This window comes from Schistocerca nitens, chromosome 1 (genome assembly GCF_023898315.1).
Source record: "Schistocerca nitens isolate TAMUIC-IGC-003100 chromosome 1, iqSchNite1.1, whole genome shotgun sequence".
NCBI classification, from domain to species: domain Eukaryota; kingdom Metazoa; phylum Arthropoda; class Insecta; order Orthoptera; family Acrididae; genus Schistocerca; species Schistocerca nitens.
Window position 1 is genome coordinate 521053217 of NC_064614.1, and position 144179 is coordinate 521197395.

General features: G+C 41.0%; 1 protein-coding gene across 2 annotated transcripts; it reads right to left on the reverse strand.

Moving 5' to 3' along the window:
* Positions 1–45286: 45286 nt before the first annotated feature.
* LOC126236241 (uncharacterized) lies at positions 45287–100769 on the reverse strand. Of its 2 annotated transcripts, none has more exons than XM_049945395.1 (4): positions 100515–100769; positions 63944–64144; positions 53232–53461; positions 45287–45805 (listed from the first exon to the last, which is right to left on the reverse strand). In XM_049945395.1, the coding sequence occupies exons 2-4, from the start codon at positions 64140–64142 to the stop codon at positions 45635–45637; spliced, it is 600 nt and encodes a 199-aa protein (XP_049801352.1). In that variant the 5' UTR covers positions 64143–64144; positions 100515–100769; the 3' UTR covers positions 45287–45634. The 2 variants fall into 2 exon arrangements, with proteins under 2 accessions (XP_049801352.1, XP_049801344.1); XM_049945387.1 differs by having other exon boundaries at positions 45290–45805; positions 100584–100769.
* Positions 100770–144179: the final 43410 nt, after the last annotated feature.

Genomic DNA, 144179 nt, shown 5'->3' on the forward strand with positions numbered 1-144179 from the left:
AACAAAAACTGAAACCTTATAAAGTAGTACATCGACCGATCGATTCGGAAATGTTGCCCGACGTTAGTATTGCAAACGGCTATTGCAGTCTGTGCATAATGCAGAGTTTCATCCTGAAACACTACAATTTCTGATGAAGCATGCTCTAATTATCGGAGTACGTAAAATTAACGTTGAAGTTCCGAGAATGCTCGTCGTTTTCATTAAGATGCTCAGGATAATGTGCAAACAGGAGTGTGTTGTGCAGTTAATGCTTCACTATTTATTGGACCGATAGTTTTCCACCAGTTCACATCTACTTGCAAATATGTCGACAATATCCTGCAACTTCTGTTCAGAGCACAAACAACTAACTAAAAGACCTGCGGGTATTTGCAGATATTCGGCTCCAAAGTTCAACTGCAGTATCAATTGCATACTGAGCATAGTAAACGACGTTCAGCAGACTATTAACTTATATTCAAAGTTATTTATTTGTTTTTCAAATAAATAACACAAATTACCAGCATGAAAAAAGTTATGGTCTTTACAAGTAAGTACAACGAGAACAGAATTACAAGACAGTCGTAGCATACGTAGATGTTAGCCATACAGCAGTCGTGTTTCACTCGGTGAATGTATATGTTGTATACTATTAAGAGACTATGTTTTATACATTTTAAACGAAATTTTGAGGATTCTCAATCATCTACTGATATTTCTTCGTTACTGGAGTCTCCAACAGTCTCCGTAACAGTTGGATAAATTCTTGAAAAAAATGTGGCGAATAGGAGGGATGAAGCACAGCACGACACTGACTCTAGGGTTTCCTCCTTTACACTCTAGAGTGGGTGGTTTTTTCCCTGGGATACTTGAGATTCAGTGTAGTGTAATTAAGCTCAGTTGGCCAACCTCTTACTATTTAGTGAAACTCACGTCACATTATTTCTTATTATCACTGATGGGTACATAAACTGCCTTACATTCGGCTTGTATTAGCTGATTGTGATACATCTCGTGTTCAACCAAGCTACATTTTGCCCATTAACTTTTTTCCTGTATTTTAAAACTAACTCTAAATTGTTAGAGCTTAAGGTTTAACACTTTTCATTTTCATAGAAATTTTGTTTTTAACTTTGCGTGTTTTGAGTGGTTTCTGAATTATGTGTGGATTGTTAATGCGTTGGTTGCATTTCAGCTTACTCACAATGTGATCGAAATGTGTGTAATTGAACAAACAGCAGTAGCCTGGAATTAGAAATCTTTCAGTGATCTGAAGTGCTGGTTATGGTCTTGAACTATTCGTATTAAAACCATTACAAATTTATACTTTTATTTCGCGATCACAAGAGACTGACCAAAGCACCACAGTTTCTTTTGCAGGATTAGGATTTTAATGCTTCAGAAGCCACAATATTGTCTCATCAGGTCCTCAACCTGTAATTCCCTTATTTCAGAGTTACATAGCTCATTAGGATGATACAGATACAATAATAATATAGATTTTACTCCCGCACTCGGAAAACTTCTGCCAGATATCTTCTGATGTGGTCAGGCGTTAGTTTACCAAATTTAGATTCTGTCACAAGAACATTTAGAGCTTCAAAACTATATTCTCGAATGTCTCGCTCCACATTCTCCACTAGTTTCTTTTAAAACTACCAAAAGGGGTTGAGCAATTCTCCAGCAGCAGAGATTGTACACTGAATCGTTCAATTGCGATCGATTTGTTTTGCAGCCTTTTGGAACAAGTAAGTCGAATGCAACCTCAGGTTAAATCCGCTTTGATCGAATTGTACACATTTTCAGCCACCAAAACTCTGATGTTCTCCTTACCTTGCACTATAAATCGTAAAATGTCCGTGTTGTGATAATTTTTATTGTTTACATAGCTTCTAGTTCCAAACTTTGTTATTTTTCGAGATACAACTCCGGCCACCTTTTTAAAATTCACTACCCATTTGGGGCTGGCCTTGAAATTATTTAATTTTATTCCCTGCTTATTTTCATGTCACGCTTTTAAAGATCAGTATCTTGGATAACCAGTTGACGATCCACAGCCACTAATATTTATTCTAAAGTTCAGCAGAGTATTATTATCTTACCACGTTCTGAGCCATCATGAAGAAGATACATTTCCCAGCGATGCAGCTGTGCCACTGAAATAGATTCGCAATATTTGGGCTTCATAGATGAAAGCGACCTTATTCCCTCCTTTCCTCTTTTCCAGAATTTAATTGCAGATTTCTAATAATCGAAATTAAATGCAGTTTCTGCAGAAAGCACTTCGCTTGATATAAAGAACTCCTCAACAGTTTCTGGCAAAAAATCATCTTCAGTCATTGCTACATCACTGACCTCCGATCGATCAAACCATAGCCCATTATCTTGACTCATAATTGTCGACTGTCCATCCATGCTGTTACAAATCAGTGCTACAGTGGTGTCCTTCGGTTCCCCTTCCGGCGAATAAATAAAGTTCTCAGGATATTACATACTGCTGAAATGATCATTTAGCACTCGGCAAATATTAATTATATTATTTGTTCGTATCTTACCTATTTGTAAATGCATGTACTTTACACACAATACAATGTCTCAGGTCGGCAACAAGTTTACTGAAGAACACAAATACGGCGAATGCTGGCAAATACAGGCAGTTCGAAGAATAATCCAAAGAGCAGACCAGTGGTTGATGACAAGTATAAAAATTCGTGCGATTCTTAGTAATCTAGAGAGTGTTCCTTGGGAGAGAGATGTCCGCAGCTCGTAGTCTAATGGCTAGCGTTGCTGCCTGTGGATCACTGGGCCCCGGTTTCGATACCCGACCGAGTTGGGAATTTTCTCTGCTCTGGGACTGGGTGTTTGTGTTGTCCTCATCATTTCATCCTCATCACTTGTGACAGTGGCTCTCTTCGACTGTGGAAAAATTGGGACTTTGTATGGACGCTGATGATCGCGCAGTTGAGCTCCCCACAAACCAAACATCATCATCATCATGGGCGAGAGATCCTGAAGAGTGTAACGACGTCAAGAAGTCGTGCGGCAGTGTACAGTTCCCCAGTAAAAGCAAGCGGAGTGGAAGCTTCTTCAATTCGTGTTGTAACAAAGGCTTTCACTTTGCAAAATTAATTAATGGTGATCGGGTATTCTGCCAAATTTCAAATTATTACAAAAATATATAATACAATTTTGGAGAATCTTAATTTCATTTCACTTTTCTAAGAAACACATTATTTATATTTCCCTCTAAACCTAATGCACCCAGTTATCTTTCGAGACGTGTTTTACACCTTAAAAGTGAAGCAGGGGAACAACTAAAAAGCACGTGCTGCACTGTTTTGACCCACTACGTACTCGCTAAGTTTAATCAAAATCGTTTATTTACACTTGGGAATATCCCCTTGTTAGATACTTGATTTTTATTTGAAATATGTCACAGTTTTTTCGTGTATCTTCGTAACAGATGTACATTCAAATCATGATCCTTCGTGATTCTGATATACTAAAGAGAACCAACTATGTTCTTGACATCCGTGATGTTCTAGACGTCCAACGCCTGTAATAATGACTTGGCAATTTATCTCTATGATTGGGTGTGTGTATTCCACAACATAGTTCTAAGTTGCTTGCCTAGATGGTACCATAGTACACTTATGTTGTTGGTTCCCTTTCACGAAATACATTATTTTCATATACGCAACTAGAGAACATTTACGCCTGTTTTAACCAGGTCAATGTAGTTTTGAGTATAATATATACCTTCGCGGAAATGATTGGCCAGGGGATGGCACATATTCATCACTAGATCCAAACACGATATAATAGTCACTATAATTCAACTCACATAATCTTTCGCCTACAGATTGGTCAGCTATCTTCTCATTCGAACTAGCTCGCTATCATACCAGAAGTATCTGATGATTTGACATACGACAGAAGTGCAAAACATGAAAAATAGCTCTCACTGGCCATAATCTTCGTACAGTTTGCCACATAAATATTTACAATATTCAGCCTCAGTTGCAATAGTAAACTCAAAATGGTTAAGCACGTCATAAACCTCCCCCCCCCCCCCAATATCATGGAGGATAATGCAAGAGAACACACCTCCAATACGTCTCTGACAGTGTTACAAGGTGTTTATGAAGACAGAATCGTAAGGTATGATAATATGTTCACGTTGGTTCGCATTTTTTAATTGCGACATCCTCTGAAGCATGAAATTTCTCGCAGTTGTCCACTGGGAAATAGTCAAAAATCGAAACTGCAATCGTGAACTGTAAAAACAAAAAATTTTAACAGTCAAAGGTGACAAGAATATCTTTTAGAGAGTCTTATATCGCTGCGAACCGCACACAAGAAAAGATTTCTCGGATTTGTCTCTCCTATGCCCTTTAGTCTGCTCTTGGCTGAAACCAATACCACCGACCACAATCCGTGCAACGAGCCGGAGCGTCATCGGCGATTGCAAACTGCGTGCTGTGGTACGGCCTGCCACGCAACGCCGGGCACAGTCCTCGTGTCGCGCCTCATACACGCAGTCAGCACTTTCCTGCTATCAATGACAGTGACGATGTACCAGTTACGTTTCTCGGCACTCTATTGTTAAAGTGGTCTTTAGTCCCAAGAATGGTTTGATGCAGATCTCCAGGCTGGTCTATCCTGTGCAGGCCTCTTCGTCTCCGCTTAACTACTACAGCCTATATCCATTTCAACATACTTACTGTATTAAAACCTTCATCCCCTTCTACAATTTTTACTCTCCACAATTCCTCCAATTACCAAATCGTTGAGTCCTTGATGACTCTGGCTGTGTTCTATAATCAGCGGCAGTAGTTTTCTGCATTTCGATTCAGTGTCTCTCCATTTCTTCTTCGATCTATTCGTGTAGTTTTCAACGCTCTTCTGTAGCACCAAATCTCAAGCTTCTGTTCTTTTCTCTATTCTGACCTGCTTATTATACATGTTTGACCTCCGTTTAATACTACACCCCACACAAATATTTTCAAAGAAGACTTCCTAACACATTTTTATTCGCTGATAACTAATTCCTCTGTTTCATAAACACTTTTTCTGCTGTTGCCAGTCTGCATTTTGTGTATTTTCTAATTTGCTATCAATTATTTCCCTGTGCAAATAGCGTAACTCGTCGTCCACTTTTAGTGTCTCATTTCCTAATCCAATTGTATCAGCATCATCCGATTTAATTCGACTACATTCTTTTACTTTTATCCATGCCACGTTGGATACACCGGTTCTCATCCGATCACCGAACGAAGAAACGCCGGCTCCTATCAATAGCTGCGTTGGTGACTGCCACGGTACATCAAATGACATTGCCGAAGTGGCGTCCAATTGAAAAGGCTTGCGCTTGGCCGTTGCGCCATAAGACATTATAACTATTACGTTTGTTTGTTTTCATCTTGTAACTTCTTTTCAAGATACTACCCATTGTGCCCAACTGTGCTTTCAAGTCCTTTACCGCAGAACAACAATGTCATCGGCAAGCCTCCCAGTTTTTATTTCTTTTCCCCTTTTATTCGCTTTCCAATTCTCCTTCTTCAGTGCCCAGACTGATTAACACTTGGGGGATACCAAAATCCTGTCTCATTCCTTTCTCAACTACTGCGTACCTTTCAAGCCCTCCGACTCATGTAATTACGGTCTGGTTCTTGCACAAGTTACAGATACGAAAAACTTCCTGCTCCCTGGATTTTTCCTCTGCTACCTTCAGAATTTCAACACTGTCAAAAGCTTTCTCTAAATCTAGGCTTGCTATAAACATAGTTTCGCCTTTCTTCAGTCTATCTTCTGAGGTAATTCCAAGGGTGAGTATGGCCGCACGTGTTCCTGCATTTCTCCAGAACCAAAACTTATAATCCCTCAGGTCGCCTTCTTCCAGTTTTTTTTCATTCTTCTGTAAGTAATTTGTGTCAGTATCTTGCAGCCTTCACTAATTAAACTGATGGTTCTATTATATTCACGCCTGTCAGCACCTGTCATCTTTGATATAAGAATTATTACATTCTTCTTGAAGTCTGAGGTAAATTCACTTCTCAGATACATGTTGCATACAAAGTAGAATAGTTTCGTCGTTGCTGGCTCTCCCAAGGTTCTCAATAATTCTACACTTGATCTATAAACAAAATAATTTTCAGCACTTATTACGCCTAGATTCTCATCGTAAATAGTGGACTTAACATCGCTGATGACGTATTTTGGTGACGTACGACAGACTGACAATAATATTTGGTAATTACATTTAACTTAAATCACTGTAATGAATATTTTAGAAACTATGTATCTGAAAATGTAATTTGGCCTTATTAGTAGAAAAGTAGGAATTTAGTTTGATTCACTGTATATCATGTATTATGTTTGATTGAAACTGATGTAAAGTATATTTTATTTGTATGAAAAGTATTTATTATGACTCTCTACGGAATATTGTAAATTTAAAATTTGGAATAAGTCTGCAAGGGAATGCGGAAAGCGATGTCAATCTCTGCGAAAGAGACAAATTTACAGAAGGGTCTAGAGAAGTGTTACAGTGGTCATGTGATACCGACAGCCACAATTAAAATAAATTTGCATAGAAATGAACGACACGCAGCTAATGTTGAAACATGAGTGTAGATCAAGAACAATTAATGGGTGGCGAGAACAATGAATGCAATAGCCAATTGGTATTTTGCAGAGTTAACTCATATGTAACAATTTTTCTGTGCGTGTCACTGTTTTTACAACCACCAGGTACCCCTCTGCCTCTTTTTTCGAGAGGCAGTTTGCATCTGTGAAGCAGCGCGATCTTGTTAGGACTTCGTCTGTCCGATGTAGTGTCTGAAAGCCTAACCACAAACCCTATAACAACAAAGTTTGCACTCTGAATACTGTATTTGGTTACAATGTACCCTGCAACTGATCTTCATCTACTTGAAATTTAATGTGGCAATAGAACTTCTTCTTGAGAGTTTAGTAGGAAAACCATAGAACAGTTTTATTTAGGAACAAGGTTTTCGACGCACTTCACTCCTCACGCTCATTTTCGCTTTCCGCTGAACATGGCGACCGCATCCACCTCTAGAACAGGAACTGTGACTGAACTCACCTTGAGTAATTCCTCCCGAAACTCAAAGCGTTTACTGCGTTCGGTCGCCACGTTCTGAAAGAACGCATCTTGAATGTTAAATCTGTTCATTCAAATTGGTACAGTTATTCAATTTACTTTTTATAAAGTTCAAACTTGCTTTTGAGATGCAGAATGAAACTGACAAGATATTCGTTGACTTCCTTTCATTACTTTATCACTTTCCAAAAATCAGTTAAAGTCAATAATGAAAATATGCCCTTGGGAATTTAAGAAAATGACTTTATGCAAACGAACTGTTCTCAAGTGATGTACCAGAGTCAGCTACAAACAATGTAATACACTACTGGCCATTAAAATTGCTACACCAAGAAGAAATGCACATCATAAACGGGTATTCATTGGACAAATATATTATACTAGAACTGGCATGTGATTACATTTTCACGCAATTTGGGTGCATAGATCCTGAGAAATCAGTCCCCAGAACAACCACCTTTGGCCGTAACAACGGCCTTGATACACCTGGGCATTGGGTCAAACAGAGCTTGGATGGCGTGTACAGGTACAGCTGCCCATGCAGCTTCAACACGATACCACAGTTCATCAAGAGTAGTGACTGGCGTATTGTGACGAGCCAGTTGCTCGGCCACCATTGACCAGACGTTTTCAATTGGTGAGAGATCTGGAGAATGTGCTGGCCAGGGCAGCAGTCGAACATTTTCTGTATCCAGAAAGGCCCGTACAGGACCTGCAACATGCGGTCGTGCATTATCCTGCTGAAATGTAGGGTTTCGTAGGGATCGATGAAGGGTAGAGCCACGGTTCGTAACACATCTGAAATGTAGCGTCCACTGTTCAAAGTGCCGTCAATGCGAACAAGAGGTGACCGAGACGTGTAACCAATGGCACCCCACACCATCACGCCGGGTGATACGCCAGCATGGCGATGACGAATACACGCTTCCAATGTGCGTTCACCGCGATGTCACCAAACACGGATGCGACCATCATGATGCTGTAAACGGAACCTGGATTCATCCGAAAAAATGACGTTTTGACATTCGTGCACCCAGGCCGTCGTTCGGTACACCATCGCAGGCGCTCCTGTCTGTGATACAGCGTCAAGGCTAACCGCAGCCATGGTCTCCGAGCTGATAGTCCATGCTGCTGCAAACGTCGTAGAACTATTCGTGCAGATGGTTGTCTTGCAAACGTCCCCATATGTTTGACTCAGGGATCGAGACGTGGCTGCACGATCCGTTACAGCCATGCGGATAAGATGCCTGTCATCTCGACTGCTAGTGATACGAGGCCGTTGGGATCCAGCACGGCGTTCCGTATTACCCTCCATAACCCACCGATTCCGTATTTTGTTAACAGTCATTGGATTTCGACCAACGCGAGCAGCAATGTCGCGATACGATAAACCGCAATCGCGATAGGCTACAATCCGACCTTTATCAAAGTCGGAAAAGTGTTGGTACGCATTTCTCCTCCTTACACGAGGCACCACAACAACGTTTCACCAGGCAACGCCGGTCAACTGCTGTTTGTGTATGAGAAATCGATTGGAAACTTCCCTCATGTCAGCATGTTGTAGGTGTCGCCACCGGCGCCAACCTTGTGTGAATGCTCTGACAAGCGAATCATTTGCATATCACAGCATCTTATACCTGTAGGTTAAATTTCGCGTCTGTAGCACGTCATCTTCGTGGCATAGCAGTTTTAATGGCCAGTAGTGTATTACAAATGGCTCTGAGCACTATGGGACTCAACTGCTGAGGTCATTAGTCCCCTAGAACTTAGAACTAGTTAAACCTAACGAACCTAAGGACATCACAAACATCCATGCCCGAGGCAGGATTCGAACCTGCGACCGTAGCGGTCATGCGGTTCCAGACTGCAGCGCCTTTAACCGCACGGCCACTTCGGCCGGCAGTGTATTACAATTTTAATTCTGAGATAACGGTGCAATTATTGCGGATGCTGTTGTAATCCTCATCGTTACATTTGAACGTAAATTTGTAGGAAAATTAAATGGAGTTTGAAATAAAATTGTAACACTCTCTAATAAAAATGACAATATATTAACCGAAAAGCATTTAGTCACAGAACAAGCTGAATTAAGTCTGACTCTCCTTTACATTAATGATACTTAAAAAGTTCAGAGCTTAGTATATTAATTGCAGTATAGTGGATTATGTGGTGCCAAAAACTACTTCTGCAAATTTCTTAGCGTCACTGGTTAAAACGATATGACAATGGTCTCGCCAACGCTGCACAGACTGAACGTAGCTGAAGCAAAGGTATGCAACCGCCCGAAACCCATAATTGAGCTGGTAATACTTCAACCACAGCTAATAATTACCAGATAGGAATTTTTAATACACATGTATTAATAAACGTCTTTCTCTAATAATTTATGCGGATATCAGTATAAAGTGTAAAGTTTTGCAGAGCGCACCAGAGAACAAGATTATTCGTCAGAGCTGTCTGGCTACTTCTGCCGTGCTTAGTCTGCATGGAGTAAAGCTTCTCCATTTAAAAGGTGATTCCAAAATAGAAAGCGAGAAGTCCACCTGTTACCGCTATCTCAGTACTGTCCGCGAGGTCTGCCTACGTCCTATTTTCTCTGGTAGAAAAGGCGTTCTTCAGCCCGAAACGTAAACGGCAACAACTAGCCCTTGTGCAGACCCGATGGCATCCTTCTTTCTTACGCGAGCTTCGCTACTTTCTGTATTAATAAATAATATTAAGTTGAGGTCAGATCGGACATAAATAATCTATTTTATCTTCATAACTCTAGAATAACACACGGAAGAGCCAATGAAATGGTACACCTGAATAATATCGTGCAGGGCATCCGCGAGCACGCAGAAGTGCCGCAACACGACATGACATGGACTCGAGTAACGTCTGAAGTAGTGCTGGAGGGAATTGACACCATTAATCCTGCAGTGCTGTCCATAAACCCGTAAGAGTACGAGAGGGTGGAGGTCTCTTATGAACAGCACGTTGAAAGGCATCCTTCATATCCTCAGTAATGTTCATGTCTGGGGAGTCTGGTGGCCAGCGGAAGATTTAAACTCGGAAGATGGTTCCTGGGGCTCCTCTGTAGTAATTCTGGACGTGTGGGATGCCACACTGTCCTGCTGGAACTGCCCAAGTCCGCCTGAGTGCACAATGGACATGAATGGATGCAGGTGATCAGACAGGATGCTTACGTACGTTTCACCTATCAGAGTCGTATTTAGACGTGTCGTGGGTCCCATATCACTCAAACTACACGCGCCCCACACCATTACACATCCTCCACCAGCTTGAACAATACCCTGCTGCCATGCAGGGTCTATGGATTCATGAGGTCGTCTCCATACCGGTACAGGTCCATCCAATCGACACAATTTGAAACGAGACTCGTCCGACCAGGCAACATGTTTCCAGTCATCAACAGTCAAATGTCGGTGTTAATGGGCCCATGCGAGGCGTAAAGCTTTGTGTCATGTAGTCATCAAGGGTACACTAGTGGGCCGTCGGCTCTGAAAGCCCATATCGATGATGTTTCGTTGAATGGCTTGCACGCTGACACTTGTTGATGGCCCAATAAATACTTCAGGTCTCAACAACACACTACGTACATGTTAGATAACACTGTTCTGTAATAACTTGAACATCTGGGACTGAAAATTATACCTTGATAGAAGATCATTAGTACCAGCATTAAATTCTAGTAATTTACAGAACGCAGTCTTCTTTTAAAAACTCAAAATTTTTTTCTTTGTTTCAATAAATTAATCGTGTCGATCCAAAGAGTGAATTGCCGAGAATTCTACTCATGTACTTTTAATGCAATTTAATCTAGACACTATTTTTAATGATATCTAAATTCTGCTTACCTTGAAAATTTTTAGGAACAGATGTTCTGCCAAAAATCTTTGCAAATATTTTACAATTTTTCGTACATTTTTCATAACAATTGTAAAATGAAATTACATAAAATGCGGACTCCTATTTGGAAATGGAATATAATGCCAACTGCTCTGTGATCACAGAGGCGCTTCCCATCTCGCCATTTCCAGCAAAGAAATAGTAAGTAGAAATACTTGGACGTCACAAAACTTTAAACTGTGGTATTCAGGCTGAATTAAATAAGTCACCGATTGCAGACAAACTAAATTAAACTGAAGGTTAATTAACCTAGCTTCGTATGTAAAGTTTAAATGACGCTCCAGCCCGACTCATATACAGTTAGTTGACTGAATATGGAGCACTCTGTGAGTACGTTTTGGATGTTTTCTAAAAGTCTCAAAGTTTAGTCAGCTGCGAAATATTGCAATAAGTAAACTACCAGAAATTCATGCTTTTTTACGCGTAGCTAAAATCGGTGACAATTTTTTTACATGTAAGTTGTGTTAGATATCATTGCAGTTGTGTCGATTTCGTACGTGAAGTACGCAATCGACAGTAGCAGATTCATAGTTATGATAAATTCATCATGGTTATAAATAAACGTTGTTCAGTTTCATGGTATCAGTTTCTAGTTTTTGTTTATAGGCACAGTTGAGGAACATTCCTGGCAGTGGTTCATTTGTGGCCAAACGCTCCTGTTAAACAAGATCTGTTCTCTCCAAGTGAATCAAATTTTTTAAATTAATAAGCATTTTAATTGGACTTAATTCACTACAGCCTACTTTCTGAATCCAGTTTGTTTATAGCTGTGTGTGGTATAAGTTATCATAGCGTAGAGTCAGACTGCATTCGTAGAAGTTAGCACTGAAAGTAGGACAACTAAAGAACTACCACCACTTGAAATTGTTTTATAAGGTAACCAATATCCGTAATTGTAAACATGGAAGACCAATTGATTATTTAGTTATAGAACAGAAGGATTTTTATTGGATTTACAGTACTGTTTATTAGTCAGAGTATTAGTGAGCTTAATGTGCGAAAGTTAACGTAAGTTAACGTGAGAAACGAACTGAAGTTAAACTGTTGAAAACCAGCACAGCTAATGGGAATGACTGTAAGTTTCACCTGTTCGTTGTGGTAAAGAAAGTCTTAATGATTATACAGGGTCCCGATTAATGTGACCTCCACGTATGTCCGACGTCAATCTGCAATAACCACTCACAGACAGTGGGTGGCAGCACCAGCAGTGGAAGGTATATAAAGCGTGTTGGGGGATGCGGAAAACAGTGCGATCGTTTTCCTGATGCAAAAACGGAGAGGTAAATTTGACGTGTAAACGACGTGATCATTGGCTTTCGGGCCAAAGGTGGAAGCATATCCGAAACAAGTCAGTCTCTAAACTGTTTGCGGACCGCCATGGTGAAAGTATACTAAGTATGGCAAAATGGCGCTATCTAAACTCAGCGTCGAGGAAACTGTGGTGCACTACGGGCCATAAAAGGCATGGGTGAACGACAGCTGCGGAGACGTGTATACGGGCGATTAGACGTGCAACTGTTGAGCAACTGGCCGCCCAGGTGAACCAAGAGCCACAAACAGTGTCCCCTCAACGATCGTTCAGAGAACATCCATGCGTAAAGGCCTTTCGCAGCAGGCACCTGATTCGTACAAACATGTTGATTGCTGCCCATCGGTGACAAAGGCTGGAATTTGAACGTCAGTACCGCAACTGCACATGCAATGAGTGACGGCAGACGGCCTTTTCAGACGAATAAGTTTTATGCTGTGTCGGTGTGTATGGCCCTGCAAAAATCGTCGGTAGGGTCCAGGCCGGAGGAGTGAGCGTTATGGTCTGGAGAATGTTTTAGTGGCATTCCGTGGGTGATCTCGTCATTCTGGGGGCACAGTGGATCAACCCAAAGAGACATCTATCCTTGGGGACCATGTCCACCACTACACGCAGTTTGTTTCTCCTCGGCAAGATGGCATCTACCAGCAGAACAATGCAACTTGTCACACAGCTCACAGTCCACGTGTGTGGTTTGAAGAGCACCAGGTGAGTTTACTGCACTCCTTGGCCACCAAACGCCTGGGATTTAAACCCAATCGAGAATGTGAGGGACCATCTCTCTCGGGCTGTTCGCACCTTGGATCCTCAACCGAGAGACCTAGCGCAACCGTAGTGATTATCTTCCTGCACATCTCGAAGCGGTCTGTGCTGCAAAAGTTGGATATTAAAGCTTTTGACAAATGGTCACATTAATGTGACTGTACAGTGCTAAAACTATTTAAAGTATATGACCAAGCGCATATTATGTCCCAACATGCGGATTTGGCAACTTAGCCTCGTAGATAAATGATTGTATATTGGGAAGAAAAACGAACCTCAAAAATCATTATTTTCATACAGTCTATTATTATTACATGCAAATAATACTACAAGAGAAAAAATTATTTGGTAACAAATACGTACGGCTTACAAAAATTACTTTGGTTGCTTGTTATATTGATAATGTAATGCCACAACTGTTTTTTCGGCAAATCTATGGGAGTATATTGGTAAACCATTTCAGCAGCCATAGGCAGCTACAAGTGCGTCGTACTTGCAAAACAATTACAGTACAAAGGTTGTTTGTCCATTGTGAGATGAGCCAAGCTCGGCTCTCAGAAACTGTCAGCACAGCGGTAAGACAAGGTTCTTGCAGTACGGGCAAGGAATTTCTGGACAGATGGGCTGCAGTGGTGACATAAAAAGTGTGCTGCCATGCTGTCTAAACAGCTGTCATTTAGCAGGAGGATCATTTGCGGCCCAGCGATACTAATAGGAAGTGGAGGATACGTCAAACTCTATGGGACGACACAGAGCCATTAGCAGCAGTGGTGAGCTTGGCCTCTGTCACCTTACCTGCCTGCACATAGTCCACCTAGCAGACTTGGTGCCGTGGCATGACAGAGCCGCCCCAGGTCCACATCAGCAGCAAACCTGACTCCTGTCCAGAGGGACAGCAGATCAAGACCCCAGACACAGCAGACACCCCCTGCCACTTCTGTGTGCCGCCCAGCCATCATCTGACAGAACGCAGGCATCCAATAGGGAACTGGCTACCACTGCAAGACTTGTGGCCTTTCCCATACAGGGTGCCATGCAATACTGGACACTGGCATCAACTCACATCAAGCTGGCTGGTGGCTGGGTACTAGCTCCCACCCCGCCAGATGTGCCGTTCCCGCACTTGCTGAGAGGGGCGTGGTTATTACCCTGCATCAGCAGAGTGCAAATGTCCAAAATGAGAGCTTATTTTGGTAGCCACATTTCGCTGTGTCTGCAGTGTGGTCACAACCTTCCATTGCATGTCGTGCTGCACCAATGCCATCACACGATCCTGGGATCACCTTCAGTTGGTGTCGGAAGTTGTGGCGTCGTCTTCAATGGGCAGCGGATGGTTCGTAAGTAAGTAGTAAGGCAGTGCCCCATATCCAACATCACGCAAGCTATCAATACTTGGGACAGTGCCGGTATTTCTCTGCCATGAATTTAAGAAGTGGCTACCCTTCAGTTAAAGGTGGTTCTCGAGGACCGACCAAAGACAACGTTCTCGGTATCCAGCGGCCATTATCAGTATCAAAAGATACCGTTCTCGTTGAAGAACGCTCCTGCAATGTTTCAGTCATTGTTAGACAGAGTACAGAGGGTTTTGAAGCCTCCCAAGACTCTAATCTACCTGGACGATATAACAATGTCCTTGAAAGGTAAGAAGGAGCATTGCACAACTGAGGGATGTATTTAGAAGATTTTGGGCTGCACATATGACTTTGAGTAGGAAAAAGTGTGATTTTATATAGAGGAATTAGGTTAGTTAGCGCATATAATGATCAAAGATAGGGTAAAAATAGATCCAATTTTAGAGCGAGTAGTATGTGATTTCCCAGTTCATAATTTGGGTAAGGAGCTACAGTTATTTCCGGACTTTCAAGTTATTGCAGGATACGTACCCTTCGACTAGGAGTAGCATGTCTGAATAGTAATCAAAAATTCCTCGCTTCCGGGTTCTAAACCAACCACTGTTTAATTTCGATTAATAATCAGCATTAATGACCGAAGACTTCCGGCATAAAAAGTCACCTCATTCGGCAACGGCCTCGTCAAAGAGAGTGGTGGAGCGGACAGAGGTTCAGGGCACTCTCTTGTCCCTGGGGTGAAAAACTGACCCTACAGGAGGAAGAATCAGCAAAGATCAAAAGGCGTGTGGACGCAGAAGGCAATGGAAACCACTGTATTAAAGACATATAACACTATCCACAGGACATGTGGCCTGTAATTCATAAAGTGCCATGATGATCTCTCCATTGGTAAAAGATTCCGGAATAGTCCCCCATTCGGATCTCCAGGAGGGGACCACCAAGGGGGAGGTGACCATGATAAAAAGATTGAATAACCAATGAAAGGATAACATTCTACGAGTAGGGGCGTGGAATGTCAGAAGCTTGAATGTGTAGGGAAGCAAGAAAGTCTCCAAAGGGAAATCCAAAGACTCAATCTAGATATAGCAGGGAAGATTTCAGTTAGATTATATCATGGAGAGACAGAGATTCCAAAATAATATACTGGATTCTGAGGCATACCCAGGAACAGATAGAGACTCAGATCACAATGTAGTAGTGATGAAGAGTAGACTCGATTTGAGTTTAAGAGATGAATGAGGAAGAGTCAATGCGCAAAGAAGTGGGATACGGAAGTACTAAGTAATAACGAGATACGCTTAAGTTCTTTAAGGCTGTAGATACAGCAATAAGGAATAGCAAAGTAGGCAGTACAGTGAAAGAGTAATGAACATCTCTAAAAAGGACAATAACAGAAGTTGGAAAGAAAATATGGGTACAAAGAAGGTAACTACGAAGAAACCATGGGTAACAGAAGAAATATTTCAATTCTACATCTACATCAATACTCCGCAAGCCACCTGACAGTGTGTGGCGGAGGGTACTTTGAGTAACTCTATCGGTTCTCCCTTCTATTCCAGTCTCGTACTGTTCGTGGAAAGAAAGATTGTCGGTATGCCTCTGTGTGGGCTCTAATCTCTCTGATTTTATCCTCATGGTCTCTTCCCGAGATACACGTAGGAGGGAGCAATATACTACTTGACTCCTAGGTGAAGGTATGTTCTCGAAACTTCAACAAAAGCCCGTACCGAGCTACTGAGCGTCTCTCCTGCAAAGTCTTCCACTGGAGTTTATCTATCATCTCCGTAACGCTTTCGCAATTACTAAATGATCCTGTAACGAAGCGCGCTGCTCTCCGTTGGATCTTCTCTATCTCTTCTATCAACCCTATCTGGTACGGATCCCACAGTGGTGAGCAATATTCAAGCAGTGGGCGAACAAGTGTACAGTAACCTACTTCCTTTGTTTTCGGATTGCATTTCCTTAGGATTATTCCAATGAATCTCAGTATGGCATCTGCTTTACCGACGATCAACTTTATATGATCATTCCATTTTAAATGACTCCTAATGCCTACTCCCAGATAATTTATGGAATTAACTACTTCCAGTTGCTGACCTGCTATATTGTAGCTAAATGATAACGGATCTTTCTATGTATTCGCAGCACATTACACTTGTCTACATTGAGATTCAATTGCCATTCCCTGCACCATGCGTCAATTCGTTGCAGATCCTCCTGCATTTCAGTACAGTTTCCCATTGTTACAACCTGTCGATATACTACAGCATCATCCGCAAAAAGCCTCAGTGAACTTCCGGTGTTATCCACAAGGTCATTTATGTATATTGTGAATAGCAACGATCGTACGACACTCCCCTGCGGCACACCTGAAATCATTCTTACTTCGGAAGACTTCTCTCCATTGAGAATGACATGCTGCGTTCTGTTATCTAGGAACTCTTCAATCCAATCACACAATTGGTCTGATAGTCCATATGCTCTTACTTTGCTCATTAAACGATTGTGGGGAACTATATCGAACGCCTTGCAGAAGTCAAGAAACACGGCATCTACCTGGGAACCCATGTCTATGGCCCTCTGAGTCTCGTGGACGAATAGCGCGAGCTGGGTTTCACACGATCGTCTTTTTCGAAACCCTTGCTGATTCCTACAGAGTAGATTTCTCGTCTCCAGAAAAGTCATTATATTCGAACATAATACATGTTCCAAAATTCTACAACTGATCGACGTTAGAGATATAGGTCTATAGTTCTGCACATCTGTTCGACATCCTTTCTTGAAAACGGGGATGACCTGTGCCCTTTTCCAATCTTTTGGAACACTACGCTCTTCTAGAGACCTACGGTAACTGCTGCAAGAAGGGGAGTAAGTTACTCCGCGTACTCTGTGTAAAATCGGACTGGTATCCCATCAGATCCAGTGGCCTTTCCTCTTTCGAGCGATTTTAATTGTTTTTCTATCCCTCTGTCATCTATTTCGATATCTACCGTTTTGTCATCTGTGTGACAATCTAGAGAAGGAACTACAGTGCAGTCTTCCTCTGTGAAACAACTTTGGAAAAAGACATTTAGTATTTCGGCCTTTAGTCTGTCATCCTGTTTCAGTACCATTTTAGTCAGAGTGTCTGGACATTTTGTTTTGATCCACCTACCGCTTTGTCATAAGACCAAAATTTCTTAGGATTTTCTGCCAAGTCAGTACATAGAACTTTACTTTCGAATTCATTTAACGCCTCTCGCATAACCCTCCTCACATTGCATTTCGCTTCGAGTAATTTTTGTTTATCTGCAAGGGTTTGGCTATGTTTATGTTTGCTATGAAGTTCCCTTTGCTTCCGCAGCAGTTTTCTAACTCGGTTGTTGTACCACGGTGGCTCTTTTCCATTTCTTAGGATCTTGCTTGGCACATACTCATCTAATGACTATTGTACGATGGTTTTGAACTTTTTCCACTGATTCTCAACACTGTCGGTACCTGAGATAAAACTTTTGTTGATCGATGAAAGAAGGAAGTACAAAAACGTTCAGGGAAATTCAGGAATACAGAAATACAAGTCGCTGAGGAACTGATAAAGAGGAAGTGCAGGGAGGCTAAGATGAAAAGGCTGCATAGTAAATGTGAAGAAATCGAAAAAGAAATGATTGCCGAAAGGACTGATTGAGCATACAGAAAAGTCAAAATAACCTTCGGTGAAGTAAAAAGCAAGTGTGGTAACATTAAGAGTGCAACGGGAATTTCTCTGCTAAATCCAGAGCGCACAGACGGGAAGAATACGTTGAACGACTCTATGATGGTAAGATTTGCCTAATGTGATAGAAGAAGTAAAAGAAGTCGATTTAGAAGAGATAGGTGATCCAGTATTAGAATCAGAATTTAAGAGAGCTTTTGAGGACTTAAGATCAAATAAAGCAGAAGGGGTTGATAACATCCCATCAGATTTTCTAAAATTAATGGTGGAAGTGGCAACAAAACGACTATTTACATTTGTGTGTAGTATGTATGGACCTGGCGACATGCCATCTGACTTTCGGAAAATTATCATTGGCACAATTGGAAGGCTCCAAGAGCTGACAAGTGCGAGGACTATCGCACAGTCAGCTTTACAGCTCATACATCCAAGTTGCTTACAAGACTGATATACATAAGAATGGAAAATAAAACTGAGGATATGTTACATAACTTTCAGTTTGGCTTTAGGAAAGGTAAAGGTACTAGAAAGGCAATTCTGACGTTGCGGTTGATAATGGTAGCAAGACTAATATAATAAAAACCTGGAAAAAGCGTTGACAATGTAAAATAGTGCAAGACGTTCGAAATTCTAAGAGAAATAGAGGTAAGCTACAGAGAGACGGATAATGTACAATATGTACAAAAGCCAAGAAGGAATTATAAGAATGAACGACCAAGAACAAAGAACTCGAATTAAAAAGAGGTAAGTCAGGAATGCAGTCTTTCCCCCCCTCAACCCCGCCCCTCAACCCCCCCACCCCCCTACTGTTCACTCTGTATGGCGAAGAAGCAATGTTGTTGTTGTTGTGGTCTTCAGTCTGAGACTGGTTTGATGCAGCTCTCCAGGCTACTCTATCCTGTGCAAGCTTCTTCATCTCCCAGTACCTACTGCAGCCTACATCCTTCTGAATCTGCTTATTGTATTCATCTCTTGGTCTCCCTCTACGATTTTTACCCTCCACGCTGCCCTCCAATACAAAATTCGTGATCTCTCGATGTCTCAGAACATGTCCTACCAACCGATCCCTTCTTCTAGTCAAGTTGTGCCACAAACTGCTCTTCTCCCCAATTCTATTCAATACCTCGTCATTAGTTATGTGATCTACCCATCTAATCTTCAGCATTCTTCTGTAACACCACATTTCGAAAGCTTCTATTCTCTTCTTGTCCAAACTATTTATCGTCTTTGTTTCACTTCCAAACATGGCTACACTCCATACAAACACTTTAAGAAACGACTTTCTGACATTTAAATCTATACTCGAAGTTAACAAATTTTTCTTCTTCAGAAACGCTTTCCTTGCCATTGCCAGTCTACATTTTATATCCTCTCTACTTCGACCATCATCAGTTATTTTGCTCCCCAAATAACAAAACTCCTTTACCACTTTAAGTGTCTCATTTCCTAATCTAATTCCCTCAGCATCACCCGACTTAATTCGACTACATTCCATTATCCTCGTTTTGATTTTGTTGATGTTCATCTTATACCCTCCTTTCAAGACACTGTCCATTCCGTTCAATTGCTCTTCCAAGTCCCTTGCTGTCTCTGACAGAATTACAATGTCATCATCGAACCTCAAAGTTTTTATTTCTTCCCCATGGATTTTAATACCTACTCCGAACTTTTCTTTTGTTTCCTTTACTGCTTGCTCAATATACAGATTGAATAACATCGGGGAGAGGCTAAAACCCTGTCTCACTCCCTTCCCAACCACTGCTTCCCCTTCATACCCCTCGTCTCTTATAACTGCCATCTGGTTTCTGTACAAATTGTAAATAGCCTTTCGCTCCCTGTATTTTACCCCTGCCACCTTCAGAATTTGAAAGAGAGTATTCCAATCAACATTGTCGAAAACTTTCTCCGAGTCTACAAATGCTAGAAACGTAGGTTTGCCTTTCCTTAATCTTTTTTCTAAGATAGGTCGTAGGGTCAGTATTGCCTCACGTGTTCCAACATTTCTACGGAATCCAAACTGATCTTCCCCGAGGTCGGCTTCTACCAGTTTTTCCATTCGTCTGTACAGAATTCGCGTTAGTATTTTGCAGCTGTGACTTATTAAACTGATAGTTCGGTAATTTTCACATCTGTCAACACCTGCTTTCTTTGGGATTGGAGTTATTATATTCTTCTTGAAGTCTGAGGGTATTTCGCCTGTCTCATACATCTTGCTGACCAGACGGTAGAGTTTTGTCAGGACTGGCTCTCCCAAGGCTGTCAGTAGTTCTAATGGAATGTTGTCTACCCCGGGGGCCTTGTTTCGACTCAGGTCTTGCAGTGCTGTGTCAAACTCTTCACGCAGTATCATATCTCCCATTTCATCTTCATCTACATCCTCTTCCATTTCCGTAATATTGTCCTCAAGTACATCGCCCTTGAATAGACCCTCTATATACTCCTTCCACCTTTCTGCTTTCCCTTCTTTGCTTAGAACTGGGTTTCCCTCTGAGCTCTTGATATTCATACAAGTGGTTCTCCTTTCTCCAAAGGTCTCTTTAATTTTCCTGTAGGCAGTATCTATCTTACCCCTAGTGAGATGAGCCTCTACATCCTTACATTTGTCCTCTAGCCATCCCTGCTTAGCCATTTCGCACTTCCTGTCGATCTCATTTTTGAGACGCTTGTATTCCTTTTTGCCTCCTTCGTTTACTGAATTTTTATATTTTCTCCTTTCATCAATTAAATTCAATATTTCTTCTGTTACCCAAGGGTTTCTACTAGCCCTCGTCTTTTTGCCTATTTGATCCTCTGCTGCCTTCACTATTTCATCCCTCAAAGCTACCCATTGTTCTTCTACTGTATTTCTTTCCACCATTCCTGTCAATTGTTCCCTTATGGTGAAACATGAACCGGGAAAGAAGACAATCGAAGCGTTGGAGATGTAGTGCTACAGACGAATGTTGAGAATTAGGTGGACTAATAAGGTTAGGAATGAGGAGGTACTGCGCAGAATCGGAGAGTAATATAATATGTGGAAAACACTGACAAGGAGAAGGGACAGGATGATAGGACATCTGTTACGACATCGGGGCAAGTCTTTTATGGTACCAGAGGGAGTTGTAGAGAACAAAAACTGTAGAGGAAGACAGAGATTGGAATTCATCCAACAAATAACTGAGGACGTATACTGCAACTGCTATTCTGAGATAAAGAGGTTGGCACTAGGAGGAATTCGTGGCAGGCTGCATCAAACCAGTCAGAAGACTGATGATTGAAAAAAATAAGATGTTCGTAAGCGGGTTTACTGATATACTATGAACACCCATACAGCTATTTAGAATGTGCGCAAAATTTGTTTGGAGGGAGCATTGTCTGGCCATGTTCAAAGTGTTGAAAGAAGCTTAACATGAAGTCCAGTTTTGATTTTTCTGGGTTTTTAGAAGTAGTTCATACTATTGTGTAACACTCTAACCATGTTTTGTGGTTTTTTTTTTAGTCTAGAGGTCAAAGGTGTGTAGCATCCTAGGGCTTGCGCATTGCGACAACGTAACAGAGCTGAAAAGAAGTATTCCACTACAGAGTATTAGATACTAAGCCTCATGTATGGAATCACATGTTGTCGATATTACGCGTACGGGAAGAAATTTGAAGTAGTTACCGAGCCAGGAGACTAACGAGATGGGTGTGGGCGTTAAGACTCAATTAACTCAATTGTGAAGTGGTGCATAAGCCAAGGAAGAGACAAGGAAATTCAAATGCTTGAGCATAAAGGTACTAATAGTACAGGTACTGGATCATAGCCTTGCTCAATGGCAAGCAGTACAGAATGCTGATGGCGACTGCAAGCTGTATAGAACGCAACCACAGTTGAGCATGTACGATAGTATGTTGTGCAAGGAAATTAGGTTAGGGCCTCTGGGGGAAGTCCTGAGAGAGGCACAGGGCTATGTACTGCCTGGTCATTGAGAGTGTAGGGCGACAAACAGAGGTGTGAGTCAGAGGTACTGGTGGAAGAAAAGAAAGGGATGTTTGAACCAATATGTGCAAAATTGTTTGCAGTCCGCACGGCGTGCAGACTTTGGTCACAAGCGAATACCATTAAAGAGACTGCTGGAAGCTTCAAAGCTATTTTAAATTATACTGGATTATCGCCGTATCAGTTAATATATGACAGGACAATGCCATTGCCACTCTATACGATTAAGGCAGGAAAGGGAAAGGATTGAAGTTGGTCCATAATTTCGATAAAACAGTACAAGAATTATGGTGACTAGTGCAGAAAGCGAACAGAGAGGGTGTCGCATTCGGGAGGACGACGGTTCAATCCCGTCTCCGGCCATCCTGATTTAGGTTTTCCGTGATTTCCCTAAATCGTTTCAGGCAAATGCCGGGATGGTTCCTTTGAAAGGGCACGGCCGATTTCCTTCCCAATCCTTCCCTAACCCGGGCTTGCGCTCCGTCTCTAATGACCTCGTTGTCGACGGGACGTTAAACACTAACCACCACCACCACCAGAGAGGGTGTTAAATCTGCAGGAAACAGCTGTGAAACGCATAGGGAGCTGACCACATTGTGCAGTAGCTAAGTGGGTAATGTCGTCTATCTCATACACACCAAAGGGTAAGACTAAAATATTCGTCACGAGGTGTCAGAGATCGCACCAAGTGATTGAGATACATCATCAGTGAACATTAGGGTATAGGTGCCAATGAGATCGACACTAGTGAGTGTTGGATACCTACATCCATTCTGTGGTGCTGCAGCGTCAGTCACAAAAGCACTGGGATCGAAACCTGAGACAGATGAAAACAGGAGTTAGCAGAGGAGTGGGGTTGAGGATGTGGATGAATTAGTGCAGTAGGTGCTGTATCGACGGAGGACAAGGTAGGAACAGAGATATTTTTTGTGTTAATTAGTAAATGCTTAGGATGAGTGGGGTGTTGCGTTGTAATACATTGGGTGTGAGGCATAAGTATGCATAATAATGTTTAAGGTGCGAGTTTCTTCTAAAGTTCTTTGTATGTGAATGCTGACCAGTGACAGCAGTCCTCTTGAGGAGCGTCGGAGGGTAAGAGTACTCTCCGTCCCCAGGCTGCTGTACACGGTGGGCGAGGACAGAAGGGATCCTCGTCTTGGCTAAGTTGTATCTCTTCGCCTGGAGTGGAGTGGACGTACTATGGAAAGATAACCTGGAAGAAAGACTTCTTTTGGCCAGCCAAGAGGCTGTGATGGTCACCAGCCGTCAGTGGACGCTAAGACCAGTTTCAATGTTTGGCAATTGAGGAATAAAGTTAGGGGGCTGGAGAACTATTTTCTGGAAAAACAAGAACAGGGGTACGCACGGGGAAATTTCAGGGAAATGTGAAAATTGCTAGATGCAGAAAGCAGTGGAATTGGTGCTGCATTCGCTAGGTCAACAAAAAAGAGGTTAGATAGATGGTGGGGCAGGAGAGGGGGGGGTTGAATTTTGAAAGCTGGTTTCGCAACAGCAGATGCCAGTGATGTCAGAGAGTTGAACGGGACTGCAGAGGTGGAAGTGTTGGACGCGAGAGTCACTACAACAAGGCTGTTACAGTCACTAATGGATAGCATCTGTGATACACGTATGGTGATGATGAGCTTGCAGGAGGGTGTTCGTCATGCATCACGCGAGCAGCTGAATACAGTACTGTTATTACCAGAGCGATACTTACTAGGTTACAAAAGGTGCGAGGGGAACTGCGGTGAATGTTCATAGGGAACAACAACGACGAGAAACCGTGACCTTGAGTGTTAAGATCCTATAGCCATAGTGCTCTGACATGTGTAGTCTTCATCTATCTAAGGTGGATAGCGGCCTGTCAACCTGATTCATCTCTAAGACAGATATCAGAGGCCGTATTCCTAGAGCGTGAGAGGAAATTTACAGTATTAGTGATGATGCGAAATCTGTTACCTACATCTTAGGAGTATACGAAGCCATGGAATTAGCTGTGTGGGTATGGCGAGAGAACTGTCAATGGCACGTGACTAGCAGGATACGAAGGTAAAGCCACGGTGTGACGTGTGTTCCAATAGAACTAACGGACTATTAAGAGGAGTAGTTAATAAGCTGTCTAATAGCATAAGAGGAAGTCTATTGAGTAAGCTTAAAAAAATGGTTCAAATGGCTCTGAGCACTATGGGACTCAACTGCTGAGGTCATTAGTCCCCTAGAACTTAGAACTAGTTAAACCTAACTAAGCTAAGGACATCACAAACATCCATGCCCGAGGCAGGATTCGAACCTGCGACCGTAGCGGTCGTGCGGTTCCAGACTGCAGCGCCTTTAACCGCACGGCCACTTCGGCCGGCAGTAAGCTTAAATGTTGTCTCTAAACCGCATGGTTTCTCAAACATTCTTGTGATGATACTTGTTCTGTAAAATGTGATACGACATTCACGGAGTGTGGAAATCTCTGTTGTAGATCTGTAAGTGGGGGCTGGGTCTTCCCGAACAGAGGGGTACTGCAGCAACCCTACTATTCTACGGGCAAATGTTTGGGAATATGGGCCCAAAGTATTTCAGCGGCCATTGGCAGCTGGCAAGTGCATGGTGTTAGTATTCTGATGACAGTGACGGGGATGTTTACTCGTTGTGAGATGGGCCAGAGTCGGCTCTGCAAAACCTGCCTGCACAATGGTAAAATAAGTTTCTAGCAGTACAGGCAATGGGATTTTGCCACCGATAGGCTTCAACAGATCTGTCAAGAACATAACCGGATGTGGCGCATTGACACATCAGGTGCAGTGTTACCCTTTATAAACAGTTATCATTATGCAGCAGAATCGTTGGCAGCCCAGGCTTCAGATATGCTGTCAAGAACGTGACTGAATGTGGCGCATTGACATATCAGGTGCAGTGTTACCCTTTATAAACAGTTATCATTATGCAGCAGAATCGTTGGCAGCCCAGGCTTCAGATATGCTGTCAAGAACGTGACTGAATGTGGCGCATTGACATATCAGGTGCAGTGTTACCCTTTATAAACAGTTATCATTATGCAGCAGAATCGTTGGCAGCCCAGGCTTCAGATATGCTGTCAAGAACGTGACTGAATGTGGCGCATTGACATATCAGGTGCAGTGTTACCCTTTATAAACAGTTATCATTACGTAGCAGAAACGTTGGCAGCTCAGCAGTGCTACAGGGATCAGGTAGTGTATGTAGGCTGTTTAGGTTTTTTTATTGGTAACGCCACGTAGCGCTCTGTATGAAAATCACTGGCTGTGCTGTGTGCAGTCTGTGGCTAGTTTGCATTGTTTGCCGTTGTAGCGTTGGGCAGTTGGCTGTTAACAGCGCGTAGCGTTGCGCAGTTGGACGTGAGCCTCCAGCAGTGGTGGATGTGGGGAGAGAGATGGCAGAGTTTTGAAATTTGTGAGAACGGATGTCATGAACTGCTATATATATTATGACTATTAAGGTAAATACATTGTTTGTTTATTAAAATCTTTCATTTGCTAACTATGCCTATCAGTAGTTAGTGCCTTCCGTAGTTTGAATCTTTTATTTAGCTGGCAGTAGTGGCGCTCGCTGTATTGCAGTAGTTCGAGTAACGAAGATTTTTGGTGAGGTAAGTGATTTGTGAAAGGTATAGGTTAATGTTAGTCAGGGCCATTCTTTTGTAGGGATTTTTGAAAGTCAGATTGCGTTGCGCTAAAAATACTGTGTGTCAGTTTAAGCACAGTCCTGTATAATTGTTCAAAGGGGACGTTTCATATGTCGACCCTTAGCCAAGGATACCTCACTGGAATCTTCTGATTTTTCTTGTAGTTTGTGTAATTAGTGTAGCTTTTGTTTATTGCTAGCGCATAATTATAGAGAGAATTTCCTTTGTAGTTGTAGTTTTTCATTGTTGTACACAGTTGTGGCATGCATGTAGATTTGCACCAAGTATTTCGCAGCTGCGCTTGCAATTAACTAGATATTATTTTCAATGCTATGTTAATGTGTTTTGTTATTTTGCTCTTCAAATTGTGCTTTTCTGTGTTGTCGTGTGAAATATTGTGAGAATAATGGCGTGTGAAAAACGTAATACTAGGCTCCAAAGTAAACTGAGAAACGACAGTGAAGACGAAAGCAGTGTGTTAGCGCCACCGTGTAATGAATTAACTAATGTTCAACATAGTAATTTGGTAATTGTGCATAGGGAAATGGAGTGGGTTGCAAATAATGGTGTAGGCAGTGAAACAATTAGTGAACAGGGAAGCATTATCGATCGATCGGTCGGCAACAGCTCGCCTCAGGAATCCGAAATGACAGAACACAATATTGCAAATACTGTAGACTCAGGTTTTGGGTCCTCACCGTTTTCTCAAATGAGTCAAGACACATTTTCTGCTTGTCAAAACGTGAATGTTGCCGGTGAAAATGCACTGCCAAAAAGCATAGAGAAACACATTGCAGACACTAATACATTATTATTGCAATTAATGCAACAAATGGAACAAAATCAGAGACAAACACAGCAAAAGCTTCAAAAGTTAGACATCACACTTGAACAAACACGTGAAGATTTAACTACTGAGTTACATAACATGGAATCTAAATGTCAAAAAGCCTGTAATGACGTAAAAACACAAATTTGTGATTATTTTCAACCTATTTTTTCGCGGCATGAAAATGCATTACAGAATCACGAAGCAGCCATAAAAGAACTGCAAATTATTGTTCATGAAAATCATGAGACCTTGCAAGCTAAAATTGACTCAGTTCCATCTACCGATTCGGTTACGCAACTTGCAAAAACTCAGGAAAACTTAAAGGACGCAGTAGATACGATTTCAACACAAATGGACACTCTGAAACTTGGTTCAGAAAAACACACTGAGGAAATAGTTTCACTATCGGATAAAGTAGCCGATCTTTCAGATCAGTTCACTAACTTATCTACAAAGGTAGATGATGATCTGAATGACACAAGACCTGTAGCTTTCACTGACTCTGAAGAGTATGAACAAATTAGAAAATTCAAACAAAATCAAAATCAAAATCAAATCAATACACAGTACAAAAGAGAAATCCGGGAAGTACAGGATCAGTTGGGACAAGTAATACAAGAATTACATATTTCAGAGGACACTCGCGCTCCAGTACGGGAAGAGGGACATAGAAATACGGAGCAACCACAAAATAATAACACAGGACACTTCGGAAATTATGAAAGAAATTGGCAAGGCGCATTGGATTTTGAGATGGAACCGCCGAAACGAAGTAACAACGAGCGATGTGCGACTCGCCGACACGATGATTTTGACTATAAGTTGTTCATTACTACACGTAAATTCAAAACATTTAAGAATTCTGGCAACGTCATTCATCCACGAGCAAGGCTTCATCATTCTCTCATTGTTTTCCTCCCAACTGGTCATTGCAGCACAGATTAGAATTTATGTGTGGCTACTTAGAGAATGAACCAGCTGTAAGAATGCGATCGATCATTCACGATTGTCACAGTGAAGGAGAATTTTATCATGCCTTCCTCTCAGCATATTGGTCTCAAGCTACACAAGACCGAGTAAAACATAGCATCATAATGATGAAACATTTCGAACAATCTGAATTCTCCAGTCTTGCGAAATATTTTGAAGACATGTTGCACAAGAATCAGTACCTGTCAAACCCATACAGCCCCTCAGAACTCATCCGCATTTGCTTAATCAAATTACCTGAATATTTACGACATATTATTTTGGCAGGACGTTGCAAAGACGACATTGAAGCTTTTCAGGGACTCTTACAAGAATTAGAAATTGACACTGACAATCGCGGAATGCGAAAACAGGAACATAACAATTACAGGTCACATCCGTCGCAATTCCGCGATGATAGAAATAATAACTGGACACGACAAGGCTATTCTCACAACACAAATCGTGACCAAAACAGACACCATCCGTATGACAACCATTGGCAGAATAATAGTTACAGAGAAAGATCGCTTTTCCATAGTAATGAATGTGACAGAGACAACCATAGAATCAGCAACATGGGAACCAAAATAATTATTGTCAAGGGAGGCAGAATAACTTCAGACGCAACGGTCCACCACGCAGTTACGATTCCGGGAGAAATTCTCCACCACATGACCGACGAACAAGAAACTATGTAAACTACCGACAAAACGACAGACCTGAATTCCATCAGAACTGGCGAGTTCCAAACAGGGCAGGGCCTTCTCGTCAAGGTGAATTTGTAGAAGTTAGGTCTCCTAATCCCAATAAAGACGCGCGCCAACAAAGAAACAGACAATGACCCACACCGCAGGCAGCCACATGTGCCGGCTGGCTCAGAGAAAAATAACATAGATGTTAACCTTGAGAAAAATTCCAGTATTCTTTACCGATGTATACCGCATGACAATTGCATTCAAGTTCAAACTCTGAGTACTATGAAGAATAAAGGATTTCACCACACTTCACATATAAAGCCGCATATTGAGAGATAATCTGCTTTTTAACTTAGTCTTTGCCTTAAAATTTTTCACTTTACATTACTAGTATGCTTTGTTAGACTTAGAAACTGTTAACATGCAACAGTGTTTGAAGTTAACTATCCAATCTACAACCTAGGATACATATTTAGACAGTAGTTACGAGTGCATTGTTATAGTGAACAGACAACACAGTGTTACTGTGTGTGTACATTCTTGCTTGTTAGTTGCACGATCACGTAACGACTATAAGGCTCACATACTTAGAACATATACCAGCACTGTTAATGAGATTTTCATGCAAAATTTTGGTTTACTTGAAATGACATTCTTTATTTGAAGTACTTCCTGTGGGATTAAATATGACTTGGCATTTGGTTCCTTTGACAGCTACACGATTTTATCACGATGCTACTAATGAGTGATCATTTACAATATTGCTTTTGCGGTGTTTCTGTTTTATATCTGCACAGTTTTTCTGTATTATTCTGGAAAGTAAAACATGTTTTAGTAGTAACTTTTGTGGTATAGCTACAATGAGACAGCCTTTTTCGTAGCACAATAATACGTTACATTATAGTACTTTCTTGATCACGGTAAGGTACGTAATAACTACAATATCTATACGCAAAGCATTTCACTTTCGTTTATGATGAGGTAAGTACATTGACTTCAGCAGAACTTTGCTTACAGAGGACGATAACTACGACAGTTCCACAGAATTATCTTACAGCAAGACGCACATTTAGCGCTACAGGACACGCATTTGAGTGATTAATTTTGTACTTAAAACATTTATTTTTAAAGATATTTGAAGTACAATGATACAAAGTTTTTCCGTGGTACATTTCATTCCATTGCAATAATCTGTAACACCTGAGGGTATAATTACATTAATCCTCAGGGGGGTACACGCTTACTTTGTGTACCATGTGTTTGGCAAGCACAAGGAGCCCTAGCTAATTTGGTATTTGCTTATACAACTTTACACTTCGGTACCATATTTCTCTAACACATAAATTACACAGCTATCTGATCATTTAACTGAGAGACAAACATTTTTTTTACTACATCAGTGACACATGTTTACGCAATTACACAGTTGGATAATTTCATACTTATGAAACTGTATTTTGTCTGTACTTTGTGAACTGTTCATATTTTTTCGGAACCATTGTGATACTATGAGAGCTTTGAATGATGTGTTTGGTATGGGATCATGATATTTAAAGTACGTTTGAGGTAGATGACACTATTGAAATGAGCAGAGAATTTTTTTAGGTTTTTAAATTATTGCAGAAAGCTACGCCTTTTTTGAGATTTGACTGAGGTGTTATGATGTTATTTTTACGACGACGATGTGTATTATGCTGCTGAGGTATGTTTATGATCAATAAGCTGATGCTATATGAGGAATTTGATTATGCTACGTATTTGTTATGATGAAATATTGAAGAAGTGTCGACGAATATGTATATTTGTAATAAGGTAAGGAATAATGAGTAGTGGTTAGGGACTCTGGTTTGTGAAAAAGGTTGTTGGAAACCAAGAATCGTACTTTAAGAGTTATGAAATGTTTGTAAATGCGTGAATGTATTACAATGCCGACGAAAATTTTTTGGACACTTATATTAATAGGATTTTGCTTCTACACATCTGTAACGCAAATTCTTGACCTGTGAAACTTTTTATATGAGACTGTCACTGTAGTGCAAACTGGTGTCGTAAATATTTCGGTAAGAATGTTAAGTGACCACCTTTACGTAATGCGTCGTGGGCACCCAGCTGCGCGACAGTCGCCTGGAAAAAAGCCATTAGTGTGTGCCTTTCAGAGGCACAGGTGGAGAAAAAAAGAGACCATTAACCTCGCTATTGACGTTCCTTTCTAGAAAGCATCGCAAATATGACACGCTCATTACTTGAAAACATATGATTACTCGTACTTTGTGCTACTTACTCAAATGCTTATGAACTGATGGGAAATATTCGTACATCTGCACACCTGATTATGACAAGTGTCTTTCTACGAGAATTGAGAGAATTTCTACTAACTTATGAAATGCCTCATGACTACTGAATGATATTTTTATGCTTTACTTTGTACATAGTTGCTTATTTCATTTGATATCTGGTTTCCAGCTGTGTTCCAACATTGGTTTTATAAAATAAAATTAAATTCATTTGCTAATGTGAACACTTTCTGCCAACAGATCTATTAAATAATAATTTTATGATCCGCATTCTTCGAAAAAAAGAACAATTGGAATGGAAAGAACAATAAGAAGGGATTAATCACAGTAACTGCATACATAATTTTCTTTTCAACTACTTGGTAATTTTTTTGGTAGAGTAAGTTATCGTGATGCATCACTCTAGTGTTAAGATGTGATGTAGGTATTAAACATGGCCATTTTTACTGTAATATTTTTTCTGTTTGAGCTTTGTCATATTTACATATAAGTTATTGCATTTGCTGCTGCTGTTTGCCAGGCATAGTGCTTCTGAATTTTAATTTGTGTGACTCTGCTAAGCCAGTTTACTACTGATTTATTTTTCTTGTTTGCTGCTCATTGCCTTATATTAGTTGTAATATTGCTGCTTGCTTTGCCAATTTGCATTTTTTTGTCATTGCTGTTTGCATTAATTGTTCTGTGCTGCTGCATTGCCCCGTCCCTTAGTTTAGCATCTGAGCTCAGTAGATTTAAGTTAGCTTAAGATGAGGTAGGCTATATATGAGAACGAGTTGTGATGAATTGGGTGAAATGCATTGAGAAGCTATAAGGAAATGGTTTGGCCAAAAAGGGATTTTGAAAGAGGATATGAACAAAAATTAGGGTTTAGGGACAACAGGTTTAGGTAGGATTTTCTTGGAAATAAATGATGAGGTAAGATAATGGAAAATAAGTAACGAGGTAAGAAATATGTGAACATATAAATACAGAAAGCATACTTGGATAGGATTTTTTTGGTGGAAACAAATGTTCAAATAAGACGAAAGATCTATGGAATGAAGTTTTGGGTTAGACTGCAGTACCAGATGTTACACTGAAAACGAACCCTGTCTTTCCTCTTGTATTATTCCGCTATGTGTTTATGTACCCTTGTGCATTTGTCTTCTTCCTGTCTTTATTTGTTATTAGCTAATAAGATTTACGTTGTAGAATTTTTCTGATAATATGTTATTTACTTTGTAAAGATGTTTAGACATTATTTATTCTGTTTTGTTGCTCACGTGTGAAGTTGATGTTTCAAAAGTTATTCTGATCTTTTATGCATTTACTTATGTCTTCCTGTAACACTGATGTATATATTTATTTCTATTCTTTTGTAAAGCCTGCATTACTACAAATGTTATCTGTATTATTATGTTGTTAATGATGTTTTCTGTATCTCTGTAATTGTATTCTCATGTTATAAAATTGTAATTGACACCAGTTTATAAAATTAAGTAACTTGTAAGCATTCATTTCACTGCACACATTTCTGTTGGTCATAGTATATGCACAATATGTGAAAAAAGAGGACTGTTAGTGTTTGCACGTGTGTTAATAATTCAGCAAGGGACTCGTTAACAGCATTGCTGGTTCTAAGGACAATTAAAAAAAAAACTTTGTGAGTGCACAAATGGTGGTTTATGGACTTGCTATATTCTCTGCAAGACTCTTCGATGGTGATTGTGCACCTGCACAGTCGCAACGGTGGCTGCTAGCCGTCTCTACAAGGACTGCACTTTGATGGCCCACCAATACCATAGGTTAGGTTAGGTTAGGTTAGGTTAGGTTAGGTTAGGTTAGGTTAGGTTAGGTTAGGTTAGGTTAGGTTAGGTTAGGTTAGGTTAGGTTTTCTACAAGGACTGCACTGGGTCTGCACCTCTGGTGGCCCACCAATTCCATACTCTCTACCAGGACTACAGTTGGTCTGCTCTGTGATGACCTGCCTACCAATATTCTTCAAAACAGTGGGTTTGCTCTGTTGTGGCCCATTACCCGTCTGCATGTCAAGACTCAGCACTGTCTTTCCGTTGGAAGGACAACACTACTTCTTCAAGACTGCATGGAAATCCACTACTTCCGTGTGCATTCTCTTTTACTCCTCAGACTTTGAGAGAAAAAAAAACACTGCAATTTTACTATGATGAATGATCAGGACTGTCTTTATGGACTGTGAGAAAATTTTAGCTTTTGACCAACATTGTATCAATAAGTGTGTGCATTTGATATCTTTGTTATTGTAATTATGAAAAATTTTATCAAATCATTATTGGCCACTGCCCAAAACAATTTGTAAAATTTTTTGTGGGGAGCATGGGGGCTATGTAAGTAGGCTGTTTAGGTTTTTTTATTGGTAACGCCACGTAGCGCCCTGTATGAAAATCACTGGCTGTGCTGTGTGCAGTCTGTGGCTAGTTTGCATTGTTGTCTGCCATTGTAGTGTTGGGCAGTTGGCTGTTAACAGCGCGTAGCGTTGCGCAGTTGGGCGTGAGCCTCCAGCAGTGGTGGATGTTGGGAGAGAGATGGTGGAGTTTTGAAATTTGTAAGACTGGATGTCATGAACTGCTATATATATTATGACTATTAAGGTAAATACATTGTTTGTTCTCTATTAAAATCTTTCATTTGCTAACTATGCCTATCAGTAGTTAGTGCCTTCCGTAGTTTGAATCTTTTATTTAGCTGGCAGTAGTGGCGCTCGCTGTATTGCAGTAGTTCGAGTAACGAAGATTTTTGGTGAGGTAAGTGGTTTGTGAAAGGTATAGGTTAATGTTAGTCAGGGCCATTCTTTTGTAGGAATTTTTGAAAGTCAGATTGCGTTGCGCTAAAAATACTGTGTGTCAGTTTAAGCACAGTCCTGTATAATTGTTCAAAGGGGACGTTTCAGTAGTGGGAGGGGACCACGTGGAGCCACCAGCAGCAGTGACGAGTTCGGACATCCATCGCTTTACTTACCTCGTACACTAAGTCCACCTGCCGCAGCGTAACAGGGCTATGCCAGGCCCACTCCCTCAGCAAGCCTGACTCCTGCACAGGTGACAGCAGGTCACGATACAGGCCCTGCAGTTGCCTTCCGCCAGTGCCGGAAAGTGTGGCGCCATACCTTCCGCCAGTACCCCTCACGACACGGCCGTCCACCAAGAGGGTGGCTACTGACGCAGGAATCCTGGCTGCCGTTGACACCGGGTGTTTGTGGCGCGATTCACGTGACCAGGTCGCGTGTCGCATACTGGCCACTGGAGTCAGCTGTCCCGGGTCCGCGTGTTGCAGCCAGTCGACAAGGCGCTAGCTTGTCGTCTCACCGACAGCGTGATCCCCGCACGTGGCGTTGGGAGTGTGGTCACTACCCTGCATCGGGAGAGTGTAAAAGTCTGCGTAACATACAGTGTTAATTTTGATAGCCATCTTACCCTGGGCCGTCCCTGGCCTGCAAACCCGCTACGACCCCGCACCGCCCGCCATGCTACTCCAAAGCCACCCCATCACGTCCAGGGTCTGATTCATTAACTTATCAACAGCCCTCAAGGCATTCTACTATATATGAGTCTGAATCAGAATATGCCTGTACAGAAAATGTGGGAACCACGGTTTAATCGATACCAACTTAATGTGTCTGTACCTCTCATCCAATGACGCTACTAAATTAAACATTCTGGGGGTGCGACCAGTTACTATTGCAAACTTCTGTATAATAATTTCGGCATTTTCAAAGAATTAAATGACTGTAGAAGCGTAAATGTGATTAAAAAGAGAATTACGATAGTTAAAATAGTCGTTTTATTGTAAAAGCAGGTATGGGTGCTGACACTTCATATAGAATGATTTTTAATCTCACTGCACTACCTTACACTTTTCTGTTGCACAACCTCTTCTCCTCACCCAGAGAAAGTTTAGTCACAGTAGACGTGCACTTTGGATCTGAATTTTAAATCATTAATAACATCAATGTTTCATTAACAAAGTACTCTCGGTTATAATGTCGCATTAGTTCGAACTGATTCAGTCATACCACTGAAAAAGTCTTCTGGTGTACTTACTCGTAGAAGGAACTGAAAACATGAGCAACCGAAGATTAAGTAAAGGAGAATAATCACTGCGTGAAACTCCTTCATTTTACAATTGTTTACGTAACAGTTTTTTCCATGTAATTCATTCCTCGTCAGAAACGATCTAGGCGATAAGCTAACACAAAGAAGAAATCGATATCAGGCAACAAGCCAACTTAAAGTAGATGTATAACGTTCTATACTGTTACTCGATGAGATATTTGTCATGGTTCATTATCCACATCTCGAATTTGTGTTTTGCTGCAATGCTGACTTTTTAATGATATCATTCACGCGTTACCGTTTGTGATCGTAGACCTCTCATTCTAAGATTGCACTGAACCATAATAATAAATAAGTGACGGAAACAGAGTAGTTAGTTTTTGGTGAACAGTAATAATTAATTAAATTACTAACCAACCAAGGTCACTCGTCCACTCAGTTTCTGCATCAGAGATCTACTCTCTCTGACCCGTCGGGCGAAGGAAAAAGATGAAAAATATCGGTTATCAGAATTCTTATTACCATTTCGTGACAGCTTGCCTTGCTTAATTCCGACTGCATATGCATGTATTCAAAACGTTCTTTCTTCCGCTGCCGCAGCTGTAAATTCTGAAGGACTTCTTAATAAGAGCTGACCTCTCGGTTACTTAGGCCCCCCATATTTCTTCTTTATGGTTCCTGTTTGTGACGATCTACCGCAGTACTTTCTCCTCTGCTCCCGCACGTTAATAACACAGTCTGGCGCTTCTTCTCTGACTGCGTCTACTGACACAGACATACATCACTGGTGACAATTTATCGTTTTCCCAGCATGTTCATTTCACATATAGTTCAGTATGACATCACTTCCTGTGACTCATATCTCTACCCACGAACTTAGTAAAATATTACAACCTTTTGCGGAATTTATCCGGTGAGTAAACAGACGCCATGGTTACAGAGCACCCCCCTCCGACCCCCGCCTGATGCTGAGGATTGAGCTCTCATTCACAAGGATCAGGTTTCAAAGCCCTGCGCAACAATGAAGATTTCGGTTTTACGTTGTTTCTTTAAATAGCTTCATGCTAATACCCGAGTGATTCATTTAAAATAACCATGGCAGATTTACAATCTCGTCACAGTTGTACTGAGCCGCTGCTAAATCAAATGATATCGATGTCGACAGGAATCTTAACTCTAATCCTTCATTTTCTTTCCATGTAATGTAAATGAATACATCTGCGGACCAAAGCGTCAAACGCTGTCGAATGTCTAAATAAATAGGCTACTTTCACAGGACGGCATAAGACTTCAGCATGTGAGAACAGACTTCTGCAGGATATATAGCTGATGTGTCAGCTCTGAGCTACATCGATAACATCAGTTACTACCCTTCAAGAATACGCCCCTTCATAACAATGTCGTTTAAAGTAACTGGAAGCTCCTTTCTACGACTCGGCTACTGGTAGTCCACTGCAGACTCTGTCTGTAATAAACATCAGTGAGTGCGATCTCTGTAATCAAAGACAAAATATTGAGACAATGTTACTGTTGGAACAGATCCTAAAGACATTTTAGCTTCCAAAAGCCGTAGGTATGCCGACATATGTGAGTGCGTGCACAGTGATGATAAAAACGCGCTCAGTTTCCATCTTTAAGATATTAAGATAATTGTAAGCGTTTGCATCCTTCATGTTGTTTAAACTACCGTATAACATAGAAAGTAATATAATTGTGACTCACAGCCCAAATAAATCTATAACAATACACTGTATCAGTATTGTTTTCACTAACTCATAAATTTTATAAACTACCCTAACAGGAATACGTTACTCAACCGACCCCCTGTTGTTTCATTAAACCCGAACTTCTACGTGTAATATTGTAATGATGCAGCGCAGACACCTTTATAATAATACTTTTATTTCCTGTTCCGGAAAACGTGTGTTCGTTAAGACTGTTAGTCTTTCTGTTCATACATCCGCCTTGTATAAAAATTCGAATAAAATATGTTTCGGTTTAATTCCACGGTATTCATAACATAGATTTAGGAGTCTTTTTATCATTTATATCACTGAAAAATCTTTAGGGGCTGATGTTCAGCAGCTCGGATTATTTAGTAAAAACACTCGATAACATATTTCCATTGTCAGAGCGTTATGATCACCAGTAAAATATCATTCAGGATTTTTTTTCTTTATGTCATTCTTTGTATGCTGCTTACGTTCCACACCATTAATTTTCAGGTCAGTTCCTCATGAAAGATACATGGTGTCGTTTCTAGATTATTCAATATCACGTTTCAATTGTTAATTAGTTTGTGTCATAACTCAAATCGCAGTATATACTATAATGAACAGAATTACAAATATGCAGAGTACCACAACTACGTAAAATATTGCAGCTTTTTTCAGTAGGAGTAACAGACAAACGAAGCTCACGGATTTGTATTAATGGGAAGTGAGTGTGCTAGCTAACGTCTTGACGCGCTGGAATAACTAAAGACCTTCACAGAGCAAAGTAGTCAGAAACGAAACACAAAGCTCGTAACCCAGAAAAGACTAGGCGTACGACACATACTTGGTGTTATTCACAGATAAATATTTTCAAAGATTTAAAAAAATATGTAGAAAGGCTAGCAGCCAGAATTCTCAGTGATAAATGATAGAGCAAATAATACATATTTAAAAATATATAGCCTGTGTACGTCTGTGCGATTATTAGAGTATCGTGTAAAATTTTGTAGTAAATCTCTCAAGAACATTTCAAGATTTTTGCTGATAACTCTTAACATTTATATATTATATATGTACTTTTACACCATTTATGTTAAGAAAAGTGTGGCCTATATCGGTTCGAAAGTTTATCAGAGTATTGTGTAAGAGTTTGGAGTAAATCGGTCAAGAATGTTTCGAGATTTTTGATAACAACGTTACATTACGACTTGTTTTAATATAGAGGTATAGGTTTTATATATTTATTTATATATTGTTTATATTTAAATAATGTGTACACTACGTCCGTCCGAACGTTAATTATAGCATCGTATAAAAATCTCAAGTAAATCGGTCAAGAACTCTTCGAAATTTTTGGTAACAATATTAAACTACGACTTGGATTTATATGGCAGTGCAGATACATTAATTAAATTATTGCGACTGGTTTCAATTATTGGCTCCACCATCAGACCGCCAGAGACAGAAAATTTAACATTAGCATCAAAAAGCAACAACATAATGTTAATGCTAACTACGAAAAAAGGAACTTACGTCAGCTAATATTGTACTTAACCAAATGAAATTACATCTACTCGTGTTAGCAGCAGAACCCTAAAACCATAAAAGAACAATAATTACGAAACAGTTGTGTTGCCCGGTAGAAGCAGCCTATAATATACATTAGCGTCCAAAAGTTAAACACAATTACGTAAAGAGAACATATTGTCTTATCAGGATGTCGGAAGGATTACTGAACAAGTTAAAGCTTAATCACAAACCATTTGGTATAGAATAGTATCCGAAATACAGTGTCAGGTAAGTTCCGATAACTAAGATAAAGATTTGTAAGAAAACAACACAACTAGGAGATCCCTTCCACAAAAAAGAAGCTATTAATAGGGAATATGGTTACCCCTAACAGCCAAACACATCTCTATGAGATGGTTGAAGATTTTCTCATATTTCAGCAAGAGCGGTGCGGAAGTCTGGAAGTGTCCTCGGTGGAGACTGGCGGAATGGAGTTCGCCTCTTTAATGCGTCCTGGCGTAGCCTATAGGCTCAGATCCGGGTACGTTGCAGTCCAGTCTATGTGACAGATATTTCTACCTTTAAGAAATTCGTACACCAGAGCATCTCGATGCGAACGGGCGTTATCGTCCATGAAGAAGAAGTCTTCAAGAACTGCACCTCTCTGTATCTCTGGGCGTTTAAAGTATTCCCCCCGCGACCAACGAAGATGTGCAGCTCCGTACGGCTATTGTACGTGATGCCTCCCCACACCATGACGCAATCACCACCAAACCGGTCTCTTTCCACAGTTTTCCTGGGGGCCGGCCGAAGTGGCCGAGCGGTTCTAGGCGCTACAGTCTGTAACCGCGCGACCCCTACGGCCGCAGGTTCGAATCCTGCCTCGGGCATGGATGTGTGTGATGTCCTTAGGTTAGTTAGGTTTAAGTAGTTCTAAGTTCTAGGGGACTGATGACCTCAGAAGTTAAGTCCCATAGCGAAAAAAAAAAATTTCCTAGGGCTGTATCGGCTACCAGATTCTTTGCAGAGTAACGTGCACCGAGGATCATTTTACAAACTGAAGCGGGGTTCATCTGTCAACAGCACATTCCTCTATTCGTTCATGGTGTAATTTTGATGTTGCCGACCCCACAATACACGGGCCAGTCTCTTTGCTGGCTGTTCAGAGCCTCGACTACACAGTCTATCGAGAAACAGAAACTTCTGAGGCATCTGCAAACTCTGCAGTCAATTGTCTTGCAGGTGTACTGCGATCTTGTATAGCAGTTACACCCAAATATCGTTCCTGCTGTGCGCTGCCCGCATGGGGCCTCCCGGCCAACAATGCCATACGATCATTTCATTTCATATTCTTGGTCGACCTTGTACTAGCCTACGACGAACGTCTCCTGCGTCTCAAAACCATCGCCTAAGCCTCGAAATGACAGTTTGTGGTGCATCCGAAGATACTAAGAGTTCGGCCTGTGTCAAGCCTGCTTACAGGCGGCCGGGTATTCTGTCCTGGAAAACAGGGTCACAATTGTGTCTTTGTGACAATACGTTGTCAGCTTCACCAAAAGATTACACTCTGCTCACTAAGAACGGACAATCAGGACTGTGACATGAGTGATCTCATGCACTGTTCGTGTTTATCTTTCGGTTACGCTGCTTTTCACTGCACGGAGTACTCCTTTCCCATGCAGAGCGAACAAGCAGGAATCATAGGTGATGTTGGATCATTGCTCACTTTTTCTGTTTTCATTGTCGTCCTTTCGTAATTATGCCTAACCTCTGGACGCTAGTGTAGAGTTAAGTACAAACGTGTAATAAAACATGTATAGTGCAGTTAAGTCATTTGAATCACACAGCAGAAGTATCGATATTGTGCAGAAATGATATGTTAATGCGAAGTTACATCTGACTGTCTCCGACGTTCCACCCACTTCGTCCTCCGTAAACAAAAATGGGAGTGGGATAAGAAGACCTATGCTGTCAACAGTAAATATTTTTGGTGGTTGATGCTTGTAAGCGTATTGTCATATCGCTGGCTTAGTTGTGGAGTATCTTTGCGGGCAGCCGCCTCTGTAGCGTCGAGCACCGGATACGGAACTGTTATGTTGTGTAGTGTGTAGCTCTGCATGTGAGAGGCATTGTTAGTATGGAAGTTGAAGTGTTGCTACAAGGGCTATTATAGTAAAGTGATGAAATATGGAAATGGTTCAGAGTAAAGTGCGTTAAGAAGTAATTAAAAAAGACCAGTGCCGCCGATAACTTATTGCGTATCCTCTCGTCGCGTGTCGTACCGTACAGTGTCAATCATCCGCGCCGTGTTTGGTTTCCCAGAATGAACTAATGTGAATCAGTAAAAATTAATTACCATAAAAGAGTGCAGTCAAGCGTGAGGACGTGCGTTCGATCATCGTGTTTCCGCATTATCAACACTCAGCCGCGCCGCGACGATTACGCGCACGCTCATACAAGTGAGAACTGAGAACTGAAAAATTAACTTTACGGACAGTGTTAAAATATCATTACTAATGTCAAGGAGGACTGGTCCCAAATATCTGTGTATGCGTGACGAGCGTAAGAACTTTCGTGCGATCGTTCGGCTTCCGCATCATCAACAATCACCCGCGTCGTGTCGGTTACGCGGACGCTCGTCCGAATGATATTTTGGACTGTTAATCATCAAGATTGTTAATTGGGATAAACATTTACGATTTAGAGTGTAAATAGTGCAACCCGTGGTTTCCATATCGTCTCAGAATATACAGGGTGTTACAAAAAGGTACGGCCAAACTTTCAGGAAACATTCCTCACACACAAATAAAGAAAAGATGTTATGTGGACATGTATCCGGAAACGCTTAATTTCCATGTTAGAGCTCATTTTAGTTTCGTCAGTATGTTCTTCCACCTACGCTCAATGCAGCACGTTATCATGATTTCATACGGGATACTCTACCTGTGCTGCTAGAACATGTGCCTTTACAAGTACGACACAACATATGGTTCATGCACGATGGAGATCCTGCACATTTCAGTCGAAGTGTTCGTACGCTTCTCAGCAACAGATTCGGTGACCGATGGATTGGCAGAGGCGGACCAATTCCATGGCCTCCACGCTCTCCTGACCTCAACCCTCTTGACTTTCATTTATGGGAGCATTTGAAAGCTCTTGTCTACTTAACCCCGGTACCAATTGTAGATCCTCTTCGTGCTCGTATTGTGGACGGCTGTGATACAATATGCCATTCTCCAGGGCTGCATCAGCGCATCAGGGATTCCATGCGACGGAGGGTGGATGCATGTATCCTCGCTAACGGAGGACATTTTGAACATTTCCTGTAACAAAGTGTTTGAAGTCACGCTGGTACGTTCTGTTGCTGTGTGTTTCCATTCCATGATTAATGTGATTTGAAGAGAAGTAATAAAATGAGCTCTAACATGGAAAGTAAGCGTTTCCGGACACATGTCCACATAACATATTTTCTTTCTTTGTGTGTGAGGAATGCTTCCTGAAAGTTTGGCCGTACCTTTTTGTACCTCCCTGTAGATGTTCATACCAGACATAGGACAGTGTTGTGTTTTAACGTTGAGTGGCTCCCCTAAACCCGCTTGCATATTTCGATAGATAATTTCAGGCAAACCAACAGCAGTGTGGAAGCAGGACAATACGACCGCCGCGGGATTATCAGGTAAGTGGTGTGGACAGGGCGCACGGTCAAGAAATAGCGAACCGACAACCATTTGGAGGTACCCCACCCTTTTGTACTCCCGGGCGTGTTACATGCTGTTATATTTTTTGTGTCTAGGGGCCTTCGGACGGCGGAGTGAACCACCGATACCGGTCTTAGTTAAATGAATTATAAATACACACAGCCGACGGTGTCAGTCATTGTTACCAACTATTTATCAGCTGTTCTTCCATTATTCGTCTGAAAATGGATGTACAAGAGAAGAATTACTGCGCATATGTCGTGTTGATGCATCGGATTATACAAAAATACTCATATGGGAAACTAAACCCACTTTCAGAAAACTTGAATCCTATACTTTGTCTTTCAGACATATGAGCATCTTTTGAGTTGACTGTCAACACTTTCGTTATTTCTAACTCATGTTTACTTTCCTTTTTTGGCAATATAAACTGGTGTACGGAAGAGAAAGAGCTTTCTGTCCTCACAAAAATAAATTCTTATTGTACATGACCCTAGCACGTGATGTGCACACTAGGTAACTGATTTCATAACCATATCTATACCTACTGTGGCTGTAATTGTACATTAAATAATTAATTTAAGAACCTTCAACATCGCAGCGCGTCTGAAATCGTTGGTTAATATATTAAAAAACTAGAAACCTGCCTCGATTGCGAAAAAGCACCTAGTGTTAACCTAGGTTTCGGCGTAGATAACTACACCTTCTTCAGAACAATAAAACCCACAAGTGCCTAAGAAGACCTTTGTCAATGATTAAAAGAAAACCATAGCTATACATTTATAAACGAAAAAAGGGGGAACACAAACAGTACATGTGTACAAAGTCTAAACCGTTACTTAACTTAATGGTGTAACCTCCACCTCACACCGGCCTATGTTCGATGGGCCATGACCCGCCATAACTGCAGCTACAATGGAATAACTTCGTTTTTTACATTTCACACTGCAGAAATCTGTTTTGAACTATGCAATGTTCAGAAATTTATAATGCTTATTAGACGATTGTCATGCTTGTGAGTCAATATTAAACCACCTTCCATCGAATGTTGAGCAGTACATTATACGAAATACTGCACGACATGCCAAAATTGCATCTGCAAATTATACGTATTTTAGATACAATGCTGCTATCTCTATTTCTTGTACTACAATTTACATCTCTGTGCCGTTATACAATATAAATCACATAGTATAGCTTCGTCTGATGTTCTTCAGACCAAAATAACTTCTTATGTAACAGTATACGTCTCACTATACGGGTACTTACATTTCCACGACGGATTTCATCAAAGATCTATATCTACCCTAGTAGACCTTCGGTGCTCCTAGGTTTTCTCTTCTCTCGAAACACGGATGCGCCGCTGCCTCAGCTGCAGACAGGGCTTCTCCTGCCCCTCGAAAGCGAGCAGACGTAATCACAGCGAAGCCACCATCAGATGTTGTTCTGGCAGTTCGCGGAACATCCGTTATGCTCCCGTAAAGATCGGTTTCACCGCGGACAGAAAAACACATTTCGTACATGGATTACAGAACACACGGTGTTTGAGACATCCGTTATTGTCCAGAATACGTCGTCACAACCTTGCTCCCATTCATTCATCTCGTAGACAGTGTCTTCCCTGCCGCTACCCAGAGAAATGAACACCCCATAACAAAACAATTTTAACAAAAATCAGTCAAATGCTTTGCGTGTTGATTTTTCTAAAAGCAAGACACAAAATAGATTAGAGAAACATTTGAATGATCTATGAAACCACTTACAGCAGGTAAGGTTGTTAAATGTTTCTCTAACGTGTTTTGGTTTCTACATCTACAAAAATCATATCACAAAACATATGACCTTTTTTACTATCAATGTTTTTTATTTTCAAGTTTTGTTGAGAAAGCTTGAAACATATATTTAAATATTCATCGGAATTCTGGTATTGTTAACAGTACACAGATCAAGAGAAAAGAGAGAATTTTCAATTTATGGTATAATTTTATACATATTTTATTTTTTAGAAAGAAAGAATTATGTATTTTCCATATTAATGTACCTGTTTATGTGCAGAGCAGCTAAGCCTTGAAGACATGAATCTCTTGACACTTCATTCACGCAGCTGGCACCAACAATATCAAGTTTCTCTCAAATAAATAATAAGCTTTTCCTACTTACCCTGATTATTTTTCAGTAATTAAAACGTTTTTACAAAACTATACCTCATATTGGTCAATTTGATACCCCATTTGTCAATTTCTGAACTTAGTTTGGCTATGAAATTGCGGACAAAAATGTTTTCTTTAATCACTAAGTTTTTCTTAACAATCCTGATTACTTTCAAGCAATTAAATCTTTCGTTGCAAAAAGTGACATTACGCCGGTTCGGTTTGATACCTATGGGTCTATTTCCAGCTCTTCGATTGGCTATGAAAATTCGGACAAAAATCCATTGTGTAATTTCTAGGGAGTCTTGTTTTCGCCCTGGTCAGACATTTAATAAAATATGTGAGCAAAGGCAAAGGGGCTATACCACTACACATTAAATAGGACATATTTAACTAGTTTCTGGGTTTTTAATTTGCCTAAGTAGAGCCACATTCTTTTTTCTACTTGTTTTTTGTGCGGTTTTTTTTCGAAAAATATTTTCAAGCGTGTGGACGGACACTAGAAGACCAAAACACATACGTGTGTTGAAATAGACATCTTTAAAAGTATTATTGTAATGAAGAGTTAAACTAAACAGACACAAACACCCAGCTCTGTAGCGTTATAAGATCTCTCTCCATTGGTGCTACAGAAAAGATAAAGTCCTGTGAAACGTGTTGTACGTAGAAATGAACATTGAATGGTAACAGTAATTTTGTTGTTTCATTCGATATCAGCAAAGCACAGTAAAGTCTAACCTAAAATATTCCCATCTAAAGGTGCTTCCAGAATTAATTTTCTGCGAGAAAAGGATTAAACTGTTTCGAATAACTAACCGAATAGCTACTGTTTATGACGGTCGTGATTAACCCTCTAATTACCATTGTAGTAGAGTTAAGTTTATTCAAACTCAAGAAATGAGCCACTTAAGTATATTAAGAGCGATATGGTTTCTTGTTGATAATCTCAAGTTGTGGAAAATAAAGCCATGGATATATAGTCTCATTAAACATTTTGTATATTTAGCAAGAATTTAGGCTATGTGCATTGCCCTTAACATTGCTGTGGTGCTATGTCAGCCGGAACAGGTACAAGTAGAGACACTAGTAAGCAAATTTGGATATGATTCTGTAGAAGAAAGATACAAGAAACTCAAACGACTGAATACATTCCAAGTCAGTACCATCATGAATGGTGTTAGGATAAAATAGGTACTATAATATTACGTGAATAATAAAGATATTAGCATCTGAATTCTACATGTTTTGTTACATGAAACTATGAGCTAAAACTATCAGGTACACTATGTGAACGGTTAGTAGCTTTTTCACATGTACAATTTTGTCCCAACAGGTAAGTGAAATTTCCACTACAGCAACATTCCGTTCACTTTAGTAACTGTAATACGTGATTTGATTCTTCCGTCGATGTTTGATAAAAAATCATATTTTTAAATCGAAAATACAGAAATGTAGATTTTCTACAGTGTTAATTTATTACAGTAACCAGTTTGCGGCATAAACGTCATACTCAGATAATAAATGGTTGACTGATGATCTTCTAGGCAGAAATCAGTTAAGTAAATAATATTGTAGAATATCCACATATATTGTGATTTTTGGTATAAATAACTTTACTGTATACAATATCAAACATTTAACTTGTACAAAAATACGACGTTTATCACCTAGTCATATAAAGCAGAAAAAAATGCAGCTGCTTCATACTACAGACCTTGCAATCAGTACTATGGCATTAAAAAGTATGAACTACCACAACCAAAAATATCAGAACAAATATTCTCAATGTCTTATCATATATGAACACAGTTGTTGTCTATGTGATGGCAACATTATGAAAACTTTTTATGTAGGCTCGAAATCGTTTCTCATGTATCTGTGTCCTGTGTTCTACATGCTACCATGTAACACAGGTATCACTAATAAAAAAGCTTCATAAACCGTGTTTCTGTGGTTCAGAAGGGACAGCATAGGCCCCAAGGATCCTGTATTTCGAAGCAAACGTTGAAAGGAAAGCAGATTGTTATCTTGGCATTGACTTTCACGACTTTGTAGTAGGTAACGTTTGACCTCGCTTGCACCCAGCGGTTTAGGATGGACTGAAATGTCTTCGACAACGAAATGCTCTGTAAGCACAAAAAAGAAAAATACCAAAAGTTAAGAAATATACAGTAGTGTTAACGAGACATTATAATGCTAATACAAATGGAGCAGTACTAGTAAGATATTTACTACAATAGGACATAAATGACTTGGAAATCACAAGTATTTTTTTTTAAATGGAGAAAACTGATTTGAAGCCTAGACTAAATATGTTTATTTCAACACGGGGCAGCTGCGTTACCTTCACTTGTCAGTACACTCACTGACAAGGGGAGTCCACCACGTTAGGAACGCGGATTTACTGCAAACTTCGTACACTCGTAGTAATCCAAGAGGACAACCCACTGACCGAACACGCTGAGCTACCGCGCCGGCACCACTCAGCTGCAGCCACTTTATGGTTAAAATGGCCGCGCACAGATATATATTTGACGACCGAAATTATCTTGCGATTTTCTCAGTAACGCTTGAGAAGCACGCGCTACTGCTTACACATTTTGTTGTACTCATGGAGTACTACGAGTGTACGAAGTTTGCAGTAAATCCGCGTTCCAAACGTGGTGGACTCCCCTTGTGAGTGCGATTGAGAACTATCATAAATCAGTGAATAAAATGTACCAGTACAACGCGAGAACCGAAAGGCGGGAGAAAAACCAACTCAACAGACATTTCGCATCAGGTACCTCCATGAGACGCTATTGTTGCTACTGAGGGATCTCATGTTTGTTATTGGTCTGTAGGTACAACAATAGTGCATAATGGATGAGCCAAAATTCTGCCTAGAAAGCACAAAATTTTGTTAACTTGTGGCACACAGACCTACTTCTGTATCCGTATTCTGCTAACCACTGCGAAGTGTCTGGCAGAGGATACACTGCATACTATCTTCTCGTTCCATTGACGTATGAAGCGCGGGCTCAGCGACCGCTTAAATGACAATGTGCCCTTCGTAATTTGTCTAATCTTATATTCACCATCGCAATGGGAGCGATAAGTATGAAGGTGTAGTATATTCCCAGATACTTTGTTTAGTACTGGATCTTAAAACTTTGTAATTACTTTTTATAGTGATAACTGAAACCTGTCTTCAGCATGTCGGTACGTTCTCCCCTGAGTCAAACATACCTGTGATCATCCGTGGTATCCTTCCCTGTATACGTTCAATATCGCCTGTTACTCTTATGTGTGTGGGTCTCAGACAGTTGAGCAGCATTCTAAGATGGGTCGCGCGAGTGTTTTGTAAGCACTTTCCTTTGTAGGCTGACGACATATGCCCAGTCTGCTTCCAATGAACCAAAGTCTGCCGTCTGCTGTACCAATGACTGAGCCTGCATGACCATTCCAATTAACACCTCCACAAACTGTTAAACCTTGGAATTTGTATGAATTGTGGGATTCCAATCATGACTCATTAATATCATAGTGAAATTGTGATACATCCCAAAATACAAGGATTTTAAGCAGACTACATTCAGACGTTTGAGATTTCATTCTGTGAAGGTGGAATAGGAGTTGGGTGGTATGCTGCACAATGTGGGGTGAGACCAGCGGTCGCTTTCATATTTGCATCGGTGGTACTGCAGCGGTGGAGAGCCTTACAGTCTCAGGCAATTTAATAACGTCAATGTGGCAACCCATTCTTAACCATTCTGCAGCTTAGTGTAAATATGATTGTGAGTGTGGATTTTCTAAATTACTATTTGTGTAAACCTGAGTTGGATGCATTACAGCAGAAGCTACAGGTAGATGAAACACATGCGGTTGTGCCTTTCGTAGCGCAAAAGATCAGTGTTCGGGTACCTCAAAAGTTCATTGCTTGGATGAGTTGTATGGCAAACAAGGAGAGACAGTACTTCACGTACTGTAGAGACAGAGAGCGGGAGCACCAGCGAAAATAAGTGGTCCTCCAATAGAGGATCAAAACCCAGTTAGGGACCAAATAGTTGAGAGAATTCTCGGGTTGAATATGTTGTCCAAGCGTTGACTGTTTCCTCGCTGTTGGAAACTTCACAGCTGTGGTCATTTGAGCCGTGTAGGACAGTTATTCTTTTCCTTGTTCTACTCTGTTCCTTGTTCTGTTCTCTTCCTACGTCAACGAAACGAAGAGTTTTGATTTTTGAGGTTTAGGTATTGAATGTATTTTGGTGGTGGGATGTGATTAAGTTTAAATATTGGTTTTAGATTAATTTTCATGTATTAAAGATGTAAACATGCAGGGCCATAGAAAGAAGTGATCGTTGGTTGTACGTTGAAAAGTGGATTGGAAAACTAAGAGGTAAGAACGAAAGATCATTGACCGATCTAGTAAAAAAGTTGAGAGATAATTTTCAGTTTTTACTGAAAAAGAGGAAAGAAACTGAGAATGAGACAGAATGTTATAAGTAAAAATACAATGAGTATTCGATAGTATAAAGCTACCATCATTGATTAGTTTTGTAAATGCTAAATATAGCGCGTGTAGTATAGGAAAACGGAGTACGTAGCCGTGAGCGCTAGTGATATAGTAGTGGTTAATTTTTTGTATGCACATTAATGGACTAAGCAACTGTTAGTGCTAGTGATGTAGTTTATTAATGTTAAAATTATGAATGTTCTGAAGCAGGGTTAAGCATTAACGCAGCAACTAATCACGTTTTATTCTTAGTTTTAAAATTCAATGGACTGAGCAGCAATGCGTGCCAGTATAGAATCAAAAATCTTCATAAACATACACTTAATGTTTAAAATAAGGTGAAAATGGCAACCTAGAAGGCATGGCATTAGTTAATTCAAGATATAGAGTCCAAAATTTTGAAATACCCAGGTCTGATCGTTATATTTGTTGTCATTTTCAAGAAGCTTGTAAGAAGGATGGAAAGATTCCCCAGTTTCGGCATTATGGGAAAATATAATCATATCATGGAATTTATTTAAGAGATCGTCATTTTTTCTGTTTTCCGTCTTTCCCTTAGCTGCTCTAAATTCGTAGAAGTATGTACCATCTATGCAACTAAATGAAGGCAGTTTTTTTATTGCCATACGCGTTTCGCTTCTTTTATTTGGGAAGCATCATCAGTGACGTGAAAAACATTTTTCTTTTATACATGCATCAAACGTATTATTTGGTAGATATAATATGCTGCTATATTACGTTTTTTCGTATTTTTCTATTGCGTTTTAGGTTAGAAGCAGCTTTTGTAGTACAAGTTCCGTACTGTGAACGTATAATACCGAACGATACGTTCACAGTACGGAGCTTGTGCTTCTAACCTAAAAAAAAAAACACGATAAAAACACTACAAAATGTAATATAGCAGCATATTATATCTACCACATAATACGTTTATTGTATGTATAAAAGGAAACATGTATTTCAGGCGACTGATGATGCTTCCCAAATAAAAGAAGCGAAACGCGTATGGCAATAAACAAAGTGCCTTCATTTAGTTCCATAGACAGTACATACCTCCACGGGCATATTTAAGAGAATGTGGAACGGGTATAGGCCACATCGGATTATTGTCACGTGAATACGTAAGTGATGGTATTAGGGCTCTCTTGTGTAGACAAGTTCTCGGGTTTGAAAACCTGGGCCACAGTTGAGTACCAGACAAGGCAGGTAAGAGATCAGAGCCGAAGTATGCGAAGGCACGATCGCACAGATGTGTCGGGCAGAATACCCACTTGTTCCCCTACCAATCGTCTGGTGTTACCGCAAAAGGAAGAAAGACAAGTGGAACGCCTGTAGTCCGCCCCACAACAGTCTCTAAATACAACGACTATCGCCGAAGAGGATAAAACATGTGGTGCGTGTGTCACAACAGCGACGGGGTCTGAAAAAGTGAGATTCCTGTGAAATAAGGTATAAGGAGTAGTACTCATAAAAAGTGTGTATAATGTTGTATATTTTATTTGTTTTTGTTTCTTACAACTACTTAAGACCTCTGCATGTTATTTGGATGTTAAAGTCATAGTAACAGGATAAGTGTGATTTTATATGGCCGTAGCGGTGAGGGATACTTGAAAATTCAATAGTAATAGCAAATGCAAACTCAACAAGTATTGAAAGAGTTGCTTTAAGAGTAAGATTTTGGTGGTTGCGTTAAAGACGTAAGTTTGAACAGAAAGTTGTGACTATTCTTGATATGTAAAACTCCTGGAGCTGTAAAAAGGGATGGAGTTGGGGTGAGACGTGGCAAGGCTATGTTATCTCATTGGTAACACTCTTTTCCGAACGACAGTATTACGTAATTTAGTAAGTAGAGTGAGAGAATACGTTGTGGTAAACATTTTCTAAATACGTGTTTTACTCAAATCAAAACTGATTGGTTCCGGTTGTATCTAAATCCACCAGCTGGATCCAGTTACGTGAATTTTAATTAAATAGCAGGCGATATCAGAATTCGGGGTGGTGTTCGGCAGACATATTCCGCCATCGTGAAGCTGGTTGGTGCAGCGTACTTGAGAAGGATGCAACTCATCCAAATGGTGTGATAGCGCTGGGCCGTAACGGGACAAAAGCGAACAATTTGGAATGTTCTGGAAGCTTCATGCAGAGAACTGCCGTAACAAGAACTCAAAGTAAGGGAAGATACACCTTTGCTTGAATGAACTCATACCTATGACACTGAAGGATGAGAGAAGAAAAGTGGTCCTGTCGAAAAAATATGTTTGAGGGGAGGTAGAGATACTACAAAACTATTAGAAGAGGGATTCCGGGAGAGTAAACACGGGATGAACAAATGTGGAACATTAAAATATCAAAATATGAGAATTGTGCTGGCGTCACAGCCCCTTGTCAGAGGCAGATCACGACGGGTATTGACTGAGGGGAGACCTGCAGCTGATGGCAGCTCAGCTTCAGTGGCGCAGCAAGCTTTTTCGCAGTTCAACTATTGTTCGCAGAGTATAAATATGTACCGTTACTTAGGAAGTCACTTTAAGTGCTGTTTACAAGTTTTACTTTTGATTGTGACAATAACAATAGATTTATTCTTGGTTAGATGAGATGAACAAAGCTTATGCCATTGTGTTACCTCATCCCTCACATTGGTACTGGTAAGTAGAACGACACTTCTCATCTCACGGTGTACTTGTGCAGTGGTGTAGCAGGTAATCGCAGATGGTCTCCTTGGTCGCGATCGCGAGTGCAATTTTTATAGAAGCAGGATTCTTCCCTGTTTCGATCCTAAGCAATGTAGAACAATCTTGATGTTTGTAAAGTCCCATTTTGCTGTAGTTTATTTTATCTGATATTCCGCTAGGATTGCTAGTTAGTCAAATTTACGTGACACGAAGATTACTTGAAATTCGTGGTTTCAGTGCAGGCTCTGTGAATTCTGGTGCGTGACATACAAAGTATTTATCTTTGATTTAAAACTTTCACTGTTGTATACCAACATAAATAGAGGCCACCGGGCCTCACGATATAGGGTGAGATTCGGATGGGTGATTTGTTTCCTTGCCGATGGGACTGGTGACACCCCGGAGAAGCAGAATACTAGACAGTAGTTTGTGTGTTCACGGAGAAACAATATTTCCGGAAACTAGTTATTTTGTTTCTTTTTGTCAGTTCATTATTAAAGTTTGTAACTAGGAGACTAATAAACAGTTCTTTATGAAAGTCGGAACCATTTTCCCTTCGGCAGTTTGTTTTTATCAGACGCATTGGGCCAATGAACTTATATCATAGTCTCTCTTCTACACTCATGCCCATAAATTAAGGAAAATGCTAATACATGGTGAAACAAGCTCTGGTGGGCGGTCTGCGGGTTTAAATCACCTCGGGGTATGACCATGTGGTGCATTTGACCTGCGGTCGTCGCACGGTGGCGCTGGCAGCAGTCCACATACGCAGAGGTGTGTTGGTGCATGTCAGAGTATTGTGCAGCGAGTAAGTGTGTAGACGTTTTCAGACGTGTTAATGGTGACTGTGTGTTGAAAATGGCTCAAAGAACACCTATTGATGACGTTATGAGGGGTATAATTCTAGGGCGACTGGAGGCTGGTCAAACACAGCAGGTCGTAGCACGGGCCCTCCGTGTACCACAAAGTGTAATCTCAAGATTATGGCAACGATTCCATCAGACAGGAAACGTGTCCAGGCGCTACAATATGGGACGTCCACAGTGTACAACACCACAAGAAAACCGATATCTCACCATCAGTGACCGCAGACGGCCACAGAGTACTGCAGGTAGCCTTGCTCGGGATCTTACTGCAGCCACTGGAACAGTTCTGTACAGACACACAGTCTACAGATGACTGAACAGACATGGTTTATTCGCCCGGAGACCTGCAAGGTGCATTCCACTGACCCCTGGTCACAGGAGAGCCCGTAAAGCCTGGAGTCAAGAACACAGGTTATGTTCAAGGACAAGTACAGGAATAGTCTGAACAGTGATTCTCGCCAGGTTTTCATCTGGCGTGAACCAGGAACCAGATACCAACCCCTTAATGTCCTTGAAAGGGACCTGTATAGAGGTCGTGGTTTGATGGTGTGGGTTGGGGTTATGATTGGTGCACGTACACCCGTGCATGTCTTTGACAGAGGAACTGTAACAGGTCAGGTGTATCGGGTCGTCATTTTTCCCCAGTATGTCCGCCTTTTCAGGGGTGCAGTGGGTCCCACCTTCCTCCTGATGGATGGCAACGCACGGCCCCACCGAGCTGCCATCGTGGAGGAGTACCTTGAAACAGAAGATATCAGGCGAATGGAATGGCCTGCCTGTTCTCCAGACCTAATCCCCATCGAGCACGTCTGGGATGCTCTCGGTCGACGTATCGCTGCACGTCTTCAAACCCCTACGACACTTCAGGTGCCCCGACAGGCACTGGTGCAAGAATGGGAGGCTATACCCCAGCAGCTGCTCGACCACCTGATCCAGAGTATGTCAACCCGTTGTGTGGTCTGTGTACGTGTGCATGGCAATCATATCCCATATTAATGTCGGAGTACATACACAGGAAACAGTGGCGTTTTGCAGCACATGTCTTTCGGGACGGTTTTCTCAACTTATCACCAATACCGTGGACTTACAGACCTGCGTCGTGTGTGTTCCCTGTGTGCCTATGCTATTAGCGCCAGTTTTGTGTAGAGCCACGTTGTGTGGCACCACATTCTGCAATTATCCTTAATTTATGAGTATGAGTGTAATTCAGGTGTGCATACAAAACTAATGCGAGCTCGGCGTCACAACGAATTCTCCAGGTGGTTCAGGTAGGGTTTAACAGGTTCTGACAGCACAGATACGCATTGATCGAGTCATCACGAGCTGGTAATAGGCGTCCGGTGTCACTAGTCCGTCAGTTTAAGGCTGTATTAGTTCTTTCTAGAAAGACGAGGTATGTTGTCTTGTTTTCCTTTTCACCTGTCCGTTAAACTACGCTATGCTCAGATACTGGTGGATATGGCGAATTCTGTTACAGTGGCGACCGTTCTCCAGCCGGAAGACTCGGGCTCGCGCTCACCTTGGCGACGCTGGTGGTGGCGCTGTAGGGCTGTAGCGCGAGCGCGCGGTGCAGCGGCGTGGTGGCGGGCGTCTCCTCGCCGCTCTCCGTGTCGCTGTAGTCTGAGGCGTCCCCCTGCCGCGTCACGATGCGCGCCGTCGCCTCCTCCGTGACGTCACCGACCTCCGCCTCCTGCTCCGCCAGCCGCTGCAGCGCTGCCGCCAGCTCGTACGCCATCAAAGCCACTCGCTCTGCGCACACCACACAGCTACTCAGGTCTAATGGTGCACGACGCTGCTTTACGTAACAGAAAAACGTACTTCTGGCACAGTCAACCGTCCACAGACACACATGTCAGAGGAATCGGAGGCGGCGGCAGATAACCAGAGCATCATTTTGCCCTCGGGGAAACTGCCTCTAGACAAGGCAAGAATCAGCAGTGATCAAGCAAAACAGAAGTCAATAAAAACCACGGCATTAAAGTCATACAACGTATGTTCACAGCGAATGTGGTCTCTAAGGGAAAAAGTATCACGATGATTTCTCCATTTGCAAAAAATTGTTGTTGTCTGGGAGGTGACTGCCGAGGGGGTATGAGACTAAACGTTGAATGAAAGATTAACACGTTACGAGCTGCAGCGTAAAATGTGACAAGTTCTAACAGATAAAAAAAGCTAGAAAACCTGAGAAGGAAAATGCAGATGATCAAGCTATAGCCGTCACATTAGAAGATACCAGCTGTACTTCGAAATCAGATATTCCATACATAGACTCAGATCATAATTTAGTACTGATGAAGAGTAGGCTGAAGTTCGTTTAAGAGAAGAGTCAGGAAAAATCAACATGGAAAGATATAAGACACAAATGTAATAAGAAATGATGAAATAATTCTCTGACACTGCAGATACAGTAGGTGAATACCAAAGTTGACAGTTCAGTTCAATAGGAATAGACATCTCTTAAAAGAATAATCACCGAAGTCAAACAGACGACTATAGATATAAGGATGGTAATTGCGAAGAAACTTTGCTTAACAGAAGAAATACTTCAATTGATACACGAAAGAAGGATGCATAAAAATGAGCTATAGCAACGTAACTCACTTATGAACGAAGCAAATAGGAAGTCACAAAATCTAAGGCAAAGTGTCCACAGGAAAAATGGGAAAAATCTAAAAAGGAATGGTCGCCGGAAGTAGTGATCCAGCATAAAGAAAAGTCAAAACAACCTTCGGTGAAATTAAAAGGAAAAGCCTAAAAATGAAGATTTGATGAGGAATTCCGCTGTTAAACGTAGAGGAAAGAGCGACTAGGTGGAAACAATGCACTGAACGACGCTACTAAAGGAAGTAACTGTTTCCTCATATGATTGAAGAAATGTAACTTGATATGGAAGACATAGAGGACCAAGTATTGCAGACAGCGTTTGACATGGCGTTAGAAGACTTGAGATCAAATCAGGCAACAGTCAAGCCGGCCGTTGTGGCCGAGCGGTTCTAGGCGCTTCAGTCTGGAACCGCGCGACCGCTACGGTCGCAGGTTCGAATCCTACCTCGGGCGCGGATGTGTATGATGTTCTTAGGTTAGTTAGGTTTAAGTAGTTCTAAGTTCTAGGGGACTGATGACCTCAGATGTTAAGTCCCATAGTGTTCAGAGCCATTTGAACCATTTGAAGGCAAAAATGAGTAACATTCCTTTGCAATTTCTAAAATCATTGGGAAAACTGAAACCTAAGGACTATTCAAGCTGTTGTATAGAAATGTGAGACTGAAGACACCGTAATAGAAAAATAACTGAGGATGTTTTATGTGAAAACCAATTTCACTTTAGAAAAGCTGAAGGCACCAGAAGGACAGTTCTGAAGCAGCGCGTGATAATAGAAGCAAGATTTGAAAAATTCAAGATCTGTAGACATAGGAAAATCGTTCGATAATGTAAAATGGTGCATAATTTTCGAAATTCTCAGAACAACAGGTGTAAGCTGTAGAGAAACACGGGTAATATACAATATGTGCAAGAAGCAAGAGTAAAGAATAAGAATGAGTGATCAAAACGAAGTGATCGTATTAAAAAGCGTGTAAGATGTATCAGTCTTTCGCCTCTGCTGTTCAAATTGTAAGTCGAAGAAGCAATGACGGAATGAAAAGAAATGTTCATGAGTGGAATAGATATTACGATGAAGATAAGCTGCAAACCACTGTCCACAGGGTGAACTTACTATACTAAGAATATAAAATAAACATCTATACTGGTAATACAAAAGTAATGGCATTTATAAACGTCGAATACATAAGACCAAAAATTCCCATTTGTGACAAAATGGTAGACAAAGTAAAAAGTTGCAAGTATCCTGAAAATGAAATAAATTTTCTAGAAGATCAAGACGTAGCTAAAAAACTGTAATATTCCAATACACGTGAGCCACTGTTAACAGAAATTTAAAAAATATAGTGAGAAATGAAACTAAAGCTAAATTTTATAAAATTATGGCAGTTGCTGTACTTTTCGACAGGAACAACACTCGATAAATAAACAAAGATGATTTTAAAAAGAGTTAAATGTTGGGACAATAAATATAATACGTTAACATAAGATTTAACTGAAGGACGATGTGGAAAAACTGTCACAGCGGCGATTAGCACCACAAGCCATGTAATACATGAGCCAAACCGTTAAGACCACCAGCTTAACAGAATGCTGTTGCACCAGTGGAACGCAATACTGCAGCGATATCAGCGTGACATGGATTTGAAAAGTGCTTGGTAGGGTTCTGGAGGTATGTGGCTCCAAATGTTCATCCACACAACATTCAAGTCACATTTACAACACAAAACAAAACGTAACATAACACAAACATGCACACACAGATAAACGCACACAATCAGGCATAGCACAAACTTTAAGAGACTTCCAAAAAAGTATAAAGTGAACACATAAATGTCTGCCTCAAATACAGTTATACTATACAGTTACTAATTGCTTACACACGATTTGTCGATTTTCTTACATAGCATCTTCATCAAAATTCTTTCGCGCGGATTTTATCTGCTACCGATGACTATAGAAAGGGCAGACGATGTTTGTTAAAGGTATCACGGTCCCGTCCCTTCAAATGCATATGAAATATATCGATTTCTGGCATGCTGCCTCACCCTCCCCCAAACCCCATCCCCCAGCACTTGTTTTGCCTTTGGCAAAACTTTCTGGGTGCAAAGTTAATGCTTAGGTAGGGAGGGCAGTCATAGAGGTTAACTCATCATCTCCAAGAACTCAAGTTGTGACTACAGAACTAGTTGATCGTTGTTTGTCGCTATCCACATGTTCACCCTTTCATGCAACAATTTTAATCTACTATGGAAAACCTGGTAGAGACCTAAGCCAGAGAAATCTGCATTTTGTTTGTCCAGGAAAAGTTACACCACGAAAATACCTCGTCCTCATTCTAGAAATGACTGCCAAGCAATGGTTTCTCCATCCGAGGGTGTTGGAGAATAAGAAGTTAGAGACCAAATTTGATATCTCAAAGACGCATCATGTATGATTATCTCATGTGCAGTATGAGCAGGAATGGGTTTTCAGGAAGCAAAAAGACGCCATTGATTAGCTTTATGTGATATGTCGTCTCTACACCCTTCCCTACTCTCCTATATCAGTAGCATGTTCTTGTGATGGTTTGACCCTTACAAGTATAAATTGTTAGTTTGTCATTAGACATTTGGCATCACTTTGCCATATGATGGATCTTTGCCTTTTCCAGCGGTAGTGAATGCGGTTGTTCCCGATGTATGCTTTGGTACCTTATCTCGGAGACGCGGTGATTCACGATGCACACAGGTGCAGTGGTTAAGTGGTTAAAGAAGTCATCTGGATCTGCCTGGCACAGTTGCAATATTTCAGCCACTGCCCTGTTCGAATGAGTGTGACCAGTTATGGAATCCATCAGAACGCCACCCTTGCCATATATTGTGCAACATTTCGAAAATTGATACATGACTGATTTTCATTTCCACTATGGCCTCCATAGGAGTACAAGTGATATTCTCCACACAAAGTGACTTCGGCCGCTGGTTTGCTATACACGAGGGCAGAAGCAAATACACAACGACATCACTTCCCCCTCTCCTCCCTCCCCTCTCTCTCCTGCCTCTCCATTCCCTCTCATACCCCTAACACCCCCCCCCCTATAACCCTTTTCCTGCCCCATTCAACTTAGCCACATCCCACCCGTCTTGTCCCAAGCCACGCCATTTTCTTGGAAACGAGCCAATCACAGGGCTTAGAAGCCAACATACATGCACACACTTAAATCTCCCAATCACAGCCCAGAATTTTACCGCCATTAAAAATGAAACAGTCAATCAGTACGCACCTCAGAGCCACGACCTTGTTCTCTGTACCCAAAGTGGCGCCAAAACCCGACTGTAGTTCACTTTAAAGAAAGCAAAATCTCTACATATTCGCGGGGTAGCCGCATGGTCTAGGCGCCTTGTCACGGTTCGCATGGCTCCCCCCCCCCCCCCCCCCGTCGGAGGTTCGAGTCCTCCCTCGGGCAGGGGTGTGTGTGTGTCGTACTTAGCGTAAGCTAGTTTAGGTTATATTAAGTATAGCGTAAGCGTAGGCACCGATGACCTTAGCATATTGGTCCCATAGGAACTTACCACAAATTTCCAATTTTTACGCTACATATTGTTTACCAAATTCCTTCAGGATTTGTTTCATAATAGTGTAAAATACATCACCCTCACTTATTGTCACTACTGATCTAACTTACAGGTTAATCCACTCCTGGTGACAAGCGTAGTTCAATCTTTGCACCAAAAGTGAAATAGCACTTTAAAGAAAGGAACTATTGTTTGCATTATTTACCAAAAATAATACAGATCTGTTCTATGCCAAAATACAAGAGGTGTGGTTCAATCTTTGTATCCACTTGATCCAAGGCACAATGGAGTCTCAAATTTAGTACCACAATGTTACTTCCATGTGTAAATAGTCTGTATTATTTGCTCAAAAGTTCTCTTTGTTTGGCTAAAACCATTACACCAGCTGCAAGAGTCCAATGTTCAAGATTCAGCATATGTGGTGATTGAAACCTGCCTCCCCAGTACTTGAATGTGCACAACACCAGACACAGCACTTGTCTACAACCAGTACAGGACCTCTTCCAGAAGCTTCCAGGAATTTTTACTTTGCCTATTGTTTCGTGCATGGTAATATGGTTAAAAAATTCCACATCCTCTTGGGTTTACGTTGCCAACTCTTTCCCATATCTAGTGGAATCTGCTAAATAAACTTTACATTTACTACCTTATCAAACGAATGGTTATTAAATACCTTATTCTATCGGTTTTAAACTCTGCAAATGGCTTTTTTATGCCAGATGCACAATCCCGAGACCACCACATTTAGATACAATGAATAATTCTTTTTAAGCAGACCCAAAAGGGCTGCAGATTTAGGAACAGACTTTTCGTATATTTCCTAATATAGTAAACTAGCTTCGATTTACTGTGTGTACTTCAACATATGGACATTTTTAATGCTATTTATAGGACATGCTGATATCTTATATCCTCCAGTTAAATCAACAGTTTTTCATACACTGTATTTAACGTATTTACAAATCATACTTGTACAACTCCAATAGCTTGTTTTTTCTCCAGTAGCAGTTTATACTGATGAGCCAAAACATTATGACCACCTGTTTAAAGCTTGTTTGGCCGTCCTTGGAACGAAATACTTCACTGATTCTGTGTATGAGGGATCCGACAGTTTGTTTCTAGCATTTTGAAGGTATGTGACAGATGTAATTCGCGTAAATAACGGGCCATCAGGGAAGACATCAAGCATGAAGGGATGCGGTTATTAGGACTTGTCAGCGTGTCTTAGATTACTACCTCAAGTCCCACACAAGCGCAGGGGAATATCTCCTATTGCAGAATGCGGCCCACACCAGCCTCCGTCCGTAGAATGCTGCACGTTTCGAGCCGCCGTTCACCTCGATGACGGCTTTTGTAGAGACGACCATCGACCTCGTGTATCAAAAATATGATCCTTTGCCCACTGCAATCGTAATTGACTGTGTCGTTGGGTCGACACGTGAGCACGTAAGAGCGGTCTGCAGCGGAGCTCCATATTCAACAATGTACGATGGACGTTATGCTCTGAAACACTTGTGCGTGCACCAGCATTGTGCTCTTTCGGCAGAAATGCCACAGATCACCACCTATCCTACTTTACAGAGCAGACAAGCCTCCGAACCCCCCGTTCTGTGAATATTCGAGAATATCCAACAATTTAGCTCCTAGTTGTAGTTTTGTTGTCCTTCTACTTCTTTCTGTAGTTACTCACGACCAGCTTCGCCGTTTTCGAGATACTCGTTCACAGGCGTTGCGTAATAATAATTTGCCCTTGTTCAGCGTCTCTTATCTCAATGTATTTCCAACTTTGCAGTCCATATCTTCGCTAGGGTGATCCCCCGTCCGTGTCTGCTCCGCTTGCACAATTTTGTTACGGTGTCACGAGCCCGCAAGGCCACCAAGCGGCATCCAACTCCGCGTTGGGCAGTGGTCATAACGTTTTGATCAGTGTATATTCTTCCTTCATGACAGTTTTTTTCGCCAAACGCATCAGACTGCATTTTTTTTATTTCAACCTCTGCCATTTTCAGTTTTATTTGTGCACTTGAAAGAGTAATTTCTGTAATAAGGCATGCTTTAATTGTGTTTGATAAATTGCTTCTTTTTTCTCGAGATCTGTGGAATACCACTACTCATTGTAACCAGTCCTAATCTGCAGTATCTGTACACCTCTTAACAGTAGCTGAGGAACAGGGGCATTGTCGTACAGGATGTGATGGAGGGCATGAAACACAGTACACATGTAACAGAGGGATGTGGAATATTTGTAACGCAAAGTGGTACATATTTCATCACATGGAAAGCGAATAACGCTCATGTTTGACACAGGCCGGACTTCTAACATAAAGCTCGACATCGGATTCTCATTACGTTGTAGGCCCTTCTCGGGCACTAAAGCACATTCTGCACCTGTTGCTCATGCTGGCTACACAACTGTTGAGGAGTCGTTGGGAGACACTGTCCTAATCATCTCTTAAGGCGGTTTGCAGTTTTTGCACGGTTCGGGGTGGGAGTGTTCGTTGAGAAACACGTTGCCAAGAATATCTCAGGCATGCTCTTTAGTGATTAGGACTGGGGAGTACGCAGCCCGTTCCATACGTTCATACGTTCAATATCTTCACATTCCTCCATGATCGATACGTTAGCAGTCCTCTGTGGGCAGGCACTGTCCGATAAACAGAAAATTCGGAACCTACCGCACCCTTAAACTCACGGATATGATCCAGAACACTCTCCCTGCAATACCGCTGTGCTTTAACGGTACCTCGAGCAGAGATATGCGGTAGTATTCCGCCATTGCGCGTGATGCCTGCCTACACCATAACGCCTAGGCCGTACCGATGACATTCATGAGCATTCTGTGGTGTGTAACGTGTTTCACTCTATCTCCACTCTTCACTAGTCAGAGTAAAGCAGGACTCGTCGGAGGACATCACTCTAGACGGCTGTTGCTGACCCCAACCAACGTGATCCCCACGCCAACGGACTCATTCTCGTCGACGGCGTGATTGAAGTGGTTTTCACTTAACAGGCTTCAAAGTACACAAATGAGCCTCTTTTAATCGCCGCGAAATGGTTCTGACAGTGACACATGTACTGGAAGCGGCTTCAAGGTCTGCAGCAGTCTGCCTAGAAGTGAGACGTCCGTTCGTTTTCGCCACTAGGGCTACTTATCCTCTTGCGGTGCAGTGGTCCATCTACAATCACCGGCGTGATTTCACATACCATTTCTACCTTCAGCGCTCTTTTATAACCACGAGGTGGCACTCTTGGACACACCCATTATTGTGGCCACAGTAGTGACACCTTTTGTACAACTTCGAGCCGTGTAACTGCTCGTTCACGGTCGTAAGTACTCAGATCAGGTCTTGCAGCACAGAATATCGTACTAATCGGGTCCACAACAACCTTCGTCGAACACTGTACTGCGTGAATGCAGAGCATTAGTGCGCAGGTTTCGCTGCAGTTAACACAGCCCGTCCTCTGTATTTGCTTTCACTAGCATTGGATAGTGGATAGGTGTTATCTGATACAAAGTCTTACACAGGGTCAAACATAACATCCATTCTCTAATTGCAGATCGTAACTATGTTCTATAGCCAAGGAAGTTGTAAAAGTTTCTCACATTCCCATATCAGGAAACTTTACAAAATCGATAAGTTGATTACTGATATCTTTGTACTGTGCTTCTGATTTGGCAGATAAATTTCCTATATATCTTGGTTTTATAATTGGATCTCAACTACAATAAACTGTATTACCGTTGTTCACAATAATATTGCTATTTGAATTGTAGTTTTCTAGCACATTGAGGTTATGGTAGAATGCTAGTTAACTACACATTTTCGCTTTGTTAAAAATCCCAGCAGAATCTTGTATTTTATCCAGGTCTATGTGCTACCCCTCACATGCCACTCCTAGTTCGATATCAGATAATCTGTAGCACTGTGTTACATAGATTGATGTTTCTGTGCAGGAGAAACGGTAGTTTCGCCTTTGCCTTGACTCAGAGAGATGAACTTTGAGAATTTACCATGTAAAGAACTTTTAAATACGCCACACATTTTGTTATTTGGTATTACAGACCATCCTTTCTCTAATTGTTCTTGGCTGATCAGTAGTTCAAATGATATGAATGTATGGTGTCTGTTCTTTCGTAGATGTCCAAAAGAAGAGATACCACGCGGTACCCGCAGCTGTGATACATACTATGTAAACTGAAGATGGACGGGGGAGGAAGTAAAGTAAAGGGAAGGATTTATTGATGTCAGCCGCCCTCGGACTTACGCGGAATCAGCGTCTACGAGTGAAAAATGTGTGCTAGAATGGGATTCGAACCCGGGCCCTCCTTCTTACTCAGCAGTTGCGTTAACCCCTGTCTCATCTGAACACAGAGTTTATCGCAGTTGTGTTGCCAAGCCACGCCCCCACACAGCACCACCAATCCGCCCTCCCTCTCCATGCCCTCTGCACAAGCTACTTTGAGATTCCCACAGGATGTCGAACGTAATTACGCATTTGTATTGAAGGTGGTGGATTCATTTTCCATCAAAATGAGTTACCTATAGGTGGGAAAATGGGCCGGTTGAGAGGCGTGCAGAGATAGTCCGAGCAATTGTGATAGAACACGGTGTCCAAATGGAGCACTAGTTAACGTAACTGCCTAGTAAGCAGGAGATTCGAATTCTGAATCCAAGTCCTGATGCAATTGACAGCAATAGTTCCTTCCCTTTCCTTCATTTCTCCACCCTCGTCCTTCAGTTTACGTAAAACTAGTACAAAGCTGCCCCTCTGAAGGAACCTGATACATGTAAGGTCCGCATATCCGTAAAATGAGAAATAAGACAAGAGCGAAATTGAACTGATCAACAAATCTCGACTTGTCTGAGGCCTTGCTGACTAAATATACGTACACATCTTAGTACTGTCCCCTTGACATCAAACACATGCAGTGAACAGGAAAGAGAGAGGGGTCAGAATGTGCCCAAATTTGTGTGATATCAGGAGGACATTGTGGGACGCAGAGAACAAGCAGGCAGGCAGGGGTACATGCTGATTGGCAGTTTCGTTTTAATAGACAAGAAAATAATGGACCATGATTGGGAGATTTAAATTCATGTGTCTTGGTTTATCTCTCTCACGCCTATTTCCATGAATGTGGTGTGGCATAGGAGAGGTGAGGGGAGGGAATTGTAGGGGTAAAGGGATGTGATGTCGTCATGCCCCTGTATGCAGGCAACCCAAGGGCCAGAATTCCCATCACATCGCTACTCGCATCGGCTGATCACTTATTTCTGTTTTCGAGTACCGGGGCCTCCACTTCTCGACTGTCCATTCTTCGCAGAAAGATGGTCTGCCCCTTCGTTTTTCGTCATTCAGACTCTTTAACCAGACTGGGAGTGTTTGCAGCACCTACCCACTGTATCATAATGATGGTGCATTGTTGCTGTACACTTCCACTAACTCGGAATTCAGCATTATTCTCCTTAAAGTGCAGAGGACGAAGTACTGCATGATATTTTTGCTTTCAAAATGGACTGCGCTGTTTTGTGTGGGCTGCTCTAACGTCGTGCTACAGTACTGCAAGGCTAAGATTTCAATGTGTACCAGAACTGTAGTCATACATTTGCAAACAAGTAAATTTTTTTTATGTAACTTCGATTTTTCGAGTTGATAATTAGTACTTTATTCCTCGTATGAACATCAGAAGCATGAAAGTTTTAGCATCTTTCCCCTGAGTCTAAAGTGCTACCAAAATTTGGTAGTCCAACATTGCAGTTCTTAGGTACACGATTTATCGGCTCCACAGTTTATCGGCTCCGTGGGCTATGACGTTGTTCTTCTAACTTTTTCTCAGTTCTGTCGTCAAATACTAGTTGTGTGGTACATAAAGGTGACACAAATCATCAAAATAGCATATGTTTTACAAACAGTAGTTTTTAGAAGCGCATACTCAAATTTCTAAGATATAGCTTCACTTTTTCTGGAGTTACTTAAATTTGTTGTTGGTTTTCTTTAATCTGAAAATACGAACGTTTCCCTGATGTTTAGCAACAGATCTGTGCTTACACGACAGCCGGCATGACTGACTCACCTTTCTGGGTAAGAGACTCGAGCAGCCGGTCGCCAGCGCCTGCCGTGGTCGCCTCGGTGCTGGTGCTTGTGGGTTCCTCTGCTGACGTCACGGGCGCCGCAGCAGCAGGTGCAGCCACGGCCAGCAGTAACAGGAGCACCATCTGGAGGGCCCTGCACGTCGTGCGTGCAATTGGCGGCGGGTCAATGTCTCCACACATGGCTGTAACATTTACATAGGCACTGTGCAACTAAACACCCAACACTTCACACAAGCGACGCCCACTGACTATCATTAAAATTGCAACACCGTATAGGAAGGCGAATACAATTTTTGTACTTTGTTATACAGTATAGCAGGAAGAACAACGGATTATATCTGCAGTTGATTTGGGAGTATACAGAGTCCGAAATTTATACACGGTGTGACACCTCTGGTAGCAACAACTGCCCAAAAGGGGCTGAGCATCTAACTCTGCAATGACAGCTTCCATACACGAATATGTCCGTCGTAATGCTGTACACGGAACTAGGGCTCGTCTGAAAAGATGATGTGGTTTCATTCCCCGTCCAGTGTTGTCACCTCTGTACTGGCACGTCAAGGGAAGTATAATAATGACCGCTGTACTGACAATCGGTGGTGTTCCAGACGTCGTCACACTTCAGTTGCTGAAAACAAGCCCCTTATATTTAGATTAAAGTTCAGTCTTGATCACGTTATGTCTGTTTTAATGAGTAACCGGTTTCGGTTTTTTCTATAAAACCATCATCAGACCCATTGGCTCCTTTGGGTTGGTAGGTGGAGCTCTCCTGCTGCTGCACAGCAGCAGGAGAGCTCCACCTACCAACCCAAAGGAGCCAATGGGTCTGATGATGGTTTTATAGAAAAAACCGAAACCGGTTACTCATTAAAACAGACATAACGTGATCAAGACTGAACTTTAATCTAAATATAACAATTAATTGATCACTGTATTCCAAAAATGTTTATCAAAATTGTACAAGCCCCTTACCTCACTCAAGGTACGTTACGTCGATGTATACTCCTACGCATCTGAATGAACAAATAGCTCTGAGCTCTCGTGCGCTAGTAGAGTGGGGACGTTGACACCCTGCATGGAGTTGAGAATGAGCACCTGAGCCCATTGATTGCATATACACATGGCGGTCATGAGATCACATCCAAATATCGAGGAATGACTAACAACTATGTCGATATGTAGCAGTTCTAGCACGGCGGAGTTACTTCATAAACGAAGCATAACGCGATCTTACAAACTATCCATGTTCTAATGCGATTTCTGAATGATAACCTGGCTGTGTAATCATTTCTTATAGATTCCTGTACTTTTGACTCCTTTGTGCGATTATGCTGAAATACTAATCGTTTACATATGCAAGCATCTAGTACACTTCACGCCAATTCGACGTTTCATGGTGTTGCCATTTTAGTAATCATCAGTGTAAAATCATCGTCGCCTACACTTCTGTCTCTTAGCAAAAAGCACAACTGAAAATGAGGAAACAAACAGTTGACCCTTGTTGTGGAAAGAACAAATGTCATTGCTGTATGTATTGTGTTTTATTTGTGATTACAATTGTAACAGTTGTATGCTTAATATAAAATTAAAAAAATGGAAATGAGCCTTTGGTGTCATTGGCCGGGAGGCCCCTTACGGGGCAGGTGCGGCCGCCGTGGTGCAGGTCTTATTACATTCGACGCCACGTTTGGCGACCTGCGCGCCGGATGGGGATCAAATGATGATGAAGACAACACAACACCCGGTCCCTGAGCGGAGAAAATCCCCGACCCAGCGGGGAATCCAACCCGGGCCCACAGGACGGCAATCCGTCACGCGCTGACCACTCAGCTATCGGGGTGGACAATATAAAATAAAATTACACATTCGCGTGGGTGCCTCGATACTTTTGTTTCTATCTCACCAGCATTTTCTAGCAGATGTAGACTTTTTCCAGTTATTCTGGATGAATGCATTTAGGGGTTTAAGGGTAAAATGCAAATCCACCGTGGTTGAGGTCTCCAGACTATCACTAGCCAACTTTTAATACACCTTATTCCCTATAAAAATGAAACTTAAGTGTGGATCCAGTAGATCAGCATCTTAAAAATATTTACCTCTGTTAACTGCTCATAAGAAACTATGGAATTTGCTACTTATTCGGTCTGAAGAAATACAAGTCATATCGTAAGGGAACTGGTTGTAAATAAGGTTGGCAGTGTGTAACTGGCATACCAGCACACATAGCATCTAAATTAAGGGCTAGTCTTTTGTAGGAAAATAGCTCCAGTAAATAGTAAACCTATTGCAGGTCCAAGGCCGAGTGCGGAAAGGAGACAGAATCATTTGCCAAAAAATGGTGAGACGGTAGGTGTCCCAGTCCTTGAATCCAGTTTTTATTCTTTGCCCATTATTAATGTTATTGTCAGTTCTACACATACACACTGGTAAGTAGGACCTTTCATTAAAGTCAGAAATGCTTTCTACAGTAATACCCTTATTGCTATAAGTAACAGATTCAATCTTCATCTCTTAATAGAATACTATCAACGGCCTTCAGTCACTTATGACAGGTAATTCTCAAGATAGAACCACAATAACCTATTTATTTGTTGTTATACTTTTGCACAATAACTTCAGTATTGTTGTCCTACTTAACACATTCATTGTCTTTTGGAAAATTACACGTTTTATCTGCAACGATCGAGATTTATTTACTTTATTTTTGCCGTACTGCCAGTGTATTTCGCACGACTTTGTGAAACTTCCTAATCTCATGCAAGTCTTGCGTGTAGGCCATCTACTGCCCCAAACACATCTACGTAGAGTCCTCTAGAACTGAATCGTACTGCCGTGTGATGTTGTAAATTCCCAGCACCAAATTTTAGGTGAATCCTACTACATTCTTCAACATTGCATGATAACAAAAACATAGATGCATTTGCTATAGTCGTCGCTCCGATTAAAGCAGCGGACAGTTCTTGGTTCATAAACAACAAATACAAGAATTGATTCGCTGCTTCCACTTTTTTAAAATCGTTTTGCAATTTGTTTTGATCATCTGATGACTATATAAGCCGGTAAATGACAGCATCACTTGCAAACAATCTAAGAGTGCTACTCTGAATGACTCCTAAATCTTTTATGTAGATCAGGAATAACAGAAGGCTTACAACACTGCATTGTGGAACGCCAGGTATTACTTCTGTTTCATTCGATGACTTTCCCTCACCGAGCGAGGTGGCGCAGTGGTTAGACACTGGACTCGCATTCGGGAGGACGACGGTTCAATCCCGCGTCCGGCCATCCTGATTTAGGTTTTCCGTGATTTCCCTAAATCAGTCCAGGTAAATGCCGGGATGGTTCCTCTGAAAGGGCACGGCCGACTTCCTTCCCCATCCTTCCCTAATCCGATGAGACCGATGACCACGCAGTCTGGTCTCCTTCCCCAAACCAACCAACCAACCAACCAACTTTCCCTCAGTTACTACGAACGGTAATAACTACGAACGGTAACCTTTTTGACAGGAAATCACGAATCCAGTAGCACAACTGAGACGAGACTCCATAGGAAAGCAATTTGATTAGAAATCACTTGTGAGGTACGGTATCAAAAGCCTCTGGAAATCTAAAAATATGTAATCAATTTGACATCCTCTGTCAATAGCACTCATTACTTCTTGAGAATAACGAGCTAGTTGTGTTTCAAAAGAACGATACTTTCTGAATCCTTGTTGGCTGTTAGTCAATAAATCGTTTTCTTCGAAATAGCTCATAATGTTCGAAAGCAGTACATGTTACAAAATCTTACTGCGAATCGACATTAGCGATATGCATCTGTAAGTCAGCGGATTACTCTTACTTCCATTTCTGGGTACTGGTGTAACTTGTGCAACTTTCCAGTCATTAGGTATGGTTCTTCCAACGAGCAATCGCTTGGTATGATTGCTAAATGCTAAGTATGGAGCTACTGTATCAGCATGCTCTGAGAGGAAACTGACTGGTATACAATCAGGACCGGAAGCCTTGTCTTTATTAAGTGATTTATGCTGCTTTGTACTCCGAAGATGTCTACTTCTAAGTTACTCGTGCTGGCAGTTGTTCTTGGTTCGAATTCTAGAATATTTACTACGTCTTCTTTGTCGAAGGAATTTCGGGAAACCATAATTACTAATTCTACTTTAGTGACACTGTCATCAGGAACGTCACCAGTAGTGTCCACCAGTGATGGTGCAGATTGTGTGTTTTCGCTGGTGTACTTAATATACGACCAGAATCTCTTCGGGTTTTCTTACAGATTTCGAGACAGGGTTTCGTTATAGAAAGTATTAAAAGCATCTCGCACTGAAGTTTGATCTACATTTCGAGCTTCTGTAAAACTTCGCGTTCTTTTAAATTTGGTAGGCCATTTTTCGTTGTTTTTGCAAGTGTTCTATCCTCTTTACTGTACCAATGTACTTTCTGAGTGCGCTAAATCGCATAACGTGATAGTTGATATCACTGATCTGCTAAGTCACCATGTTTATTGACTGCACGACTTATACTGCTACTGAAGCGTACCCTCAACAAAATAAGCACACAAATTTCTCATCATGTTTAGGACACTCGTGTCGGCCACAGTACATGCTCAAAGAGAAGGCCATGCCTCAGTTGTCACTTTCTCCCCGCCTTTCAGCGTTTCCTCATGGTGTTTTATCTGCCTCCTAGAAGGTAAATAACTATCACACCTGCAATATGTCACTTCTTTTACTACTTCAAGGTTACAGTTCCGTGCAATAACGTCATACCATCGTTTGAGATTATACGTGTCAGCTTTGTTTTCCGTATATCTAAGCAATTAAATGTCGTAAAACCATTCTTTGAAGACTGCAAATTCTTTCCAACTTTCCGTTTCTTCTTCTCAATATAGATTTGCTGCGCTGTTTTGTTGCTGTCTCCGCCTTAGCACAGGAACCAGAATGTCGTGGCTGGTCACTGTTCAGTTCGTAAGGAAAAAGAAAATCCAGGAAATCAGCAATCTGTTCAATTTTGTGGTTGTCAGGAATTTACTACCATAATTCGTTAGTCACAGTTTCATGCAAAACGTCCGAAGGAATCTTCAGGAAGTTTTTCGACGGTTTACATATACTGAAACGCAGGTATTGATGATATTTTTCGTTATCTTTCTGTACAAGATCCTTATTGACTACACATGGACGACTACATTCGTAATCTTCATGCGCATTCATCAATGTAATTGCAAACAAACTATACCACACACGTACAATACTTTCATTCATCACATTTGATCTGTACAAACCACAAAATTCACGATAAATGTCAACAACTTTAAGATTTTTTTCCAATAAATACTATATTACAGAGCAGATTTCACATTTGGTGAGATTTTCAGTTGCAGTGCTCATTTTTAACGGTCACTGTAGGCGGACGAAAGCCAAATGGCTTTTTCTCCGTCGTAACTCTAATAAGGGAATGGTCCAATCTGACATGACGAAACACGCATTGAAATTTTTTATACAGGAAGAATACACCGAAAGAAAGACCCCGTCAAAACTTTAACTGCTAAGATGTACAACTATTTCTTTCAAAAAAAAATGTTAAAAACTGCCAAATTCGTAACTCGCAAGGTGCTTAGAGACGAATACAGCACTACCGGAACTGTAGCGGATAGTCCGTGCACAATATTGCAGGTCCATATCCTGGGTTGACGACGTGTCGGTAAACAGAGGGCACGACTCGGCATGATCGTAATTTTTAAAGCGAATTTCAGTTTTCGTTGACGATTTCTCTGAAACAATTGTCCGCAGTTACTGTTCACTCAAATCTGTAACTTATTTAATGTTCATATTAATTAACAGTTCCTTTTGCCGTTGTGTAACAATGAAGATAAAACTGAAATAATACTCATTGTGTTTAACGACTAACGTGAAGCAGTGTACAAACCCGGTTTTGCCTCGTAAAATCTGATCGTGAATGTATAAATGGAAGAAAAGCTTACACAAAGTACTAAATATGGTCCAAAATGGAACTCGTGAAACTGTATAAGAAAAACTGTTCAAAAGATTTACTGATCAGTATGACAACATTGTCCCATTATCCCCATTAATAGCCAACATACACCCCTAAACTTGAATAAATATCGTGAACAATAGTTCTTCAGATGCGTCATCCAGCTGCTTGTGAGAGGCAATGCACCGTTACAGATGGTGATTTACGAGACTGGGTCCTCCAAATCACAACTAAGATCAAAATTGCTCATTTCAAAGTTCTCTCGACATGGTTAAGCAGTTTCAAGAACTTATGCCACATATGAAGTTAAAAAACAACGAAGTTTATTTCAAATAGAAGTGTAGAGGAGACGCCATTAATTCATAGCTGACATGAAGACGAAGCTTGGTGTTATCGCCACATATGCTCTGTACAACGCCGATCGGTCAGGTTTCGTGAAAGAAGTCCGAGCAAACCGCAGTTTATCATTTCGAGGCCAACGAAAACAGGATCTGTTGGGCAATGTTAAGTATGACACATTCATATACAACAAAAACAATGATAACTATGAGTGGATTATTGTTTCCGCAGCTTTATATGTGTCTTCAGGGACCCCAAAGCATATTAGAACCAAAAATAAGAAAGGACTGTTTACCGGCAGTAACCTTATAAGCTATGTATCAAAATCTTGGAAAATGGAAATAATGGTTTACAAACAGCTGGTTTGAATCATACTGGAGAAACAGAATGCAAAATATTGTGCTGAATAATGCAGGCATGTTGGAAAGATACAAATTTTCAGTGACCGGAGTAAAAAAAGTCACAAATGGAGTCTCTCAGGCTTCAATTTTGGATCCACTGCTATTCCTTATATATGTGATGACCTTGCACTTAACATTCAACAAGGAAAATTGGTACTTATTGCAGACCTTATCAGTGTTATAATTAATCTCATTAGAGAGAAAGCAATAGAAGAGTTAGTAAATAATATTTTCCAAAGAATTCTTAATTACTAAGCGGTTCTCTGAAAATGAACTCTCTCCCCCTACGTTTCTAGCGTTTATAGAGTTAGAGAAAGTTTTTGACAATGTTGACTGCAATACTCTCTTTCAAATTCTGAAGGCGGCAGGTGAAAAATACAGGGAGCGAAAGGGGATTAACAATTTGTGCGGAAACCAAATGGCAGTTATAAGAGTCGAGGGGCACCAAAGGAATGCAGTGGTTGGGAAGGGAGTGAGACAGGGTTGTAGACTTTCTCCGATGTTACTCAATCTGTGTATTGAACAAGTAGTGAGGGAAACAAAAGAAAAAATTGGAGTAGGAATTAAAATCCATGGAGAAGAAATAAAAACTTTGAGGTTTTCTGACGACGTTGTAATTCTGTCGGAGACAACAAAGGACTTGGATAGCAGTTGAACGGAATGGACAGTGTCTTGAAAGGAGGCTATAAGATGAACATCAACAAAAGCAAAACGAGGATAATGGAATGTACTCAAATTAAATCAGGTGATGCTGACGGATTTAGATTTAGGAAATGAGACACTTAAAGTAGTAGATGAGTTTTGCTATTTGGGAAGCAAAATAAATGATGATGGTCGAAGAGGAGAGGATGTAAAATGTAGACTGGCAATGGCAAGGAAAACGTTTCTGAAGAAGAGAAGTTTGTTAACATCGAGTATAGATTTAAGAGTCAGGAAGCCCATTCTGAAAATATTTGTGTGGAGTGTAGCCATGTATGGAAGTGAAATATTTACAATACATGGTTTAGACAAGAAGAGAATAGAAGCTTTTGAAAGAGGGAGACCAAGAGATGCAGATTCGGTAAGCAGATTCGGAAGTATGTAGGTAGTAGTAGTTACTAGGAGATGAAGAGGGTTGCACAGGATAGAGCAGCATAGAGAGTTGCATCAAACCATTGTTTGGACTCAAAACCACAAGAGATATAAAATCAGTCTTATCAACAATTGGTGTACCACATGAGCAGGAGCCCGTAAGAGGGTAGAACGCTTCAAATATTTCGGTTTACATATTGATGCAATCTTGAACTGGAAGAAGCATGTTACTGAGCTTTTCGGTATGCAGCAAAAAAATTTTTTGATCATTTGCTCAATAATACAAAGTATCTGCCAGGTGGCGAAGCAAGTTTTAAATTCAATTTAAAATCGTTTCTCCTGGACAGCTCCTTCTGTTCCGTTGACTAATTTGTACTGAAAACTGGTAGCCAATAAGAAAAATAAATTGATAAAAATAAAAATCTCTTTTTGAAATGTAGTGTCATGAGTAGGAATAAAATAATAATGTGTTCATTAACGTTAACAGTGACCATATGTACATATCCTGTAAACTGATTCGTTCCACATTATTTCGATGAATGTATCATTCAAATTATCTATGGAACATGTACCAAACTAACTAACTAACTAGGAAAGAACTCTTAACATTTCATTTCAAATGGTTTATAACCAGTTGTGGAAATTAATTCATTGTTCTCTTGGACCCTTGGCCTGGACATAACGATACCTCTGTAGTGCAGGACGAAAACGAAACGACTTTTGGTACAATTCATATTCCACCCGGAACAACCAGTGTGACTCCAAATAAAGAATTTTTTCTACTGACGAAATTATTTTTAAGGAAATTGTCGACAACATGACTTCCGATAGCTTCATATCATTTGAGGTTTATTAGGTGAACAGTATTCTCAAATTTTAGTCTTTTGTGCAATTATCATCCTCGGCATGCAGTACAATAATCATATAAACGGTCAGGGTCATTTCTTACTCCACAGCAAATCTAAAACTAATGATAGCTGCGGTGCCTGGAGGCATTAATTTTTCTTTCGCCATGTATGCATGATCGAAGGAAAATGATTGTTTTCGTCATTCAAATGGCACTTCGCTTTAATGTGACATCTAGATGGAATAAAAAAGGAATTGTTACATTACTACTAAAATATAAATTATTCAAAAATTATCATAGGAACTCTTCTATAGAAATTGTTGTAAAATGATATACGTGTGAGAAATATTTCATTTCATTAAATTAAAGTCACAATTGATGAAAGCCGTCTGTAATGTAACCTCAAACACTGTCTAGATATATTTTCTTCTGCAAGTCACCTCAGTAAGAATTACGTATGTGACAGTTTAGCTTTCGATATGAACTGCCTCTTATTCAGAACATTAATGATATGTGATATCTTTTGCATGGTTTAGATGCTCCAAATTCGCTTGTGTCACTGTCGATTCTAGGAAAACGCTGTCTTGTCACTGCCTATCGCGCGCTAGGCTGGTAGTGGTGTACAAACCGCTGTCTTGAGTTGTTCTTCGTGCGACAAAATCAAGTAACTTCAACAGCTTGTAAAAATACTTTCATTGCGTTCTTAGCAACTAAAATTTTGACTTTGCATTTCTTTCGTTGTATTATTCCTGCATAAAAATTTTCAGGGTGGGCTCCGACATGTCAGATTGAACCATCGTCTTGTAAGTATACTGACCCACTCCGTTAGTGTAGGGGCTATTGCTCCCCCCACCCCAAGCTACATGAAAACTGAGGATACTATCTGTATAACTTTCGTAGCAATAGAATACAGACAATGTGAATCATATAGGATAAACGCCGACAAAGGGCTAAACGCATGCTAGTTACTGAGACGATGAGGATTGTCTAATAGTCCAGAACTGAGGATTTGAGATTGAGAGAGAATTGTCTTCGGCTGAACATAAACATCGTTAGATATCAGTTTCATGATTTGACATAGTACTTGCTACTGCATTCGACTCACGTTCAAGATGATGAATAGCCATTAATGGTACAGTCAGGAACTCGAAGCATGTCAGATACACATTGGTGATCCCTGCAGACTACGTGGAAATTCCAAATTGCTTTTCTGATAGTTAATTAGGGGAAAAAAGCATGTGAGTTGTTTTGAGACGAGAAACTATCGCAAGCCTTTAACAATTATTGTAAAGAGTGTTTATACACTTCAGTGCAGGGTTCATAATATTTCCAACACACGAAGAAGTACAGGAAGTTACCTGGAGTATTGCTCTTGAGAATCAAATACGATGAGCTTCATTGATTCCTTCCACCAGATGGCAAACATCTACCGGTACTTCATAACAAAATTAAAAAGTGAAATTAAAAAATTAAAAATACTGTTACTGGATAGAAATCTGGAATTAAATTCACGATATTAGTGCTCGGTTTAGTGACCAGGAATTGAATGTAGTCGCTTCTTCAACCTTTCAAGGAAAGAAAATTTCCTCTCGTACTGGGTCCCTACGATTTCTTTGTTGAACGTAGTAGTGTGACCTGAGTGTAGGCAGTGGATAACTGTAGAGTAGATATCGCCGATCACGAATGCACTGTTATCGTTGTGTGGGCTTGAGGAGGACACGTATACATGTCGTTATATGACGATCATCTACATGTTTTTGAGCCCCAGATAAACTCTAAAGTGATTTATAATCTGCAGCGCAGTGACCCAATGGGAAAGCGTGGCGCGTAGAGACAATGTGAATAAGACTTATCAGGCATTTACAACACGAATCAAATCATTTTAACGGAAAATTAAAAACTCCTAATCTGTATTTTAAGGTTATTGTTTGAACGATAGCTCGCACTAATAAATACGTAATTTGCAGATATTCAAATTTTAGGCTTTTGTTCTAACTTAACTAAATATGATGCGGTGACTGATTTGAACTAGTGACCCAATTCTTTCTAGCGTATGCGAACCTCCCTACATCGTCATAAACTCACTAAACTTCAATGAATATGTCACGCATAGAGTCCTTACTAAAGCCCTTAATTTTTTTGTGTTTGATGATCCTTCCTTTGTCGCATTAGCTAAACGGGGATTCCTTTGTGCACCGTCTCTCTTCTTAAGAATTTTTGCCTTGCTCTGAATTTTACTGCGCGTGCTTATGCATTGGAATGCCTGCCAAAATCCGTACCGGTACAGTTAATTAACGAACTACATAGAATTCTAAACCTACTAACTTTAACTGTACGCGGTCTGGTCAGCGAATTTACTAATACTAAGCTCAATATACACTCCTGGAAATTGAAATAAGAACACCGTGAATTCATTGTCCCAGGAAGGGGAAACTTTATTGACACATTCCTGGGGTCAGATACATCACATGATCACACTGACAGAACCACAGGCACATAGACACAGGCAACAGAGCATGCACAATGTCGGCACTAGTACAGTGTATGTCCACCTTTCGCAGCAATGCAGGCTGCTATTCTCCCATGGAGACGATCGTAGAGATGCTGGATGTAGTCCTGTGGAACGGCTTGCCATGCCATTTCCACCTGGCGCCTCAGTTGGACCAGCGTTCGTGCTGGACGTGCAGACCGCGTGAGACGACGCTTCATCCAGTCCCAAACATGCTCAATGGGGGACAGATCCGGAGATCTTGCTGGCCAGGGTAGTTGACTTACACCTTCTAGAGCACGTTGGGTGGCACGGGATACATGCGGACGTGCATTGTCCTGTTGGAACAGCAAGTTCCCTTGCCGGTCTAGGAATGGTAGAACGATGGGTTCGATGACGGTTTGGATGTACCGTGCACTATTCAGTGTCCCCTCGACGATCACCAGTGGTGTACGGCCAGTGTAGGAGATCGCTCCCCACACCATGATGCCGGGTGTTGGCCCTGTGTGCCTCGGTCGTATGCAGTCCTGATTGTGGCGCTCACCTGCACGGCGCCAAACACGCATACGACCATCATTGGCACCAAGGCAGAAGCGACTCTCATCGCTGAAGACGACACGTCTCCATTCGTCCCTCCATTCACGCCTGTCGCGACACCACTGGAGGCGGGCTGCACGATGTTGGGGCGTGAGCGGAAGACGGCCTAACGGTGTGCGGGACCGTAGCCCAGCTTCATGGAGACGGTTGCGAATGGTCCTCGACGATACCCCAGGAGCAACAGTGTCCCTAATTTGCTGGGAAGTGGCGGTGCGGTCCCCTACGGCACTGCGTAGGATCCTACGGTCTTGGCGTGCATCCGTGCGTCGCTGCGGTCCGGTCCCAGGTCGACGGGCACGTGCACCTTCCGCCGACCACTGGCGACAACATCGATGTACTGTGGAGACCTCACGCCCCACGTGTTGAGCAATTCGGCGGTACGTCCACCCGGCCTCCCGCATGCCCACTATACGCCCTCGCTCAAAGTCCGTCAACTGCACATACGGTTCACGTCCACGCTGTCGCGGCATGCTACCAGTGTTAAAGACTGCGATGGAGCTCCGTATGCCACGGCAAACTGGCTGACACTGACGGCGGCGGTGCACAAATGCTGCGCAGCTAGCGCCATTCGACGGCCAACACCGCGGTTCCTGGTGTGTCCGCTGTGCCGTGCGTGTGATCATTGCTTGTACAGCCGTCTCGCAGTGTCCGGAGCAAGTATGGTGGGTCTGACACACCGGTGTCAATGTGTACTTTTTCCCATTTCCAGGAGTGTATTTGCTATCTAAAACAATTAGATAAGCAAAGTCGGTCATTAGTGCGGTGCGATCAGATAAACTACATAATCTACAGAAACCACCATCTGTAACCATATAACAGGCTACACAAAATAAAAAAAGCCACTAATTGTACCTCTACATGCTCTGCTCTATGCGACTACTGCTACTAAACTGTAACGTTCTCGCCCACGACAAGACGCTGAATTAGACAAGCACGTTTAACGGTCCGCCGTAGTATACAGATGCGCACTTGTCAGATCATTGACAGTCGATCGCAGGGAATTATAATATACCTCTAGCATACGAATATGCTAAGATAGCATTGCTGGATTCTCCATGCCTCCTAAGGTTAACATTGAGTACAGTATAATTTTAATTTTTGCGCCCTCAAACTATGTGAATGCGGGCCACGATAATAAAACTATAGAAAGTCTGCTCTGTTCATACGCATATACAACGTGGTCAGCAACAGTCTCAAAAGCTTGCAAAGGTATTCAGGGGAGGTTGTGCTGGGAATTAACTGTTAAGAAAGGAATTCGTTACTTTGCGCTGTTTCCCAGTTACGTAGCACTGAAGTTAGCCAGTCAGGTCGCAGCTCTCGAAAATTCAAGCACTTGCACATCCTTAATCGCGGTAATGCACACACGTCTGTGGTCCCATGAGTTATCACTTAGTCAAAGGCTCATTACCAGTTGAATTGTGCCTTTCTCGGAAATGACGAATTTAAGCTAGGTGAGCAAAATCTAAGTTTGTTTATTTTGAGGAAACAAACGAAAACACGTTTGGCAACAATGTCTCTGGCAAGCTGCTAGAATTTGTGGACGGAGCGGTCTGATTGGCTAACTTCAGCGCTAAATAACTCGGAAACGGTGAAAGGTATCAATTCTTTTCTTAATAATTATTTCACAGCACAACATTCCCTGCAACACCCCTTACAAGCTTTTCAGGCAGTCTCTGACCACGCTGTATAGTCTGACTTAATTAACATCTGAAATCGACCGCATTAGTGCCTAATCATAACTGTCGTCTTCTATCAGTTACACAGTAGAAGTGTAGTTTGACCTTTGATTGTATTTGCATCAGACTTAAAGTGCAATTCCAGTATTACAGTTACCTGTGCTTTCCGCTAAAAGACATCTCAGGTAATATATTTGAGTATTAGCAGTCACATTTCATAGAAACATCCCTTTCTTCCTGCTGCTTGTTTCAGCTGTCACAGATCAAACATAACCATAGCTTCTCATGATCATTACCATGTGCAGTAGTAAACATAATCAAAACTAACAGTCATTAGGTACCATCTCTTTGTTTTTTATTGAACAACTGAACTCCTGAATGAATTTTGCAGAAAAATGCATAAAATATTCCTCTTCATTGACAAATAGTTTTTTAAAATTTATACCTACGCGTTTTACGTTAATTTATTTCGAGTATCTTAAGAACAATACTAAGATCTCTCAAATTCTTCAAATAACAGAAGTATCCGGTAAAAGTCTCATTAGTCTAACATTCTTTTCCAAAAGATACTCAAGCAGAAGAAATTCAACAATACAGTGTTTTACGTATTCAGAAATAACAACAATAATATTTGTTATGCGTACAAAACGAGCCTTTCGCTAATTTCCAAAATAACTGTTCCCTTTAAGGAGGCCATCACACATTATAGAATCACTTGTATATCCTCGTCATACGAGTCTGTCGCCAGTAATGATACCCAATAATAACTGCTAGTTCTGAAAACTGTGTAAAAGGAACGAATCATTTCAAAAATCATGCAGTCTTGCATTGTTTCCTTAGTTAGAAATCTAATTGTGGACGGAATATTACGTAATATAGCCGCTTAGAACCTTCACACCTTTCTTAACTACTTGCCATGAGTAGCACACAACTGATGATTACACTTAAACAGTGTGAACGAATAATTGATCAGGCGTTGTAACATTAGCCAACTGTGCTGGTACTGCGAAGGGCTGAAAGCAAGGGCCAACTACAGCCATTATTTTTTCGGAGGGCAAGAAGCTCTACTTTACGGTTAGATGCTGATGGCGTCACCTTGGGTAAAATGTTTCGGAGATAAAATATTTCCCCAGTTCGGATCTCCGAGAGGGCACTGCTCAGTGAGATGTTATCAGAAAAAGGTATACTGACAGTCTGCAGGTCAAAGCGTGGAATATTAGATTCCTTAGTGGGCTAGGTAGATAAAATTTAAAAAGCGAAATGGATATGTTGGTGATAGATATAGTGGAAATTAGTGAAATGCGGTGGCAAGAAGAACAGGCTTCTGGTCGGATGAGTACAGAGTTACAAGTAGGGGTAATGGAGGAATAGGGAAAATAATAAATAACAAAATAGGCATGCGGGTAAACTGCTACGAGCAGCATAATGAATGCATTATCGTAGATAACATAGCTACTATGAACAATAAAGTGATCACATTATCGTAGCTAAGATAGACACGAAGCCAGCACTCACCATAACAGTACAAGTTTATATATTTACTGGCTCCGCAAATGATAAAAAGATTAAAAGAATGTATGATGAAGTAAAAGAAATTATTCAGATAGTTTAGAGAGACAATAATTTAACTGTGATGCGGGACCGGAATTCGGCAGTAAGAAAACAAAGAGAAGAAAAAATAGGAGAACTTGGGCTGGGAAAAGACACTGAAAGGTGAAACAGCCTGGTAGAATTTTGCATAGAGCGCAACTTAATCATTGCTAATACTTGGTTTCAGAATCATATCAGGTAGTTGTATACAACTGAAGAGATCTCGAGACACTGAAAGGTTTCTGAATGATTATATAATAATATATCGAAACTATCTTTTAAATTGCAAGGCATTTCCAGGGACAAACATGACCTCCGGTCACAATTTATTGGTTATGAACTACAGACTAAAACTGAAGAAACGTCAAAAGGAAAGGAAATTAAGGAGATCAGATTTTGATAAATTGAAATAAATAGCGGTTGTCGGAAGTTTCAGATGTTAAATGCAACAAACGAAGCAGGCAAAAGAGAATACAGACGTATAAAAAATAAGACTGACAGAAACTCAAATATGGCTAAGCAGGAATGACTAGAAGATAAATGCAAGGCTGTACAAGCATGCATCAGTAGGATAAAGACAGATGTCACCCACAGAAACATTAAAGATAACTTTGGAGAAAAGAATCTAACTGTATGAATATCAAGAACAAGATGGCAATCCAGTGCCAAGCAAAGAAGGAAAAGCTGAAAGGTGGAAAGAATACACTGACTGAAAAGAATCGCAGCACCAAAAAAATTGTTAATGTGGAGATGCGAAATTTTGATATTACATTTATCTAGGTCACATATTTAGGTGATTAACATTGTAAGATCACAGGTTAAAGTAAGTGCGAGATAAGCCATTGCAATTGAGAACGTTGATACAGGTGTTACACTTGTTTTCAGTGTGGAATTGAATGCAAGCGTGCAACAGTGCATGCATTATATTGTACATGTTCCGGATGTCAGTTTCTTGCATATAGTATCATGCCTGTTGAACTAGGTCGATTAATATACGGACAGTTAATACTGTTTGTGAATGACGCTGGAGTTGTCATCCGATGATGTCCCATTGTTGTTGTTGTGGTCTTCAGTCCAGAGACTGGTTTGATGCAGCTATCCATGCTACTCTATCCTGTGCAAGCTTCTTCGTCTCTGAGTAACTACTGCAACCTACATCCTTCTGAATCTGTTTAGTGTAGTCATCTGTTGGTCTCCCTCTACGATTTTTACCCTCCGCAACTTCCCTCCAATACTAATTTGATGATCCCTTGATGCCTCAGAAAGTGTCCCGCCAACCGATCCCTTCTTCTGCTCAAGTTGTGCCACAAATGCCTCTTCTCCCCAATTCTATTCAGTACCTCCTCATTAGTTACACGATCTACCCATCTAATCTACAGCATTCTTCTGTAGCACCACATATCGAAAGCTTCTATTCGATTCTTCTCGAAACTATTTATCGCCCATGTTTGACTTCCATACATGGCCACACTCCACACAAATACTTTCAGAAAAGGGCTTCCTGACTCATTTAAGAGATTTTAATAAATTTCTCTTCTTCAGAAACGCTTTTCTTGCCATTGCCAGTCTACATTGTATATCCTCTCCACTTCGACCAACATCAGTTATTTTGCTCCCCAAATAGCAAAACTCATCAGATACATTGTCTCATTTCCTAAAACTAGTTCCTTAGCATCACCTGATTTAATTCGACTACATTTCATTATCCTCGTTTTGCTTTTCTTGGTGTTTATCTTATATCTTCTTTTCAAGGCTCTGTCCATTCCGTTCAACTGCTCTTCCAAGACCTTTGCTGCGTCCGACAGAATTACAACGTCGTCGGCAAATCTCAAAGTTTTTATTTCTTCTACATGGATTTCAGTTCCTACTGCAAATGTTTCTTTTGTTTCCCTTACTGCTTGTTCAATTGAGTAACATCGGAGAAAGTCTACAACCCTGTCTCACTCCCTTCCCAACCACTGCTTTCCTTTGGTGCCCCTCGACTCTTATAACTGCCATTTGGTTCCCGCACAAATTGTAAATAGCCTTTAGCTCCCTGTATTTTATACCTGCCTCCTTCAGAATTTGAAAGAGAGTATTCCAGTCAACATTGTCAAAAGCTTTCTCTCTAAGTCTACAAATGCTAGAAACGTAGGTTTCCCTTTCCTTACTGTATTTTCTAAGATAGGCGTAGGGTCAGTATCGCCGCACGTGTTCCAAACTGATCATTACCGAGGTCGGTTCTACCAGTTTTTCCATTCGTCTGTAAAGAATTCGTGTTAGTATTTTGCGGCCGCGACTTATTAAACTGATAGTTCGGTAATTTTCACATCTGTCAACACCTGCTTTGGTATTGGAATTATTATATTCTTCTTGAAGTCTGTGGGTATTTCGCCTGTCTCATACATCTTGCTCACCAGATAGTAGAGTTTCAGGGCTGGCTCTCCCAAGGCTGTCAGTAGTTCTAATGGAATGTTGTCTATCCCAGGGGCCTTGTTTCGACTTACGTCTTTGAGTGCTCTGTCAAATTTTTCACACAGTATCATACCTCCCATCTCATCTTCATCTACGTCCTCTTCCATTTCAATAATATTGCCCTCAAGTACATCGCCCTTGTATAGACCCACTACAACTGCTTCCACCTTTCTACTTTCCTTTCTTTGCTCAGTAGTGGTTTTCCATCTGTGCTCTTGATATTCCTACAAGTGGTTCTCTTTCCTCCAAACGTCTCTTTAATTTTCCCGTTGGCACTAACTGTCTTACCCCTAGTGATATATGACTCAATATCCTTACATTTGTCCTCTAACCATCCCTGCTTATCCAATTTGCACTTACTGCCGTTCTCATTTTTTTGACATTTGTATTCCTTTTTGCCTGCTTCATTTACTGCATTTTTATATTTTCTCCTTTCATCAATTAAATTCAATATCTCCTCTGTTGCCCAAGGATTTCTACTAGCCCTCGTTTTTTTACCTACTTCATCCCCTACTGCCTTCACTATTTCACCTCTGAAATCTAACCGTTCTTCTTCTATTGTATTTCTTTCTCCCGTTCTTGTCAATCATTCCCTAATGCTCTCTCTAAAACTCTCTACAACCTCTGGTCCTTTCAGTTTATTCATGTCCCATCTCCATAAATTTCCACCATTTGCAGTTTCTTCAGTTTTAATCTACATCTGCCCCTGGAAATGTCTTACAATTTAATACCTGGTTCCTAAATTTCTGTCTCATCATTATATAATCTGTCTGAATCCTTCCAGTATCTCCAGGCGTCTTCCACGTATACAACCTTCTTTCATGATTCTTAAACCAAGCGTTGGCTACGTTCCCGGCTTCCGTGGCCGAGCGGTTCTAGGCGCTACAGTCTGGAACCGCGCGACCGCTACGGTCGCAGGTTCGAATCCTGCCTCGGGCATGGATGTGTGTGATGTCCTTAGGTTAGTTAGGTTGAAGTAAAGTTCTAGGAGACTGATGACCTCAGCAGTTAAGTCCCATAGTGCTCAGAGCCATTTGAACTATTTTTGTTGGCTACCAGGCGGCTTCCTCTTTCATTTCTTACCCTCATTCCACATTCACCTACTACTTTACCTTCTCTTCCTTGTCCTACTGTGGAATTCCAGTCTCCCATGACTATTAAATTATCATCTCCCTTCACTATCTGAAGAATTTATTTCACCATACATTTCTTCAGTCTCTTCGTCATCTGCGGAGCTATTTGGCATATAAACTTGTACAACTGTCTTAGGCATGGCTTCGTGTCTATCTCGACTACAATAATGCGTTCACTATGCTTTTCGTAGTAGCTTACCTGTGCTTCTAGTTTTTTATTCGTTATTAAACTTACTCCTGTATTAGTGGGGGGGGGGGGGGGGGGTGCCGTATTTGCTTTTATATTTATCAACCTTTATTCACCTGACCATAAGTCTTGTTCCTCCTTCCACCGAACTTCAGTAATTCCCACTATATCTAGCTTTAACCTATCCATTTCCCTTTTTAAATTTTCTAAACTACCTGCCCGATTAAGGGATCTGAGATTCCAAATTCCGATCCGTAGAACGCCAGTTTTCTTTTTGCTGATAACAACATCCTCCTGAGTAGTTGCAGCCCGGAGATCCGAATGGGGGACTATTTTACCTCTGAAATATTTGGCCCAAAAGAACGCCATCATCATTTAACCATACAATAAAGCTGCATGCCCTCAGGAAAAATTACGGCTATAGTTTCCCCTTGCTTTCAGCCATTCGCAGTAGCAGCACAACAAAGCCGTTTTGGTTAATGTTGTAATTCCAGATCAATGAATCATCCAGACTGTTGTCCCTGCAACTACTGAAAAGACTGCTGCCCCTCTTCAGGAACCACACATTTGTCTGGCCTCTCAATAGATTACCCTCGGTTGTGGTTGCACCTAAAGTACGGCTATCTGAATCGCTGAGGTACATAAGCCTCCCCACTACGGCAAGGTCCATGATTAATGGGAGGAACCATTGAAAGGTGGCTACACTGACTCACAGCACCAGAGATTGCGCCAAAGATTATTATTCCGCCGCCTCCACTGGGGCAGTAGTAGTTCAGAGGTTGACGTGGGCAGAGCTTGTTGAGAGAATGTCGAGAGCAGTACTATACTAGTTCAGAGGAGGTCGTGTGCGGTTGTTCTGTTGGGCGAGAGAGTAGATGCTGTTCGGTTGGTGTAATGTATAGATGGAAGATGTTGCAATGATCACAGTGTATTTTTCTTCATTATATATGGAGGTAAAAAAAAATTTATTTCACATTTCCTTAATGATAATGCCTCTTGGTCATAGGTTCAGTCAACAAAGCATCTGGCTCGTGTTCATGTATTAGACTTGTAATTCTGGTTTCTATGTGCAATATACTATTTCTGGTTTTTCAATTAGTTCATTGTAAATGGTGTTTAAAATATCTTGTCGTAATGAGGAAGAGTGACAGATACATGTACGTTGAATCACACTTCCAAACACAGAACAGTTACACTTGTGCTTTGTTGTTTCGTAGCTTTTATAGTTGCAGGGGACTTAATCAATTGTGTTAACGGAAATTTCCTTTCATTCTTTATTGTTATTTTATGCAGTCATTTGCGTACTAATACTAGTCAGGGACAACCAGTTACGAGACTTCGTAACCGGACACACAGCTACTAAAATTATTGCATTTTAATTAAGCCCCCATGCACGTGGCAACCGCTGCTTCGGTTCGTCCCTTGGAATCTTCTGATAGTAAAAATAGCAGACAGTAGTATTGTTGTAGTAATTTGTAGTTTAGTAATTGTAGTCTATATTGCATGTGTAGATTTGGTACTTGAACATTTGTAGTTGTCTTGTCATTCTTCTAATGGTATTTTTGCAGAATTTAATTTTTGATGTCTCGTATACGGGTTTGACAATTTTGTGCAATTATGAAGATTTTAACTGTTCGTTAATCGTGTTTGTCGGGAAGCATATCGTGTGAATGGTATTGTTGGTGATAAAGTGTTACATTGTGTGTAATTTTCGTATAGTGACGAGTTTTGTATGTTTTGTAAATGATTACACGATCGATGAAAAAGGCAAAAATAATGGATAGTCAGAATAACGAAATTGTTAATATGGCGAACTCGCCAACACAGGAGTACAATATGATAAATAATGAAGTAGAAAACAACTTAATAAGCCGGGAAAATAGTCCGGAACCAGTTCAAAATTTTTCACAATCAAAAAATTCACAGAATACGACATTAACGACAGAAGATTCTGGAATAGTATCGAACACGGATAACTTTACAGTTACGACGAAGGAAGTTAGTTTTACGGGAAATGTTAGGGGCGAAAAGAATTTCGAACCAGTTAATATGGAGCAGTTGTTGAGTGCAATATTAAATTTGGGATCACAGTTAGGATCTCAATTAAAAACAGAGATGGTAACCATGGAAACACGGTTAGACTCACGAATAGGGACATGTTTTAAAAAATGAAAGATGAATTAAAGAAAGAAATTACAGAAGAAGTAAAACCGATTTTGAATGCTCACAATAACAGATTAATTTCAATAGAAATTAGACAAAAGGAACAGGATAGAGAACAGGAAGAAAGAGATCGCTTGATAGTACAAAAATTTTCAGTGTTAAATCTTCAACGTGCACACGATAAGGAAGAAATATTTGAAAGAATCGAGGTATCCGTACAAAATGACAGAATAAATAACCTAACACAACAGTATGAACAGTTAACTACTAAATGTGTCATTACTGAAACCCGAGTCGCGGCACTTGCGGAAGACGTAAATAAACAGAAAGAACAAATAGGTGACTTATCGGAAAGAGTTGAGGAGATTTCAGATAAATTGACAAATCTTAGTTTAAATGGGGACAGCGATTCAGCTGATACAGCTCCATTGCCATTTTCAGAAACAGAAGAGTACCAGAATATAAATAAACATGTTGAAAATCAGGGAAAATGTAATGAACGCTTTAAAAGGGAATTTGAGGCGTTTCGAAAGCAAATTAAACAAATAGAAAGCGAAATCGTAAGAAAAGACAGTAGAAGAAATTTGTAATCACCGATAGCAGCGGGTTTTGAAGAAAATAATTTATTTCATTTACGAGATGCAACAAGAGAGCGCCAGGGGCGCGAACTTGACAATAATCGACATTCGGACTGGGACAGACGCGGTAGGTCTTCGTCACCACGAGGCGAAAACTTTGACCATAAACACTTTTTAACTGTTCGGAAATTTAAGATTTTTCGTTAATTCTAATAATGACATACATCCAGGTTCATAGTTAGATCAATTTATGTACGCACTTCCGCCAAATTGGCCACTAAGTCACAAACTGGAATTTATGTGTGGCTACTTGAGTCCTCAGGGGGTTCACTACACTAAGTGAACATGTGCTGTAGCGTGCACAGGGCCCCGAGCTGTAGTGGTGCTATTTTCCTTTTAGTTTACTGCACTGCTGCCTACTCTTTTACTATTCTTTGTATCTATCAAAACAACTCTTCAACTATCAATCTATCTAGAAAGGAATCATTAAAGAATAACCGGATATGACTATTTTACCCAAAAGTGACAGTTTTCTGGATATTTAGAAAACGAACCGGCGACGCTCGTGCGCGCACTTATTAGAGATGGTAATAATTTAAATGATTTTTATCATGCACAGAGTCAAACATAGCCTTATTATGCAGCGTAATTTTAAACAGTCCGAGTTCCGCACGCCGGCAGAATACTTTGAAGACATGATTCGAAAGAATCAATTCCTTCCCAACCCTTATATCCCGACTGAATTAATTCGCATTTGTTTAACTAAGCTGCCACAATCGATAAGACGCATTCCTTTAGCCGGAAGATGTAAAGACAACATTGAAACTTTTAAGACTTTGCTACAAGAACTTGAGTATGACAGCGACGACGGAACTTCTTGTAATTTTTTCAGTAACGGTAATCACAATAGATTTTCAGAGAAAAGGGATAATGATCGGAACGGACGTTATAGCGGTAATTTTGAAAAAGACAGACGAAACAGACAGGACAATAGATACCAGCCTTATGACAAAGGAAAGCGTAGCGATTAGACAGTATTATTTAGTTCGCAATGATATTCTTTTTAAACGAAAATCGGTTGACAACTCTGTTTGGTTAGTTTGCATTCCTGATGAGTGGGTTAATAAATTGATTTGGTATACACATTTCAGTTATGTACACTTTGGTCCCAGAAAATGCTTCCATAAATTACGAGAAAATTGCTACTTCAGTAATATGGAAAAATGTATTCGATTTGTTCTTTCCAAATGCAAATTATGTCAAAAGGCTAAGCCGCCAACTATTTCTCACAGAGCACCGTTGTTTCCTATCATTCCAGCGAAATTAAAGGAGGTGGCTTCAGTCGATTTGTTCGGGCCAGTGGTTCGTTCTACTAATGGTTTTGCGTACATTTTGGTAGCAGTGGAATTGACACCAAAATATGTGTGTTTTACACCTTTACGCAAAGCAACAGCTCGTTCGGTATCTAATGCTTTCATCAAACATTTTTTTAAAGAAATGGGTCATGTTGATAAAGTTATATCAGATAATGGATCACAGTTTCTCTCTATAATTTGGCTTCGTACTTTACGGCGTCGTAAGATTAAACCAATTTTTACTTCACTTTTTCACCCTCAATCTAACGCTTCAGAGAGATGGATGAAGGAAATCAATAAATTGTGTCGTCTTTATTGTCATCAGAATCACAGAACGTGGCATCAGTATCTTCATATTTTTCAAAACATTCTGAATGAACTCCCTAATGATTCAACTTCTTTACCGCCTATATTGATATTAAAAAATAAATCACCGACAAATCGCATTTCTGAAATCGTTCCTTTTCCGCCTACATGGAAACTGCAGCATTCTGAAGTTGTCAACCTGGCTCTACGAAATATTGCATCTGTGGCTGCTAGAAGAGAGAAATCAGCTACACGTCCTGGTCGTTTAAAAACTTTGTCAGTTGGTCAAAAGGCGTTAATTAAGTCTCATCGTTTATCTCACAAAGGAAAAGGCTTGTGTCGCAAATTTTTTCTGCTTTATAACGGTCCATATAGAGTTCGCAAAATTATTCATGATAACACTGTCGAAGTAGAAACTCTTAAATCTCGGCGCTCTAAGGGGATACATCATATATCGAACGTTAAAATTTTAGTGGAATGACATATTTTTGAGAAACTAACAGTTACACATAAACACGCAGCGAATACAAGGATACCGCGCCGTGTTCTGGCAGCGGCACATACTCAAAGCAACAGTCGGTCTGCGCGCCGCAGAAGGCAGTCGTTGACCGCAAACAATTACTTCCTACGTCACGCGTACCTATAGCTGATCGAGCACTCAGTGCGAATGCACTGACAGCCGTAAACAAATACACAGTCAAATTTCTCCGATTAAATTCAGTATAAAGCTATAGCGACTTGATAAATTATGTTATTAACGTTCAGTTTTTTTCAGGATACAGTTGTATAAAATTTTTTAAGAACTTTAGGTAAATTCTGTGTGTGTCCGACGTTAAGAGGACTTGCTATCGAGAAAATTTCAGGAAGAATGTAATTTCGAAGAAGAAAGTAATAAACTAAAAAGGTAACTATTAATTGAGTTTATTTTTCAGGTAACATATTTCTACTTAGGTATGTACTTTATACGTAATTTGCTGCTCGCGATTACGTGATTTATGCTTTGTGTTAACTGATTTTGACAATGATTGATTAATGAACAGAGTTGTTACTTATGTATATTATGCATCGCTTGGCTGCTCTGCTTTTTCACTGATGTCATATTTTTTTATTATGTGCCTGCTGTGCTTATTTATTTAAATTATAATTGTCACCTGATTAGTTGTGTTGATATGGTTATGTATGAAAGTCATACTTTGTGATTTATCTGCTTGCGCCTTCATGTTTACATATTAAGATTACATATGAACATTTATTTGCTTATGCTGATATGATGCTAATGACCTGTTTATTATGTAAGATATATACTTGCTGCTTTGCGTATGGATTGCATATTTACACACTTCTATTTTGTTGTCATAACTACTCTTTAATTTGGTATATAGAAATGCTGATATACTGTGTACGAACATGGAGTTTAGGTCACACTATGGTATTAATTATAGATTGTTCGCTTGACAGAGCCTCGTTGTAGGGATTGTGCTACATCCACTTGTTGACATTCTGTTCTCTACTGGTATATTTATTCGCTATTGCATGTTTTGCTTACGCTCAGTGCTTTATATTTTTAGATAAGAAAATGAACTGCTATAATTCTACGAACGACATTGGTACAAGAAACTTCATTGAAGTCACATGAGCTGGAGGTTTTATGGAAGCTGTATAAATTTATGCTAATAGGAAGGAACCTAACGACATGAAATAACAACACTAGGTTTAGACCATTGACAGTTATTACACTGCATTCTTCGTGAGCATTTGATATAGCAAGTGACACTTGACACAAAAAAAATACTCCACATGTTTGCTTCTGTTTTGCCATGATTCTTGAAGTGGTGTACACAATGTGAAATATTACGATTTATTCATTCAAAGTCTTATGTGATCATTCATACTCTGTCGTCGTACCTACTTACTGAAAGTTATTCAAACTAAAGGCTGTTAGAGGTCAGGTATGCATTTCTTTTATTTAATGATGGACAAGGTAACCAAAATGTATTTTACAATTCATAATGAGTAGAAGATTTGGGTCAGGTGGATTACACAGAGGTTGTGTGTGGACATAGTGTCTTCAGATTGTATGGGATGATGAATTGAAGTTTGCACTAGGATTTTATCTGTACTTGTTCGAGGAGACTGACAAGAGGAAAGAGTTGTTACAGAAGTGAAATGATATTCGTGATAAGGTTTATATGTATGGACGTATTGAAGAGGTATTGAGATGGTGTGATGTTGATGATTATTGGAGTTTTGGTGGACAAGAGGTAAGATAAATGATATTGGTGATAAGGTTTATATGTATCGACGTATTGAGGAGGTATTATTGAGGTATTGAGATTGTGTGATGTTGATGATTTTTGGAGTTTTGGTGGACAAGACGTAAGGTAAATGATATTGATGATAAGGTTTCTATGTATCGACGTAACAGGTATTATTGAAGTATTAAGATTATGTGATGCTGATGATTATTGGAGTTTTGGTGGATAAGAGGCAAAGTAAGTGAGGAGCATATTTTTTTTTTTTTTTTGTTGATTTATGTGGAACAAGGAGGATGAAGATGGCAGACTAGAACACTCCAGTGGAAGGAAGATTGTCTACACACACACTTGTTAAATCAATAATCAGTATATACCTTTTTTTTGGAGAGAGGAAGTATTTGCATATCTTGGCACACTGACAGTTGTTCAGCAACCGTACATTTTGATTTGGCTTGGCAAACATTGGTCTTGACATGATGACTATGACGTTGACTAACTATTATTGACTGTTATACACTGTTGCCACTACTACTTGATACACATGTTGAACATAAAATTTTGACAGAATTGCATTTACACACTTAACACTATTTAATTACAAAGATGAGTGAGTGTGTTTTGTGTGTTCTCCTTTCCTAATCCCAAATAATTGGTACCAACCTACCTCCTAAATATTATTGTACTTGTTTGTTGTGGCTAGCACTGACACCCATAAATATTATAGGTTTACTGATATTTGTGTATTTGTAATAGTTAATATGACAATTATCTGATATCATTTGTGTGTTTACTATAATTAGTATGTTTACTGTAAGAGCATTCATAATAATTTTGTAAAAGCAATTGTGTGTGCATTCAAACTGTTGTTCATGCTTGCACCTATTATCATTGATGGGTGCCACTTGGAAATGTTTAATTTCTGCTGATGAACTCTGATGAACTGTTTAATTATTGATAGTGAATATTATGGACTGTCACCTGCACCTGTTCAACATTTCTGGGTACCACTGTTGGAACTGCTTCTACTGAGATAATGTTACTTGTTGCTGTCTGCACCTGTTCAACATTGCTGGGTGCCACTGTTGGAACTGCTTCTGCTGAAACGATGTCACTTGTTGCTGTCTGCACCTGTTCAACATTACTGGGTGCCACTGATGGATCTGCTTCTTCTGAGATGATGTCACTTGTTGCTGTCTGCACCTGTTCAACATTGCTAGGTGCCACTGATGGAAGTGCTTCTACTTAAATGATGTTACTTGTTGCTGTCTGCACCTGCTCGCCATTGCTGGGTGCCACTGATGGAACTACTGCTACTGAGATGATGTCACTTGTTAGCGTCTGCACCTGTTCAACATTACTGGGTGCCACTGATGGAACTGCTTCTACTGAAATGGTGTCACTTGTTGCTGTCTGCACCTGTTCAACATTACTGGGTGCCACTGATGGAACTGCTTCTACTGAAATGATGTCACTTGTTGCTGTCTGCACCTGTTCAACATTACTGGGTGCCACTGATGGATCTGCTTCTTCTGAGATTATGTCACTTGTTGCTGTCTGCACCTGCTCAACATTGCTGGGTGCCACTGATGGATCTGCTTCTTCTGATATGATGTCACTTGTTGCTGTCTGCACCTGCTCGCCATTGCTGGGTGCCACTGATCGATCTGCTTCTTCTGATATGATGTCACTTGTTGCTGTCTGCACCTGCTCAACATTGCTGGGTGCCACTGATGGGACTGCTGCTACTGAGATGATGTCTCTTGTTGCTGTCTGCACCTGTTCAACATTACTGGGTGCCACTGATAGAACTGCTTCTACTGAGACGATGTCATTTGTTGCTGTCTGCACTTGTTCAACATTACTGGGTGCCACTGATGGAACTGCTTCTGCTAAGATGATGTCACTTGTTGGTGTCTGCACCTGTTCAACATTACTGGGTGCCACTGATGGAACTGCTTCTACTGAAATGATGTCACTTGTTGCTGTCTGCACCTGTTCAACATTACTGGGTGCCACTGATGGATCTGTTTCTTCTGATATGATGTCACTTGTTGCTGCCTGCACCTGCTCAACATTGCTGGGTGCCACTGATGGAGTTGCTTCTACTGAAATAATGTTACTTGTTGCTGTCTGCATCTGCTCGCCATTGCTGGGTGCCACTGATTTGACTGCTGCTACTGAGATGATGTCACTTGTTGCTGTCTGCACCTGTTAAACATTACTGTGTGCCAGTGATAGTACTGCTTCTACTTTGACGATGTCATTTGTTGCTGTCTGCACTTGTTCAACATTACTGGTTGCCACTGATGGTACTGCTTCTGCTAAGATGATGTCACTTGTTGGTGTCTGCACCTGTTCAACATTGCTAGGTGCCACTGATGGAAGTGCTTCTACTGAAATGATGTTACTTGTTGCTGTCTGCACCTGCTCGCCATTGCTGGGTGCCACTGATGGAACTACTGCTACTGAGATGATGTCACTTGTTGGCGTCTGCACCTGTTCTACATTACTGGGTGCCACTGATGGAACTGCTTCTACTGAAATGGTGTCACTTGTTGCTGTCTGCACCTGTTCAACATTACTGGGTGCCACTGATGGAACTGCTTCTACTGAAATGATGTCACTTGTTGCTGTCTGCACCTGTTCAACATTACTGGGTGCCACTGATGGAACTGCTTCTACTGAAATGGTGTCACTTGTTGCTGTCTGCACATGCTCGCCATTGCTGGGTGCCACTGATGGATCTGCTTCTTCTGATATGATGTCACTTGTTGCTGTCTGCACCTGCTCGCCATTGCTGGGTGCCACTGATCGATCTGCTTCTTCTGATATGATGTCACTTGTTGCTGTCTGCACCTGCTCAACATTACTGGGTGCCACTGATGAAACTGCTGCTACTGAGATAATGTCACTTGTTGGTGTCTGCGCCTGCTCGCCATTGCTGGGTGCCACTGTTGGAGCTGTTTAAATACTGCTGATGAAATGTTATGGGACTGCTATTTGCACCAGTTGACCATTGCTGGGTGCTACTGTTGGAACTGTCAACTACTCTGAGGAGTGCCACTTGTTTATTGAACTATTGAAAAGATTTTATGTGAATATTTGTACAAACTGATATTTTGTGTATTTACTGTTTATGTAATGTTGTGAGACTCTTACCTGCACCTATTCGTCATTGCTGGTGCTATTGATTGAATTTTTAACCACTCAGACAAATAATACTTGCGTAAACTATTATGTAAAATCACATGTATGCAAGCATTTGTATTCCTTACTGTATTTGTTGTATTAGGTTATTGAAGGATCAGTGCAAAGCCAAAATTTATTTAGCTATGTGATATTTACTTATTAATATCATCTTTTACTTTTGTCTGTATTGTTTGGACGAATTTGGTGGTATTTTCACCACCAATTCTGGCAAAAATACCATCAAATTCTAGCCCGTGGAGGAGGGGCATATGAAACGTGCCTACATTGACTCACAGCGCCAGAGATTGCGCCAAAGATTATTATTCCGCCGCCTCCACTGGGGCAGTAGTAGTTCAGAGGTTGTCGTGGGCAGAGCTTGTTGAGAGAATGTCGAGAGCAGTACTAGTTCAGAGGATGTCGCGTGCAGTTGTTGTTCTGTTGGGCGAAAGAGTAGATGCTGTTCGGTTGGTGTAATGTATAGATGGAAGATGTTGCAATGATCACAGTGTATTTTTCGTCAATATGTATGGAGGTAAAAAAAATTTATTTCACATTTCCTTAATGATAATGCCTCTTGGTCACAGGTTCAGTCAACAAAGCATCTGGCTCGTGTTCATGTATTAGACTTGTAATTCTGGTTTCTATGTGCAATATACTATTTCTGGTTTTTCAGTTAGTTCATTGTAAATGGTGTTTAAAATATCTTGTCGTAATGAGGAAGAGTGACAGATACATGTACGTTGAATCACACTTCCAAACACAGAACAGTTACACTTGTGCTTTGTTGTTTCGTAGCTTTTATAGTTGCAGTTGCAGTTGTGTTAACGGAAATTTCCTTTAATTCTTTATTGTTATTTTATGCAGGCAGATTGCGTATTAATACTAGTCAGGGACAACCAGTTACGAGACTTCGTAACCGGACACACAGCTACCAAAATTATTGCATTTTAATTAAGCCCCCATGCACCATCTGTGCTCGAACGGAGACAGATCCGGTGTTCGAGCTGGCTAAGACAGCGTGTGAACTCTCTGTACAACATGTTGGATTACAACTTGCTTCAGTTTGGTACTGGAGGGAAAGTATGGGGGCAAAACTTGTAGAGTGAGACCAAGGGTCGTGCATAGTCAGGCAGGTTAAAGTGAGTGCAGGTTGCAGTAGTTATGCAGAGATGAAGAGGCTTCCCACAAGATAGGCTGGCATGGTGGGCTGCTTCAAAGCACTCAACGTAGGAAGTTTATAGTTATTTTTAGAAGCATGGAATCAATCGTTACATTCATATAATGCTTTCAATGTATTTTAAGATACATTACAGGAATTTCAGCACTGTGGGCCAATAACAACGTCAGTTTTGAACCTGACTGTGACTGCGACTGCTGTGTTCGGATGCAGGCTGAGTTGGCATCCCTTCGCTCCCAGTTTCAGGCAGTGTTGGCTTCGGTCACGCAGCTTGAAGTTGTTGCCAATGGGCATCACTTTGTGGGTCCAGATGGAGGTTTGTCGGGGACGGACAGCTCGTCCCACGATTCCACCAATCGGACTACGGCTGTGGTTGCCCGGGAAACTGCTCACATTGAGGCTGACCCCTCACCCGTGGTAGAGTGGGAGGTAGTCTCGAGGTGTGGCAGGGGGCGAAAGACATTCCGGAGGGCTGAACGGAAGGCCTATCCAGTTGTCTAACGAACCGGTTTCAGGCTCTGTCTCCGGCTGATACTGATCTTCGGCCGGACATGGCTGCTTGTCCTGTTCCAGAGGTTGCCCCTCAGTCTGCAAGATCCGGACGGTCGCAGAGGGGGGGGGGGGGCTTACTGGTAGTTGGGAGCTCCAGCGTCAGGCGCATAATGGGGCCCCTTAGGGAAATGGCAGCAAGAGAAGGGAAGAAAACTAATGTGCACTCCGTGTGCATACCAGGGGGGAGTCATTCCCGATGTGGAAAGGGTCCATCCGGATGCCATGAAGGGTACAGGGCGCACCCATCTGCAGGTGGTCGCTCATGTCGGCACCAATGATATGTGTCGCTATGGATTGGAGGAAATCCTCTCTGGCTGCGGGTGGGTATCTGATTTGGTGAAGACTGCCAGTCTCGCTAGCGGGATGAAAGCAGAGCTCACCATCTGCAGCACCGTCGACAGGTCTGACTGTGGACCTTTGGTACAGAGCCGAGTGGAGGGTCTGAATCAGAGGCTGAGACGGTTCTGCGACCTTGTGGGCTGCAGATTCCTCGACTTGCGCAATAGGGTGGTGGGTTTCGGGTTCCGCTGGATAGGTCAGGAGTCCACCATACACAGCAGGCGACTACACGGGTAGCAGGGGTTGTGTGGCGTGGACTGGGCGGTTTTTTAGGTTAGATGGCCTCGGGCAAGTACAGAAAGGGCAACAGCCTCAAAGGATGCGGGGCAAAGTCAGGACATGCGGGGACCAAGCAGAAATCGGTATTGTAATTGTAAACTGTCGAAGCTGCATTGGTAAAGTACCGGAACTTCAAGCGCTGATAGAAAGCACCGAAGCTGAAATCGTTATAGGTACGGAAAGCTGGCTGAAGCCAGAGATAAATTCTGCCGAAATTTTTACAAAGGCACAGACGGTGTTTAGAAAGGATAGATTGCATGCAACCGGTGGTGGCGTGTTTCTCGCTGTTAGTAGTAGTTTATCCTGTAGTGAAATGGAAGTGGATAGGTTCTGTGAATTATTAGGGGTGTAGGTTACACTCAACAATCGAGCTAGGTTAATAATTGGCTCCTTTTACCGACCTCCCGACTGAGCAGCATTAGTGGCAGAACAACTGAGAGAAAATCTGGAATAATTTCACATAAATTTTCTCAACATGTTATAGTCTTAGGTGGAGATTTCAATTTACCAGATATAGACTGGGACACTCAGATGTTTAGGACGGGTGGTAGGGACAGAGCAACGAGTGACATTATACTAAGTGCACTATCCGAAAATTACCTCGAGCAATTAAACAGAGAACCGACTCGTGGAGATAACATCTTGGACCTACTGATAACAAACAGACCCGAACTTTTCGACTCTGTAAGCGCAGAACAGGGAATCAGTGATCATAAGGCCGTTGCAGCATCCCTGAATATGGAGGTAAGTAGGAATATAAAAAAAGGGAGGAAGATTTATCTGTTTAGCAAGAGTAATAGAAGACAGATTTCAGACTACCTAACAGATCAAAACGAAAATTTCTGTTCCGACACTGACAATGTTGAGTGTTTATGGAAAAAGTTCAAGGCAATCGTAAAATGCGTTTTAGACAGGTACGTGCTGAGTAAAACTGTGAGGGACGGGAAAAACCCACCGTGGTTTAACAACAAAGTTAGGAAACTATTGCGAAAGCAAAGAGAGCTTCACTGCAAGTTTAAACGCAGTCAAAACCTCTGCAGACAAACAGAAGCTAAACGATGTCAAAGTTAGCGTAAGGAGAGCTATGCGTGAAGCTTTCAGTGAATTCGAAAGTAAAAGTCTATGTACCGACTTGACAGAAAATCCTAGGAAGTTCTGGTCTTACGTTAAATCAGTAAGTGGCTCGAAACAGCATATCCAGACACTCTGGGATGATGATGGCATTGAAACAGAGGATGACACTCGTAAAGCTGAAATACTAAACACCTTTTTCCAAAGCTGTTTCACAGAGGAATACCGCACTGCCGTTCCTTCTCTAAATCCTCGCACAAACGAAAAAATGGCTGACATCGAAATAAGTGTCCAAGGAATAGAAAAGCAACTGGAATCACTCAACAGGGGAAAGTCCACTGGACCTGACGGGATACCAATTCGATTCTACACAGAGTACGCGAAAGAACTTGCCCCCCCCCCCCCTTCTAACAGCCGTGTACCGCAAGTCTCTAGAGGAACGGAAGGTTCCAAATGATTGGACAGGTAGTCCCAGTCTTCAAGAAGGGTCGTCGAGCAGAAGCGCAAAACTATAGACCTATATTCCTGACGTCGACCTGTTGTAGAATTTTATAACACGTTTTTTGCTCGCGTATCATGTCGTTTCTGGAAACCCAGAATCTACTCTGTAGGAATCAACATGGATTCCAGAAACAGCGATCGTGTGAGACCCAACTCGCTTTATTTCTTCATAAGACCCAGAAAATATTAGATACAGCCTCCCAGGTAGATTCCATTTTCCTTGACTTCCGGAAGGCGTTCGATACAGTTCCGCACTGTCGCATGATAAACAAAGTAAGAGCCTACGGAATATCAGACCAGCTGTGTGGCTGGATTGAAGAGTTTTTAGCAAACAGAACACAGCATGTTGTTCTCAATGGAGAGACGTCTACAGACGTTAAGGTAACCTCTGGCGTGCCACAGGGAAGTGTTATGGGACCATTGCTTTTCACAATATATATATATATATATATATATATATATATATATATATATGTGTGTGTGTGTGTGTGTGTGCCTGTGGTTCTGTCAGTGTGATCATGTGATGTATCTGACCCCAGGAATGTGTCAATAAAGTTTCCCCTTCCTGGGACAATGAATTCACGGTGTTCTTATTTCAATTTCCAGGAGTGTATATATATATATATATATATATATATATATATATATATATATATATAACCTAGTTCATAGTGTCGGAAGTTCCATGCGGCTTTTCGCAGATGATGCTGTAGTTTACAGAGAAGTTGCAGCATTAGAAAATTGCAGCGAAATGCAGGAAGATGTGCAGCGGATAGGCACTTGGTGCAGGGAGTGGCAACTGACCCTTAACTTAGACAAATGTAATGTATTGCGAATACATAGAAAGAAGGATCCTTTATTGTATGATTATATGATAGCAGATCAAACACTGGTAGCAGTTACTTCTGTAAAATATCTGGGAGTATGCGTGCGGAACGATTTGAAGAGGAATGATCATATAAAATTAATTGTTGGTAAGGCGGGTACCAGGTTGAGATTCATTGGGAGAGTCCTTAGAAAATGTAGTCCATCAACAAGGGAGGTGGCTTACAAAACACTCGTTCGACCTATACTTGAGTATTGCTCATCAGTGTGGGATCCGTACCAGATCGGGTTGACGGACGAGATAGAGAAAATCCAAAGAAGAGCGGCGCGTTTCGTCACAGGGTTATTTGGTAACCGTGATAGCGTTACGGAGATGTTTAGCAAACTCAAGTGGCAGACTCTGCAAGAGAGGCGCTCTGGATCGCGCTGTAGCTTGCTGTCCAGGTTTCGAGAGGGTGTGTTTCTGGATGAGGTATCGAATATATTGCTTCTCAATACTTACACCTCCCGAGGAGATCACGAATGTAAAATTAGAGAGATTCGAGGGCGCACGGAGGCTTTCCGGCAGTCGTTCTTCCCGCGAACCATACGCCACTGGAAAAGGAAAGGGAGGTAATGACAGTGGCACGTAAAGTGCCCTCCTCCACACACCGTTGGGTAGCTTGCGAAGTATAAATGTAGATGTAGATGTAGATAAGGTTTCGTATTCGAGTGGTGGACATAGCGTCAACCTTTTGTTGGGGAGTACATTAAGCAGAGCTATGACCTTTGAGGTGTAGCCATCAGGGCAATGAATATCTTTAAATGTTCTGTATAGAGTGAAATTAGTTACAAGTCAAATGATAAGCAGCATGTATCGTTTTGTCTGTAGACTCTTTCGGAAAAGTCTAGGATCTGCTCTTGTCTACATGTTTCAGTTATGTTAAACTTCTCAGGCATGTTGAGTAGACGAGAGATTACGTGATAGCTACATGAACAATTTGAGTCGGATCTAAAGTAGCTTCTGCGAGATTTAAGACCTTCTGTTATTGTAGATGGAATCGACGTACGTAAACGTGATTCAGAGACGGAAGACGGGCGAAAGAAATGAAGATACAATCGCTCACAATTTTTTATTTGGCTTGATCGCAAAGGAGAATACATTACTATTTCGACCAGTTAAATGGTCATCTTCAAATCACATAATATAAAGCACTGTCTACATCGACTACTTGAGCAAGATGCTTTGTCACAATCATGTTTACAATCCCAAATTTACAAATTATTTGGAATTGCAAACATGATTGTGACGAAGTGTGTTGTTTCAGTGCCGGCTGCGGTGGTCTAGCGGTTCTAGGCGCTCAGTCAGGAACCGCGCGACTGCTACGGTCGCAGGTTCGAATCCTGCCTCGGGCATGGATGTGTGTGATGTCCTTAGGTTAGTTAGGTTTAAGTAGTTCTACGTTCTAGGGGACTTATGACCACAGATGTTGAGTCCCATAGTGCTCAGAGCCATTTGAACAATTTTTTTTTATTTCATTAATCGATACAGACACTGCTTTCTGTTATGTGAAAAGACGATGACCATTTACCGGGTCGAAACTAGTAATCGATGTATCCTTCCTTGCGATCTTGGCAAATAAAAGGTTTCCTAAGAGAGACAACAACACTATTTTTAAGGATCGACTTCAACTACGCTGGCAGTGTCAGGTATAATAAAATATTTAAGTTAGAAGAATGATATAACAGTTACGTTAGTTTGTAAATGTTTAATGTTCGAGTTTTGTAAACACGAAACCGGATAAGTGCGATTAAGACTCACGCTCTGATGGTTCCGTACAAACTTAATTATGTATATAGACAGTTTATCTATAGGTTTGATGAGTGAGTGTAAGTATCAAAATATGTGACATAAATGGCCGTGTCTTTTGACTGCATTGACTTACAGCGCCAATGAACCTTAGACTTTAGTATTCGACACTAATTTCAAATTGATACTTGTGCCCGTTATAAGAAAAAGGGGCGTTAACAAGATGGACACACAGATAGGCAGTCAACAAATAGCAAAAATAATATGTTTTATCTGATGTAATTACAGATTAGCAGTTTTCCAGTTTTTTTTTTTTTTCTCTTTTACTTTTGCTGTGGAAACTTCCACGCATCTAGGTCAACGGGACGTACCCTAAAGGGTTTTGATGAGTGTTTTAGCAAACTTAAGAGAAGTAAATGACCATATTTTTAATGCATTAATTGAAGCTTAAATTCTTTTCGTCTCCAAAGGACCGTAGACTTCAGTATTTGAAACAAATTTCGACTTGACAGCTGTACCTGTTCCTGAGAAAAACGAGTCTTAACAGACGGACGGACAACGAAGTGATCGTATAAGGAATGGTTCCTTTTCTACCGATTGTGATACGGAAACCGAAAAAAGTAAACTGATAATTTTAAAATGTATTTTCAACGTCAAGAACCTTTTGGCGTCGCCGTTTAAATAAATTTTAAAATATTTCTACCGATCATTCTGTGACACGCGCGTTACAAACTGTAAAGATTTTTTTTAATTCGAGGACTATCAAAAGTGCGACGGTTACAGTTATAGAATCGCTTGAGAGCTTTTCTACGCTTAATAATAAACTTTAAACTGTTGTGTCTATGTTTTCATATCAGTCAAACTTAGGTTCTTAATGATAACGAAGGGCAGTCAACACGCTAGACTACGCTTACTACTACCAAGTACCGACAGGGGCAGAACCATACACTACAAAAATCATTGACCACCGTTCGCTTGTAACTTATAACATGTGCATGTTCTTACGATGATATGCTGCTACAATTCATTCAGGTAACGATAGACATAGACTGTAATAAATTCAGTAGCCCTATAACACATTCTATTTTAAGGAATCATTTCTGTAACTCTTTTCATATCGTACAATGTCGTCGACAGAGAAATCATCATAAACAGAGCAAAAACTAGTTTCGAAAACCTCTCTCGTGATGCCGTATGACGTGTGACGCGAAATGTTTGACGAAACAATGCAAAACGTAAATCATTCAGTACATACTAGGTTTCGAAGTCCCTGGATCGACATAATTTTCCCACTGCACTATATCACTCAGTAATTCTGAAAATCGTTTTGATACATTACACTTATACGTTCGTATCTGAAGCGATGGTTCGACGTCAGACACGAGCCCGTGTAAGCTGTTACCTGTATATCAAGGCAAAGGTGTGAAGGTGAGGCTGAGAAACACTACTCCGCACTCCGTATCTCCAATACCTGCTGATGCTGTAGGATTCTCGTGATCCTGATGCACTGTAACACTGCTTATGACAAACACGTCGTGAAAGCTGATGAACCGATTACATCACTCGGTCCTCGTGGGCGCAAAACAAATACGCAAACCAGAGGTAATGTTCGGAGTGAATTTACTCTTGCTGCTCGACACGACCTAACCCAAAACTGGTCGCTACCTCCCGGCAACTGCCCGTGAGTTACGCAGCGCGGTACACGCCCGGCCCGCCCCAGATTTATGATGGCAGTTGTAAACGTATTAGCGCTCCTATTCTCAGGCGTTTGTTGCGAGACGTAGTTGTCACAGTGATAAGCGGTGTACCTTCTTCTGATTTATTGATTACGCTGTTTGTTGTAGTTCTTGTCTGTTCCTCACCTTTCTCCTCGCTTTGTGTTGATGGTAAAAACATACAGACGAAAATCAGTACAATCCTCAGCAAGTGGTGAAGTGTATTATACGATTTAAAACACAAGGGAACAACTCATGCCTGTGTTTTGTGTCCTTTCGCATTATTATGTGACTTCGCAGCGATAAGAAGCGTATGTAATAGTCTTCGTTTCTACGGGAACAGCGAAAATGACGCAGTCTTCACAAACCGTAAAAGCAATCACGAAGGTCCAGTTTCCAGTAATGATACCCTTTATACGAGGGCAGTTCAATAAGTAATGCAACACATTTTTTTTCTGAAACAGGGGTTGTTTTATTCAGCATTGAAATACACCAGGTTATTCCCCAATCTTTTAGCTACACAACACTATTTTTCAACGTAATCTCCATTCAATGCTACGGCCTTACGCCACCTTGAAATGAGGGCCTGTATGCCTGCACGGTACCATTCCACTGGTCGATGTCGGAGCCAACGTCGTACTGCATCAATAACTTCTTCATCATCCGCGTAGTGCCTCCCACGGATTGCGTCCTTCATTGGGCCAAACATATGGAAATCCGACGTTGCGAGATCGGGGCTGTAGGGTGCATGAGGAAGAACAGTCCACTGAAGTTTTGTGAGCTCCTCTCGGGTGCGAAGACTTGTGTGAGGTCTTGCGTTGTCATGAAGAAGGAGAAGTTCGTTCAGATTTTTGTGCCTACGAACACACTGAAGTCGTTTCTTCAATTTCTGAAGAGTAGCACAATACACTTGAGAGTTGATCGTTTGACCATGGGGAAGGACATGTAACAGAATAACCCCTTCAGCGTCCCAGAAGACTGTAACCATGACTTTACCGGCTGAGGGTATGGCTTTAAACTTTTTCTTGGTAGGGGAGTGGGTGTGGCGCCACTCCATTGATTGCCGTTTTGTTTCAGGTTCGAAGTGATGAACCCATGTTTCATCGCCTGTAACAATCTTTGACAAGAAATTGTCACCCTCAGCCACATGACGAGCAAGCAATTCCGCACAGATGGTTCTCCTTTGCTCTTTATGGTGTTCGGTTAGACAACGAGGGACCCAGCGGGAACAAACCTTTGAATATCCCAACTGGTGAACAATTGTGACAGCACTACCAACAGAGATGTCAAGTTGAGCACTGAGTTGTTTGATGGTGATCCGTCGATCATCTCGAACGAGTGTGTTCGCACGCTCCGCCATTGCAGGAGTCACAGCTGTGCACGGCCGGCCCGCACGCGGGAGATCAGACAGTCTTGCTTGACCTTGCGGCGATGATGACACACGCTTTGCCCAACGACTCACCGTGCTTTTGTCCACTGCCAGATCACCGTAGACATTCTGCAAGCGCCTATGAATATCTGAGATGCCCTGGTTTTCCGCCAAAAGAAACTCGATCACTGCCCATTGTTTGCAACGCACATCCGTTACAGACGCCATTTTAACAGCTCCGTACAGCGCTGCCACCTGTCGGAAGTCAATGAAACTATACGAGACGAAGCGGGAATGTTTGAAAATATTCCACAAGAAATTTCCGGTTTTTTCAACCAAAATTGGTCGAGAAAAAAAATGTGTTGCATTACTTATTGAACTGCCCTCGTATTTTCTGAAGAATTTCTATTATTTGCGTGTTACAATTAAGGCTTGTCAAGGGAAATCAGCTAAAAACAGACCCTTCGGCATGGCAGAGGTCCATATACTCTGATATCATATATCAGAATGATGCCAAAATGTTCTTAGACATCGGTGTTTCTATATGGCCTTGACGTTCACTTTTATTCATAACAATTGAAGGACTGAGAGTACAAGTGCCACAAATGCTTCCTGTGGCAAACTGAGTAAAAGACTTCCAAAGTTAAATTGCTGTTTATAAATTAAATGAGTCACTATCGAACCATTAGATATTTTTTCTAACCATCAGTTAGTCCATGAGTAGCTGTCGGGATAGTCCGAGATTGTGGTACTACTGCACAATTTCTTATAATATGTTAAAAAAATTATAGTAATTATGTCTTAAAAAGTTTTACAGTAAAATAGGTAGGGGGGACAATCTGCAAATGAGTATTGACTATCTGGGTACTGGAAATAATTTGTACTTGGAGAGTAATAAGGTAGATTTTCCACAAGGGTCACCTGAATCATTTGCAGGCGTAGTGATATGTTCTTAGTACCTATCAAAATACACATAACATGACGTAATACCTGTTCCCTAACAATTATTAGAACTGTAAAAATTGCACAAATTGTATGGTCGAAATAAATTTAATCCCTATTATGATTGGCCGACGTCGGGGAAGATGAGTTTGGATTCCAGAACCCTGCGACATCTCATAGAAGATACGTTAAGGAAAGCCAAACATAGGTTTACAGCATTTGTAGACTTAGAGAAAGGTTTTGATAATGTTGACTGGAATACTCTCTTTTAGATTCTAAAGGTGGCAGGAATGAAATACATCGAGTGAAAGGCTATTTACAATTTGTATAGAAACCAGATAGAAATTATAAGAGTCAAGGGACACGAAATGGAAGCAATGGTTGAGAAGGGTTGTAGCCTATCACCTACGTTATTCAATCTGTATACTGAGCAAGCAGTAGAGGAAACAAAAGAAAAATTTGGAGTTGGAATTAAAGTCCAGGGAGAAGAAATAAAAGCTTTGATGTGTGCCGATGACGTTGTAATTCCGTCAGAGACAGCAACGGATTTGGAAGACAGTGTCCTGAAAGGAGGATATAAGATATACATCAACAAATGCAAAACGAAGGTAACGGAATGCAATCGAATTATATCAAGTGATGCAGAGGGAAATAGATTAGGAAATGAGACACTTGAAATAGTAAATGAGTTCTGCTTTTTGGGGAGCAAAATAACTGATGACGGTCGAAATAGGGAGGATATAAAATGTAGACTCGTAATGGTAAGAAAAGCGTTTCTGAAGAAGAGAAATTTGTTAACATCGAGTATCAGGAAGTCTTTTCTGAAAGTCTGAAAGTATTTGTATGGAATGAAGTCATGTATGAAAGTGAAACAATTTGGACAAGAAGAGAACAGAATCGTTTGAAATGTGGTGCGACAGAAGAATGCTGAAGATTAGATGAATAGATCGTGTAACTAATGAGGAGGTATTAAATAGAACTGGGGAGATGAGTAATTTGTGGCAAAACTTGTCTAGAAGAAGGGATCTGTTGGTAGGAGACATTCTGAGGCATCAAGGGATCACCAAGCGTGGAAGGCAAAAATTGTAGATAGAGACCAAGAGCTGAATATAGTAAGAAGGTTCAGAAGGATGTAGGTTCCAGTAGTTAATTTGAGATGAAGCGGCTTGCAAAGGATAGATTAGCATGGAGAGTTGCATCAAACCAGTCTTTGGACTGAAGACCACAACAGCAATCAGACACATTCTGCAGTCAGCCCAGTCACTCTCTCCTTCAGTTTATTCAATGATCCCATCGGCGGTCCCATCGGCGGACGCTGTTTTGAGGGTTGCTATGCATGACCCTGAGAAGGTGTGTTTGTTCATGTTTCACAAACTACCTCGAATAGATTATTATCTCGAGGTTTCTAACACCTCTTGGCAAACGGTGCATGTTCAAATCTTTCAAACTTTAGCATCATTCAGACGACTCCAAGTCATATTGCCAGTGGATATCGAGTGTTTCATATTTGGCAACTATGAGTACAGTATGAGGTCTTCATCCTCATTCCACAGTAATCAGCTGTAAGCTACTCACTACTAAACTCTTGATATTGCTAGAATCATGCAAGTGATGTTCCGTTTCTAAAGATATGCCTGATATTTCCCGTTACGCGATCCAACTTAAGAGCATGCTGTTCTTTCAACTTTTTTCTCATACCAAAGACAGGTTGCGTTTATTACTAAGTTACCTGGGTCATAGTTTCTTTACATAAGGACAAGTTAGGTTTACTACGCAGCAGATAAGCCACAACTGAACTGAGCACACACCTTACAATACGAACGTTAAATATTTCGCAACACGACAATAAATAAATCATTAAAATATTTATAAAATGAAATGAAGCTTCGGAAATAGTAATAACACAAACTGTTAATCAATTTCGAACAGAAATGTAGACAGTTAGTTAATTTAGCGACGCAAATCGGTAAATTATTAAGACAATGTTAGGGAACCTAATGAAAGCGTATCGATTCGAGCTAAATAAATTATGGCCAGTTTTATCTGTAGTGAACTAATTGACATAGTTTCAGTGGTCCATACCCTTGCAAGCAAATACTTCGCTTTAATCTGATGAAGATGAGATGCGCCTAGCCGTGAGCTGGCACTATCCCTGATACTGTCGTCCTCGTGTTATTCCACGCTACACTCACACGCCATAGTATCTGTGTCTCGGCTGCCCGTGGATGAATATTGCTGCTGTACCAACTGACCTAATGTCGTCTCAATTATGAGCGTTACCAAGCCTTCAGTGGTCTTTAGTGGAAGTCTGCATAACCGGGCGGCATCCGAGGCTGCGCCTTGCACGGCCGCCGCTGACAGAGTGCTGCCTGTTTCCGCTCACCCAGATCTCTCGCGGCGTTGTGCCCACTCCCCTACCCATGGTGCTTCCCCTAACTCAGAGCTGTAATCTCAGAGGATCTTTTATATTTACATTGCCCATTCCCCGACCAAGAACCAACGACCACAAGGTCAGTGTATACAATTTCCCTGTCATGACAATCATTACAGATCTTTGTTGACAAGAAGTATGAATAGAAATGAGAATTTGCATTTTAATTGTAATAGAAATCCCTATTGGCATTAAGGGAAAAACTTTATAAGTCTTGTGTGTGAGCGTAGCACTGTGTTCCGTTACATGTAACATGTTACCGACAGGGTGTTACAAAAAGGTACGGCCAAACTTTCAGGAAACATTCCTCACACACAAATAAAGAAAAGATGTTATGTGGACATGTGTCCAGAAACGCTTAACTTCCATGTTAGAGCTCATTTTAGTTTCGTCTGTACTTCCTCAGTTCACCGCCAGTTGGCACAATTGAAGGAAGGTAATGTTGACTTCGGTGCTTGTGTTGACATGCGACTCATTGCTCTACAGCACTAGCATCAAGCACATCAGTACGTAGCATCAACAGGTTAGTGTACATCACGAACGTGGTTTTGCAGTCAGTGCGGTGTTTACAAATGCGGAGTTGGCAGATGCCCATTTGATGTATGGATTAGCACGGGGCAATAGCCGTGGTGCGGTACGTTTGTATCGAGACAGATTTCCAGAACGAAGGTGTCCCGACAGGAAGACGTTCGAAGCAATTGATCGGCGTCTCAGGGAGCACGGAACATTCCAGTCTATGACTCGCGTGTGGGGAAGACCTAGAACGACGAGGACACCTGCAATGGACGAGGCAATTCTTCGTGCAGTTGACGATAACCCTAATGTCAGCATCAGAGAAGTTGCTGCTGTACAAGGTAACGTTGACCACGTCACTGTATGGAGAGTGCTACGGGAGAATCAGTTGTTTCCGTATAATGTACAGCGTGTGCAGGCACTATCAGCAGCTGATTGACCTCCACGGGTACACTTCTGCGAATGGTTCATCCAACAATGTGTTAATCCTCATTTCAGTGCAAATGTTATCTTTACGGATGAGGCTTCATTCCAACGTGATCAAATTGCAAATTTTCACAGTCGGCATCGACACAGATTTTCTGTGAACGTTTGGGCAGGCATTGTTGGTGATGTCTTGATTGGGCCCCATGTTTTTCCACCTACGCTCAATGGAGCACGTTATCATGATTTCATACGGGATACTCTACCTGTGCTGCTAGAACATGTGCCTTTACAAGTACGACACAACATGTGTTTTATGCACGATGGAGCTCCTGCACATTTGAGTCAAAGTGTTCGTACGCTTCTCAACAACAGATTCAGTGACCGATGGATTGGTAGAGGCGGACCAATTCCATGGCCTCCACGCTCTCCTGACCTCAACCCTCTTGACTTTCATTTATGGGGGCATTTGAAAGCTCTTGTCTACGCAACCCCGGTACCAAACGTAGAGACTCTTCGCGCTCGTATTGTGGACGGCTGTGATACAATACGACATTCTCCAGGGTTGCATCAGCGCATCAGGGATTCCATGCGACGGAGGGTGGATGCATGTATCCTCGCTAACGTTGAACATTTCCTGTAACAAAGTGAAGTCACGCTGGTACGTTCTGTTGCTGTGTGTTTCCATTCCATCATTAATGTGATTTGAAGATAAGTAATAAAATGAGCTCTAACATGGAAAGTAAGCGTTTCCGGACACATGTCCACATAACATATTTTCTTTCTTTGTGTGTGAGGAATGTTTCCTGAAAGTTTGGCCGTACCTTTTTGTAATACCCTGTATAACTCCTTCACCTCCCGCAAATGAGAAAACAACTACTACATATTATGTATACAGTTTGGGATCAGCGTATTGTAATTTTGCTTATGAATCTGGTGAGCAAAGCAGAGAAAACAAAGTAGAGTTAATCTAATTGGTGTACTTCCTCATTAGCATGCGCAAACACAGCATTGGAATAGCAATTTAACCGACATAGAATTAACAAAACAAGAAAGAGAATTACTTGAAAAGGGGCCTAAACACAACATAAACACAAACCTGTCACACAAAACCATAGAAAACCTGATCACAGAAGCAGAATACATAATAAAGCAAGAAGAAAAGCTGGAGAACCCAAATTTCAATGCCAGCTTAACATGGGAACTTGTAGCAGAAGAGATAAAAACATAATAAAGGTGAACAAGACCCACATCATCTCAAAAACAACAGAGCAAAATATATCTATGAAACTAAATAAAAAACTCCAAAAACACAATGCAATCATCACCAGAGCAGACATAGGGAATACACTTGTACTGATGAATGAGGCAGAGTACATCAAGAAAACAGAAGAATTTATAGAACACAACAATATCATCAAGTTAAACAATGATCCTCCCATGAGGTACCAAAGAAACATTCAAAAATTCTTAAAAACCCTCAGAGTCACCATCACGGAAACTCAAGCCAAATACATGACACAAAAGAATCCGAAAGCACCCAGCCTCAATAGTTTACCAAAGATACATAAATATAACAGTCCAATTAAACCCATAATCAATTTCAAATATGCACCATCTTACCACCTAGCTAGACACTTACATACATTACTATAGAAATTATACACTTTCACAGACAATAGAAACCTAAAAAATACCAGTGAACTGATAGAAAAGATATAAACATACCATCAACAGCAACCCTGGTATCTTTTGACATCACATCCTTGTACACAAATGTGCCAATAGAAGAAACAATCATCATTGTTAAAAAACAGCTGCGGTATCAAGGGGACATAACACTAGACACATAGATGAAATAGAAGTCACCCTAAAGAGTATAACAGAACAGGACTACTTCACTTTCAAGAAAGAGTGCTATCTGTAAAAAGATGGCCTACCAACGGGCTCAACCATAGTGGTCTACTTGCAAACATATTTCTAAACCACAGTGAAAACAAAATATTCAATGAAATCCAAAACAGTACAAGATTATATACTGGTACCAATATGTAGATGACATCATTTGCTTGACTGATGAAACAGATACCCGAATAAACAAATACACATTGACATAAATACAGTTCACCCAAAAACAAAATTCACCATTGAGACAGAAGAGGAAATGAAGGTTAATTTCTTAGACATTACCATATATAGAATCAACAACAAACATAATTTTGGAATTTTCAGGAAACCTACAGCCACAAGTACCAACATTCACATCAACTCCAACCACCCACAAGCACACAAACGCTCAAATTTCAGACACATGTTACACAGGCTCAACATAACTCTGCTGGACAAACTCAACTACACACAGGAACTAAATATAATACATCAAATGGCCAGAGAGAATGTTTACAACAAACAAATGATAAAAAACTGGACAATAAAACTAAAAAACAGATTAAAAGAGAACAAACCATCAATAAATCACCAGCCACAACAGAGAACCAATAACACAAGCTCCAGACAAACACAGGATACTAGGAACACCCTACAAAGGGTACAATATGGTACACACTAACACACAGTAACAAAAACGTACACAGGGTGGGAAACATTCTGAAGAAACAAGGGCTACAAATATCATACCACACAAATAACACAGTACAGAAGAATCTAAGACCTAAGAACAACTCTGCAGACAAATTCCCCAAAGCTGGAATATATCAGTTAACCTGCAATTCATGCCAGTCAGTCTACATAGGCCAAACATGAAGAAATTTCAAAATGAGGTACTCCAAAACCTCAGAGCCCTACGAAGTGATAGTACACATTCCACTTTTGGAGACCATCTAATACAAGAAAACCACCACCAAAAAAAAAACGTGGAGACTGATCTCGAGACCCTCAGAAAAAGCAACAGTCTCTATCAAAAACTCACAATAGAGGAGAACTACCACATATAAAAAGCAATAATACTAGGAAAGAGAGTCCTGAATGAAAATACAACACTGTGCAACAAAACACTGTTTGGAACACTCATTGAACTATATAAAGGTGACTCCCCACAAAAAAAAAACCAAAAAAACTGTTTTCTTAGTTCTCTCCCCACCTCTCTTTCCATCTCTCTCTCTCTCTCTCATACACACACACACACACACACACACACACACACACACACACACACACACATTCAAAATCAGCGCCGGCCGGAGTGGCCGTGCGGTTCTAGGCGCTAAAGTCTGGAGCCGAGCGACCGCTACGGTCGCAGGTTCGAATCCTGCCTCGGGCATGGATGTGTGTGATGTCCTTAGGTTAGTTAGGTTTAATTAGATCTAAGTTCTAGGCGACTGATGACCTAAGAAGTTAAGTCGCTTACTGCTCAGAGCCATTTGAGCCAAAATCAGCGCCATAACAAACACAAGACCAACGATGAACAAGTGAGCAACGACAATAACATGACGCCTGTCACTGAGTGTACTGTCAGAAGTGTCTGCTCAGATCACATTTCGCCACATTTTGTGTAAGTGCATGTGAGGTGAAGTGGTGAACGAAAATTTACGAAAAACTGAGTGAAGGCAATGCACTAAATACCAGCTGATTGAGGCACCAACCAGGGACACGTAACAGGACGGAAAATGTAAGTACAGAAACGTACATAACCTCTACCCTCGAAACAGCTCTCCACAAATACGCAATAATTTTCTTCATGCCTAGTTTGCAGAGGACATGCTGTCAAAGAAACGACGAAAACGAGCACTAAAATCTATGTATAATAATACAGTTCAGTCAGCGATGTTCAAAAATGGTGCAAATGGTTCTGAGCACTATGGGACTTAACATCTGTGGTCATCAGTCCCCTAGAACTTTGAACTACCCAAACCTAACTAACCTAAGGACATCACACACATCCATGCCTGAGACAGGATTAGAACATGCGACCGCAGCGGTCACGCGGTTCCAGATTGAAGCAGTTATCGAAGTAATTTTAAGGTGAGTGTCTAAACAAAACGAAGCAAATTGCAAGTGTTGTATTTCTTAGGCATACAGCAGTTAAATTATTACAAATCTGATATTGTGCTTTACAGAAATAAAAATTTTACGCACAGAAGATGACACATTAGTGTCGAAACATGTCTGGGTAAATATAGAAATAAACTAATTGTGTTTGCATAAGGCTGATTTCCAAAACAACTCAGTTATTAGAACAAATGATTAATCGTACATTGAAGTGCGTTGGATATGTACGCCGTTTTATCACTGATTAAGAGGAATGTGCTCAGATATATCTTCTGGAAATTTTAGAATCTATCTGCGCTATTTCCCTACACTACATTACATCCTTCCGAAATTAAAAATATTTTGTTATTCAACTAATACTGGGTAATACCTGAGCGTCCTGTTAATACGAAGGGCAGAAATAGTTTCACCAGGATAGCACCAGTAAAGAGTCATTTCACTGCTTTGAGTGTCCCGGCAATCATTTCCAACGAATACAGGATGAGACGCCTTACCTTTTTTTTGTCACAGCAGTCGAAACGTGACGTGCCCTTGATGTGGTTGAATGTAACAGCAGATCTGTACTCACGTACCTGTGATCAGCACGACTGCTGTCATGTTTTGAGATTAATGCTGCTTTTTCGCTTATCCTCGGTGCCATCTCGATTGCAGAGCTGTGGTGGATTCTCACTATATTTTTTAATTGTGTTTACCTTTAAGCTCACTTTGACTTCGTTTCCATTTCAGCTCTGTCGGTAGACTTTCACTACATTTACTTTAGTAAGATCAAGAAATTGCGCCCATATTTAAGTAGTGTTGTAAAGAATGAAACACAGTAAACAGGAATATCACAAGGCAAGCATAACAAAAGGATACTGACACAATGAAAAACAGTACAAACAGACATATCCTGAGTTTCAAGAAAACTACCACTTGTACGTATCACTAGTGCGTAAGCAACGGGTGACTAAAGACCAACCAAATATTGATAACCAAACACTAACAAAATCATTCACCACAACACACGAATATGCATAAAAAATTGCCGCAAGACCGCTACGGTCGCAGGTTCGAATCCTGCCTCGGGCATGGATGTTTGTGATGTCCGTAGGTTAGTTCGGTTTAACTAGTTCTAAGTTCTAGGGGACTAATGACCTCAGAAGTTGAGTCCCATAGTGCTCAGAGCCATTTGAACCATTTGAACCATAAAAAATTGTCCATTGTCCTCTTCTCGCTGTCTCTCTGTACGATTTCTACTTATCTCCATTCTACCTACAGCTGTCACCCACCTACCAGTCTACAACTGTCACGGTTCAATTCCATCACGTCACAGAGCAGTTCTGAATACCGCCGGAAAGGCTGCGGGCCGTCGGAGAAATGTACATGCTCGCCGCAACTGCTGGAAGCGATGCGGGCCTGGCACGGTGGTCCGTGACCGGCCTTCCCTGTATACAAGTAAAGGTCGCCTGCAAGCGAACATCAACCGGTCGCCACGGTCTTCGGACTGGCGAGAAGCTGTATTCAGCAATAAGATTTACCGCCGGCGTTTTGCCTAGGGTCGCTGTCGGCTTAATTTGGGCTTCTATGAAATGGAGCTCAAGCGTACTGCATTGTAGGCATGCTAGGAACCAGTTGTGTGTCAGGAAGACTGAGTTACGAAGGTCCTATTAATTTTTATTCATTGTTTTCTATTCATTACTGGCTCGTAGCGTAGGGTCCTTGCTAAACAACGTTGCCGACAGAATGGCAGCTGTTTTCTTTAAGGGCATCTGTGATAACTGATAGCTGGTTTTATTGTTTATGTTTTGCTTTTCAGTGCTTTTGGTTCCCTTGAACCTCTAGTAATCACTATTTATGGTTGATTCTGCGCAAGTGCTAATTTCGATTTGAAATCATATGCAAATGTTTTAAAAAGTATGTTGTTTTGAAAAGAATGTAAATAGCGCCATAGATCAGAGATAAGAAAATCTGGCATTTTCAACTAAGTATTGTGAAAGTTAAAATGTATGGAATTTTTAAATTTCTGTATGGCATGCTGTTCTGTATTTTCCTTTTAATGGTCGCACATTGGAGTTATTTGTAACGGTGGCGGCTCGCCTCTTGATTTGGATTTGATCCGAATTAATGGGAATTACACTCCTGGAAATTGAAATAAGAACACCGTGAATTCATTGTCCCAGGAAGGGGAAACTTTATTGACACATTCCTGGGGTCAGATACATCACATGATCACACTGACAGAACCACAGGCACATAGACACAGGCAACAGAGCATGCACAATGTCGGCACTAGTACAGTGTATATCCACCTTTCGCAGCAATGCAGGCTGCTATTCTCCCATGGAGACGATCGTAGAGATGCTGGATGTAGTCCTGTGGAACGGCTTGCCATGCCATTTCCACCTGGCGCCTCAGTTGGACCAGCGTTCGTGCTGGACGTGCAGACCGCGTGAGACGACGCTTCATCCAGTCCCAAACATGCTCAATGGGGGACAGATCCGGAGATCTTGCTGGCCAGGGTAGTTGACTTACACCTTCTAGAGCACGTTGGGTGGCACGGGATACATGCGGACGTGCATTGTCCTGTTGGAACAGCAAGTTCCCTTGCCGGTCTAGGAATGGTAGAACGATGGGTTCGATGACGGTTTGGATGTACCGTGCACTATTCAGTGTCCCCTCGACGATCACCAGTGGTGTACGGCCAGTGTAGGAGATCGCTCCCCACACCATGATGCCGGGTGTTGGCCCTGTGTGCCTCGGTCGTATGCAGTCCTGATTGTGGCGCTCACCTGCACGGCGCCAAACACGCATACGACCATCATTGGCACCAAGGCAGAAGCGACTCTCATCGCTGAAGACGACACGTCTCCATTCGTCCCTCCATTCACTCCTGTCGCGACACCACTGGAGGCGGGCTGCACGATGTTGGGGCGTGAGCGGAAGACGGCCTAACGGTGTGCGGGACCGTAGCCCAGCTTCATGGAGACGGTTGCGAATGGTCCTCGACGATACCCCAGGAGCAACAGTGTCCCTAATTTGCTGGGAAGTGGCGGTGCGGTCCCCTACGGCACTGCGTAGGATCCTACGGTCTTGGCGTGCATCCGTGCGTCGCTGCGGTCCGGTCCCAGGTCGACGGGCACGTGCACCTTCCGCCGACCACTGGCGACAACATCGATTTACTGTGGAGACCTCACGCCCCACGTGTTGAGCAATTCGGCGGTACGTCCACCCGGCCTCCCGCATGCCCACTATACGCCCTCGCTCAAAGTCCGTCAACTGCACATACGGTTCACGTCCACGCTGTCGCGGCATGCTATCAGTGTTAAAGACTGCGATGGAGCTCCGTATGCCACGGCGAACTGGCTGACACTGACGGCGGCGGTGCACAAATGCTGCGCAGCTAGCGCCATTCGACGGCCAACACCGCGGTTCCTGGTGTGTCCGCTGTGCCGTGCGTGTGATCATTGCTTTTACAGCCCTCTCGCAGTGTCCGGAGCAAGTATGGTGGGTCTGACTCACCGGTGTCAGTGTGTTCTTTTTTCCATTTCCAGGAGTGTATAATAAATATTATACCTGAATATTGTGACACAGCTTAGTATCTGGCTCCAGAACTCCTAACTATCACCATAACGAGTCATAACCACTCTATTTCCCTTTACCCTACTTTAGCATTCACTGTTCACCAAGCCGCGCGGTCTTAGGGGCCTTGTCACGGTTCGTGTGGGACTGATGACCTCAGCAGTTTGGCCTCATAAGACCTTACCACAAATTTCCAAAAGTTACTGTTCACCAACTCGTCTTTGACACCCCCCCCCCCCTCCCAACCCCCGCACCTTCCAACCTCACGATTCTGTATCGTTAACTTTCACACTGCCGCTTCATCCCACTCAAATAATTAAATAAATACAAAGATAAAAAATCGAAATAGCGCACGTACGTGCAATCATAGGTCAAAATAACGTTTTTGAGACAAAAGAAAAGCAGCATTCAGGAAAAATTGGTAATGCTACACAGGCAAAATACATAGACACATTTTTACACAGAACAGTGTAGCTGCACAGAAGTCGAGCGATACACAATCGAGTTTTACGTTATAAAACGTGTAGTGCTGCAAGTTAAAGTGTTATTAGGCCACAAACACCAGTGTCGAAAGCAAGAATGCCTGGAAAATGTGAGGCCACATAATAAAGCCCAGAGTCAAAAGAACCTCTTTACTTTACCATGCTTCGAGACGTAACACAGAATAGTTAGTGGAAAATAATGTGGTTTAACGTTGCGTTATGAAGATATCTGAATGCACCACATACCGTTCATAATAACAACCCGATATGACTAAAATAAACTTATCTGCAGGACTGAAAAATTACTTACATCTCCTGGCATCTTTCGAGTTTTAACTACAATGCGTTTCACCGATAGTGATAAAGTAAGGTAAATTCGTATGAAACGATTGCTTGGGAGTCCCTCAAAAGGGATTTTCAGCCACCTGGTTGCAAGTTCTTTCTACTGAACGCCACTTCGGTGACCTAGATGCTCTTAACCTATCTCAGTAATCCTCCCAGGGAAAGGGAACATGCACTTTAAAGTGAAATACGAACCACATGTCGCAGAGTGGAAAATTCCTGTGTGCGGCGAAGACTCGTTCCCGCAACCTTAATGTCTCCAGGCGTTTGCCTTACTATTAGACCAGCAAGCCCAACTACCAATAGCAATAAAGAGAAAGCAAATACAATGACTAGAACACCTGTTCAGTGTGGCTATAAACTTAGGAGTCCACATCAACATGTAACCTCCCAACAGAAAAGTTCTGCAACCTCCAAACAGTAAAAAATATTATTATAACATTGACATTTAGCGTAAACTCCCAGTAAATAAATTCCGTAACCTACCAATAATAAAATGTGACTAATCTTTCAATAAAATTGTGACTCACTTATAACCTTTCAATAATTGACTGTGAATTTAAAGTGGTAAATTTTGGACGTCAGCAGCGCTGCGTCATGGCCCTGAAAGATCATTCTGACTAAAAAAAAGGAAAATTCTTACCTCAATGAAGTCGCCGGATAACGCATACATATCTGCTAATATAATAAATTTTTCTGGCACAGCCCAGTGCAATGCTGGCTGATAGATTTGTCATGTATAAAAGAAAACAACTGATTTTTCTTTACAATAATCGAGATGATCAAGGATTTGAGAAATTAGTAAATTCTTTTAATTGAAATGAATGATTGTCAAAGTTACTTTTTATGAAAATGATTATTACTAAGAGATTTTTAAAAAACATTTACATGGGACTTGATATAACAATACTACATATGTGCAACGCTGCTTTTACCTTATACTACAACGCTCAGGCTCCGCCATCGCTCCACACGACTGGCCCAGCCAACATGATACACCAGACTGCTAGCAACAACTTACTCCTACTACTACACAGTTCCTACTGCATACAACACTGCTCTCTGGTCTGAGATTCTCTTATAGCTTACATACAGCAGGCAGCGCGAGAGCAATCCATCGAAATTACATCTGATCGAGTGCGCTAGTAACAAATTCTTTAATCATGGACCTCTTACATAACCCTCCACTGGGGGGGGGGGGGCAAAAATTTGGCAGCGATGGTGAGTCAATTGGACTTGCCATAAGCAACAATTTTTTCTATAATCTATTTAGTTTACTAAGTCTATAGTCAGAGAATATATACATATATATAACATTATTGATAAATAATGTAAGTACAGAACATATTAAGAAATGAAATAGAGTGCACACGCACTGAGTACAGAATATATTAAGAAATGAAATAGAGTGCACATGCACTGAGCACAGAACATATTAAGAAATGACAAAGTGGATACGCAATGAGTACAAAATATATTAACAAATGACATAAAGTGCACATGCACTGTAGAAGTCTTTAGTATTTTTACATGAATTACATATATCTGGGGGTGAAATAAAGTGCACTTGCATGGTAAAAGACTTTAGCATTTTTACAAGAACTAAATACATCAGGAAATGAAATAAAGTGCACACACACTGTATAAGTCTTTACCATTTTACAAGATTTTAAATATATTAAGAAATGAAATAAAATGCACACACACTGTATAAGTCTTCACAATTTTACAAAATTTTAAATATATTAAGAAAAGAAAGAAAGTGCACACACACACTGTAAAAGTCTTTAGCATTTTTACAAAATTTTAATTATAGTAAGAAATGAAATAAAGTGCACACACACTGTAAAAGTCTGTAGCATATTTAGGCGAACTGATCATATTAACAAATGAAATGAAGTGCACACACACTGTAAAAGTCTTTAGCATTTTTACAAGAACTGAATACATAAGGAAATGAAATAAAGTGCACACGCACTGTATAAGTCTTTACCATTTTACAAGATTTTAAATATATTAAGAAATGAAAGAAAGTGCACACACACTGTAAAACTCTTTAGCATTTTTACAAAATTTTAAATATATTAAGAAATGAAATAAAGTGCACACACACTGTAAAAGTCTTTAGCATATTTAGGAGAACTGATTATATTAACAAATGAAATAAGTGCACACACACTGTAAAAGTCTTTAGCATATTTAGGAGAACTGATCATATTAACAAATGAAATAAGTGCACACACACTGTAAAAATCTTTAGCATATTTAGGAGAATTTATCATATTAACAAATGAAATGAAGTGCACATGCACTGTAAAAATCTTTAGCATATTTAGGAGAATTGATCATATTAACAAATGAAATGAAGTGCATATGCACTGTAAAAATCTTTAGCATGTTTAGGAGAATTGATCATATTAACAAATGAAATGAAGTGCACACACACTGTAAAAATCTTTAGCATATTTAGGAGAATTGATCATATTAACAAATGAAATGAAGTGCACACGCACTGTATAAGTCTTTAGCATTGTTCAAGAAGTAGGAAAGGACTGGGAAGGATACCATCATGGTTGTAGCACAGTGGGTTGCACATAGCTGCACTGAAAGTCCATATCTTTCTACAGAAGCACAACACCAAGTGAGACAATCCAAAGTTCTCTTCCTGAAGTATTTATCAGTGCAGCTGAAATGTTGCATTAATATTGTATGTTATCATTTTGGTAGTACATTAGGTACACCAAACAGTAGGACCATAATAACATCTCCATCGTTCAAGGTGGTGGACAGCTTGATTTGTCAACACCACATTCTGCTAGAATCCATACTCTTACATCAATGTAGAATTAGTGCAAAAACCAAATATAGTGCTCCATGATCATGAGGATGGACAGGACATACGGATATTGCAGTAATTGCTGGTAATTAGGTCTAAGTCTTATGTTAGTCATCATTCAGAATTACACTATTGTGTCAAACGATTTGAATTATTATTGGCACACATTGGCTAGTTACTGAACATTTCTGTAATATGTATGGAGTGTTACTGAACATTAATCATGAGTCATCTAATTACAGTAATTATTGGCAGAGCATTTATGCATAAGTCACCTTATAACAGTAATCATTGGGATTCATTTATGCATAAGTCCTCTCATCACAGTCATCATTGGCATACATTTATGAAATGTTACAAAACGTCATTCATAAGTCATCTCATCACAGTAATCATTGGCATCATACATCATCTCATTACAGTAATTATTGGCACTCATTGGCCAGTTACAAAGCATTTTTATGCATTATTCAGAAGTCATTATTCAAAACAAGAGTTAATTATTGGCATAGCATTTATGCATAAGTCTTCACATTTCAGTAATCATTGGCATCATAAATCATCTCATTACAGTAATTATTGGCATAGCATTTATAAAGTATAACAAAATATTATTTACAGAAATTAACCACATAGCATTTATGCATAAGTCATCATATTACAGTAATCATTGGTATAGCATTTATACAGTATTACAAAACATCATTCAGTATTATTCATAAGTCATCATTCAAAACAAGAGTTATTGCGTGTAGCAATAAGCTGCTAATGACTATATATGATATCATGTAAGCGACATAAGACGTACTTAAAATGTAAGACAGTGTAACTATTACTCAAGGTGTTTAGTCCAATAATACATAGACATAATGGAATCAATAAATCAGAGAAATTTTCATTATATTTAGGACTAGAAATATATCTTACACTGGTAGCATTATTTAGTAGTATACTGGTAATAGTTGGGACTGGTAATAAAATATTTTTGTGTCAGCAGTGCATTGCGTTGGGATCGATAATTAATTACTGGGGCATGAAAATATTTGCTTTTGACTTATTGTTGGAAATAAGGATTAATAACGTCATTCACCATGAGTCAGCTGTAGCAAGGTTATGAAACAAGTACAGTATATGCGATCACATTCATCAATGATAAGACACAACTGGGTAAAAAAATGCAAGTATTAGAAAAGGTTTAATAACTAACTGATGATAGCATATTAATATAATGAATAGCTTCTCCTGGAAAAAATACAAAATGGATTATTGACCGGAAAGAAAAATGTATATTACGCTGAAAAGTAGTAAACTTCGAATTAACAGGTAATGAAACATGTACTTAATATGTATGTACTTTAGCTGTCTTTCCCAAAACATTCAGTCATTATACTATGTGACATAAGACATACTGTCAAAAGGAACTGCAACAAATAAATAACTACATAGTATCTCTTAACTAATAGTAAATATACAAACTTCATCATTATCATCGTCTGCAAAGAAAAACTTCATTATTCATATTATCATAACTTCATCATTATCATCATCTGCAAAGAAAAATTTTATTACTCATATTACCATATTCTTCATATAACTATACATCATCATTTAACATCATCTGCAAAAAAATAGGCACTTCATTATTCATTATTCATATTACCATTTACTTCATACAACTATTCATAGTCTAGAGTTTCTTACTTGTAGCATATTTCATCACTAAAATTAACATGTGTAGTTCTATCTGAAAGCCTGCAATAATCGGCTTGTATTCTGAAAGAAAAATAATTACTCAAGACTGCTGCCATACGATGTGTATAGTATATTCTTGTTAATGCTTGTTAATTCTGATCCATTTACTCTTCATGACAAGTTATTGCATTTTCTTTCGTTCATTCCGAAGGTGAAATTCTCATTTCATAGTAAACCACTGTGGTTTCTTTAATTTATTTCTTTTACACGTCATTGCTTTCTGAAAATGATGAATATGGATTAATATCTTGCATTTAAATCATACACCCATAAAATGAAAACTTGTTTCTATTGATATAACTAAGCAAACAGCATAGCATGACAGAAAACATATTAGGTCAAAAACATAGACAGTTTTCAAGTGCAAAAATGTACACACAGTATCACAATGTAGTAGCAAAAAATGTAGAATAGTCAAGATATTGAGAAATCATAAGGCAAAAATGTCAAAGTCAACTTGTTTGTTACATCTTAAAGATTTCACAGTGCATACAGAGAAAAATTCTACTTTCGATAGGAAAACAGTCATACATACACAAAAAATGGAAAATGTGCACGGTCTGATATATAACGACAAGAAAAGGACGTGCTAACCTTACCTTGCCAGGCACTTGCCAAGAAAAAATACGTCATCAGTAAGTAGTCACATAGATATAATTGCATTAGTGGTCATATAAATATCAGGAAATGGCATTACAATGTGATAAATCGTAAAGTATGTTCATTCAATAAAGGGTTTAATATTGGAAATATGGTGATTGCCCTTGCTTTTTCAGGTTCTCAAAGTTTCGACGTGTACTACATTGGGGTGAGGATTGCTGCGAATTCTATATGGACCTGCGTATAGAAGCTCAAATTTACTGCATCTACTCTTTCCTCTGTCGGATAGATAATGTGTGCGTACTAATATCTTCTGTCCAACGTGAAAGTCACGGCGTGTACAAACCTGTTTTTGCTGTCTTCTCCGGCGCTCTGCGGCACGTTTGATGTTGTTGAGCGCAATGTCAATTATTTCATGGTGGCGTAGTCGACGAGATGTGGGAAAAGATACTAATTCTTTAATGTTGTTAGGTGGTTCAACATTTTTCAATATAACAGTCGGAGGTAACATAGTAGATTCATTTGGTACGGAGTTAATTACATCCTGGAATGAGAGTATGTGTCGTCCCAATTATTTTGTTTTTTATGGCAGTATATTCTACATAGTTTACCAATTTCTTTCATCAGTCGTTCAGAAGGGTTCGAAGAAGCATGATACCTGGATATATAGATCGGAGAAATGTTTCTAGCTCCTAACATACGTGTCCATATCGCAGATCGAAATTGTGGTCCATTGTCGGAAATTACTTTCAATACATGCCCTACATGAAATAAAAAATGTCTTACAAATGCATTCGAAATAGATTTAGCGGAAGCTTTGCGCAACGGAGTGAAGGTAACAAATTTCGAAGTGAGTTAAACAGCGACAAAGATGTAGCAAAAACCTCTATTAGTTCTGGGAATCGGTCCAAAAATGTCTACAGCGGCCATGTGTCTCAATTTAACGGGTACAATGGGATGTAACGGAGGAATATGTGAAGTCGTGTCTGATTTAGCTTTCTGGCAGATTTTACATGACGCTAAAACTCGTCGAATACGTTTCTCCATTTTCGCAAAATAACAGTTCTGTCTCAGTATTAGAAAACATTTTCTGGCTCCGTAATGTGCGTAACTTAAATGAGTATACCAAATTAATTTGTTAACAAGTTCGTCAGGAATACATAGTAACCAGTTGTTGCTTTCAGGGTGAGAGCGGCGAAACAGAATGTTCTTGCGTACAGTATAATGGTTTCTAATGGTAACGTTATTCCTATCTTGCCAAAGGTGTTTAATTTCTTTCCACACGTTGTCTTTGCTCTGCTCTTGTGCTATGTCTCGTAATGATGACGAAATGAAATTTTCGAATGCAACTTGTTGAATATACATGACGCTAAAATTTGCTTGGCAGAAATTGGATCCGATGTCTTGCTGATTGTTGTGGTTCTGCTACAACATTTTGTGTACCGGGAATGTGAACAATTTTAAAATTAAATTCCTGTAAATAAAGTTTCCATCTGCTTAACCTGTCATTTGTAAATTTAGCGGAAAGTAAAAACTGTATAGCTCTATGGTCTGTGTAAACGGTAGTATGTCTTCCATAAAGAAAATGCCTAAATCTGGTAAATGCCCATACAACACATAATGTTTCAAGTTCTGTAACAGAATAATTGCGTTCAGCAGGTGACAGAATGCGACTTGCAAAGGCGATGTTTTTAATTACTGTATTACCGTCTTCTTCAATTTCCTGAAAAATGTGTACGCCTAAAGCTGTGTTAGAACTGTCGGTGGCAATGGAAAAATTTCTGGTAGGATCAGGGTGTGTAAAAGTGGTGCGTTCAACAAAGCTTGTTTTAGATTGACAAATTCAGACTGTGCTTGGCTATCCCACAACCAAATAGCGTTTTTACCCGTCAACTGACATAATCTAGGGGTGTCTAAAGCAGAGTAATGAATAAATTTACGGAAAAAGTTAATTAAACCCAAAAAGCTGCGTAGTTGTTTCTTCGTCGTAGGAACAGTAGTGTCACGTAAAGCTTGAAGTTTTTCCGGGTCAGGCGCAATGCCTTCTGCTGAAATTACATGTCCAAGAAATTTTATAGAAGTTTTGCCACAGTGTGATTTGCTAAGATTAACTGTGAGTCCTTGTGCACGAAAAGTTTCCAACAGTTGTTCAAGAATCAGATTGGATTCAGACTAGTTAGCTTCTGCGATAAGGATGTCGTCTACATACGTTTGATTCTGTCTTTAAGTTCTGTCGGAAGTATAGTATTTAAACCGCGAATAAATGCTGCCGAAGAAATTGTTAAACCGAACGGTAATTTGCAAAATTGATAACAATCACCAAAACAGAGAAATGCTGTGTACTTTCTGCAGTTCGTATGGAGCTGAATTTGCCAAAATCCCGATTTCAGATCTAATGTGGAATAAACAGCAGTACAGTCAAATTACTGTAGAAGTTCTTCTAGTGTCTGTGGGCGATCTGTTTCATTAATAATAATGTCGTTGACATGACGAGAATCAAGTACGAGGCGAAGTGAGCCATCCTTTTTCTTAACAATATGGAGCGGGTTTATGTACGGACTAACTGCCGGTTCAATAATTCCTTGGTCTAGCATAGCTTGTAATTCTTTCTTAACTTGTTCTCTGTAGATATACGGAAAAGGATAATGTTTGGCTTTAAACGTGTCATGCTGTTCAACTTGAAATTCGTACATAAAACCGAACATAGTACCAGGGATGTTGTCAAAAACTGGAGCTTGCTGTAAAAGAATTTTGCGTAGTTGCATACGTTCGTCGTCTGTATTTGCGCTGCTTTGTTTTATTTTATCAGAAATCATTTGCACAACGTCATAGTCAGCTTCGTCTGGTGTATTATAGTTGTGTACGTACGTATCTGTGAACAATGTGGAATGGCAGTACGTGTTAGGCGATGTAGAAATGCCCTCTGTTCGATTAATTGCCTGTTCATCTGCAGATAAATCGTGCTGAAATTCTAATGCTAGTTGTACATTCTCATCCTTTAACATTAAATAGGAATTTTGAAAGTCAATAATTGCGTCATGTTGTACCAGAAAATTCGTACCTAAAATAACGTCTATTGTCAATAAGGGAACAATCCAAAAATTTGAGTGGAACGTATGACCCGCAATACAAAATGATAAGTGTGTCTGTAATTTTACATCTACTCCTTTACTAGATACTACTCCTTTTACTTTAGTTTTGCCTAATGGTAACGTAGGATAAATATTCTCTTTGTTACATTCTTTGAAGGTTTCTTCATTTATAACTGACATAGGTGATCCAGAATCGATTACTGCTGAAAATGTGGATGATCCAATCTTCACTTCAATGACAGGGTGGGAAATGGTTTTTTGAATAACTGGTTTTTCATGCAAAAGTGTGTCTCGGATGTCGTCAAAAGTAATAACATTTTCGTGAACAAGAGTCTGAGTATCAAAAGTATTGCTTACGTTGCTGGAAGATTCAATCTGTACTGTATCTAGTCAAATTCTATCTGACGTGCTGTTATTTGCGGGAGGATGCTGTGGCATTTCAACTATTTGTACTGTTCTGTTATTTCTTCCTGACGTATTCGGTTCGGGATGATACCGACTGTCTGGTTCATTCATGATTATCTGTTGTTGCGGATGATTCTGCTGCTGGTAAGACCCACTGTTATTACATGTACGCTGAAATCTGTGCTCATTACTTTTACGTCTGTCATGATAGTCATTGCTATACGGCGCGTTGCGATAGGAGTTGAAATGATGTGTTTTCTGTACGTACTGATTTCCTTGTTGCGGTGCGTTACTATTTGGTGGAGCCGACGCTATACGTGTAGGCGGCGAAACATTAAAGCTTGGTTGACCTTGCACATTACATTGTTGGTTAGGTATGCTAACCGGCTGGTTTTGTTGCTGTTGTGGGGAAAAACCTTTATTGTTACCAAAATGTGTTTCCTGTTGCTGATAATTTTGACGATACTGACAATTAAAATTTTGTCTGTTATTAAAGTTCTGGTGGTTGTCTCCTGGAGCGTCTATTACCTTTGCTATTGAAATAGCGTGGCTGATCGTAATTACTGTATGTTGGTTGGCCTTGGTTATGATGCGTAAAAGTTTTGTTTATGAAGGAATAATCTGATTGCTGAACTTCCAAAAGCTGTAACAGATCTCTAAATGCCGAAATATTTTCTTTCTGCTGTCCTGTTAAAAGTGATACTCTTAACGATCGTGGCAATTTAGAAATACATAATTGGATAAGTGCTGATTCACTGTATGGCTCACTTAAGTATTGGTTTTGTTGTACCATGTGTTCAAAAAATTGCGTGACCGTGGGAAAATTTGAGTTCTCATAATTCGGTAAGCTAATTAATTGATCCTTGATTGCGCGCTGTGTCGTCTTCGACCAATACGCTGACAGAAAAGCATTCTGAAATTCTTCCACCGAGTAGCATTGTCTCGCGATCGGTCTCATACGAGTTGCCGGTTCGCCTTCCAAAAAACTGCAAATAAATTCAAGTTTGTGTTTTACGGGCCAAGTTGGTGGAAGAGCAAAGCTAAATTGTGATCAAAATTATCGTCTCGAAATGTCTGAACAGGTTCAGGATTGTATGATAATCTGTTTGTCTATGACTGTTCGGAATCTCAGTCACATACTCTCTGTAAATTACCTAAGCTATACTGGCTGTATAAGTGTGATAAATGTTCAGAATGTGGCATATGCGGTGACGTGTTAGAGGCTGAAAAATTTTTCATTTCTGTCACTTCTTGTTGTAAAGACGACAATTTTCTACGCAATGTATTGTTGGACGAACCTATCTCACTGATTGTCTGCTGTAAATTTTGGAATTCGGGTGTTTGATTAAACTAAACTGGTGAAGTATCGTCTGATTTGATGTCATTGTTATTTTCGATAACGTCAATACGACTGGCCAGTTCATCAAATTTTTCAGTCAGTGCTTTTACGTGATAGTCGTGTTTAGTGTCACAAGCATTAATTTGTTTTTGTATTTTACGTGTGGTTTTGTTCAATTTCTTAACGTCTGCTTTGATGGCATCAGGATCCTGTATTAATTCTAATTGTTCAAGTCTGTTGGTCACTGTCTGAAAGGCTACTGTGTGTGTGTCTGTTTTTGTTTTAAGATCGGAGATTTCATCATGCAATTCGGTGTTCAACTGTTTGATTTCGTCTGATACTGTAGCAATATTATTGTCTACGTATGTTTTTGCCTTCGTAAACATTTTACGCTTATCGTCCTGTCTCTGTGCAGTAATTGTTTCCCTGACTTGTTTCTTTACTTTGTTCTGTTCCTGTATGAATTTACGGTAAGGCGTTTCACTGTTTTATAGGTGGTGATTAAAACGTTCATCAATTAGGCTGTTTTGTTGTTCAAATTTCTTGTCGACTTTCACATCCAGCGTGTGTGAAAGTTCTGCTGACATTAATTTAAACTCGTCGCATAACTGTGTTGCGTTTTCAGAACATTGTTTAGCGACTGCACTAATTTCATCTCTAAGTAATCTAGTTGTGGCAGCATTTGTATTGCGTATCTCTTCACTATTATTCCTGGCACAGGCCTTAATTTCCTCACGTAATTGTTTTTTAGTTTCATTACATTGCTCCGATACGGCTGTAATCTGTTCAGTAAGCTGTTCAATAGACGTGTCAAGCTTTTCATTAATTTGTTTGAACGACCTGTCGTGGTTTTTATTCGTCAGTTTGAAATTTTCATTAATTTCTTGTTTGAGATTTTCATTATGTTGTAGCAATAATGCCATAACTTGATCCATGCCAAAATTAGCGACTCTACTTTCTGTGCTTTGTGATGGTGTATCTGCAAGTGTCGCGTTTTGTGTAACTATTTGGTCATTGTCTGATTCACGAAAAGGCTTGCTAATTGGATGTGCACTGTTGGTCACTACATCGGAATCAAACAAATCTGACGTATTTTGAGTACATTGTTCATCTTCGCTAGAAACATTTATGTGCTTACTGTGTAAATTTTGCAAATCAGATTTGTTAAACTGGGCAGCGTTCATTGTAGCGGAACATGCGGCGCCATCAATTATCGTTAAATTTAGTGTGGACATAACTGAATTTGTTTGTTCATCATTTGGATTAAAATCATTACTGGAGGTCGGCACGCACTGATTGTCTGTAACTGGAGGATTATCATTAAGACACTGGGTGTCGCAAGTATTATCAGTCAAATTATTCAAGTCGGCTTTTTCCCTCATTACGGATCGCGATGTACTGTTAGCAGTTTTTCGCGGCATTTTCACAAGTCAACGATAAGCACAAATTCAAACAAGGACAAAGCCAAAAATGGAACAAATACAGTGACAACAAAGAGCAATAAATTGCCGATGATCTGTGAAAGAAATAGTGACAAATTAGTAAATGCGTTGCGCCAGATGCAAACTACATTTAACAATAGTGTAAATAAGAGCAGATATATGACTACTTCTCAGAAATTCACAAAAAATACGATCCTGGCCGGTTGTCGACAAGTGTAACCTCCCAACAGAAAAATTCCGTAACCTCCCTACAGTAAAAAATATAATTATATAATTCACATTCAGTGTAACCTCCCAACAGAAAAGATCTGCAACCTCTCAACAGTAAAAAAATATAATTATAACATTGACATTTAGCGTAAACTCCCAATAAATAAATTCCGTAACCGACCAATAATAAAATGTGACTAATCTCTCAATAAAATTGTGGCTCACTTATAACCTTTCAATAATTGACTGTGAATTTAAAGTGGTAAATTTTGGACGTCAGCAGCGCTGCGTCATGGCCCTGAAAGATCATTCTGACTAAAAAAAAAGAAAAATTCTTACCTCAATGAAGTCGCCGGATAACGCATATATATCTGCTCTTATAATAAATTTTTCTGGCACAGCCCAGTGCAATACTGGCTTACAGATTTGTCATGTATAAAAGGAAACAACTGATTTTTCTTTACAATAATCGAGATGATCAAGGATTGGAGAAATTAGTAAATTCTTTAAATTGAAATGAGTGATTGTCAAAGTTACTTTTTATGAAAAAGATTATTATTAAGAGATTTTTTAAAAACCATTTACATGGGACTTGATATAACAATACTACATATGCGCGACGCTGCTTTTACCTTATACTACAACGCTCAGGCTCCGCCATCGCTCCACACGACCGGACCAGCCAACTCGATACACCAGACTGCTAGCAACAACTTACTCCTACTACTACACAGTTCCTACTGCATACAACACTGCTCTCTGGTCTGAGATTCTCTTATAGCTTACATATAGCAGGCAGCGCGAGAGCAATCCATCGAAATTACATCTGCTCGAGTGCGCTAGTAACAAATTCTTTAATCATGGACCTCTTACAAACACTAAAAATAAATTATCTGATTTTCTAAGAAGTATTATTTACCACGCATCAAGAAACCATAGACCATGACGCCGTGAGGTGTCTTGTGTTTCTCAGCCATCTGTAGGTGCAACCACGTCGGGAAAGGTGTTTCTGGAGAGCCCACTTTAACATATGGTTCCTAAAGACAGGACAGCAAGCTTTTCAGTAGGTGCGTCAGTATGACTGATCTGCCCTTGAAACATTAACAGAGACGACCTTGCTCTGTCGGTACCGCATTACGGCTGAAAGTAAGGGGAAACTGCGGACATTCTTTTCCCCAGTGACACGCAGCTCTAGTACTCGTTTAAACTGTGATGGAATCCTCGTGGAAAAAAATATTCCGAGTGGAGACTTCAGTTTACTGACTCGCTCCAAGGTGACATTGTCCTCATCAACGGAACACCTATTCTGAAAGCAACACCAACCCTAATGTCATCCTCAGATCTTCCAACCTCCTTGGACGCCTCACTGCAGAAGTCCTCGAGCCAGTTAGAAGTTACCACCTACCTATCCTCCTCACCACACGCTACACACTACCAAGTCGTCATGTGCCCCATCCCCATCACCACCTGTAGGTGGACCATGACTACTGCTATACCAACTGGAATGCCTACCAGTAATCCACAGATAATCCAGTGATATGCTCCATGCCACAGCCTCCCTGCTGAAGACCTTGTCAGATGCTATCTCCACCCATATCCCTGCTAAAGCCGTATACGCTCACTGCTCCTATCTCCATGACAGCTGTATCAGTTACAACGGGTCTTTAGGCATCTGAACACCTAGAGGATCATGGTGTGCATGTCAGCTCTCAGTATTACTTTGTAATGGTTGTACTCTTGTCATGTTGCTCTGTATAGCTTTGTAAATTTTCTGTCATTTGTATTTTGGTTTCCAGGCTATCTTGTGATGGGTATCTCCCAATACGTGTCAAATAGTAATTTGTTTGTTTAACTAGTAACCTATCATTTAGCGACCAATTCAGTAATTTTGCAACACTCATATCAATCAATATTGCTTTAAACATCTCGCCTATCCCATGTGCTAAACAGTAATTCTCTGTAACAGCTCATGTAAGATGTTTGTTTCTTGGGACAAGTCCAAAAGAATACACACCATTGTTGATCTCATAGCCATACATATCCATGATGTAATGAAATAAATTCTGACATCAGCAATAACTGGGCACTAAAATGAACTCAACGGCGAAAAGTGAAAAAAATTTGTGCTGGACCAGGACTCGAACCTAGATTTCCCACTTTATGCGAGCAGTTGCATTAACCGCTCTGGCTATGAGAGCATGCTTTTAGTCTGACTCAAATGTCCAACTTGTCGCTAACTACTTACGTAGCACCACCCACACCCATTGCTCAAAGTATCATGCCGGATTCCTGCAAGAGTTCAGCAAATAAAGTGCATCCGTACTGAAATCATCTAATTGTCCATCAAGCTGTATATATTTTATACACAGGCTGTTGATGGTATAAGCGCAGATATATAAGTGGTATCTTAATATGTTCGTACTACACCACGAAATGAGCTATGATTGTCAGTATAGACTAGCCGTTTCCCGTCCAGGCGTGCACTCTTCAACTCTTGACCTGCTGCGCAGGGGAAAATAAGCATTAATGACATGCTCTTGCCACCCGTACTTCGATGTACTAAGCAATCTAAAAAGATATGACTTATAATGGATATAATTATTAGTCTGAAAATGACATAAGTACTGATGTAATGTTGTTCAGTACACCATCCTCAGTCACCAACAGAAATATCTGCATTTATTCCCATTATACCCTGTAAGTGTGGTGTCTGTACTTTCTGGACATGTCTGAAAGAACAGACACCATTCTTGATTCCGCAGCAGTATATATAAATGATGAAATTAAATAAATTCTGAGATTGACTTCAGTTGGATGTTGAAATGAATTCAGTGGCAACAAGTGAAAATTTATGTCTAATCGGGATTCAGTCAGATTTCCAGCATCATGTGAGCAGTCGCCTTAGCCGCTTCAGCATCCGAGCACACTTTCTGTCCGACTCAGATTCCCAGCTTGTCGCACTCTCCGTGTGGTATCTGTTGTTTCTGACATATCCAGCATGCAGCTGCCTTCTGTGACTAGGATACTGGGCAGGTTATATGAAGCTGCGACCGGTGTCTAAGTCGAAGAGGCGAATGTGTAAAGAGGTAGGTCGAAGGTATAGCTGAAAGCTGTAAATAAAAAATATTGATTTTCACTATGGTTTCCATTTCTCGACCGTCCGGACTTTGAAATAAAAATAGCTCTTGTGTTTTAATCTGTCCACTGATGTTCATAGCACTATGTATGCATCAATGTATGAATAAATGTGAAGGTGCGAAGAAAATCAATTCGCTGGCCATTAATAATAACGAACTATGAGAGCAGGTGTCAGAGTAACCGTGCAGTTTTCAGAGGAAGTCCTGGTAGCGAGACTGCTTGTCGAAAGGCACTGTCCTCGTGTGATTTTTAATGTGAGAGTCATAATTTATTTACAGTCTAATAGGACATTGCCAGTTGTCGTTTCCACTCAGGTTGTAAGGATTATCGTTACACTCCAGTTTTCCCACAATTTCTTTTATCTTTTTTTTCTGTTTCAGAAATTTCGCTCACGAACATTGCCACGGATCAAATACACTTCCGCTGTACATCAGTACATCTTCATGTATATTCTGTAACGTTTTCTTAAAACATACAGTGATACAAAGCACATATTACTTCTAGAATTAATTAAAAGAATATTGCACAGTGTTAATATTTATTATGTTTATAATTAACGACTTGAAGCAGCTTTTACAGAGTTGGACGTACGTGCTTGTAGGACTGGTTTCAGCGCAGTAGCCACGCGGTGACAATGCGACATATAATGTAACTAGCTTAGCTTCCTCTACTTCACTCGCGCAGACCGTATGGTCTGCACAGATTTCTTTTTGTTTTCCTTAATCGAATTTTTATGTTGTTCACGAAGTGCAACACCCTCTAAGCATTTCGCACTAATTAAGGGCATAGAAGCATGGTGTTTTCTGAATCTACTTCTTATCAAAAGGCCATTCTGGTAGTTGGAGTCCGAGGTTTTTGTTAATCGCTATTGTGGCAATATTTTCATACCAACTTTCATCCCCTAACGCATATTTTTTATAACTAACCGAGAAGTTAAATACCAGATATCATAGATCTAGTTTAACTTTTTTTTCGATATAACGAAAATTTTTGTTAAAATGAATCGGCCCTCATTTAACCCCTTGGTGGGGGGGGAGGGGGGCTCAATTTTCAAAAACACTGAAACACGTATTTTTTATTTGTAACCGAGAAATTAAATGCCAACAGATGTAACTTAAAGAATATTTAGCAAGGATTTATCAAAAAAAACTTACACCAACTATTTCACCACCGTAGGGGTCAAATTTCGAGAGATGCTGAAACAAGTATTTCTTTATTTCTTATCTAGAAATCAAATACTATTCTTCGCAAGTCTAGCTTCAAAATTGCCTTAATAGCGATGTATTTTCAAAGAAACCTTTCATTCCCTAGTTCACACCCTTATGGGTGGAACTGCAAAAAATCTCTTCCTACTCAATGCCTACAGTGTAAGATCAACAACCTCTCCAAATTTCAGGCGGTTCGGGCTGGACAATGATGAGTTATTGAGTGAGTCACTCAGCTGGGTAATTACCTTTTGTAAACAGAGAAGATAAAAAATCAGTTCGACGCCAATCCCTGTTGCTGGGGTTGATGTGCTACCCTCTGCCTCCTCGGACCGAGTGACAACCACCTAGTGTCACCCATATGAGACAGAAACAGAGCAGCAGATCGTGGCTCGCTTACGCTAGTGTTGTTAACCACTTCGAAACCTTAGGCAACCGAGCATGTGTGCTACTCGTAGTACTGACGTTAATCGAGTGCGGGGATTCAGTCGGCCTTTGGCTGATGTCCTTGTGAGATAAGAACTCGCTTTGCGCTGTTCCAGCATGACGGGTAGCTTTGAAGGCCGCCAGAATATCGTGTCGCTAAGTTTTTTTTTTTTTTTTTTTTTGCAAAAGAGACCTAGTTTGGCAACTGTCTACCGCCCCTCGAGTAAAATATGCACTTGATACTTGTTAAATTAGATGGAAAGGTCACGACATCGGGCTGAAACGTACAAAAATGGTTTACTTCTGACAATACATCGTTTCGCGAAATACACTGAACTAAGCAATATATGCGACTTCGTTCTCTCTTCATGTAACTATTTTTAATAAAGTGAAGAAAAAAATAGGACAAATGTCATGACATGATTTTAATGCTAGAGGTTCCTTTCAGTATCACTTTACGTTTTAAACGACTTCTTACGCGAAATTTGCTCCGAATAACCAACAAATGTTCTCTACAGCATAGACTGTACGATGAGGATCGTCTACAGTCTACAATATAAAAGATCTCACAGAGCAGTTGTAGAGGGAAAATCTTTTAAACGCTTTTTAATAAGAAATTGTTTTTGTAAATATTAGTTATTACGCTATCTTGAAACTGTGAATAGTCATCGACAACGCATTTAACTGATAATTAATAATGCAACATATCCAGAGTCGGTAAAAAATAAGGAAAAATATTCCGAATATCGCACCTTAGTATACTGTATGAGGCAAGATCGGTTTTATCCTCTCACCGACTTCCTATTTACGAAATAAGGAAAAACGTTAACATTATACTGGGCCTTAAAAAACCTGAAGATCTGGAAGTGCTATTCTCTCATAGAGGTAGGTGTATTGCATGACAGACCGGTATCCTGTTTTCTAACAACCATCACTGAAAAGATACAGGAAAAATCATATCGTACAGTAGCAGCAGTCACATAAGAACTTCTAAACCACAGGTTACCAATAGTGACTCGGGAAAATTTTGAAAAAATAATTTCGGTAAATTTTCTGTGAAAAGATTTGTGTAAAACTAATATATAAAATTAATTAGAAAAACATTTGACCCCAGTCTGAATCATGCTCGAAATCGTGCATAGCAAATATACACAACAGGTTTCGCGCTCAACATAATCCAGCAGACAAAAATCTCCAAGTACTGTTTAATATTCTGAGATTCGAAGTTCGCAACCGAAGTACAAGGTGCTATTTTATTCACCTTTCCGAATCTAGGACGGTGTCGCTGAAATGGAATCGTCTACCCCGTTCCCAGTTCCGTTGTACCCGATCGGCGAGAGGAAGAGACGTTTTGGTACACTGTGCACTAACCAACTGGGATGAACTTCAAACCCCTCCGCTGTGCCCCGTGCAGTCAACCAAGTCACACTGATGATGACAATCCGTCCGGCAGACGGAGAGGGGAAGCTGCCGGCACCCTTCTCTCTATCTGAGAATAGCAGAGTAATTCCTTCTCTGACCTCATATTTCACTGCTCTCTTCTCACCACTTTTATAACGAAAGCATTATAAAATCTCAACGTTACTTTTAATATCGTATTGCTTTACTATGCATGGTCCTTTTGAAAGTCGCATACGGGAGGACGACGGTTCAATCCCGCGTTCGGCCAACCTGATTTAGGTTTTCCGTTCAAATGTTCAAATGTGTGTGAAATCTTATGGGACTTAACTGCTAAGGTCATCAGTCCCTAAGCTTACACACTACTTAACCTAAATTATCCTAAGGACAAACACACACACTCATGCCCGAGGGAGGACTCGAACCTCCGCCGGAATCAACCGCACAGACCATGACTGCAGCGCTCTTGACCGCTCGGCTAATCCCACGCGGCTAGGTTTTCCGTGATTTCCCTAAATCACTCCAGGCAAATGCCGGGATGTTTCCTTTGAAAGGACACGGACGACTTCCTTCGCCGTCCTTCCCTGATCCGATGAGACCGATGACTTCGCTGTTTGGTCTCTTCCCCCAAACAATCCAATCCAATCCTTTTGAAAGTGGTGTACTCTTGCTTACCTTGTACCTTTCAACTGTCTTACTCAGCCAGTTATATGTTAATCTATTATAGAAAAAGTAAACTCCGCCCGAAAAGGCCACGAAGGCCCAACCGTACTGACCGGCTGCCGTGTCATCCTCAGCCCACAGGCGGCACCGGATGCGGATATGAAGGGGCATGTCGTCGGCAAACCGATCTACCGGCCATATAACACTTTACGAGACCGGGGCGCTACTTCTCAAGCAAGTAGCTCCTCAGTTTTGCCTCACAAGGGCTTAGTGCACTCCGGTTGCCAACAGCACTCGACAGACCGGATGGTCACCCATCCAAGTGCTAGCCCAGCCCGACAGCACTTACCTTCGATGGCTTGACGGGCACCGGTGTTACCACTGCGGCAAGGCCGTTGACTTAATGTATTATGTTATGTTGTATTATATTAACAGTTACGTTATGTCGTATTATGTTACGTTTTGTTTACACTTTAGCCTCGACTCAGAACCATGGTGAAATAAGGCTCATTCCACATCAGTAAATCACCATTAGAGATGAAAGAAGTAATAAATGGCAGAAAAAATTCCAAGATCGACAAATTATTGAACCTTGAACCCTATGAATGGTAATGATGACTAACCAATTGGCCTCCAGTTGCGGCGGTGCGGTTCTTTCCGTCCCTTTACGACGAACCTGCACCTACCTGTGTTGTCTCAGCAGATCAACAGTAGGAAAGCCGAGTGAAACCTACTGTACTTCGACGTGAACCACGCTGCAATTTAAGTCACTAATCTACGTTTCGGGAGAAACACAAAATGAAAGTTTGGAAATTTTGTCCTCAATTAATATATTCTGAAAGTTAGGCGAACAAGTATCACTGCCAAGCCCGTGCTAGTCTTAACACAGTCACTCACAATCCCTTTCACTCACGTTAGCAAGTTTATGGTGTTGCATTTCCCGAAAACGTAATAGCTACAAAAATACTCATTGTTTTTGATTGATAATGCTCGCCAAATATTAAGTCTGTCGGTACCAAATGCAGTCACAGTTTTTAGCCACCGACCTGCTCAATACGCCACGCGGAATATATGTCTTTTCTCGTCACAAAATTCACTTAAAAATTCCGAAATTTCTACGCACACATCGGAATAATTATGCCGTCACTTTCCAACACTTTTGATGTATGAAACACTGCTAGATCCGGCAACTTATCGTTTCCATCGGAACTACTACTACACACGTCCGACCTGTTTCATGGGTAGGCTTCGACTACTTCTCTAGAACACTCTCTTGTCTACCTGCAGAGAAAGGCACGCTAAGAATATTGCTTTACCATTGGTCAGTTTACTCAACAGCCAATAGCAAAACAACACTCTCCCGCGTCAGTCCGCGCTTTTCATCCATAACGAATCACAAAATAGTAAACCTAATGACTGCACTGTTTACCGACGTAGTTATCTAATATGCTGAAGTTTTGTTTACGTATAAAGTTATTTACTATTGTTATTTATACCTGAATTAACTTTCCCTTTACCATAAACTTACTTTACAAATATATTCTACAAAAATCCCCTTTGTCCATATTCATACTTCTCTGAAATGTTCCCACACTAAATCCCACTACATAACTCGTTAAACAATTATCTTCATATTAACCTTAATCCACACTCACGCATTATTCATACTGCTAAAACACATTTATAACATTTTACGTACACAAAAAGACATAATAACACTTTATGAAAATACTAGAACAGTTTATGAAAAACATTCTATTACTTTAGTGCACTCTAGTGGTCACAATCGAAACTAAAATCACAGTCCCCCTCTCCAATATTGTCCTCTATCGGCTGATACATAAACTACGTGCGCGTCCAGTCTCGCGTCACCATCTGTCACTATCCAGCTCTGAGACACATCTCCCACGTAACCGCCTGCAAGGCAGGATCATTATATGGCGCTACGCCTCACAGTCACGTTCAACCTTTGTAATCATTCAAAAATAACGCAAGCATTCATCAGTCATCCATAACCAAATTGTCACAAAATATGCGAATGCCCAGTACATTGAGGAAACACAGAGGACATCTTATAAGTGTTTATCCAAATCTCAAGAACATCTCTAGGCAGTTGATACAAAATCATAGATTGCCTCCCTACCTACTGCTGATTGCTATCTGATTCGCGACAAATGGAAATTTGCGCTACTGATGTAAGCCTTTCGAGTCACCGCTTTTGTGCAAAGAGCGATAAGAAATGCGCAGCGACGAGGAGCAGCCAATGCCGGTGTCCGCCATCCGTCACACTTCACTCCAGCTGTCATCCTTATCTGTCTGCGAAATTCTGAGAGCCGCCGCTGCGAAATGGCTTTTCGTAACAAAGGAACTAATGTTTACTGGTAAGGAAGAGGAGAGATTCTGGGACGTTACTGTCGAAAAGTACCTCCACAAGCGCCAGATGATAAGAACAGAAATGTACACGTAGCTTACGCTCGACTTTCGCCAGACTGATGGAAATATTTGTGTCAGGTGCAAGCTTCACAGGCACTGTGCACACCGTAGAACAGTGGTCGTCATACTGCGATCAGCCTGTCGCACGCGGTCCGAATCGAGTATTTGTGCGACCCACCGTTCTCAGCCATATTTCCTAATAATATGCATCTAGCAACTAACAGTCAAATCCAAATACGTTGACTAAGAGCTTCTTAACAGTGTGGCTCTATATTTTCCATAGTAGTTGGAAGAGGTAGTATGCACATTGGCTCTAAAATGCATACCTTAAGAATTATGTGTTTCAATTTAGCTAAGATGAACAAGTGCTCTTGGTCCATACTGCCATCTCTGAAATTTGCTTACGCTACAATCTTAGCAACAACGTTACCAGTACATGTGTTCCACTGCCAGAGGTATCAGAACGATTTTCGCTGATAATTTTCGACTCGATCGTTTCCGGATCAGGGTCCCTTAACTCAAATTGATAAATTTACCCTTCTCCATCATCCTTGAAAGTTCGTAACATCATCACGGAATCACTCTGAATTAGCGGCAAGGAATATAAAATGAAGTTAATATTGGTGTAATACTGGTATAACGTGGAAGAAGAATGACATTCCAGACATTTAGACAACATTTCGTGAGGCCTTTGTTGTGTCATAAATTTTGATTCCCTGATATTGGTAGGAATCTGAAACAAAAGAATCGGTACGAAATGTTCCGAACGGTACCGACTTTTAACGATTTGAACTTGGAGGCAGGAGGTCAACTTATCACGCCCTTACTTCAGATAGTCTATTGGAGGCTCATAGTGATTTATGTATGTACGTTACCAATTAACAGTATGATTAGTACATATTCGGCCCCAGGGGCAGCCACACAATTTCACTATAGATTCTTGAACAAAAATGTTTGACGACCACTGCTGTGTAGGAATGTTTCATCCTGTTATAAAAACCAAGTGCACAAATTAGTTTTTTATGAATACATTAGTAGAAACACAGACATATGGCACATTGCGTTGCAGCATGAATTTCGATTTGACATATGTTGTAGCATTCTAAACTTTGTCGAATAACAAACCGTTCTTGGGAAAAATGCACGAGGTGATTTACAACCTCATTTTCATGCTGCATATTACGCAAACAAAGCGATTGGGTACTTCTTAACCAAAATGTATGATGGCTTGAGGTGAAACAATATTCTCAAAGAGGGCAACTATCAAAGTGTTTAGAGTAGATACACTTTTGTTCAATAAAGTTACAGCGAGGTGATCCTGAAGCATGTAGAACATGTGGTAAAACCATAAAACACATTAACAAAACAAAAAAAAAACAAAAAACACGTATGATGTCCCTTCCAGAGACTCCAAGCGAAATCTTTAAAGCCGTAAACACATTTTCATTTATGAGGTAATAACCGCTTGTCAGAAAATATGTAAACGTACAATACACTTGGTGCATGTAATAATTCTTAGGCTGTTGCAGCATTGCATCACCAAAGAGAAAATTGGTTTCCAACGCATTTCTTCGCTCAATATGTGCATAAGTCAGATTTTACTTGTTAGTCACGTTATTTGGGTTGGGTTGTTTGAGGGAAGACCAAACAGCGAGGTCATCGGTCTCATCGGATTAGGGAAGGATGGGGAAGGAAGTCGGTCGTGCCCTTTCAAAGGAACCATCCCGGCATTTGCCTGCAGCGATTTAGGAAAATCACGGAAAAACTAAATCAGGATAGCCGGACGCGGGCCACGTTATTTGATATGATTAATAATATATATCTTCATAGCAGAGGTTTGTCTTGCGGTCATCTGTGTGGGTACGGAGGCGACTGTACAGTCCGATGCGAGAGTTCCTCAGTTTGCCTCACTGATGGCAGGTGACCCCAAGTGGAGCGGCTCCCATCATTTCGTGTCACCAACTCCTATTCTTTTCTACGTTGCCTCTTTTCAGTAACTGTTTGTCGGGTGTTTCCTTCAAAAACAGGTACCCCGTGATGGATTAGTGATCTCTAGGATGAACAGTAGAGAACAGAACTCTCCTAGTTCTTAACATTAAAATGACACTTCTTCATGTTAGCCGTAATTAAATCTTCAGATTGTGTCTTCCCCAGTTATATAGTATACAGTGCGAAACAGAAATTCGCCAAAAAAAATCATAGTTTGTTCAGGGATACTTTCTGAGTAATTTGTTATAAGGAACCTGTGATCTCAGGTGGATCTTTGAAGAGTAGTAACGTAAACTTGTTAACAGAATTATCTTTGTTTCCGTGAAAACACTTAACATCAAATTGCAGTAACACGGAAATATACGGTTATTCGTGGGCAGTGAAAACGCCAATAGTACGCAATCACCAAAACGTAGTAATATGAAAGGATCCGGTTTATGGTGGACGCCTGTGTAGAGATCCAAAACTACTATGATGTGGTTGTCGTCGCTGCGTCAACAGTTGAGCATAGTGTCCTCTTACCGCTTTTCCATTGCATTCAGTGAACCCACGTAACGATCAGCATTGACAGTTTTTGTGTTTTCCTATTCATTAGTGAAAAAATGTGGTCCGATAATCCTATGTGATGGAACACTACACTATACTGTCACTTTACTATCGTGTAAATGGCGCTCATGAACGTCATTAGGATTTGTGTTTGCCAGTAACGGTACTTCTGTTTATTCACATAACCTGTGAGATGAAAATGTGCCTCATCTGACATTCACAACTTGTTCAGAAATTCATCGTCATTGTTTATTTTTGTTATCATTTGTGGACAGAATCCTAATCATAACAGATAGCCCGCATCTCGTGGTCGTGCGGTAGCGTTCTCGCTTCCCACGCCCGGGTTCCCGGGTTCGATTCCCGGCGGGGTCAGGGATTTTCTCTGCCTCGTGATGGCTGGGTGTTGTGTGATGTCCTTAGGTTAGTTAGGTTTAAGTAGTTCTAAGTTCTAGGGGACTGATGACCATAGCTGTTAAGTCCCATAGTGCTCAGAGCCATTTGAACCTAATCATAACAGATAATCGTTGTCCTTCAATTGTTGCTCCATCTGTAGTTTGTATGGGTGAAATTTTAAACCAAGATGAAGAATTCTGCGAAAACTCTCCCGGGACATTTCAATCACTGCTTCTTGCCTACGAATTGAACGTCGTGGGCTCCGTAAGACAGACCCGCGTATAACATTAATGTTTGCTGTAAAACGCACACTTCTTAGTCGTCGTTTTGGTTTCTTCTTGAGGGAAGATCCGGTCTCTTCAAAGTTATTAATCCAACATTTTATCGCGTGTTTCGACGGTACGGCATCATGACGTCCTAAATTATAAAAAAGGTTTAAACTCCCTCTGCGCCGCTACCAAAGTATCATTGTTATTATAAAATATTTTATGGCTATCGCACGGTGTTGTACGTTCCACTGATCCATGATTAAAGATATGGCGGACTGATTACTCGCTAACAGTTACGAACTCGCAGTGCTGCCACTTGCCCATGGCTACCACTACTCATTTCAAACATTCCCGTTATTCTGTGTCACCCTGTATATATATTTGCTGAATACCACAGATTTGCCTAAGTATTTATTTACTTCATATTGCATATGCCTCCGTACCACTTGCCCTTCTTCCACCTATCTCTTCACACACTCTCCACATTCCATATTCTCTCACTCTTCTGGCTGCTTTCTAATGGCCGCTTTCTTTTTCCCCTGTATACTACTCCTTCCTTCCTCCGCATGCCTCCTGCACATCCCTCTCCATCCTCCTCTTTCTGCTCATCGCCTCCTCCCCCCTTGTCTCTGTCCATCGATTCCTATTTCCCTCTCTCTGTCCCCCTCCTTCTATTCATCTGCATCTCCACATTCTCTCTATCAGTCTCTTCCTACAGCCCTTCTGCCTCTCTGCCTGTATACCTCCCACCTTCTAGCTACTTGTCCATCACTCTCTGCCCGTCTCCTCGCCTCCCACTCCACATATCTCCTGCTCCCCTCTCTCTCCACCATCTAATCCCCCCTCTCTACACATCTCCTCCTCCTACCTCTCCTGGTCCATCTCTTACTGCCCCCTCTCCTTAAATATCTAATCTTCTCCCTCTCCCTATCTGTTTCCTCAGCCCCATCTCTCACTTTCCACCTTCTCCTCCCCCATGACTCGGTCCATCTCCTTCTCCTCCTCACTGTCTCTCTCCATCACCTCCCTCCTTCATCTGCATATCCTCATCGCCATTTGCCCATTACCTCATTCCCTCTCTCGGCCTATCCATCCCCTTGTACCCTCTCCTCTGTCCATCCCCTCCTGCCTCCTCTCTCTGTCCAGCCCCTCTTTCCCCTCGTACCTCTTTCTACTCACTCTCCTATCTCTGTTCATCTCCCCCAGTCTCACTGTCTGCCCTCCTCCTCCGCACCCCATTCCCTGATTAGTTCATCATCCACTCCCCTTTGTCTCCTCTCCTCTCTGCCCATCATTTACTCCCTCTCTCTTCACATTTCCTGCTGTCCCTTCCTGGCCATCATGCCTTCCCCTTCTCCCTGTCAATCCTGTCCTGGCTTCATTCTTCCTCCCTACCTCTGTCTAAAATTTAGAGTTCCAATACATTCGATTATCTGTTTAAAACACACTTCCAAAATTAACTTTAGATTTGTAGGTGTTATGTTAGGAAGGTTTGTTGCTGCACGCTCGGGAGCTGAGATTGAAGCAAAGACTTCTTCATCTATCAGCAATTCTGTGAGCTCTACATTTTGCATTTCTATGGATTCATTAGTATCATCATCAAAACTCCACTAACGTACTCAGTGTTCCACATTTTGCTCATACAGAAATTAAATCGTTAAATTCCTCAATAGTGCTATTTTTTTTCGTGTAAAGCAGCTATGCTGATGAACCACGACATTACGGCTTCTGCCCTAAGCGAGATTGAAGGCCGCCTGGTGGCGTTGTAGACACCTCTGTAAGCGGAGCAAATGACAACAGTGAATCATTCTAGGGACAATAGAAACCGCAGATGGTGAAATCCACTGACATATGAGACTAACACAAAGAAAAATAGCTACGGCTCAGCACTTGGAACTAACACCTCGAAAACAGCGAAGCTGGTCGACTATTCATGTGCTAGTTTCATGAGCATTTATGGAAATTCGTTGAAGGATGGTGAATCCACAAGTAGGCTGCAAGGTTTTAGACATACATTCCTCATCACAGAGATGGAGCTCGGAGGCTTGCCCGCTGTCTGATCTATAGCAAACCTGAGGACAGAGTACCTTGATGGTAAAGGCTCAAGTGTTTCAGAGCACATTGTTTAGCGCACATCGTTGAACACGGAGTTCCGCAGTTGGGACTCTGCGTGTTCCCACGTTGTCCCAACGACGACAGTTGCAGTTGCAGCAGGCACAGGGTTATGGAGATTGGACCGTCAGTGAGTGGAAACGTTTCGCCTGGCTGTTGGAATTACGTTTTTTATTTCTTCAGATAGATTGTCGTATCCATATGCGCCCTCATCGAGACGGACGGTTGCTGAAAATATAGACGACGCCACGAGCACAAATTGTGGGGAAAGTACTTTGCTTTGGGGACTATTCACCTGGGCATCCATGGGAACTGTCGTTGTAATAGAAGGTACCATGGCAATGGTGGGCTACATGGAAATTATAAAGGACCACTTCCATCTCTTCAAGCTTGATGTTTCCCCTGGCAGTAATTCCACCTCCCAACAGGATACGTGATGTCTTGGGCACCAAATTCGCCAAACATGAACCATGTGAAATACAAGAAGACATCTTAGATCCAGTCAGGCCCAGATTCGAACCCACAAATCACGGTGCTGTAATTTACAAGAATTGCGAGCTCTGTGCGTACTCATCCGGAAACAAGATTTGTCGAATCCATGCCGCACAGAATTGCTGTTGTATTACGTTCGAGAGGTGAATTAACACCCTATTTAGCAGGTGGTCATACTGTTTTCGATCACCAGTATACACTGATCAGACAGAACATTATGACCACCTATCTAACAGCCGGTACGTCCACCTTTAGCACAGATAACAACGGCTACGCATCGTGGCATGAAAGCAATGAGCCGTAGGTAGGTCGCTGGAGAGAGTTGGAACCACATCTGAACACTCTAGTTACCTAATTCCCATACTTTCCGGGAACGGGGACGATGAGCTCTGACGCCACGTTCAGTAACATCCCAAATGTGTTCAGTGGGTTCAGATCTAGCGAGTGTGGGGGGGGGGGGGGGGGGTAAGCGTCAGCGCATCCATTGGAAGTCGCCACTGTGTTCCTTGAACCACTGCATCACACTCCTGGCCTTGTGGCACGGTGCGTTATCTTGTTGCACAATGCCACTGCCGTCAGGAAACATGATTGTCATGAAGGGATGTACCTGGTCTGCAACCAGTGTACGATATTCCATGGCCGTCATGGTGCCTTACACGAGCTCCAGTACACCCATGGATACGAACGCGAGCATAATAGAGCCGCCACCAGCTTGTCTGTGTCCCACAGTAGAGGCGACAAGGAGATGTTCCCCCGGAGGACGAAGGATTCGCGCACTCCCATCGGCATGACGAAGAAGGTATCGGTATTCATCACCATATAACGCTCTGTCATTGCGCAACTTGAAGTGCCGATGGTCACGTGCTCATTTCAGTCGTAGTTGCCGATGTCGTGGTGTTAACACTGGCACTTGCAAGGATCGTCGACTGCAGAGGCCCATCGTTCGGAGTGTTCGGTGCACCGTTGTGTTCAGACACACTTATACTCTGACTAACATTAAAGTCTGATGTTAATTCCGCCACAGTTCGCAGCCTGTTCTGTTTTACCACTCTGCCCAGTCTATGGCATCCGACATCTGTAATGAAGGGCGCCCGTCCAGTCTCATGACGTCTGGATGTGGTTTCACTTTAGTTTCGCCACGTGTTGAAGACACTCACCACAGCACTTCTCAAGCACACAAACCCTGCAGTTTCCGAAATGCTCGTGCCGAGCCTCCAGGCCATCGCAATCTGTCCTCGGTGAAACTCGGATAGATCGCGCACCTTCCCCATTCTGCACACGGACAGTACCCTCACTGATGCTACATGCACCGTGATCGTGTCTGAGACGGGTGTTACGATTAATCAAGGAAAAACCCCAGTTGGGAAACGGGGCCAAAATTAGTTTGTTACTGTCAAGTTGCAATTTACAATTTCTTTATTGATTACTTCAACCATTAAAAGTCACTTCTATACCACTTGACCAGGAACAGATCCAAAAAAGCTAGCAGGCATGAGTGCCTTTCCAAAACAATTTACTTTACAGTTAACAGCCAAGCCATTTCACTTAAAACCGTCTTTGATAAAACAGTTCATAACAAATCAAAATTTTCAAAGTAATGAAACTAAAAAACTTTACTTTACCGTTAATAGCCAAGCCATTTTACTCAAAACATACTTTGATAAAGCATTTAATAACAAAATTAAAACTTTCCAAGTAATGAAACAAAACACCAATTTGTATACATTTTCGCTACCGAACATGTAGGGAGCCACTTCTTTTACATTTTGGCACAACGAGATATTAAATTACAAGGGCTCGCTAGCAAGGAGGCAGAACTAGTATTTTCAAAGGATGCCAAGTAGATTAAAACAATCGAAGTAAAGATACAGTCATTCACCTTTTACAATAACTAACAATTTTAAAGCCACGTAATTTTAAAAAGCCCACCAATGAAAGGCAAACTTAACCTTTTTAAACAGTGGCCAAAAACAATCAGAGGAAAATACAACCATTTAACATTTTACAATAACTAACAACTTTAATACCATGTCCTGCCACCAAAATGTCCTGGGATAGAAATAATTAACCGATCGGGTGTAAGGGCGGCCACAATTGTCTCCCGAAGGGTGCTCAGGCTAGAAGCGGACTAACAGACCCACAACGCCTCCCATTCAGCAGTCACATCGACCTCCCGCGAGGCCAGAGGAGGAGGAGGAATCAAATCAGGAACCATAATCCCTGCCCAAAAATACACTTCCTCCCAGGTAGTACTAATAAGAAGTCAAAAGATCACGGTCTATAATTACATCGGCGACAGGGACAGGAAACCCGAACGCAGGAGGCCACAAAGCAGAAAAGACGCTGGTTGCACAGACCAAAATTCTTCAGTTAACATCTAAACCTTTAACCAACTTAACTTACAGTTTATCAGAGAAACTGCAGGTGAACTCCGATGCAAAGGTTCCTCACACCCGACCGTGTCCACGTCGCCAGCGTAGCCAACTGGGCACAGTCACGCAGCCACGCTCTCTGTCAACGGAGCCCTCGTCTTCTCTGCACTCA

Bases quoted from the DNA above. Each gene is read 5' to 3' on its own strand.
- LOC126236241 (XM_049945395.1), bottom strand. From the start codon at position 64,142: ATGTGTGGAGACATTGACCCGCCGCCAATTGCACGCACGACGTGCAGG. The intron at 53,462-63,943 runs GTGAGTCAGTCA...TGGTGTGCGCAG, and splicing joins CGAGTCTCTTACCCAGAAAG to AGCGAGTGGCTTTGATGGCG. The intron at 45,806-53,231 runs GTGAGCGCGAGC...TTGTGCTTACAG, and splicing joins CCACCACCAGCGTCGCCAAG to AGCATTTCGTTGTCGAAGAC.